At 45.4% G+C, this 144179-nt stretch overlaps 3 protein-coding genes and 3 pseudogenes across 4 annotated transcripts; 4 read left to right on the top strand and 2 right to left on the bottom strand.

Moving 5' to 3' along the window:
• Positions 1-5268: 5268 nt before the first annotated feature.
• LOC147981536 (chitinase CLP-like) lies at positions 5269-15377 on the bottom strand (annotated as a pseudogene).
• Positions 15378-69160: 53783 nt separating this feature from the next.
• On the top strand, positions 69161-71815 carry LOC125549212 (putative jasmonic acid carboxyl methyltransferase 2). 2 transcript variants are annotated; one of them, XM_048712677.2, is made up of 5 exons: positions 69161-69421; positions 70069-70321; positions 70522-70914; positions 70983-71249; positions 71344-71815. In XM_048712677.2, the coding sequence occupies exons 2-5, from the start codon at positions 70247-70249 to the stop codon at positions 71692-71694; spliced, it is 1086 nt and encodes a 361-aa protein (XP_048568634.1). In that variant the 5' UTR covers positions 69161-69421; positions 70069-70246; the 3' UTR covers positions 71695-71815. The 2 variants fall into 2 exon arrangements, with proteins under 2 accessions (XP_048568634.1, XP_048568635.1); XM_048712678.2 differs by having other exon boundaries at positions 69504-70321.
• A 7189-nt stretch (positions 71816-79004) lies between these two features.
• Positions 79005-84912, bottom strand: LOC125547194 (ent-copalyl diphosphate synthase 1, chloroplastic-like). Its single transcript, XM_048711175.2, has 11 exons — positions 84770-84912; positions 84448-84662; positions 84218-84338; positions 83987-84099; positions 83646-83872; positions 83137-83252; positions 82934-83032; positions 82591-82833; positions 81241-81367; positions 80845-81090; positions 79005-79232 (listed from the first exon to the last, which is right to left on the bottom strand). Exons 1-11 carry the CDS (start codon positions 84895-84897, stop codon positions 79005-79007), a joined length of 1863 nt encoding a protein of 620 aa, XP_048567132.2. The 5' UTR covers positions 84898-84912.
• Positions 84913-102797: 17885 nt separating this feature from the next.
• On the top strand, positions 102798-105404 carry LOC125549214 (S-adenosyl-methionine 4-1-methyl-2-pyrrolidinyl-3-oxobutanic acid methyltransferase-like; annotated as a pseudogene).
• Positions 105405-110840: 5436 nt separating this feature from the next.
• LOC125549211 (salicylate/benzoate carboxyl methyltransferase-like) lies at positions 110841-112107 on the top strand (annotated as a pseudogene).
• A 9259-nt stretch (positions 112108-121366) lies between these two features.
• On the top strand, positions 121367-123399 carry LOC125549210 (S-adenosyl-methionine 4-1-methyl-2-pyrrolidinyl-3-oxobutanic acid methyltransferase-like). Its single transcript, XM_048712675.2, has 4 exons — positions 121367-121526; positions 121680-122075; positions 122155-122421; positions 122510-123399. The coding sequence occupies exons 1-4, from the start codon at positions 121452-121454 to the stop codon at positions 122849-122851; spliced, it is 1080 nt and encodes a 359-aa protein (XP_048568632.1). The 5' UTR covers positions 121367-121451; the 3' UTR covers positions 122852-123399.
• Positions 123400-144179: the final 20780 nt, after the last annotated feature.

Raw genomic sequence — 144179 nt, 5'->3', positions numbered from 1 at the left:
CGACTGTCGGCTTCTCCCTCTTCGTTCAAGGACCGAAAAGTGTCATGTACTCCACCTGTCGAAAGCATCGACGGTGTTTTCGATAACCAGGCAATCAGGCCATAAGGCTGTAACAGACAAAGCGCGCTCAGGGAACTTATGCTATATTACTGACGAAGTGTAAGAAGCATCTTCAAAGAAAATAGTACCTCCACCGATACCTTTCTTCGGTTGCTCATTGTTACTATGAGACTTGTGCAATAGATTTTTTTTACTCATGAGTTCCATTGTGTGCCGACCATTATTGAAAATAATAAGAGCGCTAGCTTTCGGCTTCACCCAGTCTGAGGTACTAACTCAAATAACCCAGTAGTAACTATCGCAGAGGTGCTCCCTTTAACGCCTAGCCGAACAATCGGGAACGTAGGGGTAAGCACAGGAACCAGGCAACCCAGCTTGTGAAACACTTAAGTCAACATGGTGCATATTGTGGCGTAATACACGAACAAGGAACGAAGCCGTATAAGTATAATCATATGCAAGAGGAAAGGCTTCATAAAGGAAGCCCCCAAGTAAATGGGGTATTTGAATTTGCTTGCAACAAATAAGGTTTTGACAAAGAAAGTATTTCGCAAATGACTTTTTGTCAAAAAAAACATAATGCTTGGTCAAACCGAACAGAATTTAAAACTAAAGGTTTTTAAGCATGGAAGCGACTTAGCTGGTTAATGTGCTCGGTGTCGATGCACGGCCCGAGCTTACGGCGGGACAAGGTCCCAGCCCCCAAGCCGGTCCCGAGGTGGCGGAGCGAAGAGCTCGGCACTCCGAAGTGGCGACATAGCACGGCCAATGCAGGCCGACATTGTGAAGCCGAAGTCCCCGGCGTGGCTTAATGAAGTAATGACGAAGCCCTCGGTCCAGCCGAGGTGACGTGGTATGTCAGTACGCCGAGGTGACAGTGCTGCCCGACCTGGATGCTTTACATGTGCATAGAAAATAGTGCAAGCCGGAGATAATAATAAAAAAAATTGTTGCATAATTAATAATTTACGCAAAGTGAGTAAAAAATAAATTTAGCCTGTGTGCCGAACACTCGATGAGGTAGAGCTCTCTCAGCGATGCCGAAGTCCCCGAGGAAACCGAACATGTCGGTATGGAAATTCGACCAACAAGGTGATCATGCGAGCCGATTGGGACAACGACGTTGGCTTGCCAAAGTGACTGCGTGACGCAGTCGAAGTCGATCATCTACACACATAAAATAGCGCGGTCCAAAAAGGATAATTGCTTTTCGCAAAAATAATTTATTGAAGGAGATGTGGCCTGGCGCAGAAGTCATGTCGATGCAGGGCGTCGGCGTGACGCAGTGAAGGCGTGGCCGAACCTGAATTCGCAGGCCAGTCTGAGTTCCGGATGCGGCATTCGCCGGACTGTATATGGAAACTGACCGAACCACCACGCGATCGTTGTTAATGCGGCCACTATTTGATAGACCTGTGTACAGATGATGAAACAAACCAGAGTAATAATTCCTTGGGAAAAATAAACCCAAGCAAGAAAAAATACTAGGATTAATAGCACCTGGTTTATCTATTGTAGCAATCTGAAGAAAGGTTACTCCCAAAATTGCGACTCGATCCGCACACCCATTTTCTGATGGGCAATAAAGTGACGGCATGGCGATGCTGGCAAAGGTGGGCTCGCCAAGGCAAACCCCCGGTCCAGCTAACGTAACGAAGCTGGTTTGCTGGTGATGCCGAAGTCACAGGAGTATGTTGATGAAGAAATAGTAAAGTCCCCGGTCTAGCCGAGATGGCGGAGCGGGTCAGTAAGGAGACATTGCAGCTGCCATGTCAGCCGAGGTGTTGAAGCAGTTCGGCGTGATGGACATTTGCTTGAAAAAACAACAGTGCGGCCATGCCGGCGCTGGTCATAACTTGTGACGCGGTCAATGCCGGATTGATGAAGTGACCGAGCGGCGATGTCGGCGTGCCTGACCCGTGCAATCCATGGGGAGATGGTTTTGGTGATGATTTATCCTTCGTGATGCCGAACTCTTGTTCGGCTTGCCGAGCTGATGATCTGATAATGTTAGCCTCGGCTCGATGAAGCAACGATCTGTCTAGCACAGGTCGGCAGACGTGGAGCAATGTTACCGGACTGGTGTGACACCAGGGCGATGGTGAAGAGTGCCTAAAAAGGCTTAAAATTTGGACGCCGATAACTGCCACACGTGTGGCATATACGACATGCGCCCACACACCGTGTGTGGTGTGAGCAGGAGCAGCCCACACGGGCTGTGTGTGGGCGGACATTAGAATTGCCCACACGTGTGGGTACGGCTACTTCATGACACACGCCCAACAAGTACTACTCATCTCCATCCCGTGCGTGTGGCACGAAGCAAAAATGCCCACATGTCCTAATGCAGCTACGTTAGGTACCCCGCGGGATGACGACTTAGTTGCCAGCCTGGTTGGCAGATGTAGTTATCCAGGATGGCAAGTGTAGTTGTAAAAGCATGGCAACTCTATCTGTTTTGGTTAACTATATTTGCCATGTCTAATTTATGGTAGTTGCCGCATGTAATCAAACCGTAGTTGCCGTGTGTGATTAACTACTTGCCACATATGGTCAAAACAGTATTTGTCATGTGTGTTTACCTAGTTGCCACTTGTGGTCCAACCATAGTTTCCATGTGTTGTTAATCACAGTTGCCATGTGTGTTTATCTGGTTGCCACGTATGCGCAACTGCAGTTGCCGTGTAATAAGGAATCACAGTTGCCATGTGTGTGTACCGAGTTGCCATGTTCGCGTAACTGCAGTTGCCATGTAGCAAAGAATCACAGTTGCCATGTGTGTGTACCAAGTTGCCACGTTCGCGTAACTGCAGTTGCCATCCACAAGGTAGTAGTGTCGTGTGGGCGAAAAGCAGTTCACTCACATGCGCATGACCTAGTTGGTGACTGTGTGGGCGAAAAGCAGTTCGCCCACACAATGCAGCTGGCAAACAGCATGGTGCGGGCGTGTGGGCAAACTCTCCAACACCCACACACCAGCCCCGTCCTACGTGGCACACCAAATCCACCTTTTTCGTGTCAAGATTCATGCAAAAGACAGTGAACGATGATCCAGGCGTGTGGGCGAGTTGGGTAACGCCCACACGTGTGGGCATTAGTGTTTTCGTAAAATTTTATGGGCACGTGTTAAAAACAACGCACTACCATGGAAGAAAATTCCCTTAAAAAGGTTGTCCAATATCAAACATGAATTCTGGTCAGATCCGTATTCGCGCAGAAAACAGATCCGAAAAATGATGCACTAATTGGAAGGTTCCTGGAGTTTGTACGGTCAAATCGAGCTGAGATTTTGAGGGGTGGTAGATATAGGAATTCCGCAGCCGATCAACGGTTGGATCTTCCAAAGGACATCCGAGCTAGGTGCTGGAGACCACGCCCTAAACTCGTAAAGATTTGACACGGCTCCGGTATATCGTAAATTGCCCGAGATTCCTCCATCGGAACTCGACAAATTTTGCATAGTTGTTGTAGACTCAATTCCGCACAATTCCATCAAATAAATCGTCAAAGCGATTCTCGAGGAGGTGGTGGCAGCGGATACAAGTTTGCTGTTCGAAAAAACAGCACGGTCGCCCGAGGGCAATGTTGACGTTGAGCCTCCGAGCTCCATGGGTGATTCCTCCATGATCTTGATAGAGATCGGAGTTGATGTTGATGAAGGCCCCCGTCCGAACATGACGATCGAAGATCGAGCGCGGTCCTCGGTCTAGCCAAGGTGACTAGTCGAGCCGGCGACGAAGATGCCGGCATCACAGTTGATCTGCGGGCGAGCCATTGATCCTTTGCCGATCACACAGCGGAACTTTCAATGAAAGCACCATTGTTGGTGTCAAAGTCAGCAGATCTTGGGTAGGGGGTCCCGAACTGTGCATCTAAAGATCGATGGTAACAGGAGACAGGGGACACGATGTTTACCCATGTTCAGGCCCTCTTGATGGAGGTAATACCCTACTTCCTGCTTGATTGACTTTGATGAGTATAGGGGTTATAAGAGTTGATCTACCTTAAGATCATATGTTGTGGTCTAAACCCTAGAGGTATGATGAGTAATGTCATAATAATCTACCGACTAGCCTGGCCTCGGCATATATAATGTACCAGAGGCCTAGGATAACAAGAGTCCTAGTCGAATACGCCGGTGGACAGGGGTCCTTGTCTTAATCACCAAGTCTTGTCGAATCTTCCTCGGGTATACATCGGCTGTCCGAACTGGCCCATGAGCATACGGCCATGGGGGTCCTCGGCCCAATCCAACTGATTGGGAGACGACGTGGTGAGTACCCCATAGTCCAGGACACCGCCAGGGGGGTGGCGAGAGGGACGTGGGAGGATTTGCTGCAAATGGCGCCAAATGGTCGGGCGGGGGGTTTTGCTTTGTACCATCGACAGGCGGGCCAGGGGAGGACAAGCGCGCGTCCCGCCCGTCCACGCGCTGTCCGTTTTACCCCAAAATCGGTGCAAACTTGAGCCGGGGATGGGTCGAAAGCGGACACAAAACAGACAAAAGTTTGTTTGCTCCCACGCGCTGGGCCGTCTGGTTTGTCCCTTTTACTCCAAACAAACGGGGTCGGATAAGATGGGGTCGCACGGTGAAGTTGGCCTCATACTCTTAGGCCTCATTCGGTTTGGAGGATTTTTATAGGAAAAACATGGGAACAAGGATTCCAGAGGAAAATTTCCTATATATGCATTCGGTTTGTAGGAAATGCGTAAAGGAATTTCGTAGGAATACTATTCATTTCCTATGCTTTTGGAGGAAACTACACATCCACTCAAAGCTCATTTTGCGCGTAGGAACGAGGCAAGTCAATTTCTTAGGGTGGCAAGTGCCATCCTATCAAATTCCTATACTACTCTAAATTCCTACGGTTAGATTTCCTCCAAACCGAATGAGCCCTTAAATTTCAGGACATTTTTTGATCCGTACATTGACGTAAGAGTATCACCTCCCTTTCTTTTCTGTGGAAGATAGAGGAAAGAGAATGTCATAGTCATGCACACACCTTGCGTGCATTCTCTGACCATAGGTGATGGAATCTCTATGGTGGTTTGACAGTGTTATATACAGGATGAGAAATAGTCAAATAGCCAAGTACAACCGAATAATTTTGTGTAGGCTTCTGACTTCTCAAATCTCGACGTGCTTGGATGTGTGTAATTTATTTTGGCGCATAGGGTTGTCTGCGGAAAAAATGACGGGAAAAAACAGTCAAATTGAAGCACGGAAATTCGAAATCCAAGCAACATAATGACACCACACAACACTAGGCTAGGCTGGCATCGTAAAATTGAAGTGGCCGAACGAGAGCCCATTGATGAGGTGCTGCCCGGCGGTGAATCCGAGTGTCTGCTTCTCCTCGTCGATAACCAGCAGCATGTTCTTCATTTGAAAACTTCCGATCACCACCGCCGGCGCCGCACCATCGCCATACCCGGCCTTGTTCCCCGCCTTCATCTCGACGAAAGCCAAGCACGGCGTGCCGCGGTTCAACCGCACCACAGAGTTCATGCCGAACACCGGCCAGCTCGTGCCGCCGTCCAGCATCAGGCTGATCCTCGGCATGAAGAAGCCAAACCGCGTCTGCGGCAGCTTCGAATTGTTGTAGCACAGCTCGAACGGCGACGCGGCCGGGGAGGGGACCCTCAAAGCGGCAGCACCCCAGCGCTCCATAGCCTGGTCGAACGCGTTGATGAATGGGCGGTACACGTCACTGCGCAGCTCCGTGTAGGGGGTCGTCGTGGAGAGGCCGATGGTGAGCGGCGCGTGCTCGCCCGACAGGATCTGCACTCCGTCCACGGTGATGCCCTTGCTGGCCATGATGTAGTAGCCGGGGGAGTCCTTGTACTTGCGGAGGGGGGTGCTGCCGCCCAGCATCTCCGAGATGGGCTGCCCCAGGACGAAGAGCGGGCCGCCTCCGAAGATGGCGACGCCGTTGCCAGGGCCGCTCGAGAGGCAGAGCGCAAACGAGTTAGCGACGCCCTGAGTGCCCGCGACCTGTGCGGGGAACGCTGTAAAACATAATATGTTGGAAACTTGCTCGACACCCTAAACGGGGTGTGATTCTTTTATTATATAGAGGTACCAAGAGGTATAATATAATATTATAATATTAATACACAGACTACGTATATATACAGTCTAACATCCTCCCTCAATCTTAACTGTGGCCTGAAGTACAAAGCAAATTAAGATTGCGCCTACAGCCTACAAACTGTGGTTGTGGAAGAGGCTTCGTGAAGATGTCAGCAAGTTGATCCTTTGACGGGATGAACTTGATACAAAGTAGCTTCTGTGCAACACGTTCCCGAACAAAATGATAGTCAACCTCAATGTGCTTCGTCCTAGCGTGAAACACTGGATTAGATGAAAGATATGTAGCACCAATGTTATCACACCACAGAACCGGAGGATGAGCTGAAGCAACTCTCAACTCTCTCAACAGAGACTGTACCCATATGATCTCAGCAGTGGCATCAGCAACTGCTTTGTACTCAGCTTCAGTACTACTGCGAGACACCGTGGCCTGCTTTCGAGCATTCCAGACGATCAAGTTAGAACCCAGAAATACCGCATATCCCCCTGTGGATCGCCTGTCATCAGGACTGCCAGCCCAATCTGCATCTGAGAAAGCTGAGAGCTCACACGATGGCGCAGGCTGAAGAAGCAAACCATAGGAGACAGTAAGACATATGTAATGCAAAATACGTTTCATAGCTGACCAATGAGATGTCCTGAGTGCATGAAGAAACTGACAGACACGGTTGACTGCATAGGAGATCTCAGGCCTGGTAATAGTAAGGTATTGCAGACCACCAACGAGACTGCGATACTCATTAGCATCCTCAGGTGAAAGAGAATCTCCATCAAGGGCAGATAACCGATCAGTGACAGACATCGGAGTAATGGCATGTTTGCACTTCAGCATACCAGCACGACGCAGCAAGTCCAAGGAGTACTTCTTCTGTGTAAGAGTCAAACCAGCAGAAGAACGTGAAACCTCCAGTCCAAGGAAAAAAATGCAAGGCACCCAAATCCTTGACAGCAAAGTCACCACTGAGTGCAACCACAAGACGATCAGCAGCATGGGATGAACTGATGAGAATGATATCATCAACATAAACCAGAAGATACATCGTAACCTCAGGACGCTGAAGAAGGAACAACGATGTGTCTGCAGTGGAGGGAGTAAACCCAAGTGCTCGGAGAACGGAGCCAAGACGAGCATGCCATACACGAGGAGCCTGTTTCAGTCCATATAGCGCCTTAGTCAGACGACAGAGATGACGAGGGCGTGCAGGATCAACAAATCCAGGTGGCTGACGCATATAAACCTCCTCCTCCAGAATTCCATGGAGGAAAGCGTTCTGCACATCAAGCTGACGAAGAGACCATCCACGAGTGACAGCAAGAGACAACAGCAAGCGAATGGTAGTAGGCTTGATGACTGGACTGAACGTGTCTTCATAATCAAGACCATACCTCTGTTTGAAGCCCTTGGCAACAAGCCGTGCCTTGTAGCGTTCGATGGAACTATCAGCATGTCTCTTGACTTTGAAAACCCACTTGGAATCAATAATATTGACACCAGATACTGGAGGAACAAGCTGCCAAGTGTCATTTTTCTGGAGAGCCTGAAACTCCTGTTCCATAGCAGCGTGCCAGTGAGGAATACTCAGTGCAGCCTGGAAGTGTCGAGGCTCGGCAATGGGATCAGCAGCAGTGTGAGCCATGCACGCGGCTAGCCATGCCACAGTCCTGTCCTTGCGTTCCTTCGGACAGAAAATTCCCAACTGACTCCGTGTACGAGGACGAAGAGGGACCACACACCGTGCCGGCGATACCGACGCAACCGGTGATGGAGACGAAGCTGCAGCATCGGGAGAGCTCGCACTAGGGCTCCCTGACAACGACGAGCGAGGCGAGGCCAGCCCACTAGCAACCGAGGCGGGACTGACCGGGTCCAGCTCCAGGCCGGTCGAAGCAACCGCCGGCCGAGGCGAAGATGCCTCCAGGTCGGGCGTGACCCCTCCTGGGTCAGGCGGAGCGCCGGCTGATGGACCAGGCAAGGCCAGCGGCACGCCAGGCGAGGCCATCCGAGGGCCAGGCGGTGCGCCGGCCGAAGGACTGGGCAAGGCCAGTGGCGGGCCAGGCGAGACCGGCGCCCGCACGGCAGCCTCCAGTGGCGATGTAGGGGCGGGTACGCGGGTCGAACCTGATATGCATGGCACATGCACATCCCGAGCAGGAGCTGCCGCGTCGGTTTCCTGTTCATCAAGAAGCTAAAGACGAGTGCCATGTCCAATACCTGCAGCATGATTAGGCAACAACGCAGGGGCATATGCAACATCCACAAATTGATCAGGCAAAGGTATGGACATGTGCACCGGTTGTGAGGAAGTGGTAGAGTTTGTCGGAAGTGCGCGAAAAGGAAACACGTTTTCATCAAACACCACGTCACGAGAGATGTAAATGCGATTGGTAGGAACATGGAGGCATTTGTACCCTTTGTGAAGAGAACTGTACCCCAGGAAGACGCACTTCTTAGACGGAAACTCTAACATATGCTTGTTATATGGGCGAAGGTGAGGCCAACATGCACACCCGAACACCTTTAAAAAAGTGTAGTCTGGAGTCTCTTTGAGCAAGAGTTCAAGCGGAGTTTGCATTTTCAGGAGTCGTGAGGGAAGCCTATTTATGAGAAAACAAGCTATGGAGAAAGCATCACTCCAAAACCGAAACGGAACGGATGCATGAGCGAGCAAGGTTAGGCCAGTTTCAACAAGATGACGATACTTACGTTCGGCAGTTCCATTTTGCTGATGTGTATGAGGACAAGATACACGATGTGAAATCCCAAGTTTGTTAGAAAAAGAGTTGAGGTTGTGGTATTCACCCCCCCCCCCCCAGTCAGATTGAACATGGATGATTTTCTGCTTAAGGAGACGCTCAACATGTGCTTGAAACTGGATAAAAACATCGAACACATCAGACTTGCGCTTAATAAGATACAGCCAAGTAAACCGACTATAAGCATCAATAAAACTGACATAATAATTGTGGCCACGAACAGACGTCTGGGCATGACCCCATACATCAGAAAACACAAGCTTAAGAGGATGTTTTACAACACGACTAGACTCTGAAAATGGAAGTTGGTGACTCTTGCCCTGCTGACAGGCATCACAAACGGTTTCAGCAGATTTATTGGACACAACTGGTAGTTCATGACGATGCAACACATGACGAACTATAGGAGTCGCAGGATGACCAAGGCGCGCATGCCAGTGCGTAGGCGACACACGAACATCACTGAACGCCTGAGGAGAAGACTGCATTGATGGTGTGCTCGGTACATCAAGTGCGTACAAGCCATGGCGAAGACGACCGCTAAGCAGAACGACCCTCGTGTCCCGATCCTTGATAAAGAAACAAGAAGGGTGAAACTCAGCAAGGACATTATTATCACGTGTAAGTTGAGGAATAGACAACAAACTACGCGTAGCAAAGGGAACACGAAGGACATTGGAAAGATGTTGTTTGTGAAAATTGTGTGCAAGGAGAGAAGCCTGACCAACATGAGAGATGCGCATACCTGCTCCGCTGGCGGCGTGCACCTGATCATGACCACGATATGGCTCCTGAGTAGAGAGCTTGCCCATCTCGCCGGTGAGGTGGTTAGTAGCGCTGGTGTCCATATACCATGTTGGATCAATGGAGTAGGACGGAGTGCGACCATGATCATGATTAGTCACGGCGGCGGTAGCCTGCTTGTCGTTTCCTTTGCCATTGTTGCCAAGGCCCAGAAAATCTTGCTTGTAGCGACGATGACAGCGAGATGCAATGTGGCGCTCCAGGCCACACAGCTGGCAAGCCTGCGGGGCACCGCAAGAGGAGCAGCAAGCAACCGGCCGGTTTCCACCCGTGATGGATGGCGCATTGCCACGCGGAGCCGGCTGTGAAGATGGTGCCTGCTTGCCTCCTGAAGATGAAGGCCGCTGAGGTTTGCCGCGAGTCGCGGCATTGGCGGAGGCGAAGCTCGGTGAGACACGGCGGGCCTTGATGCGCTGTTCACGGCCAAGGAGTCGGGCATACAGCTCGCGAGGTGGAAGTGGATCGTCACGGCCATGAATGTTCTCAACGAGATTGTCATAATCATCGTCGAGCCCGTTAAGAACGAAAGTGGTGAACTCCTCATCCTGCAGAGACTGGCCAACCGAGGCCAATGTGTCGGCGAGACCCCGCATCTTGTTGAAGTAGTCCGTGATGCTGAGGTCACCAAGCTTAGTCTCACCAAGCTCGGTGCGTATAGAATGAGCACGCGCCTGAGACTGCGAGGCGAAGCTGGTGTGAAGCGCCGCCCATGCCTCCCGGGATGTAGCAGCGAAGATGACCAGCGACGAGACGCTCGGAGTGAGCGGGGACTGGATTGCAGAGAGAATGGCCTGACCCTGGGCCACCCATGTATGATACGCCGGGTGATGAGTGGGCGAACACGGGATGGATCCGTCAGCATAGCCCTCCAGATAGCGACTGCGCAGAAGAGGCAACACCTGGGCACGCCAGGACAGGTAGTTGTCCGGCGTGAGCTTCACCGGCAGTAGATGCGAGAAGTAAAACGGTGATGGTGCCGTGACCTGAGCGGCGTGAGCATGCATCGGTGGCACGTAGAGACCCATCAACGGGGCTGTCTCGAGATGAGGAGCACTCGCCGAGTAGACGCCAAGAGCACCGGGAACGAGGGCGTCGGCTCCGTAGTTCGCCGCGGCCCGTAGGATGGTTGTGGCGGTGCAGCCACGAACCCGGACGGCGCGGGTTAGGATTGGCGTGGCGACGGCGCGTAGGGGAGTTAATTGCACAGAAGTATCACAATTGGAGCATCACATGCAGATTGGTACCATGATTGCTAATTCTTACGTGTCATACCAACATTGGTCCAAATTTTTGTAAAAAAGGCTAAAAGGCTGATTTATACGTATTGACAGTGTATCTGACAGCTGGGGCCCGTCTGGCAGGTGCCGACGTGGCATATTTTTTGCAGAAAATCCCTTGGCTTTATCTGTAATCACATAGATGCCCAGTCGCAGAAAAACCGCCCGTCTGGCAGGTGCCGACGTGGCATATTTTTTGCAGAAAATCCCTTGGCTTTATTTGTAATCACATAAATGCTCAGTCGCAGAAAAACCGCCATTGAGAGGGAATTTTTTTTCGTTCGCAAGTTTTTCACGGACTTGTTCGAAAGTTTCCAGCGAATTGAACAAATAGAAAAACACGCGCGAGGGCTATTCGAACCAGCATCGAGAACGAGGGCGTCGGCTCCGTAGTTCGCCGCGGCCCCGTAGGATGGTTGCGGCGGTGCAGCCACGAACCCGGACGGCGCGGGGTAGGATTGGCGTGGCGACGGCGCGTAGGGGAGTTAATTGCACAGAAGTATCACAATTGGAGCATCACATGCAGATTGGTACCATGATTGTTAATTTTTACGTGTCAGTACCAACATTGGTTCAAATTTTTGTAAAAAAGGCTAAAAGGCTGATTTATACGTATTGACAGTGTATCTGACAGCTGGGGCCCGTCTGGCAGGTGCCGACATGGCATATTTTTTGCAGAAAATCCCTTGGCTTTATCTGTAATCACATAAATGCCCAGTCGCAGAAAAACCGCCCGTCTGGCAGGTGCCGACGTGGCATATTTGTTGCAGAAAATTCATTGGCTTTATTTGTAATCACATAAATGCAAAAACCGCCATTGAGAGGGATTTTTTTTCATTCGCAAGTTTTTCACGGACTTGTTCGAAAGTTTCCAGCGAATTGAACAAATAGAAAAACACGCGCGAGGGCTATTCGAACCAGCATCGGGAACGAGGGCGTCGGCTCCGTAGTTCGCCGTGGCCCCGTAGGATGGTTGCGGCGGTGCAGCCACGAACCCGGACGGCGCGGGGTAGGATTGGCGTGGCGACGGCGCGTAGGGGAGTTAATTGCACAGAAGTATCACAATTGGAGCATCACATGCAGATTGGTACCATGATTGCTAATTTTTACGTGTCAGTACCAACATTGGTCCAAATTTTTGTAAAAAGGGCTAAAAGGCTGATTTATACGTATTGACAGTGTATCTGACAGCTGGGGCCCGTTTGGCAGGTGCCGACGTGGCATATTTTTTGCAGAAAATCCCTTGGCTTTATCTGTAATCACATAAATGCCCAGTCGCAGAAAAACCGCCCGTCTGGCAGGTACCGACATGGCATATTTTTTGCAAAAAATCCCTTGACTTTATCTATAATCACATAAATGCCCAGTCGCAGAAAAACCGCCATTGAGAGGGATTTTTTTTTGTTTGCAAGTTTTTCATGGACTTGTTCGAAAGTTTCCAGCGAATTGAACAAACAAAAAAACACACGCGAGGGCTATTGGAACCAGCGACCCGCAAGTGTGCGGCTGCGCGCGGTAGCCACTACGCCACAGCATCGCTGTTGACGTGATCCAGGCGAAAGTTATATTATACTAGCAGGTACACGCTGGGCCGGCAGCTGGGCCAAGCAAAGCCTGCAATATTTTACGAAAATCCATCATGTCTAAGAAAATGTTCACCATAAATTACAATAAATTCGCCTTGCATTATGTCAAATATTCATCATATCTTTAAAAATTGTTCAACGTATTTAAACAATGTTCAGCATAAATAAATAAAATAAAGAAAAACAAAGCGTCAACAGGTTTCAAACCAGCCACCAGCAACACGCAAGCGGAGCGCGCTAGCCACCAGGCCACAGATATGCACGCGTTATAGTGCGGGCAGTACACTCTTTATACAAACAAGCAGACGCTGGACCGGTGGTTGGGCCAACCGAGGCCTGTAATAATTTTTTCGTTTTGCGTTTTGCTGGGGCTCGTTCGTTGCCCAGGTTTCTTTTCGTTTCTTCATCTTTTTTCATTCAATGAAATTGATCATTTTTGTAATATATGTTGAACAATTTTCTTAATATAGGTCACAAAAATTGTTCAACATATATTAAGATTTTTTTAACTTATATTTATCATTTTTGTAATAAATATTCACCGCGCATTATGTAAAAAAAATAATAGATGCAAAATGATCATAACATTTTTTAAGTTTATAGTGAACTTTTTATTCTGCGATATTTTTTGTAAATACACACTGAACATTGAACATTTTTTATATACAATGATTTTATATAAATATACGATAAACTTTTTTTATATTATAAAACCATTTGTCACCTATATATTGAACCTTTTTAAAACGATGAAAGTTTCATTCTGGGGTTCATATTTCTATTTGTCAAAAAATAACAAATGTAGTAATCTGCATGTTTGCCAAACTAATATTTTTCTCAAAGATAATTCTATTAATACAGCCTGTGTAAAAATTAAAAAAATGATCATTTTGCATCTACTAATTTTTTTGTAAAATATTGCAGGTTTTGCTTGGCCCAGCTGCCGGCCCAGCGTGTGCGTGCTAGTATAATATAACTTTCGCCTGGATCTCGTCAACGGCGTAGTGGCTAGCGCGCGCAGCCGCAGACCTGCGGGTCGCGGGTTCGAATCGCCCTCGCGCGCGTTTTTCCGTTTTGGTTATTTGTTTGTTCAATTCGCCGGAAATTTTTGAACAAGTCCGTCAAAAACTTGCGAACGAAAAAAAAATCCCTCTATGCCACGTCGGCACCTGACAGACGGGTCTCAACGGTCAGATACACTGTCAATATGTATAAATCAGTCTTTTAGCCTTTTTGCAAAAATTTGGACCAATGTTGATACTGACACGCAAAAATTAGCAATCGTGGTACCAATCTGCATGTGATGCTCCAATTGTGATACTTTTGTGCAATTAACTCCGCGTAGGGCTGCGGTGGCTGCGCCAGGAAGTGCTGCTGCGCTGGCAGCGCGGAGTAGATCGGCACTGACGGCGGCCCGTGGTGATGTGACGAGAGAGCCGCATAGGGTTGGTGATGATGCGGCGCCGCGTAGGACGCCACGGGCCAGGAGGACTGCGGCGGTTGAAGGGAGCCCTGGGCCGCCGGCGGCGCACCATACAAGGCAGGAGCGACGCCACCGGGCGTCTGCGCGACGACACCGTAGGGCGGCTGCACGGCAACGCCATGAGACGGCGGCGCAACGAACTCAGCAGAGGAGTCGGCCGACGGATTCGATCCGATCGGGGACTCGGTCGGCGGCAGGGCTCCGTAGGCCGACGCAAGGGGCCGAGAAGTGAGGAACGGTGACATAGGAGCGAGGGCCGGCGCGACGGCGGTGGCAACGACGGAATTCGGCGCACCGGCGGCGGCGGCGGCGGGAGTAGCGGAAGACATCAAAACCCTAGTTTGATACCATGTAAAACATAATATGTTGGAAACTTGCTCGACACCCTAGGCCTCCTTTGGTTTGGAGGAATTTTATAGGAATTCTAGAGGATAGGATTTTTATAGGATTTTTTCCTTTAGAGTCCTTTGGTTCATAGGAATGGATTCCTATTCCTACATAGGATTGGTTCCTATCCTTCACATTTCATAGGAAAATAAAAATGAGCCTAGACTCAATGAAAAAAAATTTTTGGTGTCAACCAAATGACATCTCGTTTTTTATTCCTACTCATAGGATTTGAGATACATGTCATCTCATTTCCTACAAAATTTCTATCCCTACAATAATCCTATCCTATGAACCAAAAAAGGCCAAACGGGGTGTGGTTCTTTCATTATATAGAGGTATAAGAAATACAATACAATGTTACAATATTAATACACAGACTACGTATATATACAGTCTAACAAACGCGAAGCTGGAGCGTCCGAGCCCCGCCACGCCTACGGCCCCCACCGGCAGACCCTGTAGCAGGGTGTCGGGCGCGCAGGACGTCACGGCGGTGAACGACACCGGGCCCAACGGGTTCATGCCGTCGGTGGCGTTGGCGGAGAGCGCCACGCGCGTCATGTCCCCCGAGGCGGTGTCGCCGGAGACGGAGTTGTGCGGGTGCGGGGTGCACTTGCAGCGGTAGGGGTTGTGGACGTCGGGCATGCCGTAGCCGGTGTGCGGGCAGCTGGGCGGGTGGAAGCGGTGCGCGCGCATGCAGTCGATGTTGTTGCACTCGAGCGTGTCGTGGGGGGCGCCATCGTCGCAGGTGGACCAGACGATGGGGCCGGAGAGGTCGAGGACCAGCGGGCGGCCAGACTTGACGGGGATGGTGTAGAGGGAGGTGGTCGCGTCCTTGGTGACGGCCGTCACCAGTGGCCTGCCGCCGCCGTGCATGCAAGCACAGAGAGCGAGACCGCGACGAGGATGAGGTATTTTGGTTGCCACATTTTGGACTGGCCAGGGCCGTGGACCTGTGGTGCATCGAGGTGCCATTGCTTGCTCGTTATATACGTCGAGCAGAGTAGACCCGAATCCGATGAGCGTGCCGGGATTCTCGTTGATGGCCGCTTCACGACGGAGCCAGCCATGAACGATGAGTCTGCGCTAGTTTACTGCTCCGTACATAGCGGATCTAGCTAGCTGATAATGTGGCGCGCGGCTATCGTTTGTCAAACGGTCGATCAATCTATAGAATAAAGAGTTAAATACACCTACAGTACACTAGCTTGCACTGCGGGAACAAATTCATACAATAACTTGAAAATTGAGACAAATGGGTCACTAAAGTTGTAATGCGGAATCAATTTCATACAAAATACTCCGAGGCAGCCACGTCGCACGCCACGTTGGCAGGGGAGCACGCCTCGGTGGGCTGGTTAGTTTGCACGAAACCCCCTGAGTAATGAAAACACTAAACCCGCAGTCCTGATTATTTGCACAAAAGTCTCCTGATATGTTAGAATAACTAAACGCATACAAATTTCTTAACTGAAACCGAAATTGAATCTAAGATTGCTTAACTGACAGCAAAAGGAGAAGATAATAACAAAGAGCATGGACGACCACAGCCACCTACTCGTTGACGACATCGGGTGCACCGCTTGCCTCAGTGTCATGCGCACTGGACGGGAACACGGTGGCGATCCAGCGTACGGACGGCGGCGTCGTGCTCTTCCGCACTTGGGCGAGAGAGAGAGAGGAGGCAGTCCTCCTAAGGATAATAAAGGATGAAGTATATATATGCATTCATAACATAGCAGGTTCAGAATATTCAGAACATTTGGAACTGGTTAAGAATAGCATGTATGCATTCATAACATAGCAGGTTCAGAACATAGTAGTACCAACTCAGCAACATTCAGGGTTTAGAAGATTACAAAATAAGTAGCCTTCAAAGTTCACACATGAACTACGACATGAGTAGCTTGTTCATCGACGAACTTTGCTAAGATAGCACTTAAAACATGCATGATTAACGAGTTGGCGCATGGTCACAATGATCTCTTCAGGATTTGCATTTAGGTCTGGAATAGATGCATCTCTCTTGTCAGTTGTCACCATCTGCTCCAAAGAAAAGAAAGTTCCAGCCATTTGCTCCCCCTCTTCCAGCATTTGCTCCCCATCTTCCAGCAACACTTGCTCCCCTTCTTCCAGCATTTCTACCACCTCTTGCAGCAGCACTTGCTCCCCCTCTAGCACCACCACTTCCTCCACCTCTTGCAACATTTCCTTCCCCTCTTGCACCACCACTTCCTCCACCTCTAGCAGCCTTTCCTCCCCCTCTTGCACTAGCATTTCCTCCACCTCTTTTATGTCTCTTGCTTGCAGCACCACTAGTTTCTCCACCATCTACTGCAGTTTCTTTGCCTTTTCCCCTGTTCCTTCCCCTGGCTGTAGCAGTAGTATTTGTTCTTCTCTCAGGAATGGAGTCCCTTGCATCGGCTACAAATCTAGATATATCTGGCAGAGGACCAGGTGTCCTAACATTTGAAACATGGACTCTCTCCTGATCAATATGTAGACAAAGCATTCATAAGTCACTAAAAGTAATTACATGGATATGAAATCATAGGAAACAGTATACAACTATTTGTCACCTCTTGCCTCATTCTATGTACCATGCTGAAAGGCACGTGCATAGGATCCAGCCTCATGTCCTCCATGTGTGTCCTGATGTCCTGCAATATAAGATGGTGTGAAAATGGACTAACGTGTATTGCAACTAGAAATTAAATGTCTTACATTTAAAATGGAAGGATCTTCTATTTCTTCTTCCAGCTCAGTTGCTTCCCTCTCCATCTCCCTCTCCATGAATTTCTGATGGCCTTTCTTGTTGTGATATGCTTTTCCACAAATTGAGCAGTGCATGCTCACACCTTTCTTGTTCAGTGCAATGTTGCCATCCTTCTGAAGCTTTTCTTCAGGTGTTTTCTTCCTATTCTTTGGTGGCCTTCGCATCTTTTTCTTGTAAACTGGTGGATGAATGACAGTTCCATTGACTTGTTCCCAGTGATCCTTGTCTCTCATAGGCATTGTATTGTGCCCCTATGATCGCAGGCATCCTCTTCCTGCTCTTCCTCTTCATGTTCTAGATGGACCATTACCCTTGGGAGCTCAGGGTAACCTCTGTATATGCATATTTTGCTGATTTCACATGATTTCTCTCATCTACTAAAACATGCAAGCTTCTGTTCTCTCTGCCTGCCATTGCCATTGAAGCTATTGCTTGTTCATTATCTAAACAGATCATGCCATCCAGGATGTCCTTCCCAGGCAAGCACCAATAAACTTGTAGCTCAGGACTAGTAATGTCATATCCCAAATGCTGCAATATGTAATTAATTACATCTCTTGACCATGTGTTGGCATCACAATAGTCATATTCTTCTTGAGTGCTTCCCCAAAATGTCCTTCTATCATCCAGCCCACAAAATATACCATTATGTTCAAACACTGATGTAAAGAAATTGGAATTTTCCCCTGCAAGTAGAAGTACACAAATATATCAAGCATATATCAGTAATACAGCACTTCCAAATCTGCACCCAAGCATATATCAAGCATTGTTCCTAACAAACTACATCAAAGGTAATTTAAATCGTTCTAAAAAAAGGTAATTTAAACCACTCAATTCTGAACATATATCAGTAAGTACGCTACAGTATGTTCTGTCACTCAATTCTGAACATATATCAGTAGTACACTATAGTATGCTCTGTAACTCAACTCTGAACATATATCAAACTACAGTACAATAATTCACATTCTGAAACTGATTTGAACAGATTAAACTGCATCAATTCGACTTACCTACAGCCTATTTAACTGCATCAATCTGAATCCCATGCTTAATATTGCAGGAAACAAATTTTTTGAACAAAGCAAGCGACACCACAATGCATGACAACACAGTACATCTATGTCTAATCTAATCAAAAGTCGAATCTGAAGCATACGCCCCCCAAATGCCCACTCTTTCATCTATCCAGCAGGCGCAAATAACACCGATCACAGCCCATGAAAACCCTAGCAGAAAACGACCAGACAAGGGAACAGAGAGGGCGAAATTCGTACCGTAATCCGGAGGAAATTCGCCGATGCCGCGAGGACGTGGATCCATCCAGTGTAGATCACCACGACGAGGGCGATGCAATCCCTCTGTCTGTTCTGTGTCCAACAGAGAAAACGAACATGCGACGGCAAAGATGAAGAGACGAACGGGTTTGGGGAGGGTTACCGGTGTCAATGTGACTGTTCGCATAACTATATTGTTCGCCACAAACTTTTTTCCCTCCCCATTCGCAACCAGGACTGCGGGTTTAGTGTTTTCATTACTCAGGGGGTTTCGTGCAAACTAACCAGCCCACCGGGGCGTGCTCCCCTGCCAACGTGGCGTGCGACGTGGCTCTCTCTAGTATTTTGTATGAAATTGATTCGGCAGTGCAAGTTTAGTGACCCATTTGTCTCAATTCAAGTTGTTGTATGAAATTGTTCCCGCATTGCAAGTTGGTGTACCGTAGATGTATTTAACTCCTTTTGGATCCAGATCTCTCCGCGCATATAATTGCCCGACTTTAGAGCATCTACAACCTGACCTTACTTTTGCCTGAACGTCCGAGCGAAAAGCCCAGGCAACGCCTGCATAAAAAACGTCACGAATCCGACCAAGCATCTAGGTTGTCCCGCACATCTCATATTTCGCTCAATCATGGGGTAGATATAGGATTGTCCGGACATGTTCGCCACATCGGACTGAAGAATAGGCTCATGCGAAAACTCAACGGTTTGTGGGAGAGTTCAACGGTTTAGTGAGGACGCATTCATGTCGCCTCTTCGGCATGCCTTCGGGGGGGGGGGGGGGGGCAAATCCGGCTATTTAAGATGGACGACAAGGGCATACCCTAGCCGCCCCCATTTCCTTCTCGTCCAAGCCGCCACCACTTCCGTTGTCTGCTTCCCGTTCCCAGTCCTCACTATCTGTTATGGTCCTGCGGAAGATCACCTACTACAAAATGTTCATGCCCAGGTGTTGGGCGGAGATCGCATGGAAGATGTGCACCACTGAGGAACGTCGCTCGTCGGCGCACTTCAAACCGCACGAATTGTGGAGGAGGAGGCTGACATGGAGGAGCAGGTGAAGAAGGTCGACTTGGAGGATGAGGCAGCGACGAAGGAGGAGGAGATGGGCATGGAGGAGCGGGTGAAGGATGCCAACATGGAGGATGAGGCATCGAGCATGGAAGTTGAGCCCGGTGAGTTTTACATGGAGGAGGTGGAGTTCCATCTCGCACAAGATGTAGAGTTGGAGGCGGAGTACCTCACAGAAAAGGCGCAGTTGGAGGCGGAGAAAGTGGGTGTTGTCGCGTTCACGATGCTCATCGCCGATCCCGGCCTCGTGGCCCTCTAGTCCGAGCAGGAGGTACTGACAAAACCACAGCCGTGACGTGAGGCAGAAGCGTCTCTTTGCGGACAATGACAAAGAGGAGGAAACACCAGAAATTCACTCCACCGTCAATGACCACAAGGCCGACAACTCTGGCAAGGGGTCATGAACATCTCCTCAAACGTGTAGGATTAGTGTAGTCATGTAATCCTTTATAGTCTTTTGTATGAGCTACCTATGATTAGATCTACGTTGCATGTAGTTACATGGAGGATGGGGTTATCGGGCAAACGAAATGAGGGGTGAGCGGACCCTGTCTGCCGATATATCCGGACGCGTCCGTTGACATATAAGGAAGCTCTCATAATGTCAAAATAATAATAATGAAGAAGCCCTCGCACGTGTCTTCACAAAATTCACATTCATGTTCATGATCTCCAAGAGGACAGTGAAAACCCCACGAACCCTATATATCACTTATAGCAATTGTGAAGCATAGAAATCGCTCATGGTAGGCCGGCTTGGTTTGGGGTATCTGGTGTTGGGAACTTCTTGTGGTTTAAAGAACGTTCCTATTGTTTTTCCCTTCGTCTTTTTTATCTTTCTTCTATGCCGATTTTCCTATTTTATTTCCTATTTTTTATCATTTTCTTTTTCATGTTTTCAATTTTCTTCATTTAAAAAATTACCGAAAAAATAAAATTTGTGAACAATTTTATATTCATGATTTTTTTCTAAAATTCTTGAATATTTTTAATTTTTGCAAAGATTTTTTTGATCTCATGAATTTTTGTGTAATTCATGCATAATTTTCAAATTCATTAACATTTTTAAATTTGTCAGCTTTTTCAATTCTCAAATATTTTTTGAATTCACAAATATTTTTTTCCCCAATTTTCATGAACATTTTTTGAATTCCCAAGTTGAAGGGATGATGTAGTCCAGCAAGCACGTATTTTTCGTAGTTGCGAACCCACATTTACCGACCTTGTAGAAACAATGAGTATTTGGTCAATGATCAGTATCTGCACACAGTTAACAAACTTCTACTTGTCCCTAGCTTTTGGCCAGGAAGGTTGTAATATTCTGGTCTTTGCTTGGAATTGATGATTTCAAGTAATAAATGAAACAGATCAGATTTTACGGAATATAGATACTAAGTGATCAATGTGTAAAGCAATTGGAATAAATGAATTAGAACCCATAGTTTCACTAAAGGCATATCTTCACACTAGTAGAAAAAGAGCCTGTTGTCCCGGTTCGTAAGGGCCTTTTGTCCCGGTTCCTGAACCAGAACTAAAGGGTCGGTACTAATGCCCTGTCCCTTTAGTCCCGGTTCAATCCAGAACCGGGACAGATGGGCCTCCACGTGGCCTGTGCGCGGAGCCCAGGCAGGAGGGCCTTTGATCCCGGTTGGTACCAATAGGCATCCACGCGTCAGCATTGCTGTGGCTGGGGTTTTTGTTTTTTTTGGAAGGGGGGGGAGGGTTTGGGGGTTTTGGGGGGTTAATTTAGGTGTTTCATATATTGTGTTACCAAGCTATAATTAATAGAGAGAAGTGTCCTCTCTTATGTCCGTGTTTGGTCGACGCTACGTACTATACATACGTATAGAGAGGACTAGACACGCTAGCTAGCTAGTAAGCAAACGAAGGAAACAGAAGATCGTCATGAACATATATGCATACAGAGAGAAGTGATATCGACCACCTCTCCTTCTCCGAGAGATTGGTCGAACAACAAGTTCTCGTATATCTATCCGACACTACCGGCTACATATATACAATAATTATCTCTTACAAATATAATCTCCTAACATACGGACTCATGGTCCACATAGTATTCTCCGTCTTCAGCGATCACGTGGTCAAGAAAGAATGCCGCCAATTCCTCTTGAATTGCTCGCATGCGAGCTGGTGCTAGGAGTTCATCCCGTTTCCGAAACATCTAATTTGAAGAAGGGGGTCAATATATATATATATATATATATATATATATATATATATATATATATATGAATGAATGAAACTCAACACAAATGATGGTAATAAAATAAAATTATGAATGTTGTTATTTACGCACTTCATATTGTTCGTCAGAGTAGCCCCGCTCACAGGTCGTGTGGCGGATGGACTCGTAAACGTAGTATCCACAGAAATCATTCCCTTGTTCCTGCCACAACCACTTTACAAGAAATAGAGTTCAATCAAACTGGTAAGCAAGAATGCCAAATGGTATTGATGCACGGAACATGCTACTATAGTACTTACTTTCGGGTGTCTAAATTGCAGCTTCTTCGGGAGTCCTGTAGCTTTTTTGGTGAATTTTTTCCAAACCCTGCCAGCCAAAGAAAACAATTACTTGATATATCAGGAAATGAACAAGGTTGCTGATATTGTGGATAATGATCGATTTAACTTACTTCTCGAGCATTTGAGTCATGTCCGCATAGTCCTGGTGATCTTTTCGTCTTGAGTCTAAGACGGTTACTAGTCCCTACTCAAGCTTAATCTCTAGGAGAATATAGTGGAAACTGCACACGCATGCATAACTCATCAATTACATTACTATAACCTTGACTAATATAAAAAGGAAACCGAATACGCACAAGACAGTAACACTCATTTGAAGTTGTAAGGAAAGAGTATTATATCTTTGTTTTCATTTATTACCAACGATCGTAGCAAGTTGGCCTCGGTATCTGCGGCATGAAATTTAACCTGAGTTGCATCTATGATATTTGTGTTAATGAACCCAATATCACCGATTTGTTGTTTCTTCAATTTGACGATCTTCAATCTGCATAATATAGTGAGGATAATTATAAATACATGCAATGAAAGAGCTGAGCTATATAGAGAGACTTAATGACAGAAGTAGTACTACTTACAGACAGTAGCAGGTGACCATTGCTTTATCGAGGGCCAATTGATTGAAAAACTGAAATAACTCCTCAAATGGAATAGGCAACAGATCAATTCCAATGAGGTCATGCTTCTTTTTAACTCTCACATACAAAGTACTCCTCCCCCCAGACTCTCTGCAGATTTTCAAGTACCAATCATGCAATCTTCGCATCATCGTTGATAGAGATCTTTCATCTTTGATGAGAGGCTTCCCGTACTCGTATCTTTGTATCTGCACCTCCATGAAATCATAATGTACATCGTCGGGCAGGTATCTCCAAGATTGCTATAACCGGGCACCATCCTCGGATCATTAGCGACGATGTCGCTAGGCACCTTGAGCGGGGGGCACGATTGCTTCGCTTGTTCACCGAGCTGTGCAATTTGTTTCCCAGCTCGTCGTTCTTTCATCCTTTGATCACTGACAGTACTTCCCGACCGCTCCGCTTCGGCAAATTCCTTTCCAATAATGCGCTAATAGTTTCCTTTCGGCGGAGACTTGGGTGGTTTTGTCAGGGCAGCCAGAGTGCGCTTCGCTTTCACCGGATCTACCTTCTCCTCCGGAGGTGGATGTTTCTTTGCTTTCACCCCTTCAAAAAAGTTCCTCACTTCTTCTCGCGCGATCTCGGTGTTCTCCTCCGGGGTCCTCTCGTATGGTAACTTCTCTGGAGTCTTCAAAGAAGGACCGAATCTGTATGTCCTCCCGCCTCTGGCTGTACTGCTAGACGCCGGCAGAACAGACGGAGCGGTTGTCTTCTTTACTTGCTTACGAGGTGGAGGAGAAGGACTACGACGCGCCGGAGCAGCCGGAGCGGCGGCAGGTCTCTTCCGCCCTTGCTGACGAGGCAGAGAAGGAGGAGGCTGGCTGCTTGGGCGTGCCGGCGCATGCGGAGAAGGAGGCGGAGTGCCGCCACGCGCCGGAGAAGGAGCCAGCCGAGTGCCCTGATTGTCACTCGCCGGAGGAGGAGGCGGTGGAGGAGGCGGAGTGCCCTGACTCGCCGGAGGAGGAGGAGGCAGAGGCGTCCTGTTCGGAAGGTTGATGAGCTCCTTCCGCCATAGGCATGGAGTCTTCAGAGCAGAACCCAGCCGAGTCTCCCCTTCACCGGTAGGGTGGTCAAGCTGGAGGTCCTCAAATCCTTCCGTTATTTCATCCACCATCACCCTAGCATATCCTTCTGGAATCGGCCGGCAGTGAAAAGTTGCATCGGGTTTAGTAGGAAAAACAGAGCCAACAGCCGTCTTGACCTTCATATTAATCCATTGCATCATAAGGTGGCAATTTTGAGATTCCGTGATAGCATCCACGGGATAGCTGGCAGGAGCCGTCAAGACATGCTCCGGCTGAAGCAGCTCGGTGGAAGCCACACTGCTTCTCCGCTGAGATGGCGGGGTAGCTTCGGGGGAAGCTTCGGCAGTTCGTTTGCTGCGATTTGCTTCTCGTTCCTCTATCGCTTGTACCCTTGCTTGCAGCGCCTACATTTGGGTCTGCTACACTTTTTTCCTCCTCTCCTGGCATTTGTAACCGCCTGGGTCCGGAAACCCAACCTTCCACAGAATGGAGCCTGGCGTGCCTCGTGTCCGTCCAGGGTGCTCAGGATTCCCGAGGGCCATTGTGAGCTCGTCATTCTCTCTGTCTGGAACGAACGTCCCTTGCTGCGCTGCTTCGATATACTGCTGAAGCTTCTTGACTGGTATGTCCATTTGATCGTTCGTCCAAATGCACTTCCCTGATACAGGGTCCAAGGTTCCGCCAGCCCCAAAGAACCAAGTCCGGCAACGGTCTGGCCAGTTAATTGTCTCTGGTTCGATCCCTTTATCAGCCAGATCATTCTCAGTCTTGGCCCACTTAGGCCGGGCTACGAGGTAGCCACCTGACCCCGTGCGATGGTGATGCTTCTTCTTCGCAGCATTTTGCTTGTTTGTCGCCGACATCTTCTTACTCTTTTCCGATGTCTTGTGGGCCACAAATGTGGGCCAGTGATCTCTGATCTTCTCATATCTGCCCTTGAATTCTGGTGTCTCTTTATTTTCGACAAACTTATTCAGCTCTTTCTTCCACCTCCTAAATAGTTCTGCCATCCTCTTAAGAGCAAAAGACTTGATTAATTGCTCTTTAACTGGCTTCTCCGGATCATCCTCTTGCGATAGGGTGAAATTTGACTTCAGCTCAGTCCAAAAATCATTTTTCTGCATATCATTGACATAAGACACCTCAGGGTCTTCTGTAGCTGGCTTTAACCATTGCTGGATGCTGATCGGGATCTTGTCCCTAACCAAAACCCCGCACTGAGCAACAAATGCGCTCTTTGTCCGGAGGGGTTCAATCGGTTGGCCGTCGGGCGCGATTGCTATGATCTCAAACTTTTCATCCGAGCTCAACTTTTTCTTCGGGCCTCGTCTCTTTACCGAAGTTGTGCTCGATCCGGAGGGCTAGAAAAAAGAACAAAGACTTAATTAATATGTGTACATACCAAAACAATGAATGCATCAATTAGCTAGTCAGCAGAAGCTTAACTAATATATATACCTGGCCGGACTCGGTTCGGTCACCGGAGACGTCATCACGGTCTCCTTCTTGCACTGGCATTGGGTCACCGGAGCCGTCCTCACGGTCTCCTTGCACCGGCATTATATCACCGGAGCCATCATAATCATAGTCAGCTGCTTCCAGACCATCGGTGTCGTTGAGAAACAACGAGCAGATGCCATCACTTCCTCGTGCGATTATGTCCCCCAACAACTCTTCTTGTACTTCGTCTCGGGCGGTGTCCATAGTTTCTACAAATATTTACAACATGACAATTATTATTCAAACATGACAGATGGATATATTAGTGGCAAACGTAGAACTAATATTAATTAGTGGCCTCGACGCTGCTTCTCTAGGGTTTGGGGTGGCCTCGATGCTTCTTCTCTAGGGTTTGGGGTGGCCTCGACAACGCTTCAAGGATAAAAAAAGAAGAGGAAGAAGAAAAAAAAGAGGAGAAGAAACCGAGCGGTCGTTGAGGGTCACCGAGCGGTAGAGGAAACCCCAAATAGCAAGTATCGTGGGTGTGAGATACATGTGGCCGTCGGTGTCGGACACTACATCCACGTCCCACAAGTGACGTGGGACGCCCGCGTCACTTGTGGGACGTGGATGTAGTGTCCGACACCGACGGCCACATGTATCTCACATCGACGATACTTGCTATTTAATGTTTCCTCTACCGCTCGGCGACCCTGACCCTCGACGACCCTCGTTCCCGATAAAATAAAGAGGAAGAAGAAGAAAAAAAGAGAAGAAGAAATCTTTCTTCTCCTCTTTTTTCTTCTTCTTCCTCTTTTTTTATCGGAAACGAGGGTCGTCGAGGGTCGCCGAACGGTAGAGGAAACCCTAAATAGCAAGTATCGTGGGTGTGAGATACATGTGGCCGTCGGTGTCGGACACTATATCTACGTCCCACAAGTGACGTGGGCGTTGAAGCCCGCATCACTTGTGGGACGTGGATGTACTGTCCGACACCGATGGCCACATGTATCTCACACCGATGATACTTGCTATTTAGGGTTTCCTCTACCACTCGGCGACCCTCGACGACCCTCGTTCCCGATAAAAAAAGAGGAAGAAGAAGAAAAAAAGAGAGGAGAAGAACTCCTCTGTTGTTTCTTCTCCTCTTTTTTTTCTTCTTTCTCTTCTTTTTTTATCCTCTTCTTCCTCTCATGTTCGACGACCCTCGACCCCTCGGCGACCCTAGACCCCCTCTCGACCCTCGACCCCTCGGCGACCGTCGACCCCCTCGGCGACCCTCGACCCCTCGGCGACCCTCGACGACCCTCGTTCCCGATAAGAAAAAGAGGAAGAAGAAGAAAAAAAAGAGGAGAAGAAAGAATAGAGGAGAAGATCTCCTCTATTCTTTCTTCTCCTCTTTTTTTTCTTTTTCCTCTTTTTTTATCCTCTTCTTCCTCTCATGTTCGGTGACCCTCGACGACCCTCTTTCCTAATAAAAAAAAGAGGAAGAAGAAGATAAAAAAAGAGGATAAGAAAGAATAGAGGAGAAGATCTCCTCTATTGTTTCTTCTCCTCTTTTTTTTTCTTCTTCCTCTTCTTTTTTTATCCTTTTCTTCCTCTCATGTTCGACGACCCCCTCTCGACCCCCTCTCGACCCTCATATATAAAACATTTTCTTCCTTCTTCTTCCTTCTATTCCTTCTTCCTAAATATATAAAACTTTTTTTTAAAATGAAACTAACCTAAAATGTACTAAATCAGAGAACATATATAGATAAAACTTTTCTAATAAAAAATCTAACTTTTGCATATATGTATTTTTAAAACATCATTACAATTGAAAAAATACATACATATATACCTATATGAACATACATAAAAAACATATATGAACATACATACAAAAACATATATCTAAAAGATACATACATACATACATATATATGAAAATCTAAAAACATGTAAAAAAACATGTATAATTAAAAAAATGCACGGCGGCGGGGGGGGGGGGGGGGCGGCAGACGCACGGTGCTCACAGAGGTGGCGACGCGTCGGGGCAGGGGACGGCCGGCGAGGGCGCGGGCGACGGCGACGACGGGCGCGGGCGAGGGTGACGGCGGCGACGGGCGCGAGCGACGACCGACGAGGGTGCGGGCGACGGCGACGGCGGGGGCGGCGTGCGGCGTCGGGGCAGCCTAGCGGCGTCGAGGAGGTCGGCGTCGTCGGGGGCAACTGGCGAGGGAAATCTGAAAATTTCACAAGTCCTGTTATATACCAAAGACATTGGTCACGGTTCGTGGCACAAACCGTGACCAATGCCCCCCTTTAGTCCCGGTTGGTGCCACCAACCGGGACCAAAGGCCTCTTTTCAGCAGCCCAAAGGGCGGGAAGCGGCGGCCTTTGGTCCCAGTTGGTGGCACCAACCGGGACTAAAGGGGGGCATTGGTCACGGTTTGTGCCACGAACCGTGACCAATGCCCCCTTTAGTCCCGGTTGCTGGCACCAACCGGGACCAAAGGCCTTGTGCTGCCCCGCGCCAAAACTTTAGTCCCACCTCGCTAGTTGCGAGAGCTCGAGAGTGGTTTATAAGCGCTACTGCGCCTTCCCTCTCGAGCTCCTCTCAAATGCAGGCTTTCGGGCCTAACCCTGCGCTGTGTGCCTGTGGGCCTACTGGGCCTCCTGCGGGCCTGAATCCTAGCCCATGGTAGGGTTTCTAGTCGTATTCAGGCCGTGGGGGCCCAGTAGGTGGCACTTTTTTCTTTGTTGCTTTATTTATTTTATTTTGTTTCTACTTACAACAAAATACTTATTGTTGCTATTTTTTTTCTAGTTTTTTTGTTTTGTTTTCTGCATTAATTATTTTCTTTTGTTTTTTGCTTTATATTTTAATTCTTTTTTGCTTTTAGTTTTAGAAAAATTATGAACTTTCTGTTAGTGCCATTAGTTTTCAAATTTGAAAACACTTTTATAGTTTTTTTGTTTTCTTTGTTGCTTTATTTATTTTATTTTGTTTCTACATACAACAAAATACTTATTGTTGCTATTTTTTTCCAGTTTTTTTGTTTTGTTTTCTGCATTATTTATTTTCTTTTGTTTTTTGCTTTATTTTTTTATTCTTTTTGATTTTAGTTTTAGAAAAATTATAAACTTTCTGTTAGTGCCATTAGTTTTCAAATTTGAAAACACTTTTTTATTTTTTTGTTTTCTTTGTTGCTTTATTTATTTTATTTTGTTTCTATTTACAAAAAAAAACTTATTGTTGCTATTTTTTTTGTTTTCCAGATTTTTTGTTTTGTTTTCTACATTATTTATTTTCTTTTGCTTTTTGCTTTATTTTTTATTTCTTTTTGCTTTTAGGTCAGTAAAATTATAAACTTTCTGTTAGTGCCATTAGTTTTAGAAAAATTATAAACTTTCTGTTAGTGCCATTAGTTTTAAAATTTGAATAGTTATAATTTGAATTCTTTAAAATTTGTGTGAATCACAAGTTTGTGATTAACTTTACTAAAAAAATGAACACAGATGCACCTATAGAGAAAATTCGACCTAAATTCATAGTTTTCAAATGAACTCTAAAAAAGTTGGCATAGCATACTCGTGTGTTACAAAGTTGGCATGGTATCATCATAATAGTTGTGGGAGAAAGTCTTCACTTTTTCTTCGCTTGTGTCATTTGCTTATTGCGCCGTAACCATGGATAATCTTTATCGTTTATCGGGATGCTTGGGTCAGCCTTGACATTGAAGGGAAGAATTTCATGAAACTTTTCATAATCTTCAGACATGTCTGTCTTGCCGTCCACTCCCAGGATGTCCCTTTTTCCTGAAAGAACTATGTGGCGCTTTGGCTCATCGTATGATGTATTTGCTTTCTTATCTTTTCTTTTTCTCGGTTTGGTAGACATGTCCTTCACATAGATAACCTGTGCCACATCATTGGCTAGGACGAACGGTTCGTCAGTGTACCCAAGATTTTTCAGATCCACTGTTGTCATTCCGTACTGTGGGTCTACCTGTACCCCGCCGCCTGACAGATTGACCCATTTGCACTTAAACAAAGGGACCTTGAAATCATGTCCGTAGTCAAGTTCCCATATGTCCACTATGTAACCATAATATGTGTCCTTTCCGCTCTCGGTTGCTGCATCAAAGCGGACACCGCTGTTTTGGTTGGTGCTCTTTTGATCTTGGGCAATCGTGTAAAATGTATTCCCATTTATCTCGTATCCTTTGTAAGTCAATACAGTCAAAGATGGTCCCTTGGACAACAAGTACAACTCATCACAAACAGTGTTGTCACCTCTGAGACGTGTTTCCAACCAACTGCTGAAAGTCCTGATGTGTTCACATGTAATCCAGTCGTCGCACTGCTCCGGGTGTTTGGAGCGCAGACTGTTCTTGTGTTCATCGACATACGGGATCACCAAGGTAGAGTTCTGTAGAACTGTGTAGTGTGCTTGAGACCAAGAATATCCGTCCTTGCATATTATTGAGTCACTTCCAAGAATGCCTTTTCCAGTCAGTCTCCCCTCATACCGCGATTTAGGGAGACCTATCTTCTTAAGGCCAGGAATGAAGTCAACACAAAACCCGATAACATCCTCTGTTTGATGGCCCATGGAGATGCTTCCTTCTGGCCTAGCGCGGTTACAGACATATTTCTTTAGGACTCCCATGAACCTCTCAAAGGGGAACATATTGTGTAGAAATACGGGCCCCAGGATGACAATCTCGTCGACTAGATGAACTAGGACGTGCGTCATGATATTGAAGAAGGATGGTGGGAACACCAGCTCGAAACTGACAAGACATTACGCCACATCACTCCTTAGCCTTGGTACGATTTCTGGATCGATCACCTCCTGAGAGATTGCATTGAGGAATGCACATAGCTTCACAATGGCTAATCGGACGTTTTTCGATAGAAGCCCCCTCAATGCAACCGGAAGCAGTTGCATCATAATCACGTGGCAGTCATGAGACTTTAGGTTCTAAAACTTTTTCTTTGGCATATTTATTATTCCCTTTATATTCGACGAGAAGCCAGTCGTGACCTTCATACTGAGCAGGCATTCAAAGAAGATTTCTTTCTCTTCTTTCGTAAGAGCGTAGTTGGCAGGACCTTTATACTACTTCGGAGGCATGCCGTCTTTTTTGTGCAAACGTTGCAGGTCCTCCCGTGCCTCAGGTGTATCTTTTGTCTTCCCATACACGCCCAAGAATCCTACCAGGTTCACGCAAAGGTTCTTCGTCACGTGCATCACGTCGATTGAAGAGCAGACCTCTAGGTCTTTCCAGTAGGGTAGGTCCCAAAATATAGATTTCTTCTTCCACATGGGTGCGTGTCCCTCAGTGTCATTCGGAACAGCTAGTCCGCCGGGACCCTTTCCAAAGATTACGTGTAAATCATTGACCATAGCAAGTACATGATCACCGGTACGCATGGCGGGCTTCTTCTGGTGATCTGCCCCGCCTTTGAAATGCTTGCCTTTCTTTCGACATTGATGGTTGGTCGGAAGAAATCGACGATGGCCCAGGTACACATTCTTCCTGCATTTGTCCAGGTATATACTTTCAGTGTCATCTAAACAGTGCGTGCATGCGTGGTATCCTTTGTTTGTCTGTCCTGAAAGGTTACTGAGAGTGGGCCAATCATTGATGGTCACGAACAACAACGCCTTTAGGTTAAATTCCTCCTGTCTGTGCTCATCCCACGTACGTACACCGTTTCCATTCCACAGCTATAAAAGTTCTTCAACTAATGGCCTTAGGTACACAGCAATGTCGTTGCCGGGTTGCTTAGGGCCTTGGATGAGAACTGACGTCATAATAAACTTCCGCTTCATGCACATCCAAGGAGGAAGGTTATACATACATAGAGTCACGGGCCAGGTGCTGTGATTGCTGCTCTGCTCCCCGAAAGGATTAATGCCATCCGCGCTTAAAGCAAACCATACATTCCTTGGGTCCTTTGCAAACTCATCCCAGTACTTTCTCTCGATTTTTCTCCACTGCGACCCATCAGCGGGTGCTCTCAACTTCCCATCTTTCTTCCGGTTCTCACTGTGCCATCGCATCAACTTGGCATGCTCTTCGTTTCTGAACAGATGTTTCAACCATGGTATTATAGGAGCATACCACATCACCTTCGCAAGAACCCTCTTCCTGGGGGGCTCGCCGTCAACATCACCAGGGTCATCTTGTCTGATCTTATACCGCAATGCGCCTCATACCGGGCATGCGTTCAGATCCTTGTATGCACCGCGGTAGAGGATGCAGTCATTAGGGCATGCATGTATCTTCTCCACCTCCAATCCTAGAGGGCATACGACCTTCTTTGCTGCGTATGTACTGTCGGGCAATTCGTTATCCTTTGGAAGCTTCGTCTTCAATATTTTCAGTAGCTTCTCAAATCCTTTGCCAGCCACAGCATTCTCTGCCTTCCACTGCAGCAATTCCAGTACGGTACCGAGCTTTGTGTTGCCATCTTCGCAATTGGGGTACAACCCTTTTTTGTGATCCTCTAACATGCGATCGAACTTCAGCTTCTCCTTTTGACTTTCGCATTGCGTCCTTGCATCGACAATGACCCGGAGGAGATCATCATCATCGGGCACATCGTCTGGTTCCTCTTGATCTTCAGCAGCTTCACCTGTTGCAGCATCATTGGGCACATCGTCTGGTTCCTCTTGATCTTCACCAGCTCCCCCCGTTGCAGCATCACCGTATTCAGGGGGCACATAGTTGTCATCGTACTCTTCTTCTTCGCCGTCTTCCATCATAACCCCTATTTCTCCGTGCCTCGTCCAAACATTATAGTGTGGCATGAAACCCTTGTAAAGCAGGTGGGGGTGAAGGATTTTCCGATTAGAGTAAGACCTCGTATTCCCACATTCAGTGCATGGACAACACATAAAACCATTCTGCTTGTTTGCCTCAGCCGCATCGAGAAACTCATGCACGCCCTTAATGTACTCGGAGGTGTGTCTGTCACCGTACATCCATTGCTGGTTCATCTGCGTGCATTATATATAATTAAGTGTCCAAATTAATAGAAGTTCATCATCACATTAAAACCAAAGTGCATACATAGTTCTCATCTAACAACATATAACTCTCTAGAGCATCTAATTAATTAAACCATACATTGAAACTATGTAAAACATTTCAATGCGAAAACAAATGCGATCATAATCGCAACCAAGTAACAATTGATCCAACGGCATAATGATACCAAGCCTCGGTATGAATGGCATATTTTCTAACCTTTCTAATCTTCAAGCGCATTGCATCCATCTTGATCTTGTGATCAGCGACGACATCCGCAACATGCAACTCCAATATCATCTTCTCCTCCTCAATTTTTTTTATTTTTTCCTTCAACAAATTGTTTTCTTCTTCAACTAAATTTAACCTCTCGACAATAGGGTCGGTTGGCATTTCCGATTCACATACATCCTACATAAATAAAATCTATGTCACGTTGGTCGGCATAATTTTCATAAACAATAAATGAACCAATAGTTATAAAGATAATATATATGCCACATCCGAATCATAGATAGGACGAGGGCCGATACCAAAACCATCGCACTATATAAGATGCAATAATAAAAGTAAGAAAATAATACAAGTATCTATGTAAACATACAAGTAAGACTATTTTTCCTTTCAGAAAGAAGATAAGAACAAGAGGCTCACCACGGTGGTGCCGGCGATGAGCTCGGCGCGGGTGATCGACGACGGTGAAGACGGGGACGAGGCGTGACGGACCGCTAAATCTAGACAAATATTGAGGAAAATGGAGCTTGGAGGTCGAGCTTGGAGAGGAGAAAGCTTAAGTAGTGTGGCTCGGGTATTCCATCGAACACCTTGTGTGCATAGGAGGTGAGCTAGAGCACCACCAAGCCCTCTCCCCCTCGGCCAGAAAAAAACAGAGCAGTGTGCTCTGCTCTTACGCGAGGGGGTATATATAGGCACCTCATTGGTCCCGGTTGGTGGCATGAACCGGTACTAAAGGGGAGCCTCTGGTCCCGGTTCAAGCCACCAACCGGGACCAATGGTGGTGGGCCAGGAGCGAGGCCCATTGGTCCCAGTTCGTCCCACCAATCGGGACCAAAAGGTCCAGATGAACCGGGACCAATGGCCCACGTGGCCCGGCCGGCCCCCTGGGCTCACGAACCGGGTCCAATGCCCCCATTGGTCTTGGTTCTGGACTGAACCGGGACTAATGGGCTGACTCGGCCTGGACCAAAGCCCTATTTTCTACTAGTGTCAAAAAGCATATCATTGGTGTCTAGAATTGCGTATTAATTAAAATACAGCTTTTATGACTGATTATTCATGGCATGATTGCATATAGGCATTACATCCTTATATCTACAAATTTTTATCCAATTGCATCTATAGCTAATGCTCCACCCCAAGAATGCTATCCAGCATTCATCTCAAAGTATTAAGTAAAATAGGATGATGCATTAAGAAAGATGACATAATGTTGATACTATATTGTCTTTACCTCCAGTTATTGTACCGAGACAAGTACACAACTATGTATTTATCCTTAGTGGCAACAACACAAGACAAACCATTTCCACTATCTGTCACCGTGGTAGTTTACTTGCATGATTGAACCAAACCAATAATGTACAACACCGTCTTGAAGATCATGCATCTAAACATGGCTAGTGGAAGACAAATAGATTGAAGAACATATACGTATATAGAGCACACAACAAAAAATCAAAGTAATTCATAATGAATCATGAATAGATTTTTCATAAAGCGACAATTCATCACACTACAACAAGTTCATCAGGAATTACATCATATTGATCTCAATCATCTAGGGTAGCTCATGAGATCTTTGTATTGAAGAACAAGGAGAAGATGCCATCGAGATACTACTATGAACCCATAGTCCAAGGAGGGCTACTCACACATAGGCATGATGGCAACAAGGTTGCTGGAGATAGATCCATCGATGGGTTCCCCCTTGGCAGAGTACCAGTACTTGTCTCCAAATTATATCTTCATGGAACTGAGGCGTGGCGGCAGTGAAAAATTCCTTGGTAATTATGACGGAGAATTTTAGGAATATATAATGGCCGTGGTGAAAAGGTACGCTAGAGATGACCTCCATGGGACCCGTACGACCCTCCACATGGAACCCTTCCTAGGCGCGAGCTAGGGTTGTGTGGAGCCCACGAGGCGCCCTCGGTGGCCTCCGATGCTGGCTGGGTCCGCCCCTTCCTGAAACTTTTGAGTGGTATTATTTCTTTATTTTTTTGGTCATGTAGAATGTTTTTTTCTAAAAAATTATCAAAACAACAGAAAATGACAATTCTCTAGCCACTGATTTAATAGGTTACTTCCGAAAAATGATATAAATTGGTGCCAAAGGTATGCAATTATGATATAAAAGTAAGACGAAAGAACCAAAATTTTTATATATGTTTGAGAGAGGCATGAGCATCCCCAAACTTAGTCCCTACTCGTCCTCAAGTAGGTAGATAATAAAACAAAATAAATTTTGATTGTGAAAGCTACCTTAACATGAACTTGATCATCTGATGTATCTTGAAAAAGTTTAACTCAAAAGATAAAGCGCTGCAATGCAATTGTCTACAGTTGATAATAAGCAAGTAACATTAAAACACAACAATAATCAAGTTCTTGCTTTTCATGAATGAGTGCTTTCAAGTATGTGTTCCTGTTGGAAAAGGTCAAGAAAGAATGCCAATATTATGTTGGGAATTCAACATTATTTTGGTCTTTCATATGTGTACTAGGGGCAATTATAACATAAATTAACCGAAGGCCAACCAAGTGACAGTAACTAGTTGATCTTTCTACATTATCCACTCAATACCCATGCTTGAGCGTGAGTATAGGCCTAATCGCTTATGAGATAAAGAGAATAATGATGGGGTCTATGAGAAGTAAAAAAGAAAGATAGTTTTGCATCAACGTGACCGATCATTAGGCAATCTAGAAGCCTTAGAATCAATTTTAATGCAAATACTAGGGATTGTGATGCAATGAATGCACTAGACCTATGAATATATGAAAGCTCTCCTACGGGCTAGTGGGATGTGCATCCAACTTGGTTGCTCATGAAGACCTACATCATTTGAGGAAAATTATCATTGGGATATACAAGCCACGGTCTATAATGTAAAGATCACCACTAGTGTAAACAACAAGGACCCCAGGGAGGGGGAGGGGGGGGGGGGGGCTGTGGACAGATCTAAAGACCAGCCAAGCTGTAAAACCAACATCGCCGATTTATTTACGATGTACCCTTCAATGCACTTGTTACTCAAGCAGTGCTTAAAGTTCTCAACTTAGGTTTATTAATGAAGAAACCAATGGTGCCACTAACGCTATTAATATATTTTCACTAATGGATTGTAACCCATTTATCACCATGCTCATCAATTACTCCAAACTATCTCAAAACAACTGCAAAGAATCCAATTCAGAAGTTTATAACTTCCACAGATTTTTATTTATATGACCAATGCATGCACATCAATTTTAGTACCAATATAATAATCCATGCCAACAACCAATTACTATATATAACTCTCGAAAAAAATATAAGTGAAGCAAGGACTAGTATAGGAAAGTCTACTAGCAATACTCGAGTGTGTGTGTGTGGACGACAGTAATGATCAAACCAGTAAGCGACACAACTCGGTCAGATTGCCCTATAGACAGTCATATAGCAGGACTCCGAGTGTGTGTGTGTGTGGGGGGGGGGGGGGGGGGGGGATATAGACCGCTCACGTCTGCCTCCTGTCCCCCAAAAAGGCGGTTCTTGTTCTCAGTGAAAACCACGTGTATTGGATGAGACTAATGAAATTCCTTTTGGACCAACTGGTGTGGTCTTTCGTTCACATGAGTACTTCTGTTGCTTTCTTATCTTGTATTTGGCGGTGTGTGTTTGTTTGGGCTGTCTGTTAGCGCAGCTGATCAGAGCATATGTAGATACTAGCTTGAGTCCAGCAAAAAGATTTCATTTGTTCCATCCGTGAAAAATGAATAGAGCAGTACGTTCAAGTTTGTAAAATGTTGACACCCATGCGGTGAGCGAGGCGATGTTAGCGGCAGGTTCTTGGGCAATGCAGCCGCATTAGTCCAGACCATTCACCTGCTAATCAAAACTTCAATGAGGTGTATCATTTCATACTTCTACCTTTTATGTCTTCAGCAGAGGCTTCACCTGCCCGGCGAGCTTCGCCACCTCAGAACGAACTGTCTCCTCATCCTCATTAAGTAAATACACCTTCAGGCGAGAGACCATTTGCTTGTGGACGATTTTCTTAAGAAGTTAAGCATGCTCATAGTGTAACATGTGGAACATAAGTATTAGAAACAATGCGTACATCAAACTGTACGTAACCTATGAATAAAAATTGAAGTTCATCGGAAATTCGGAAATTGGCTTAGTAAACATGAAATTTTTTGGGACACGGATTTTCCTCTAATAATAGTGCACGACTAATAAACACTCTCATTACATTACGTATTCTTCGAAGATAACTCAGACTTAGTAAATATTGACTTCCACTCCAGGACCACACATGATCTGGATCATCTCACATACCTCCTCACTTAGTTGGGTAACATCGTCTGTTAATGTAATTTCCAAACGTTGAAGTTTCTCTATGCTGCATCTGGATGTCAGCACATCTATCAATTTCATCTGCTCATCTGCTCCAGTGAATCTATTGATTTCTATCTCTTCAACTGAACAAAGGTTTATTTCCCCTGGCATATCTCCCTCTGGTAAGCGACAAGGGCAAGCCGACAAGCTTGGGTAAAACTGGAAATAAAATAATGTATTATCAGATAAGACTATATATCTGGGAAAAATAAATAATTTTTTGAGAGATGGTTGGTATGTTGTGGACCCAAATAATAGATGGATGCTAATGGTTTTCACCGAAACGAGTAAACATGCATATTTCTCACACAACAACTCCCCATGCATGTAAGCACATAATAGGGAAAAGGTGGTTTAAATCTGAGCTGTTGGCTGTTTTTTAATTTTAGCTTAATTTTATTTGAAGAGCACCTAGGATAATCAATCTTATCCTTATGTAGTGACGCCCGGCATTTTCTGAACTTCGCACTTGCATCATCATCTTTCCCACCAAACATACTCCTACATGTACACCACTCAACACGCTAACCATCATCATATTTCCTTAAGAAAACTAAGACAAATGGTGAACACTAAGCTAGGGAATCCGACTATGCTGTGGGAGCCTCCTGCCCAGAAACTTAGGTTAAGGAAAATAATACAGATATTGATTTGCACAAATCATGATGCTATCTCAGTTTTGATTAGGAACTCATAGATTCGGATTCATTGAAGAGTGGGGTTACCTTCACAGGGTCGTTGTCAAACACTAGCTTCCTTACACCATGGACTCTCTTGAATAGATGTAGTATGCCCGGCACGAAGCAGCGGTGACCCATAAATGAAGATACATGCAATACCTCACACCTGGGAAGATGCTCTATGTCATCTAAGAAGCTTTGGAATCCTTCCTCCGTTCCCTAACAAATTCAAAGCACAAACAAAGTGGTCAATTAATTAAAAGATCAGCCAACATCGGGACATTGGGACATTTGTGCGTAGTTTCAGAAAACAATAACATGGATTCAGTGGTACTTTATGAGAAGAAGAGACCAACCAAAGAGAGACCATGCAGTTTCAGCTCGTCAACCGTATCAAAACAACGCATCAATGGCGCCATTGCGGAGCAATCTCTGACATCTAGCAATCGGAAACGACGCCCAGAATCAGCAAAGATAAACTTCAGTTCATCCTCTTGGGCGAAGTCATCCCAAGCGACCTCGGCCAGGTTTGGGGCTGCGACGTAGGTCTATATCAAGATGGTAATGGGGCCCCGAAATCCGCGTCCCCGTGGGTTTTTACCCTATTAGGGGACGGGGATGGGCATCTTTTCATCCCCGCGGGGTTGTTGTTGGGCACATTATACAACCCGACACGTTTCGTGGGTTTACACCCGTTTCGGTAGTCCCCGAACCCGAAACCCGGAAATACCCATGAAATTACATTATCTTTTTACCACCGTAGTCATCTTACACCCGAAATCTTAGAGGCCTTGATGTGTTCACAAGATTGGATAAGAAACAAATATAAAGGTGTGTCTTTCTTTACATATCATCATAAAGTTTATCATTATCTTGCTGCAATGTTTCATAAGATGTTCATTACTACTTATTTGGTTCTCATAGATGCTGACAATGATTAAGGACAAAGCTTTTGGAGTTGTCTTCAAGACATTCAAGAGGAAATGCAGGTGAAGTACAGGTACTTGCAAATTTCATATACTAATCTGCATATTTTTCTCATGTTTAACTTTAGCTTGAGCGAATTTTGATCTTCCCTAGGACTTGGCATTTTGATTTGGCGTTGGAAGATTTGAAGATGGTCGTTTGGAGGCTTGGAGATGTGAAAGATTCCATGGTGATTCCAACTTTAAGGTGATTTGTGAACTATAAGTTCTATTTCAAAACTTATATAGCTGTTGAACCATCTACTATTGTTTTTTGTTGAAATTTACTCAAGTTATGCTGCTGAAATGTGCTTGTTTTGCTGTTGAAATGTTATTCTTTGTCGCCAATATGTTTGTTTAAATATTTTGATTTGATCGTGGGTTCCCCGAAACCCGATGAGTTTAGGGGACGGGCAGAAAACTAGCCCCGCACACGGTGATGGGGACGAGGATGGGTTTATGATTTTCTCGTGAGGATGGGTTTAGGAAGGCAAAACCCGATGGGTTTGGTCTCCGTTGCCATCTTGAGGTCTGTACTGGGTACCCTGCCACTAGACGTCGAAGAATAGGGGCTTTGACCTCGAGCTGGCGGGCCTTTTCAACAATTAAGCTCAATTGCTCGAGTGTGGCAGAGTGTATGGAGATGTTGGATTCAGCGGAAAGTTTGACGAACAGGTCCAGGTTCTTTAGGCGTGGGCACAGCAAGGAGACAAGCCCTTCTAGCTGCCGTCCGTCTATGGTAGCACCACGGATGTTCAGGTCAGTTAGTGCGGTAAAGACAGCAATGTCATTGCGGCGGTGCCGGAGGATGAATGGGAGTCTCAGAACAATTTCCATCGTTGTTTTACACGTGGGCAGCTCGAGCTTGTCTTCTTCTTCTTCTGCATAGGAAGAAGTATCATCTATGTTGAGATAGAGCGAGTCAACGAGGTGCTGCGATGCGAAGGCTAGCCACGAAGCGACACGGCAAGCGGGGACACGAAGCTCATTGTCCACCGGGGTGGTGATATACAGGGTCGAGAGTTTTGGTGCAAAGTAAGCAGCGAGGGCACCATCAATGGCGTCCAAGGAGTAGTTGGGCTGCGGGTCCTCAGCAGATTCGTCGAAGAACAGGTCGGGAAGGCTAGCCCAGACGTGGCGCTAGCGGTGGGAGAGGACGCTGGTGCGAGCCGCCGCTGCGGGAGTCGTCAGGTCCAGCCGGCGGAGGATGTTGTGGAGGAGCTCGTCGGGGAGGCCGCTGATGTGGTCGATCCCTGTCGGTGTCAAAACCGGCGGATCTCGGGTAGGGGGTCCCGAACTGTGCGTCTAGGCCGGATGGTAACAGGAGGCAGGGGACACGATGTTTTACCCAGGTTCAGGCCCTCTTGATGGAGGTAAAACCCTACATCCTGCTTGATTGATATTGATGATATGGGTAGTACAAGAGTAGATCTACCACGAGATCAGAGAGGCTAAACCCTAGAAGCTAGCCTATGGTATGATTGTATGTTGTCCTACGGACTAAAACCCTTCGGTTTATATAGACACCGGAGAGGGCTAGGGTTACACAAGGTCGGTTACAAAGGAGGAGATATCCATATCCGTATTGTCTAGCTTGCCTTCCACGCCAAGTAGAGTCTCATCCGGACATGAGACGAAGTCTTTAATTTGTATCTTCATAGTCTAACAGTCCGGCCAATGGAGATAGTCCGGCTGTCCAGAGACCCCCTAATCCAGGACTCCCTCAGTAGCCCCTGAACCAGACTTCAATGACGATGAGTCCGGCGTGCAGTATTGTCTTCGGCATTGCAAGGCGGGTTCCTTCTTCGAATACATCACAGAAGAATTTGAATACGAGGATAGTGTCCGACCCTGCAAAATAAGTTCCACATTCCACCGTAGAGAGAATAATATTTTCACAGATCTAATTTGCTGGCTTGTTTTGGCAGCACGACGTTATGTCATGGCCCGGTGATTATTCGAACCGTTTCTTTTAACCAGCTCCACACATAACGCGAGGCGGTTTCTTGACACGTCTTGTCGAAGCGGAGATTGTGTTCCCCCAATTACGGGATTCTCATTAATGCGGTCGTGGGTAACCCAATCGTGTCTAGGACTCCTAGATTATAGGCAAGTCCTAAACGGCTACGGAGAGGACGCTTGATATTCACCCTCTTTATAAAGGGACAAGGTTTTCGCTCTTTCCCTCTCGTGCTCAATCGAACCCTTCCCCCGCCTCGAGTTCTAACACCCAAAGCCCAGGTTAGGTGATCCGGATCTTCAATCATGTCCGGATCCAGCCTTCAAGGCCGATGGATGCCCTCCTCCGTTACGGAAGAGGGCATTAAGAAGTTGAGGGACGCCAGATACCTGACCGCCGAGGTTTCGCATCGGCTGCCTGCTCGAGGATAGATCATCCCTACTCCCGAACCCAACAAGAATGTCGTGTTCGTCTCCCACTTCCTCCGAGGTCTAGGCCTCACTCTGGATCCCTTCATCAGGGGTTTGATATTCTATTACGGGCTAGATTTCCACGATCTAGCTCCGGACTCTTTTCTTCACATCTCGACATTTATTGTCGTGTGTGAGGCCTTCCTCCGCGTTACCCCTCACTTCGGCCTGTGGCTCAGGACCTTTGAAGTAAAGCCGAAGATGGTCGAGGGGCAACATGCAGCGTGCGGAGGTGCATCAATAGGCAAGATGGCAGGAGCTCCATGGCCGAAAGGTTCCTTTCCAGAGGTGTCCGAATTATGGCAACGGGAGTGGTTTTACGTCACGTCTCCCAGAAGTGCCAAGTGGGCGGCTACCCCCGCTTTTCGCTCGGGCCCCCCACCACAACTGATTAGCAGAGGTCTGAGCTGGGGTCCAGCCAAGGACATGCCTATACTGCAACGCCGTATCCGAGATCTCTTCGAGGGAGATTTTAATTTGGTTGTGGTAATACAAGTTATGCTGGTTCGTCAAGTCCAGCCTTGCAAACGCCGGCCCCTTCGCTTGTGGGAGTTCAACCCAGAGGGACCGCGTGCCATTTAAAGTTTCCTCGGCCTGACGCACAAGGAGATGTACAAGTCATTCTTCGGACCTCAAGTAGAGTGTCCGGATATTACCAAGGATGTGGGCCTGAGCAGTAACCGCGCCGCCGAACAAGTAAGAAATCCTCTGGCCGAACACACTGTCTTTTATTCGTCACGAAGTTATTTCTGAGAGTTTGCTTTTTGACCAGGACTGTGCGAAGATGATTCGGTGTTTAGCCCCCCTCCCTGAGGGTTTGGAAAATCCGGTATTGGAAAAGATGCTCGAGGTCGCACCTTGCCCGGGGCCCTCGAAGGAAGATACGGGGGGGGGGGGAGGGGGATAATACGGGCGGACGCGGGCCCCCATCGCTGCCCATTCCAACCGAGGAAATGAGCGTCTCCATGAAGGAGGATAACCGGGGGAGGAAAAGGACTGCTCCCAAGGATCCGGAAGCCGAAGCCTCCAAACGGGAGAAGAAGTCTCCCACAGAGGGTCCTGCCTTGGGGGGTGCTTTTGCCGCACAAAGTCCGCGGGGGGATCAGCCCTCCAACAAGTCGTAAGTGATCCAAAATACTTTAATAGTAAAGGTATGCTATCTTTTTTCTGAGAAAATAACCACCGCATATATCTTGCAGTTCGGGCCTTAGCCCCTCTCAGCTGAGCTCGTCTTCGGGGGATCTTCTTCCAGAGATGATGGAGAGCGAAACGCCTCCCCCGGACTCCTCCGCTCAAGAAGCGGGCGACCCCGAAGTGTCGTCACGAAGGGCCTCTCCGGATCCAGTGAGGCCAGAAGATAATCCCATAGACCCCCAAAGTCCCCAGCGTCCGGCTCCCGAAGAGAGCAGACAAAAGAGTCCGGCACCGTCTGGTGTGCGGTCGGACGTTCTGAGGGAGTTGGTGGGGCGAGCGGCCATCTCAGAAGAACACCGTACGCTGATGGGTACGGTGATGGAGAGAATTTCGTCCACCGAAAGCGGATTACATGAAGCTTTTATGAGTCTACTGACAGACTTTGAGGTAAGTGAGATAATATGTGATAGTACTGCACATGTTAGGTGTGCCCTGTGTAGATAGTAGCCCCTGAGACTCTAGTTGTCGTCGAGAACGGCGACGAACAGAGGATCATATTCCCAGGCAATAACCAGACTGCCTCTATGTGCAGGTGGTGGAAGCTTCGGTGGCTAGCCGGACTAGTGAGTTTGCCAAATTAAAACGGCAACTGGATGCGGCAGACGTCGGCATCGAGCTTGTTAACAAGAGGCTTGACGAGGCACAGGGTAAGTGTTATTATCTGGTGAACGCCACATAGTAAGAGTAGCATGATGTCAGTATCTTTAATATGTTGTGACTGTAGATGGAGCTGCCACCGTGGAAATCTTGCGGGTAGAACTTGCCCGAGCCAAGGAACAAGCGAGGATTAGTAATGTGGCTGCTTTGAAGGCGGCCGAAGAGTTGAAAGCCGAGAAGGCCGCACATTGCGAGAGCCAAGAGAAGATGACCAAGATGGCCGTAGAATTAAAAGACACTGCCGACCGTTGATGGGTCCTTGAAAAAGAAAACCGAGCGAAGGCAACGGACCTTGAGAAGGCCACAACGGCAGACAAAGACACCCGTTCTGCTATGAGAGCGAAGAAGGAGGAGCTGCGGGAAGCCGGAGATATTGCGGCTGGGAAACCCTTCATGTTACGGAGGAAGTTCCGAGATCCACGGTATGCCCCTCTGAATCGGCTGTGGAGTTTGGCAGATGCGTATATGGATTTGGCGGCGAGCGCTGCCGATGTGGCCAAGTACTTCCAAGGTCAGACAGATCGTGAAGTGGACAAGCTGTTCTGGTCACAATTCAACGTTCCAGAGCGTCCGCTTTCATTGACTGACTAGCTAGCCGAATGGGCCGAAGTGAATAGGTTGTCTGGACTCGCCATGAGGTCTGTTGTGGATCAGCTATGGCCGGAAAAGCCAAAGCCGAACAGCTATTTCAGCTTAGTGCAGCAGTTCCTTGGTGCGATGCCGCGCATTAATGCGATGAAGAGGTCGGCGTGCATAGAAGGCTCGCGGATGGCCCTTGCCTGTGTTAAAGCATACTGGGTGGAGATGGACGCTACCACTGTTGCGGCGCAGGGTTCGGCCATAGGCCGAGTGGCTGCCGAGCATTATTTCGAGGAGGTTCTCGAGGGTGCTCGTTTGATAGAGGCTCAGTGCTCGAAGAATATTATGTTTGAGTGATATGTATTCTCATGGTAAACACAATGCTTTTATGAAGTTTTATAAGGCCATGTTTATACTTTTTCCTGAAAGTAGTATGATGCCTCCTGTGCGGCCGTTTATGTATACATGTGTATAACCTGAAAGATTGCAGCTGTCGGCTTCAACCCCCACGCATATAATGCGGAGGTGCTCGTGAAAAACGCGTGTTCACACTTAACCCAACGTCTTGGTCCTGTTAAGGAGGTGATAGCGTAGCGAACGAGGCAACCGGACTATAATGCTTTAACACTTTCACTTAGCCATAGGAGTTTGACAGTGGGGCTACTAGCTAGCCCCTGGTGGCTCCGCACTCTCCCGATCGCGGGGTGCATACATGCCTGGCCAGAAAACGGCCCTTCGTTACATTCCGATAGGTCATCGAGTGGTTGATCAGTCTCACGCTATATCATGACAGTCAGTTTTCGGCTTTCTCTACTGAGGTGCTCGTCCGGATGAATGAGGGCACAATCGCAGTAGTTCTCCTGGTGCTACCTTAGCCGATAAAGCGGAACGTAAGGCACCAAAACACAGGAGCCGGGCAAACCCAACATTTGACCAAAGACAATGATTCGGAGCTGATGCATATAAGGCCAAACTAGCGACGCCGAACACTCCCTAAGGTATTCGGTCTTTATGGTATAAACCGAGCCTAAATAGAGCCCTTTGTAAGAAGCCCCTTGTGTCCAGGTACGTGCATTATTCTGACGTGGCCACATGCCAAGACGTCAGCATCCTTCTCAACTATGCTGAGAATTCGGTGGATGTGTATCAACAAGAGACAGTAAAAAAGGTTTACGCAGGGTCTTAATCTAAAAAGAATCCTTGGAGCGGGTCCCTGCTGCACGTCTGCGCCTGTATCTCCGTTGTGCCGTATCCTGGACGGGTGTAGCATGATGATCATCTGTAAAAGAGAGGAACTTAGGTGAAAAAGTTGTCGTGCAGAAAGATAGTTTTTAAAGAAACCATGTATAATTCAAGATGAGTAAAAATTGCCACTTGTCTACGCACGCTGAGCCCCTTGTATTTGTAATAGGGGTGTGACCATTGATCCGGTATGGATTACATATAGCTGCGCCGGACTCGTCTAACCGTGTCCGAGGTCTTGACGACCTGTTAAATGCTTTAGTTGGTGAGGCCATTTTTAGTGTGCGGCTGCCAAGGCAGCCGCACTCTCTTCGGCGCGCAAAGATCGCTTAATACTTCCGTTCACTGTACTGATGCCACGTGGGCCGGGCATCTTGAGTGTGAGGGAAGCGTAGTGCGGTATTGCATTAAAGCGAGCGAAAGCTTCGCGTCCGAGTAGTGCTTGATAGCCACTTTGGAATGGAGCGATGTGGAAGGTTAAATGTTCGCTACAGAAGTTATCGGGGAAGCCGAATATAACCTTTAGTAGCAGGGAGCCCGTGCAATGAGCCCCTGGGCCCGGCGTTACTCCTTTAAAGGTAGTATTGCTATGGCAAATTTTTGTTGGGTCTATCCCCATTTCGCGGATTTTATCCTGGTATATCAGGTTTAGACTGCTGCCACCGTCCATCAGGACTCGTGTGAAGTGGTATCCGTCAATTATTGGGTCTAATACCAGGGCAGCCCATCCTGCATGCCAGATACTTGCTGAGTAATCACGATGGTCGAAAGTGATCGGTTGAGACGACCAGTGGCAGGACTCCGCGGTGATAGGCCCTTGGGCATATTTTTCTGGGAGTGCCGTTTTGTTTCTTCCCTTGATCACGTGTAACATGTTTACTGTTTTGACTTCTGATGGAAATTTCTTTTGTTCCCCAGTGTCTTGCTTGAGAGGCTCATCCTCGTCTTCGCTTGATGTATCCTCCCCCTTGTGTACGGCGTTGAGCTTGTCGGACTGCTTGAAGACCCAACATTCTCTGTGGGTATGATTAGCGGGTTTACCAGGGGTGCTATGGATCTGACATATTTGGTCCAGAATTTTGTTTAGGCTGGACAGTACATCTCTGGCGCCTTTAGAGGGCGGCTTTTGCTGACCTGGTCGAGAGCTTTTGAATCCGGCGTTTACTGCCATGCTCTTCGTGCTGTCTTCTTTATTCCGGCGTTTGTTATTGCTGTCGCGCCGTGATTTCCTATTTCCATCTCTAACTTCGGATGTACTGGGGGCGCTGGTGCTGCATCTGGCTAGCCAGCTATCCTCGCCCGCGCAAAAGCGGGTCATGAGGCTTGTTAATGTTGCCATTGTTCTCGGCTTTTCTTGGCCGAGGTGTCTGGCAAGCCATTCGTCACGGACGCTATGCTTAAACGCTGCCAAGGCTTCGGCGTCCGGACAGTCGACAATTTGGTTCTTTTTAGTAAGAAACCTGTTCCAAAGCATTCGGTCTGACTCTCTGGGCTATTGAGTTATATGACTCAAATCATCCGCGTCCGGAGGTCGGACATAAGTCCCTTGAAAATTTTCCCGAAAGGCGTCTTCGAGCTCTTCCCAACTTCCAATGGAGCTTTCGGGGAGGCTCTTAAGCCAGTGCCGAGCTGGCCCTTTGAGTTTGAGGGGTAAATACTTAATGGCGTGGAGATCATCTCCCCGAGCCATGTGGATATGGAGGATATAGTCCTCAATCCAGACCCCAGGGTCCGTTGTTCCATCGTATGCCTCTATGTTTACGGGTTTGAATCCCTCTGGAAATTCATGGTCCAGCACCTCATTGATGAAACATAGGGGGTGTGCGGCACCCCGATATCTGGGTGTACCGCGTTGTTCGGATGTGTGTTGTGTTGCATCGTATGCTGGAGCACGCTTGCATGGTCCATAGATGGATCTGGTTTCGCCCTCCTTTTGATGCGAGCCCTCGCGTAGACCGCGTATTGGCTTATGTGCGGCGTTGCTTGCCGCTTTATGTTGGCCGTGAGGTCGTCTATCCGGCCAGATGGCTGTTTTAATTTTTGGTTGTGGGGGATCTAAGGCCTCCTCATCGAATTCAGGTAGCAACTTCCGCTTTGGGTAGCTCTTGGTGGGGCGATTGGCGCCGTACTTCGCTGTTGTGTTGAGTACTTTACTCCATCTGATTTGGAGTGTGTCCTGTGCAGCCTTGAGCCTTTGCTTCTGCTTTTTCAGACTCCTCGCGGTGGCAACAAGCCTTTGGCGGGCATTCTGCTGCTCCGGGTGCTTGTCCGGTGTTATGTCGTCCAGACTATCATCTTTGACAGAATTGGTTTGTCCGGTTTGATTCTCCGTATTGCCGTGTTCCGGTGGTGGTTCGCCCTGATCCAACGCTGGGTCTGTATGATCATTATTTCTGCCGAGGCGGGATTTGGGGCGGCGCTTGTGCCGCCGCTTTGACTGCTTCTCGAGGAAAGAAGCGTCCTTCTGTTCCTCGCCGTCGTCTTCTTTTGGTGTGTCCACCACGTATACGTCATATGATGAGGTGGACGTCCAGTGCCCTGTGGGCGGTGGTTCCTCTTCGCCTCCCGCATCGTTGTCCGTACCGTTGATGTATTTGGAGTCGAAGTCGAGCATGTTGGTTGAGTCATCGACAGTGGCTATTAAGTGGGTGGTGGGTGGGCGTCGAATTTCTTCGTCGTCCGCATCCCAATCCTGTTGGCCATAATCCGGCCAGGGCTCTCCTGACAAAGAAAGAGACCTTAGTGAATTTAGAATGTCGCGAAGGGCGAGTGCTGAAAGATATCCGCGGTGGTGAATTCCATGATCGGCGCCCAATTGGATTCGATTGGCCGGGGCGCGGGCGGTTCGGAGTCACAAAAAGCGTCCAACACCTTGGGGTCATGGGCTGCGCAGAGGATTAGGCTGGTGTTCGGCTCGATCGTCGTTGAGACTGCAGCCCCTGAGGCGGTGTCTAACCACCCATCCTCGATTGGCGCAGTTGGCTCCGAGCTAAGGGCCGAAGCTGATGCGGGTGCGACCTCTGGGGTACTATTCGACGGCAGAGCTAGGTCATACCCATCGTGACAGTGCGGCGCGCCCGGCTTTGGCTCGAATCCTTCGAAGATCAAGTCTTCGCAGATGTCGGCCATGTAGTTCAAACTTCCAAATCTGACCTGATGGCCAGGGGCGTAGCTTTCAATCTGCTCCAGATGGCCAAGCGAAATAGCCCGCAGTGCAAAGCCACCGAATACGAAGATCTGTCCGGGGAGAAGAGTCTCACCCTAGACCGCATCGCTATCGATGATAGTAGGAGCCATCAAGCCTAACAGCGACGACACAGAGGAACTCTCAATGAAAGCACCAATGTCGGTGTCAATACCGGCGGATCTCGGATAGGGGGTCCCAAACTGTGCGTCTAGGCCGGATGGTAACAGGAGGCAGGGGACACGATGTTTTACCCAGGTTCGGGCCCTCTTGATGGAGGTAAAACACTATGTCCTGCTTGATTGATATTGATGATATGGGTAGTACAAGAGTAGATCTACCACGAGATCAGAGAGGCTAAACCCTAGAAGCTAGCCTATGGTATGATTGTATGTTGTCCTACGGACTAAAACCCTTCGGTTTATATAGACACCGGAGAGGGTTAGGGTTACACAAGGTCGGTTACAAAGGAGGAGATATCCATATCCGTATTGCCTAGCTTGCCTTCCATGCCAAGTAGAGTCCCATCCGGACACGAGACGAAGTCTTCAATCTTGTATCTTCATAGTCTAACAGTCTGGTCAATGGAGATAGTCCGGCTGTCCGGAGACCCCCTAATCCAGGACTCCCTCAATCCCACTGCCGTGATCTGAATCTATCTATAGATCACGACTTTGTTAGGATCTCTCGAGAAAGAGACGGTGGTTGATGACTCTGCCGGACAACTGAATCGACCTCGCGTTTTAGTTGTTGAGCGATGGTGGGCGAGTTAGGGTTCGGGGTTTTTTTTGGCGGGGGAGTTTTTTTTGAAAGATCCAGCATCGCTGGCTTCATTGATTTAGCAGGAAGGAGAGTACAAAGGTTGATCGGAACGACCAGGAAGAGAAAATAAGGAAGAGATGGTCAAGCGACCATCATCTTGTGCAGGAAACATCGAAATTAATCTTCTCCCAACATTTCCCCGAACGGGGTCTCTAGTTTCTGTGCTCCTGCCAATCTCCATTGTTCTAAGTTACTACTGATCTTTGCACATATCCGTTGATGACTTGGAGTCGCCCCCCTGAAGGTGCAGTCATTCCTCTCATTCCAGATCTCCCACAAGATCATAATGATCATTGATCTGATTGCTCTTCTGTTTTGTGGTAAAGTCCGGTTGATGGTCTGCTGGCATACCTGAGCAGATGAGGCGGGGTCCCTGGTCGAGGGTGACAGGGAGGAGCATCCAGATCGCCTTGCCGTGTGCAGCCAAATTTCCCGCGCAAAACTGCAATCCCAAAACAAATGTGTGGACGTTTCAAGATTGCGGAGGCACAGTTGACAGAAGTAACTGTTCGGCCAACCCCTCCTTTGAAGTCGATCGTTGCACCAAAGCCTGTCCTGAAGGAGCAGCCACATGAACATCTTGTGTTTGTTTGGAGCCCACACCTTCCATATTAGATAGTTGAACCTGGGCTGACCCGAGTGATGAAACTGTGTATTGTATGTTGAATTTGCAGAGTAGTAACCATTGTTGGTGTGCCACCATCGAATGCGGTCGTCTTCTTGTGGGCGCAACACTGTGTTTTCGGCCTGTATCATGCGCCACATGGATAGAAAGTCTGGTGCAATGGCCATGGTGTCACCATGCTGCAGATCTTTGATCCACCGATCATTCCGGAGGGATGCTTCAACACTTCTACTTATTCTGCGTGCGTGATTGTAGACTATTGGGTATGAGATTGCCAGCGGGGAATCGCCTAACCAATTGTCTTTCCAGAAGTTTGCTTTGCGGCCGTTCCTAATCTGAACTTTTGTTGCCAAACTGAAGATCTGCCGGTCCTTCTCCGACACCGGGGGTTGTAGCTGCACCCACGGCCTTGCTGGTTGATCCCATGCTATCCACTGCCATCTAAGGCGAAGGGCAGTGCTGAACTTGTTTAGATCTAAGATGCCCAACCCTCCTTGACGCACCAGGGAGCAAACCTCCGACCAGGCCACCTTGCACTTACCCCCCGCGAGCTCGTCATCCTGGCTCCATAGGAATCGCCTCCGGGCCTTGTCTATCTCTTGTATGATCTTCTTTGGCACTTTTAGCACAGTCATGGCGAAAGTTGGCAGGGCGGAGAGGATGCTGCGTACCAGAACCCTCCTACCTGCCAAGCTGAGCAGTTTTCCTTTCCAACCCGCCAGACGCGCTTTAATCCTGTCTATCAAGAACTGGAAGTGGCTCAGCCTCATCCTGGCCGTCGAGATCGGCAAGCAACCGTAGGTCAGTGGGAACCCAGTCAGAGAGCCGTCGAAGCCCTGTAGCACTTCCGACAAATTGATGTCGTCGCACCGAATGGCTGGTACTGAAGATTTGGTTTGGTTAAGATGCAGCCCCGTTGCTTCCCCAAATTTTGTTAGCAGATCGAGCAGCGTATCTACCTCGGCCTTGGATGGATTGGCGAATATGACCACGTCTGCGTACAGGCAGACCCTCATACTCGTACCCCGGCCCGGCAACCGGGCCAGCGTCCCCCTCTCCGCCCTGCCAACTTTGGCGGGGGAGTTAGGGTTCAGGGTTTTTGACGTCAAAACATATGAGCTGGGCCAGGGCATGCATAGACAATATTAGACTCAAACCCTGAGATTTTCTTGTCCGCCAATCAATTTGACAGCCGTACGGTTTTTTATTGAAAAACTGTGGAGCCGTCCGTTAATTACTAGCTATTATTACGTTTCCTATTTTCAGTCGATTTCTTCTATCGTCGAAGTCCCTTTTCATTGTGAGGGGCTTAGTGGATGATGTAACTCTGTTTTGATTCAATAAAAGATTTCCTAAGTTTCAAAAAAAAAGTCCTTTTCAGTGTGTGTGCCCGGTGTTGTGCCGGTGTACCTCGAAGATTGAAGCTAGAGTCCGGTGTACCTCGGAGATTGAAGCTAGAGTCCGGTGTACCTCGGAGATTCTTTGCCGTTAGTGGTGTGAGTGCAATGTGATTATTTTTATTTCTGTTTTTTCGGTTATTTCCCTTTTCATTTCCTTATATGTGCTTTTTTGCGAAGTTTCCATAGATGGTTGTTCTTTCCTCTCTGTGTATACTTGCAACGTCTGTGCTCCTCGGTGCCTTTTGTGTACAGTCGTGTATCGGTGTGTCCATGAGAGAGATGGGGGGGGGGAGCAACAACGACTCTACTACTGCTAGAATGTCCTTATACATCGGGTGCCCTGCTCTTCGCCGAGAGCCAAAGCACTGGCACTCGGCAAAACCACAGACGCAGAGAGTACCTATCGGCAAAAGACATAGCTCAGCAAACACAGAATATTGCCTTGAGTTGCACTTGGGAACATGGTGACACTCGGCAATGGCACTATTTGCCGAGAGCCAAACTGTCGCCGCACGGCAAATTGTTGCCACGTGGCTCATCCGGCCGCGAATAACGAAACGGTCACGGAGGAAGTGCTTTTCCGAGCTCTCGGCAAAGATCCGGCTCTCAGCAAAACTTGATCGATACACAACAAAGAATTGATGTGCCCTTGGAGGAAACACCCAGAAGCTTTTGTGCGCAGAGGGACCTTGTTGTGTGTGATTTCGTTGCGGATGTACCATGCCGGCCACATGATCCTGATGACAACCATGCGCGCCTTATCCGACAGATGGTCTAGTAGCGTGAATAGCCACTCTGCGCCGTCGTTCTTGATAGTCTCCACCTTGGGAATAGACCAGTCCTTCTTCATGGCTCGCCAAAGGTGCATGGCAAGTCGGCACCTGCACATCCCGTGAAAGTCGTCCCCTCGTTTCACGCCACATACGGGACATACGTCAGTAAGCTCGAGGAGGTGAGAAAACTTATTAGCCCAGGTGGCCAAAGAGTTGGTGACTATTCTTCATGCGAACATGCGTACCTTCGGGGGAGTAGGGCACCCCCGTATGATCTTTGAGATGGCACGACGGCAATGGTGCCTTGACCGTGGCGGTTGCCAATGGTCGCTCGCACTCGTCCATGGCAAGGTGGTAGGCCGAATGAACGGCTTGACACCTTGATCTCCATCGTTGTGTCATGGTCATCTCGCCAACTATTGCTTCTACAACTATCGCTAACGCATACTGATAAAGTAAAGCAATTACATGGCGTTTGCATTTCATACAATAAAGAGACAACTATAAGGCTCCTGCCGGTTGCCGATAATTTATACAAAATATGGTCATCTCATACAATAACGTATATCACATCATGTCTTGACCATATCACATCACAACATGTCTTGCAAAAACAAGTTAGACGTCCTCTACTTTGTTGTTGCAAGTTTTGCGTGGCTGCTACGGGCTTCTAGCAAGAACCGTTCTTACTACGCATCAAACCACAACGGTGTTTCGTCATGTTTGCTGTTTTAACCTTCTTCAAGGACCGGCCGCAGTCAAATTCGATTCAACAAAAGTAGGAGAAACAGACACCCGCCAGCCACCTTTATGCAAAAACTAGTTGCATGTCTGTCGTTGGAACCGGTCTGATGTGCGTGGACATGTAAGGTTGGTCCGGGCCGCTTCATCCCACAATACCATCAAATCAAAATAAGACGTTGGTGGTAAGCAATATGACTATCACTGCCCACAACTCAATGTGTTCTATTCGTGCATATCATCTACGCATAGACCTGGTTTTGATACCATTGTTGAAAAACGTTGCATGGAAAATAAATATTTTTTACGCACACGCAATAATCTATCCATGGAGATGCATAGCAACGAGGGGGAGAGTGTGTCTATGTACCCTCGTAGACTGTAAGCGGAAGCGTTTGTCAACATGTTTGATGTAGTCGAACTTGTTCGCGCTTCAGCCGATCAAGTACCGAATACACGACACCTCCGCGTTCTGCACACGTTCAACTCGGTGACGTCCCTCGCCTTCTTGATCCAGCAAGACGTTGAGGTAGTAGATGAGTTTCGTCAGCACGACGGTGTGCTGGCGGTGATGGTGAAGTGATCCTCGCAGGGCATCGCCTAAGCATTACGAAAAAAATGACCGGGGTGTAAACGGTGGAGGGGGGCGCCGCACATGGCTAAACAATTGTCTCGTATGTGCTAGGTGCCTCCCCTCCTCATATATATCGGTGGGAGGGAGAGGGGAGAGGCCAAGGGGCGCCCCAAGTAGGTCTGAATCCTACTTGGGCTCCTGCCCTTGGCCGCGCCCCCTGCCATGTTTGTCTGAGGGGGAAGGAAAGAGGGGGGGGGGGGTGGGGGAGTGGGAAGGAAGTGGGAATATGAATCCACAATTTCCTTTCCCTTCTCCCCTTTGCTTCTCCTCCTTAGGCCCACCCATATGGGGGCGTGCCATCCCCTTGTGGCTGGTGTGTTTCCCTTCTTGGCCCATAAGGCCCATATCTTTTGCCGGGGGTGCCCGGAACCCCTTCCGGTGACCCGATAAGTACCTGGTACCCCCAAAACACTCCCAGTGTCCGAATACTATCGTCCTATATATCAATCTTTACCTCTTGACCATTTTGAGACTCCTCGTCATGTCCTTGATCTCATCCAAGACTCCGAGCAACATTCGGTCACCAAATCACATAACTCATATAATACTATATCGTCATCGAACGTTAAGCGTGTGGACCCTACGGGTTCGAGAACTATGTAGACATGACTAAGACACCTCTCTGGTCAATAACCAATAGCGAAGCCTGGATGCCCATATTGGCTCCTACATATTCTACAAAGATCTTTATCGGTCGAACCTTTTGTCCATCGGTATGTTACCTGCCCGAGATTCGATCGTCGGTATCTTCGTACCTAGTTCAATCTCATTACACGCAAGTCTCTTTACTCCTTCCGTAATACATCACCTCGTGACTAACTCCTTAGTCATTTGCTTGCAAGATTATGATGTGTATTACCGAGAGGGCCTAGAGATACCTCTCCAATACTCAGAGTGACAAATCCTAATATCGATCTATGCCAAATCAACAAACACCTTCGGAGATACCTGTAGAGCATCTTTATAATCAGCCAGTTATGTTGTGACGTTTGATAGCACACAAGGCATTCCTCCGGTATCCGAGAGTTGCATAATCTCATAGTCGAAGGAATACGTATTTGCCATTAAGAAAGCAATAGCAACAAAACTTACCGATCATAATGCTAAGCTAACGGATGGGTCTTGTCCATCACATCATTCTCCTAATGATGTGATCTCATTATCAAATGACAACTCATGTCCATGGTCAGGAAACCTTAACCATCTTTGATCAACGAGCTAGTCAAGTATAGGCCCACTAGGGACACGGTGTTTGTTTATATGTTCACAGATGTATTTAGGTTTCCGATCAATACAATTCTAGCATGAATAATAAACCTTTATCGTGAATAAGGAAATATAAAATAATAACTTTATTATTGCCTCTAGGTCATATTTCCTTCAAGACTAAGAGATCATTCATCGTACCTCATTTTTTGTTGCTATGTCTAGATAATCTGAATGTTTAAGATAAGACTACCTTGTCAACCAATGACCTTAATCATGGAAATGAGTTCAACCTTTTCCCCTTGTTGAAATCCTCAAATAATATAGTTACTTTTGTAAAACTCCACACCTCTCTTGTCGGATATATGAACAAAAGAATCTTATAGTACCCTTGTTTTTATTCTTACTCAGGATCAAATGAGATCTTCGTTAGGGTTATAAGTTATAGCTGCAAATGATCGATTTATGCATAAAGACGGCACACCAAGTATCGTTTGGACGGTGGTATCCCCGGCCCACCAGGGTTGAAATCCTGGTGCTCGCATTTATTCTGAATTTATTTCAGGATTTCCGGTGTTGCATGTTCAGCGGGAGGAGACGTTCCCGTCGACTATGAGGCGCCTATGGTGACTTCGTGAAATCTGAAGATGATATACCGGCTTAGTTTCTCGGAGGTGTTCATAGGGGTAGGATGTGTGTGTGCACGTTCATAGGGATGAGTGTATGCGTATGTATATGAACGCTTGTGTGTGTACCGTGTTAAAAAAGTATCGTTTAATATATCTTTTTTATTAGAAGTGGGGATGAAGGGAAATAGGGCTATATTTCATTGGCCATAACAAATGAATATTTTTTTATGAAAATAAATAACAAAGGAACATAGATTGCAGAGCCAAACAGAGAATGTTCAATTAACTTTTTTTTTGAAAAGGAGGGTCAGCCCTAGCCAAATGTTCGATTAGCTATAAGAGGCATTTGACACATGTTGCTGCTTACATCAAAATAACAAGTTATACAACAGATGCATATGGGATAAATCACGGTAGTGGACAAAAGACTTGGACTCGCTTGTAGCTAGATGAGGACATCTTTGCGCCCATATCGTCATGCATGGTAGAGACAAGATACAATATCAATTTAGCTACTTTTCAGTCAGCTGAATTTTTCAGTTTGAGTTAGTCGATTTCCTGTCCGTCGGATGGTGCTCTGAGATGCGTGTTTTTTTTCTTCTAGTTTTGCATCTGCCGTCGAGTTGGGCCAAGTCACATTGACTGGCCCATTGTTTGGGTCAATCGGATCGGCTTTCTGGGCTTCCTCTCCTCGCGGGCGCCCGTTCTCTTATGCGAGCCCGTTAAGGGCCCCGGCCCGTGCGGTGGGATGCCGACCGTCTGCGCTCTTCTCGTATTATTATCGTCCCGCTGCTCGTTATCTGTCAGTCACTTGCCCCGTGGTTGGCTCAGTCGCTCTTCCTCTCTGTCTTCTCCTCTCCCTTGCCTCCTCTAGGGTTCGTGAAGCTTCTCCTCTTCCTCTCCCCCGTGGTCTGCTTGTTTTGAGTTTAATTCTCCCTTTGACTTTGTTGGATCTGCTTGATGTGCTGATGTTTCTTAATCTGATTTTATACCTAGGTGCTTTACTCATGCTCTTTTTGTTTGCAGGTTATGCAAATCCGGGCTCTCTTGGCAGAGGGATTAGCTTTGCTGGATCTCATCAGTTGTTTCAGGTAATTGTCTTTTGTTTGACTCTTGTTATTGTACTTCTTTCGTTGGTAGATAGATTTGTCCTCTAGGGTTCGTGAAGTTTGTTGTCAGATCTGCTTGCTGTTCTTTTACACTTCTTCTGCTTTTGTTTCTTGCTAGTTAGAGTAGTCTTTTAGGGTTTTTTTATCATGGTTTACCTAGTGTTCTTGATTTTTTTCAGATCTGATTTCTTGAAATCGTGCTTGTGTTATTTGGGATTAGTTTATGATGCTTCTGGTATGTCTTTTTTTTGTAGTTTTCAGATTTGTTCCAATATTTTGTTCTGATTAGGGTTATCATGATAATTCATTTGGTTGTAGTGCAAGTAGAATGGGAAGGATTGTTAGATGTGTAGTGTTTTGGTTTTAGGGTTTGAAGAGATTATGTTAACTAAGTCTTGTATGTACTTAAAGATCCAATCTTTTTTTATATTGTCATTCTCAATAGATTTTAGGTAGTGTGCTTCTAGCTTATTCTTGATTTTCTTCAGATTCTTATGTGTTTAGGTTTGGTAGTTACTTTGTAGGTTTTAGGTTTTGGTAGTCTGTTTCTAGGTTCGAGCAAATGTTATTTTTTTCAGTGTGTGTATGGTTAGTATCTAGTCAAATTTGATGTTTTTTTATGTAGGAATGGTTTGCCCTGTTTGCCGTTGTCCGGGCGATCCGTGCTTACCAGTTGTGGAAGCTCATGAAGTCCCAGAGGTTTCCGATGTTGTAGTTGATGATGCTTGCTTCAGGAGGATGGTGAGTTTGTATTAATGTTCTTCAAATATATGACATTTCTATGGGGTGAAATGTTTTGTGCATGCTATTCAAGGATTTCTTGTATGAAACTTATTTTCTGTTGTAGACTGTATGCAAGATTCAGTATGATTCACCTTTGAGTTTAATTATAGGTATTGTGTATCCCATGTAGTTTAAATCTTTTTTAACCCAGGCTTTTTTGTATGAATCTTTCCTGTTTGTTAAGTGTTTGCAAGTTTAGTATCACGAATCAATGTGGGTTCAATTAACCAATATATGTAGTTCTATTTGCTGTAGTTATAATTTCTTGATTGAGTTATCCATCAAGTAATCCTTGTTTGTTAATCAATATATCTACCCTTTTTTACATGGTTAATATTAGTCTTTGCTGTTGAAAAATGTGTGCAAGTTTACCATGATGAATGTGCAATTTTAGTATTTTAGCATACAAGTTTATACCGGGTATCACTAAGGGTTTTATGAAAATTGCAGTTAACCTCAAACTAGGTTATCATTTTGTAGACATTTAACTTTACATGTTTCCATTTTTCATATTATCATTTTTTCAAGGGTTTTATGATTTTTTTGCTCTGATAAACTGTGTGCAAGTCTAGTATGATGAAGATGCAAGTTCGTTTTTTTTTAATTTTTGGGTTTTCTGGATTAGTTTTGTAGTTGTAGTTATATTTTTTGTGAATTGAGTTTTGCTACCTCCATGTATCTACCTCCATTAATCTACCTCCAGTAATCCATGTAGGTTAAATCCAGCAACCCCTAAATTATGATATCAACAAGGTTAATATCAGTCTTGCTGTTGTAAAAGGTGTGCAAGTTTACTGTGATGAGCATGCAAGTTTAGTATTGGATTCTATATGAATTTTTGCTCTTATAAAGTATGTGCAAGTCTATTATTTTGAGGGTGCAAGTTTACTTGTAAATTCTGAATTTTATGGATTAGTTTTTCTTGCAGTAGTTATAATCGTGAATTCACTTAGCTCCCCTATAATTCATGTAGGTTAAAATCCATTTGTAGAACTTAATGTATCTACCTCCAGTAAACACTATATTACGTTATTGAAAAGGTTAATATCAGTCTTTTGCAGTTGGAAAACGTGTGCAATATTAGTACTTTGATCATGCAAGTTTAGTTTTGGATTTGATAAAATTGCGTTGATACAAGTTTTATTTTTGTAAATGTTGAATTTTATGGATTAGTTTCGTTGCTATAGTTATTTTTGTGAATTCACGTAGGTGCCCTATAATCCATGTAGGTTAAATGCCTTTTTTGTACAAATCAATGTGTCTACTTGCCGTAAAACTTTTTTTCACACAGTTCATGATTTGCGTGCTGTTGTTAATAGTGTGCAAGATTTAGTTCCATGATCATGCAATTTTTATTTTTTATTTTTTATAGTTTAGGTTTTTGATTTAGTTATAATTCTTAGTTTGATTGAGTTACTCTGTACGTTTAGTATATATCATTTTTTGTATCCATTTTTATGATATGTTTCTAGTGAGACAGGGTATAATTAAGGGGTTTATGAAATTTGCTGTTCACCTCAAACTAGGATATCAATGTTTTATACATGCAGTTAATCTCGAAACTAGGGTACCAATGTTGCTACGTCCATGTATCTACGTCCTGTAATATCAGTCTTGCTGTTGTAAAATGTGCGCAAATTTAGTTCTCTGAATATGCAAATTTAGTTCTCTAAATATTGCAATTTTTTTTGGTGTTGCTATTCGATATGAAGCTTCATCCATTGTGTTGGTGTTGTAGAACTTTGGGCGATCGGAGGAAGGAGGTTGGAAGGAAGAAATGGGAGGAACAAGATCTATGGAGACATTACAAGACAGCAACGCATCTGAGCTTTTTTTGTGCATCCATGGCAGTGGCTGTGTTGGTGATCGGGGAAGGAGGGAGGAAGAAGACCTTCCGTGCATGAGCTTTTTTGAGTTGATTTTCTGCGTTAGCTGGATCCACTTGTTTTGAGTGGAGTGGCTTTGGTTCCTTAGCGGTTCAGGCCCGTTTCACTTTTGGGCTGGATAGAAGGCAGAACACGGCAACAGAAGCTTTTCAGCGACGGATTAGTTAGCTTTCTTGTTGGGCTGATCGACTGACCCTAATTTTGGGTCAGTCAATTTTCTTGTGTCTTCTTATCTTTTCTTTTGTTTAACTAATCGACTGACCACATTGTACAATCAATCGATTGATCTATAGCTGCTCCCCAGTCCCGCGTTGTTAGATGCACTCTCCGTCCCCGTCACCGTTTTCATTCTTACTCCAGATCAATTGAAATCTTCTTTAGGGTTATAAGTTATAGAAGCAAATGATCGACTTACGCATAAAGATGGCACGCCAAGTATCATTATATATATATTAGAAGTGGCGATGAAGGAAACTAGAGCTATATTTCATTGGTCATGACAAAAAGGAGGATCGCCCCGGGCCTAATGTTCGATTAGCTAGAAGAGGCATTGGACACATGTTGCTGCTTACATCAAAATAACAAGTTATACAACAAATGCATATGGGATAAATCTCTAGAAGACTTGGTGCTGATTGAAGCTATTCTTGGGCAAAACATGGTGATTAAGATCATAGTCTTGACCCGCACTCGCAAAGTAATCTCCAAAGCCAGGATCATTTTGCCCTGCAGTAGCGAAGTCGCTGAACGATTCGAGGAGCACTTGAAGTTCCGGATCCTCGACGTCGAAGAACTGCTCCTGGGGCAGGCCGGCTTCATGGTCAATCACCGGCTGTATGGGGACGTACTTCTCCGGCATGCAGAATTCTTGGTTCGTCAGCGGCGGAACCGTGCCATACTCCACAAACTTCTCCGGGAAGTGGGTTTCTTGGTCGATCTGCAGTGGCATGATAATGCCATCATCCATGCCTGACGCTGTAGAAGTCGAAGGGAAGCCGCCAACATCAGCAGGTGGTTGCATAGTTTGATCATCAAACTGCTGCGTCGTCGTCTCAGTGTAGGGTTCTTCATAGTTCCTAGTTGGCTCTGCTTCTCCTTCCACCACGACATAGCTAAACACCTGGGTTTGCATCATACCGTCATCCACGGCCGACGCAGGGAAAGTTGACGAGAATCCCGGCAAGAAGCCAACATCAACCAATGGTCGCGTATCTTGATCATCAAACTGCTGCGCCGCCGTCGTCGTCGCCGCCGTGAAGGGTTCTTGATAGGTCCAAGTTGAATCTGCTTCTCCTTCCCCTCCGGCATCTTCGTCTCGGGGTTCAGAATAACACGTAGTCGTGGAAGATGGCAGCGCGGCCGCAAGTCGACGAGTAGCGGCGCGGGCGCTATCACAGTCGTTGACATAGCCGTCGGGCACCCGTTTCCGCTTCTGGCCGTAGCCGCTAAAGGAGATCTTGCACACCTTGATGGAAGCGCAGTCGGCTGGTGCTTTGATGGAGTACTCGAGCATGACCCACCCCGTGCTGCCGGTCCTCCTGCCGACGCCCAACTGATAGTTCATCCTGTACACCTGCCATGCAAAGGTCTCCCCGCCGAGGCGCAGCTTCCCCTTGTTGCCAACCTTCATCCCGACCCACGTCCCGCCAGCGCAGGCGCGGACCTTGCGCTTGGCGCTCTTGGCATACTCGCCGGACGCGGAGAAGAACGCATGTTCCACGTCCACCTCGTCCAGCCCGTTGCGCTCGAAGAGCTTCCACGGTGGCGCGCTCCGTGGGTCCTCGTCGATGATAACGCCGTCCAGCGGCAGGGGCTGCCCGCGCAGGCGTGGGATGAGGTAGAACGCGATCACCTCCTCGTCGGTCGGCATGAACTTGTAGCCCGGCGTGAGGCCCCGGATCTCAGCCGCCGGGGCCATACTTTTCTTGGATATGATGGACCTAGCTAGGGTGTTCGCTCGACGAGATTGAGAGCAACGAAACGCCGGTATTGCTCAAGGAGGAGGCGTACCTACGTACTGGTGCTTGTTGTGTAGTGCTAGCTTTATATATGGACTGAGAGGGTCTGTCTAGAACACATCTAGATGTGACATAGTTATGTCACATCTAAGCTGATTTTCACTCTGTTTGTGGTTTATTTTTTTTGTCCTAGTTTTTTTTTCTTGTTGATGCATTATATACTTATGGGAGGTTAGATGTGACATCCTTAAAAAACATCTAGATGTGAATTAGACAAACTGGGACAGAAAACCCTAGCTAGCTAGCCGCCTAGCCCCCACGTGCATACGCACTAATAGTATGTAGCTTGCCATCGAAGCACGTGTACGTAGTTTGTCCGAATTCAGGTGGAAATTACGTACGCACTCCGAATTGATTCGGACTCCGAATCAGCACAGGTTAGCTCGTTTACCAACCCATCGGTTGGTCTTAGGGTAGCGAACACGTAATACGTAGGGCCTCTTGTGTTCCAAACAAAAACGTAGGGCCTCTTTTATGAAACTAGCATGGATATCTAATAAATGTTATCCTAAATGCTATAATTCTGATGTCAGCTTTATAGAAATTTCGGGTGAACACGTCGACGACTGTTAGATCTTCTGCACGGATCTCAGCGCAAGTGATATGAACACATCTTCAGAAAGACGTTCGCTCTCCGGCCGAAACTGAGGAAATGTGTTGACAATCCACTCACCCTCTCTCACGAGCCCCGTCATCAATCATTTCCCCCTCCCCATCTCTCTCTCTCTCTCTCTCTCTCTCTCTCTTCCATTCTCGCCGAGTCGCCGAACCCTATCTTTTCCTGGCATTCCTCTCATGATGGCGCTGGCATATGGATTTCCAATGATTGCCAGTGGTGGCAAAGTGTCGCACTGCAGAGGCGGTGGCTCGCATACACTTAGTGGCAGGCAAATCTCAGTGCCGCGACCGATCAACGACGTCCGCGGTGGTGCCACGATTCTGACAGGGAAGAGTTGTTGGAGGTGAGGCATGGGGAGTGCATGTGCGTGTGTAAAGCCGTGGAGGTGCTCGTGTGTGCGCGCTATCTCCATCAATCTCCTCTCCACGTGGTTGATGGCGGTGGCTAGGTGCCCCGGCCCTCAAATTTAGCTCCTCAAACTCCTCTTTAAACCTTAACTCCTCAACTTTGAGGAGTAAAAGAACGGTTCCTAGCTGAGCCTCTAACCTTGACTTCTTTTTATTAACCCAGTCAAGCAAGCACACTGACAAAGGATTTTGTATGAATACCCTCAAATCATGCTGCGTAAGCGGGTTCATATGTCAAACATGCTTTCTTGGTCTCGCAAGCAACTACCTAGAAAGTTTGACAGCTCAAAAAGGGTTCCTACAAACTTTAAAAATCCCAAGCCTTTTACAAAGCAAGTTGATAACTTCCGGCTAACCTTCATAGGTGGATGCATCTTGTTATGTGTACGCAGACCCAGGTGAACCTTGGTCGAGAATCTCATCGGTGTCCATGCCGGCCACGGCTTTTGCTTGTCCAGAGTAGGGGCTGACTTTAAACAGAGGGATCAAACTCGGTGGCAAGAGAAAAGAAAGACTCACAAGGGATAACTGTGGCTTCAGGTACCAACCTTGGTTAGAAGGGGATGGTAGCTATTAGGTCAGACTGGGCTTGGACATATCCTGTCAAAAAAAAACACGATGCAGCTTTACATCACTGAATACATGAAAAGTTCACATGGTGCAGCTTTACATCACTGATTCAACAGCTGACACATTCAAACACATACTACTGAGGATCATCCTTGCATACCATATTGGGCGAAAGAGAATATTAAGTATGATGGCAACTTTTTCGATTTTTTTTGTGTTCATTCATATAGCATCAAGGGCAATGATTTTTTTGGATCAATCATCTGAAAACAGTTTCAATCTGTAATTTAGCTTTGGTTTAGAATTGGTAGGCATAATCTGTAGTTGCCATGGGAATTTCAAATACGCAGTGATGAGTTTTTATATACACCCGCACTGCATTTTTGCCCCTTTTTTTTGCATAGGAACAACAAATATTGCCATGAAAATTCATACAGTTTTCTATCTCTGCAAATAAACTATTTTCTGGTTCAATCATATTACATTCGTCAGAGGTGTCATGGAAATTTAATCCCACAGTTAACATGGTAACTTTCAATCTATATGTTTGGTTTAGCATTATAGGTACAATCTTTTTTTTGAAGGGAAAACCTGCTCGGCACTTTATTATGAGTTAATGAGAATTACATCCTTCAAAACATGCGGTAAAAGGAAACTAGGGGGATCATCGTCCCAAGTAAACATCAGGTTTGAATCAAAAGCATGTCTTGCTAAGAAATGTGCAAAGCCATTTGCCTCCCTCGGACAATGCTGAAACTGAATTGAAGCAATATCATGGGCATACCGGAAGCAATCTGCTAAGATCGCAGAATATGGTGCCAAAATGTCAGCCTCGCCTCTACATGCCGAAATAATCTCCAAACAATCTGACTCAACCGTCACCCTGGAGCAACCCATTTGATTGACAAGTTGTAGACCTCGGCGAAGAGCCAACGCTGCTGTAGTCGCGCTATCAGCATATGTGAATGGTTCTGCCACTCCCGCCACTGCTTCTCCTCGACAGTTCCTGATGATCGCAGCAATTGCTCCGACGCCGTTTTCAAAGAACGAGGCGTCAGTGTTCAGTTTGTATGAACCTTGGCCTGGTTTTTCCCACGTAAACTTCACAGCAATGTTGTCCCTTGGCTTAGCTGTCGAATTGCCTGTTATTGCATGAACGGCAAAAGCTGTGCTCCTTGGAGTTTTGACCATTTGCCCCTTGCATGATTCTCTCGTTTCCCACCAGATATACCACGCTGCCACAGCCAATGTTTCATGTAGTCCCAATTGGCCAAGCACTGGCGAAGAACCACGTGGTCTTCGCAGTAGTTCTTCTAGAATGACAGAACCGGAGCGATCCACCGTAAGGGCATGTTTAACAACATCATCCAAGCCAAGTGCACGCCAATACTGACATCGCTCTAGGGCAGCTGAAAATCAAGTGTTTAATGTCTTCCAGACCAGACTTGCACACGGGACAAAGGGGTGAAACCTTAATATGTTTGCGAGCTAAGACTGCCATACCAGGGATTAAACCATGAAGCGCCCGCCAAATAAATATCTTCACTTTACTCGGTATCTCCAGTTTCCAAACCGTTTCCCAAACCGGATTAATATTTGATGTGCCCTGGATGCTTGAACATCTTGATCCAAACTGGTGTTCCCATTCAACATAATACGCCGATCGGACAGTGAAAGAGAAAGATTTGGTGTTATTCCATGCGACGAAGTCCTCCACAATATTTTCTGACAGTGGGATTCTTAAGATTCTCTTGGCATCCAGAGGTAGGAAGATGCTTCTTATAAGTGCCTCATCCCAACTAGCAGTTCCTGGAACCATTAGTTCGTCGACTGTCCGGAGCAAGGAATTACCCCTCCTTGTTATGACCATCCTAGTGTGGCTAGAAGGGATCCAATGATCATCCCATATATTAATTCTCTCACCGGAACCAATTCGCCAAATGTGACCTCTTCGGAAAGTCTGTAGCCCCGCCAAGATGCTTTTCCATGTATAAGATGACCCCTTTTTGGGTCCTGCTTTAAGAAGATTCCCATCAGGAAAATATTTAGACCGCAGAACTTTGGCACATAATGTTTCAGGATGTGTTAACAGCCTCCAGCTTTGTTTTGCCAACATCGCCAAGTTAAACGCATGGAGATCCCTAAATCCCATACCTCCCCTGACTTTTGGTATGCACATTTTCCACCATGCTAGCCAGTGCATTTTCTTCTCCTCCTCTGTATCTCCCCACCAGAAAGCTGACATGGCATCTGTGATTTCCTTACAAACCTTCTTTGGGATCTTAAACACACCCATAGCAAAAACTGGAATTGATTGAATGATTGATTTTGGTAAAAGTTCCTTACCCCCCAGGGACAACAATTTCTCTTTCCAACCTTTCAGTCGATTAACCACCCTTTCCAACAGGTGGGTAAAACTATCACTTCTATCCAACCCAATCATGGAGGGGAGTCCAAGATATGTATCTGAAAGGGCTTCCGTCATAATGTTAAGCTCTGTGCAAATTTCAGCTTTGACATCTACATTCACGTTAGGACTGAAAAATATGCTACTCTTTCCTTCACTCACCATCTGACCAGAACTTGCACAGTAGTCATACAATACTTGTCTCAATGAGGTTGCATTATTCATATCCGCCTTCATAAGGATTAGGGAATCATCAGCAAATAGTAAATGAGAGACTGATGGTGCATTCCTGCACACCCTTACCCCTTCAATGCCACGAACCTCCTCTGCTTGAGATAGAGCACTAGATAAACCCTCTGCACACAGAAGAAACAAATATGGTGATAGGGGGTCCCCTTGTCGGAGCCCCCTAGAAGGGATGAAACCTTCTGTTTCTTGATCATTGTACCGCACCTTATATTTCACTGAGGTAACACATGCCATCAAAAGATCAACAATCTCTTTGTGGAACCCCAATCTCACCATCATTTTCTCCAAGAATTTCCATTCTACTCGATCATAGGCCTTATGCATATCAAGTTTTACAGCACAGTACCCTGTATTGCCCTTCTTCTTATTTTTTATTGTGTGAAGACATTCATAGGACAGGAGAATATTATCTGTAATGAGTCGGCCGGGCACAAAAGCACTTTGTACTGGAGAGATAATATCATCAAGACATGCTTTTAATCTGAAAGCTATCATTTTGGAGATCACTTTACAAAGAACATTACACAAACTTATAGGTCTGTATTGTGAAATTCTCTCCGGGGTATCTACCTTGGGAATGAGTACGATGACAGTGTCGTTCCAACCATCCGGGATTACCTTATTATTGACTGCATTCAGAACCTCACTGGTAAGAGCACCCCCTAGGATATTCCAGCATTTCTTGAAAAATATAGCATGCAATCCATCAGTCCCAGGCGCCTTCATGTCTCTAATAGAAAAAAGAGCTTTCTTAACCTCCTCTGCAGTATAAGGTTTCAGCAAGGCTTCGTTCATCTCACTGGTAACTCTTGGATTTACCTTCTCAAGGAACACCGGGTCAGGCTCATCAATCTCTGTGGAGAAGAGTCCCACAAAATAATCTGAAATAAATGGATTCAGATAGTCAGTTCCCTCCAGCCATGCGCCTTGATCATCTCGTAGTTTGGTGATCCTATTCCGTAGCCTTCTAGCAGAGGCAAAATTGTGGAAATACGAAGTATTTTTGTCACCAAACATGAGCCAGTTGATCCGGCTCCTTTGGGCCCAGTGAATCTCTTCAATCTGAAGTAGTTTCTCAAGTTCTTCGGCTAAATCTTTCTGCCTTTGAGCATTCTGGTGTGTCAAAGTATCCCTTGCAACTTGCTCCAACTCTCTCTGTACATTCTTTATTTTCCTTGATGACTTTTTCAATACTGTTTTATCCCATACGTGCAACTGTTTATGTACCAAAGCAAGCTTTTCCGCAAGTCCCATATTCCCTTCTGTAGACTGCCAGGCTTGTTCGACCATTCTATAGGTACAATCTTTAGTTCCTATGGGCAAATCCCATTATGCACTGATGGCAAGTCGATATGTATCCCCAGCGCAATTTTCCAGGTTCTTTGTTGCTTAAGGAGTCCACCATTTTTTGCCATGGCAAATTTTAGCGTGCATGGCCTCCATCCAACAATTCATGCTTTTTTGCTCACATGTCAGCTTTAACTTTTTTTGCACGATGGCAAATATGCTTCATGCACCATGCGAATTTCTTATTTTCAATCATGGAAAATCTAATTCTTGGACCGTGGCAAAATATTTTCTCATATTATGGTGTCTTTTTGCTTCATGTGACCGTGGTATTTTCTAATACGTTGCTACAAATTATAGTTTACTTAGCAGTTTTGTGACAAATAACTTGCGTGGATTAGTCATATGGCAATTATTTCAAAAAAGTGCGTGTCATTCATCATAGCAAAATTTTCTAAACATTTTTGGGGTTATTTTCACACAAAAAAATGTATGAAAATGTTATCTTCATAACATTTTTACCCTTTGAAGAACATGGCAATTTAACTTTATAGCATGCTAAATTACATTTATTGCCATTGAAATTTTACTTTTTATTTGGCATCGAAATGTCTTACTTTTATTACCATGGCAAAATTAACTTTTTTATTTGCCATGGCTATTCAACTTTTATCAGCATGACAATTTTACCTTTTATCTTCCATGGAAAAACTAATTTAACACTACTAGGAAATACCTTATAGATAGATGCTTAGCAGTAACGTGCAGTATAAACCCTGCGCTACTACTAAGTGGTCTCCATCGTGCCCCCCCTGGACAAGCCGTAGTAGTATCATGGGCTATAAACACACGTTACTACTATGTTGATAGTAGTAGCGCGGGGTATAAATCCGACGCTACTACTAAGTGGTCTCCACCATACCCCCCAAGATAGGCCATAGTAGTATTGTGGGGTATAAACCCAACGCTACTACTATCGACCGACCAACATATGTATACACATAGCGCACAGAGGCCCAAACCCAGACCCACACTCTCTTGATTCCCTTTCCCTCCCACCAGCGATGCCCTTCCTCACCCACCGCCACTGTCGGGCTCGCACCTCGACATGTCCCCCAAATCCGGCGACCACCTCTCCCGCCGCAGCCCCCTCCCCTACCCCTCCTTCCTCCTCCTTCCCCGCTGCTGGAAGGATAGGGAGATCCAGCAGAGCTTCGTCCATGGCGATGGCCAGATCTGTCATGGACCCAATCACTTGCACTTCCTCGTCGGGACAGGGCCTCGTGAGGACATGAGGTCCTAGCAAAAGCAGTAGCAGGTCACCGGGCGTCGTCTATGGTCCGTCAGCTCCAACTCTCTATCTATCTCTCTTCCTCTTCTAATCCTTTTCTCTTTTTTTGTAGAAGCAGCAAAGGAGAGGTGTGGGGAAGAGTTGGATTGGAAAGCACAATAACCATGAACGACTTCATCCCCTCCAGGATCAGCATCAGCCATCGATGGAGAGGATGATGACGCCCAACCGCAGCAACCATGGCTGGGATTTATTTTTTTAATTCCTGCAGCAAACAGCGATCGGAGCCTATGGAGGGAACTCGTGGGTGACAGTCTTGGGGACTCCCGGGCTGATTCGCATGAGCTGGGGGTACAGGGGAACGAGGCGGGGCTTTGCGACAAGCTAGCAGACCTTGGGGTGTTTTCCGGCCATGAGGACTCGAGAAGACGAGGGGCGGCCATGGCAGAAGCAACAGTTGGTCAAATACTGCTTTGACCATGGCCAGGTCAGCAAACTACGTGAGCAAACCATCCAAGACGATTTTTGAACGGTATTGGAAAGTTTAGGCGGTTAAGAGAGCAGAAAAAATGATCAGGGGGTCACGTGAACCACCCATTTTCTTGAAGGTAGTAAAATGGACTTTTTTCTTAAAAGAAAAAGAGATGACATAACTGAAGTAGAGGAAGAGTGGAAGACCATGTATTGCCCTTGCTTGAATTGGAACAACAACAGCCTGAACATATCTTCTAGCTCAATCTTGTGAAATATCCTTATGAATCATAATTTGGAAAAAAAAATATTGTGCTCTCCTTTAGTCCGGCCTGCCCAACTTTTTATTTCAAGCTCCGCTGGTGGCTGGATGTGAAGCAAAGCAAAAGGGGAACTGGAAGTTGGACTCGGCTCGCCATCCCCTCCATCGCCCGCCATCCGTTCGACGAAATGCCGCCTACCCTCCTTAGCATTAGGTGGCTCTGTACACATAGGAGACGGTTGTGCAAGCAGGAGGAGGGTGGGCGTCCTGCACAAGTTCTAATGCACACCAACATGCTATAATGGTTGGCTATTAGTGCCTCTTATGAGGTTGTGCAGGTCTGTTCATGGGAGGGATCCAGGAGTATATATGTTCAAGCAGGTGTGGTCCGAATGCAACCGGTAGTTTGCAAGCTGGAAAAATCCTTGAGGCAACGATGGTTAAAAAAGAAAAATAAATAGGAAACAAACAGATGATACTGAAGCATTGCTTTCTTTTAGGGAAACAGTATATGGATAATGATGTCCACAGTTTCTTTCAATTTGTTATTCAGGATGGTGAGTTGGTGGCGGATGGTGGCTGGTTATCCTTGACCTTTTGGAAGGCAGCAGCACCATATTCGCTCATTAGTCAAACTACAAGACATGGGTGGGTTTTCTTGTGTGGGGTATGTGATGGCGTCGCTTCTATCTCTATGAATTTTATATATCGTGTTTTTTTTGTTTGAACAGACTGCTGTTTATAATGTAAATGCGTGCCTATTTCTCGAAGTACATGTTCCTGCCACAACTTTATTCTAAATGATCATGCATCTCGTACTATAAGTTCATTATTATTCAGTCAAAGTCTGCTTCCAATTATTGCTCAAGTTCGTTTTTCATGGTCTCGGATTATGCATCTGACTTTAATTAAGGCCCACTCTGTCCTTTTATTCTTGATTATTCTTGTGAACCTGTTCCTCCAGCCTCGCAGCCTTTCCTTCTGGCACACGGTATAGTTGGGACGATGTTGTAACTCCTGTCAGAATAGTCATCACAATTTGAGCATAGAAAATGGCAAATCTGCTGGTACAAAACAAGCTCTAGTAGTGACAGGTTATTAATGTATAATATCCTGATTTGAGTTTGACCTAATCTTTCATTCAAGCTGCAGAGGCCTTGGGGTAACGCACAGGGACCTTTTAACCTGTGATGTGCCAGCGCCTCCCTCCCTGGGTTCTTCAAGTCTGGGCGCATCAATGGGCATTTCGGAGAAGTCATGGCCTCATGGGTAATTTTGTGAGGACTGTGGTGTGGCGCTGGAGTCTGGAGGGAAGTTTGCAGGAAGCGCATGGCGGATTAGCTATGCTGACTGTTTCGGTCACTAAGGCATGATGAGCTGATGATCACCCGACTGGCCGGTCTGTGACTGATTTCCTGAAGGTACACCACATTTGATGAGATTGAAGCATTGCTTTCTTTAGGGAAACAATATGTAGATAATAATGTCTACAGTATCCTTCAGTTTGTTGTTATTCAGGATGATGAATCGGTGGCTGATGGTTATAGGCTATCCTTGGCATTTTGGAAGGCAGCATCGTATTCAGACTGCATTACGCAAACTATCTCTATGAATTTATATATTGTGTTTTTTTGCTGTTTGAACAGACTGCTGTTTATATTGTAAAGGTGTGACCTATTGGTCGAAGTACATGTTCACACCACAACTTCATTCTAAGTGATCATGGATCTCGTATGTTAGTTCATTATTCAGTGAAAAGTTAGGTTTCAGTTATTGTTAGAGTTCGTGTTTCGTGGTCTCAATGGATTTCTATGCATCTGATCTCAATTAAGGCCCACCCTGTTCTTAGTTTTTGTTCATGATTATGTTTTAGCTTCAGAGCGTTTCTCTCTTGCACGCGATATAGTAGGGAGCTAGGGATGATGTTGTAACTTGCCAGAACAGTCATTCTCAGTTGAGCATAGAAAATGACAAGTCTGCTTATCTAAAATAAAGTCTAGTAGTGACAGGTTGTTAATGTATTATATCCTTGACTTGAATTTAACCGTTCATTCAACATTTCTGTTAGCTGGCCCTAGGATTGATAAGCACGTTGACCATATTGTTCCACCCAATAAGCACCCTGAACAGCCATTCAAGTTAGCATAAGAAGAGCTGAACTTCCAGTACATCTTCACCATCTCCTTCCCAATCTTGCTCTCTGAGGTTCAAGGTCTCTGGAGGTTATCCCTGCTGCAACTAGTGCCATGGATCCCAAACAGATGGTGCATATGAATCAAGGACAAGAGGAAACTAGCTATGCTCGCAACTCCAGTATTCAGGTATACCTTCTCTCTTGATCGATTCAGTACTGTTATTTCTATGGTCCCTTCTGAAACTTGGCTTCTGAAGACTGTCTCGTCAAGAATTTGCTCATATTATATCTTATACTATTACTGACAACTAAACTAAACACCATAAATAAAGAATAATATTGGGAAAGACTTAACTGGATTTCTGAAGAAGTACAAGTCGAGTGCAGAATGCTGCGCAGAACAGGATGAAGCCCCTGATAGAAGCGGCAATCGTTGATGCATGCAGCAACACCAGCACCTTGTCTTGCGGAAAGGTGGTGATCATGGACTTGGGCTGCTCCTCTGGTCCAAATGCGGTGGCATTGGTGTCAATCACCCTTGAGGCCACCCACAGCCACTTTCTTCAGTTGCAGCAGCCACCTCCGGAAGTCTGTGTACTCCTGAATGATCTCCCATACAATGACTTCAACGTGGTGGTGAAGAGCCTGGTTCCGCTCCGTAAAATGAACGAGCCTGTTGTTGTAACTGGTGTTGTACCAGGGTCATTCTACGAGAGGCTCTTCCCTGGTGGATCCTTGCATCTTATCTGCTCATCCAACATCCTTAATTGGCTCTCAAAGGTGTGTAAATTCGGCACTCCACTCCAACAGCCTTCATTCCTTCATTATCTGATTCTTTAGAGGTACAGGCTCCTCGAGATTTAATGATGAACCAAATCCCGGCGTACGACATCGATGAACATGTCAGGCGTGAAAGACTCACGGTGGTTGCTGGAGCTTATGCAAGACAGTTCAGGAAAGATTTCACACTTTTCTTGGAGCTGAGAGCCAAAGAATTGGTCCCTAAAGGCAGGATGGTTGTTTCCCTTGCTGGGAGGCGTTCTGATGAACTCATAAACGAAAGCTCTCACGTCTGGGGAACTGTAGCTCAGATTTTAGCCATCATGGCCTCAGAGGTACATACACGTCCTTACGTTTCAAACGTTTTATCATTTGTAGCAATCGTGTAATTGTTTGACATCTCGAGTTTCTCTTTTGGATCACTAACAGGGTGCGATTGACAAAGCAAAGTTTGATTCTTTCTACATACCAGTATATGGGCCTTCCCTTGAAGAGCTGAGGGAAATCATCCAGGAAGATGGTTCCTTCTCAGTCACCGAGATGCAGGCGCACGAGCCTACAAGCGGCATGGACTATGCATGCCTCACCCCAAACATGATTGCGAATAGTTTCAGAGCTATATATGAGCCGATAATAGACCAACATTTTGGATCCTCTGGAGAGGTCATGGATGAGTTTGTGAGGACCGCGGAGAAGTATTTGAACCTGCAAGGTGGCTCTCAAGTCAAGCAGACCAAAAACCCGATAGTTATGCTGGTTGTATCGCTCACCAAGGCATGACATGGCAACTGGCGTGTTATTGCTTAGCTTGTATCACTCATCAATTCATAAACTCGATTGGATTTTCGAGAGACGAAAAGAAAGATATCTTCTGTAATAATATTTTCATTGTTTGAGCCAAGTATCTGTCTTTTTTTTCTTATCTCACAATGCATTTGAGTATATTATTGAAGTTATTCAGAGGTATAGGATATTCTCTCATATTTTTTTCGAAAAGGGGATACCCCGGCCTCTGCATCAGATCGATGCATACGGCCATCTTATTAAACCAAATAAGTTCCAACAAGGTCTCAAAGTCTCCTACTGAAAAGTGAACAAAGCTCACACAGAGCCAACATGGGCTAGAAACACAGACTAGCCATATAAAAGACGCCACAGCCGGCTGGCTGAAAAAGAGATAGGTAAACTAATTGCCTATCCTATTACATGATCGCCATCCAAACCGGTTGAAGATATCCCGAGCTACCATCTCCCAGCGGATAGATCCAGTAACCAAACGCTCCCTGGCCTCCGTCGGAGTGAGTAGCGACCACGAACGGATCAACGCCGTGGCTCTGAAAATAACCTGCAAAAAATAAATATGTGTTGTCCTGTTAAAAACCAAATCATTTATGCAATTCCAGAGCGCCCACACCAAGGCACAGACTCCTGCACGAATATGTCTCGCTAACTCGGACTCTACTCCGTTAAGCCACGTTCCAAATAACGTGTTGACTGAATTCGGTGGAGTAATATTAAAAACAATATGGATCGTCCTCCATAAAACTTTAGCTAGCGGGCAATTAAGAAAAAGGTGTTTGATCGTCTCATCCCGATCACAGAAACTACACCTAGTAGATCCTGTCCAATTACGCTTTGTCAAGTTGTCCTTGGTTAAAATAACTTGTTTATGCAGAAACCACATAAACACTTTGATTTTTAAAGGGACTTTGACAGCCCAAACATGTTTGGAACTAGGAATCGAGCTTGAATTGATAACATCAACATACATTGATTTAACAGTAAAAACTCCAGACCTAGTAAGCTTCCAGCATAATTCATCTGGTTGTTGGGAAAGCTGAATGTCCATCAGTCTCCTTACTAGATGCAGCCATTCTTCCCAACGATTACCCACTAATGCCCTTCTGAACTGAATATTAAGGGGGATCGATTGTAATACCGTGGCAACAAAAGTCTCACGTCTTTGAACTATACAATACAAAGACAGGTATTGGATTGCTAAGGGTGTCTCTCCGAGCCAAGTATCCTCCCAGAATCGCGTACTGGCACCGTCACCAACAATAAACTTTATCCTATTAAATAAGGACAACTTTACTTTCATAAGCCCTTTCCAAAAGGGTGAATCAGTCGGTCTTACTGTCACCTGAGACAGAGTTTTGGTTTGAAGATACTTGCTACGGAGGATTTGCGCCCAAGTGGCGTCAGTTCCACTTGATAACTTCCACAATCACTTGCTGAGAAGACATTTGTTCTTAACTTCAAGATTCTCAATACCAAGACCCCCTTGGTCTTTCGGTCTACAGATGATATCCCATTTGGCTAATCGGTATTTTCTTTTAATCTCATCACCTTGCCAGAAGAAACGTGATCGATAGAAGTCCAGTCTTTTCCTAACTCCAACTGGGACTTCGAAGAACGACAAAAGAAACATAGGCATACTCGTGAGAACCCAATTTATCAGAATTAAACGGCCTCCGTACGACATGAGCTTGCCCTTCCAGCAACTCAGTTTCTTTTCAAATCGATCCTCAATGCACTTCCACTCTGTGTTTGTCAGCTTACGATGGTGGATTGGTATTCCTAAGTAGGTGAAAGGCAAAGCCCCCAAATCACACCCGAACAATTGCCTATAAGCCTCTTGTTCATCGTTGGCTCTACCAAAGCAGAACAACTCGCTTTTGTGAAAGTTAATTTTTAACCCGGTTAATTGTTCAAATAAGCATAACACCAGCTTCATATTTCTCGCCTTTTCCAAGTCATGCTCCATAAAGATGATTGTATCATCAGCATATTGGAGGATGGACACACCTCCATCAACTAGATGAGGTACCAGGCCACCCACTTGACCAGCCTCCTTGGCCCTTCCTATTAGAATTGCCAACATATCCACTACAATGTTAAACAAGATAGGGGACATCGGATCCCCTTGTCGCAGGCCCTTTTGTGTCTGGAAATAATGACCGATCTCATCATTCACTTTGATTCCAACACTCCCTTTTTGCGTATATGACTCAACCTGGCGTCGCCAGATTTCATCAAAGCCTTTCATACACAACGCCTGTTGTAGGAATGGCCATTTAACTTTATCATACGCTTTCTCGAAATCCACCTTAAAGATGACTCCATCCAACTTTTTCGAGTGAATTTCATGGAGCGTTTCATGCAGGACCACCACCCCTTCTAGAATGTTCCTGTCCAGCATGAAAGCAGTTTGGGAATGCTGCACCACAGAATGCGCAATCTGTATGAGCCGATTAGTCCCAACCTTGGTGAAAATTTTGAAACTAACATTGAGAAGGTAGATCGGCCTAAACTGCTCGATTCTCACAGCATCCGTTTTCTTAGGAAGCAGTGTTATTGTTCCAAAATTTAAGTGAAATAACTGAAGCTGTCCAGAGAAAAGATCGTGAAACATTGGAAGTAAATCCCCCTTAATAATGTGCCAACATCTCTTGTAAAACTCCGCCGGGAATCCATCAGGCCCGGGAGCCTTATTGTTTTTCATCTGCGATATAGCATCAAACACCTCCTTCTCCGAGAATGGGGCAACCAGAATATCATTATCACGAGCAGTTAGTTGAGGCACATCCTCAATCCTGGACTCATCGAGGGATACAAAACTGTCCTCCGGAGGTCCAAATAGCTGCTTATAATATTCAGTGATATAAAATTTCAAGTTGTCCTGCCGTACAATCGTTCCTTCCTCTTGCTCAAGCTGAAAGATTCTCTTCTTTCTGTGTTTGCCATTAGCAATCAAGTGAAAGAATTGAGTGTTTGCGTCCCCATGGACCACTCTGCGAACCTTAGCCCGCAACGCCCACTTCAATTCTTCCTCACGGAGAATTTCTTTCAACCTCATCTCCGCCTCGAGCTTAATCTGGAGCTCCGCAGATTGCAAAATCATGGACTCGGCTTTTATATCTAGGGCCTGAATCAGAGAAATGAGCCTTTCCTTTTCAACTTTATAAACCCCACTAAGGTGCTTAGCCCATCCCCGTAGGAAACTTCTCAAATGCCTAATCTTGTTCTGCCAACGCTGGCAAGAGGTCGTGCCTCCTGCATCTTTAGCCCATTCCCTGGCTACCAGATCCAGGAAGCCTTCTCGTTCAAACCATGCAAGTTCGAAAGAAAAGGTGTTTTTGTTTCCCACGTGGTTTGGCTCACCTGAGTCCACGAATAAAGGTGTGTGATCCGAGATTCCGCGAGAGAGAGCCTGGACCGTTACGAGAGGGAACTTTTGTTCCCACTCGACACTCGCGAGAACTCGATCCAGCTTCTCATACGTCGGGTTTGGCAACGCGTTAGCCCAGGTAAACTTTCTACCGGAAAGCTCTATCTCTCTCAGATCCAAGCTTTCAATAATGGTATTGAACATAAATGACCATCTTCCATCAAAATTATCATTATTCTTTTCATCTCTCCTCCTAATGATATTGAAGTCACCCTCAACCAAAATTGGGAGCTGCTCGGATCCGCAAATTCGAACAAGGTCCGCCAAAAACTATGCCCACAACTCTGGTTTTGAGGTACCCTCTGTTCTTTTGACTTACGCATTAACTGTTTCTTTGGCCTCTTCTTTGTCACTTGACTCCTCTCATATGTTCATTTGTCGCAATATGACAGGGCGGAACAAGCTATGCCCACAACTCTGGTTTTGAGGTACCCTCTGTTCTTTTGACTTACGCATTAACTGTTTCTTTGGCCTCTTCTTTGTCACTTGACTCCTCAAAACTGTATGAGTGCTCAGAAGAACAGCATGAAGCCCCTCATGGAAGAGGCAATTGTTCATGTATGCAGCAGCACAAGCACCTTTTCATGCGGAAAGATGGTGATCGTGGACTTGGGCACTGGTGTCGATCGCCCTCAAGGCCAGCTGCTGCCACTTTCTTCAGTTCCAACAGCCACCTGTGGTGAAGTCAGTCTACTCCTCAATGATCTCCCATACAATGACTTCAGTTGCAACACCCACCTCTGGAGAGTCTGCTGGTTGCGCACATGCAAATCACAAGCCTGTTGTTGTACTAGCTGGTGTTTTACAAGGTCATTCCATGAGCGGCTTTTCCCTAGTGGCTTCGCGCATCTTTTCCAGACAATAGGAACAAAAACTTCCAGTCAAATATCTTCTAGCCGATGAAATCTTAGTTACTTAGTTAAGATGCATGTCATATTTTGATGTTGGTTTGTTAACTCGAACAAGCTTGAAGTGTTACTAGTTGTTTTGAAGAGTATTAATTACCCAGTGAACTTGCATGCCTAAGGGTACAATGCACGCTTTATTTGCTTTTTATATTGGATTTATGCAAAACGCATCCATGGCAGCACAATTGGTGCCGTGGCTGCAAAATTGTAATTATCATGAATAAGCACCGCGGGCGAGCCACACCGCCCGCCATTGTAACATGTATAAGTAGTGGCAGGCAGGAAAGCACCGCCCTCCGCTAAAGAAAGATAATCAGTGGCGTGCAAGTTCGTGCGCCCGCCACTGCAGTGATCGACCAGTGGCAGACCGCCCGCCCAACACTGATGACATAATAGCAGTGGTGGGAGGTCGATGGCGGGTGCCCCTGGGAGCCTTGCCCGCCATTGCTGGCCTCTTCCCACCCGCCACTGCTAGGCATTCCTGCAGTAGTTTTGTCAGATCCATGGAGGTATTGATGATAATTTGTGGATGTGAGTTAGCGGCCACGACATCACTTCACGGTGGAGGCAGCCCTGTGAAGGAGGAGGAGAGGCAGATGCGGCACGCATAGTGCGAGTACACGATGGAGGTGGTTTTCTTGGTTGCAGCTTGGGACGGGGCCTGGCAAAGAGACCGCGCGCTAGCTGGAGCGCGGAGTAGGCATCCATCGCAGGCCTCCATCCACTGGTAGAAAAAGGGCTTTTAGTCCCGGTTCGTAAGGGCCTTTAGTCCCGGTTCTGGAACCGGGACTAAAGTGTCGGTACTAATACCTCCCCCCTTTAGTCCCGGTTCACCTTTAGTCCCGGTTGGTGAAATTTCCTGATTTTTTTTGAAATTTTTTTTTGAATTTTTTTTTTCAAATTTTTGAATTTTTTTAACCTCTAATCTCTAATCACCCCTCATCACTGCTCAATTTAATCTCTAATCACCCCTCATCATTCCAAATCATCTCACTTCCCGAACGGTCACCCATCCTCTCACTACTCCAGCCTGAGCACGCTTAACTTCCAGGTTCTATTCTCCCTCGTTTCCAAGTCTGCACTTGTTGTTTTCCTGACAATAGTAAGATGTCAATCCTATTAACCCTCAGGAATTTAGCTTGAGCATGAAGTCACATATTTCACTGTTTGAGTTTAAAACTATTGTTCTAAAAAACAATAATTTTTTAGTAACACTAATATTTTTGAATAAGTAGTTTGACCATTGTTTGACCACAGTTTGACCATAGTTTGACCAGATTTGACCAAAATTCAAAAAAGGTGAAATAATTATTTAATAACACTAATATTCTTGAATAATTATTTAGTAACACTAATACTTCTTGAATAAGTATTTAAAAAAACTGAAATTTGAGCATAACTTTTTTTCCTTTTGGAATTTGAGGATTCTAGAAATTTGCAAACAAGCCGTAGGCGGTCTCCATCGGATGTAACTTTTCGAGTAGATGATTTTTCATATAAAAAACTTTTTCATCCGAGTTCGTATGCAAAAGTTGTGCCCATTTTACAAATTCGAGAGAGATTTTGTAAATAAAGTCGAAATTCATATTTGTAAATTTTCCCAACAACTAGACCACATATCACATGTGAAACTTATTTTCTTTTTTTTTTTGACATTTCCATCATTTTCTTTTTTTTTTAAACTGAAAAGGCGGTCCACGGGGGGGGGGGGGGGGGGGGTAGAGTTTGAAAATGGGACCTTGAGTCCCGGTTCGTGGCACGAACCGGGACTAAAGGTCTCATCCCCATTAGTCCCGGTTCGTGCCTCAAACCGGGACTAAAGGTCTAATCTTTAGTCCCGGTTTGTGGCACGAACCGGGACCAATGGTTGTGGGCCAGGAGCGAGGCCCATTGGTCCCGGTTCATCCCACCAACCGGGACCAAAAGGTCCAGATGAACCGGGACTAATGCCTTAGCCGCACGAACCGGGACCAATGCTCACATTAGTCCCGGTTCTAGACTGAACCGGGACTAATGGGCTAAGCCGGCCTGGACCATAGCCCTGTTTTCTACTAGTGATCGCCATGTTTCCTTCACCCGGGCTCGTCTTGGGTGTGAGCCAGGCGAAGGAGGTCACGAGCTGGAATGCTTGGGTGAGCTATGTCATATGTGAGTAGTGGCGTATGGGAAGTTGGGAACCCTAGCTAGCTCGTTCGGGGAGAGAGGAGCAGACGGAGGCATGAGCAGTCGAGGTGAGAGAAGAAGACTGGGAACGTAGTTGGACAAAAAAATGTGGTGGACCAAATAAACCGAGAGACGAAGGAGGTGCAGACAAAGGTTGGACGAAGATTGGGCTGGACGTGGCATCCTGGCAAGAAAGGGAACCTTAGGCTCTTTTTAGATAGTAGAGATTAAACCCAAATTGGAGGACACACATCTAACATCTTCAGACTTAAGACTGCATTTGGTACCGTGCCGTGGATTATGACAATCCTTTCCCTTTCTAATTCATCATTTGGTCGTAGGACTTAAGGTTGCTTTTGGCACCATGCTGTGGATTATGATAATCATTTCCCTTTCTAATTCATTATTTGACCTCAGGACTTAAGACTGGTTTTGGCACCATGTTGTGGATTATGATATTCCTCTTATTATTTCTATTCTATCATTTGGCCAAACCATTTTTTTCTAGTTCCTTACCTATTTGTTTATAATATCGTAGGTATAAAAGAGATTTAACAGGACATTTCTCAGCAACCACATGATGAATCTAGGAATGGTTCGCCAGGAGCTCCTCCTTCCCGTCAAAAGAAAATGAGTGCTTGCACTCTTGCAACCATGGCCGACAAGTCTGGTCTAAAAGGTGCAAGGGTGTGGCCTTGTAAAGACTAATGAACACGAAAAATACTGGAGGACACAACTATTTATGCACTCATGTACCACTACTTACATTATTTATGTTCAATTATGTTTCAAATAACAGGCTCGAAAATAACTCTTGAGACATGCTTATCAACCATATGTTGCGGGCAATTAGCAGCGTAGTAGCAAGTTTTCACAACATCCATGAATGTTTGCTTTGTCTTCCTATTACTGGTTGTATCATCGCACCTCTGGAGATGATATCGGGCAAGTTCTTGCATATCAAACTCAACTTCCTCATCAATGCGGTATATTATTTCCTGTTTTTTATCAGTGTCCTACAAATCACATCATTAGTCAAACGACTATAACATTTAAGCATCATAATAAAAAATATAATTTATCATCAAAGTTTCTCTGTCAAGTTGGGTGACCCATAGGCCTTAGGATGAAAAAATTCTATGTTGCCGCCAATGCAGATAGTTAGCCGACGACACATATATCACGCAAATTAGGGCTTAAAATACACGAATCTAGAGAAATACATAGGATATGACCCTACCTACTCAGCATACTACATCGACAAAGAACAAAAGTCTAGCTAAACCAGTTAAAACTACCTTGCTCCCTCTTCCCATGCCCTAATCTGAAATTCCAACAAAGAAGGTGGATCATATCTGCATGACTTAATATGAAATTACTTTCCATTAGAGGAGGATGGGAGATATTAAGTTGTTAGTTGCTTTCTCTATTCTTGTGGAAATTCTCAATTTCTTGCATTTCCATAAATACATAAGTTTTATGTGATCAAGGCAATAAAGTAAAAAATGTAAAGATAAAAGTTACCAGGCGTAACAAACTAAACTGGTTAGTTTTTATGCACATTAGAAGTATATGTTGTGCTTTATCATAACTCAATTTAATGTTGACTTCTTCTACTATCTGCATGTAAGTATGTAGATATTCTCAAGTTATATATAATTATTAAAAACGTTCCATATGCACAGGGGCCATTTCATAGAAATAGTGGGTGGAGTTTAACAAATTTCCTCTCTTCCATATAAGGCATCCATCCTTATAACCACCTTATAGTCATTTATTATCGAAGGGTTCATGTTTATACTTCTGTTACTAACAGAAAACTTCATCTCTATTTAGTAGCTTCTCAGTCTGTCGGGTCAATATAAGATAGGACATCGAAATTCTTAATTAAATAATTTGTATGACAATATGAAGGGCGTGTTTAATGTGGCATTTGCGATCACATTGTTGAAATTAGCAGAAGACATAAATAAGTTATAAGCCAAAACCAGCACAGAAACCAAGCATTATTGTATACTTATAGACCAACATAGCAAGTGTAAAATAAAACAAAATATCATATGTTAGGCAGATCAAATTAAAAAATAGATATATTGTTGATTTTTTTAAGTTCCACATCATAAACAAAAAATCGTATAATTGACTTAGTCTATAATCAAGTCTACACTATATTAACACCACATATTTCACATTACGTGAATACTCAAAAACCTTTTGAACACAAATGATGTCTTTTGACTCAACAATGTAATAGGACCAACTAATTCCTATCTAACAACACAAAAATAAAATTAAGAACACTTGCTTGTAGTTTTCAGTTTTTCTCAAAATATATCTTGAAAGTTCGATGGTTAAAAAAAGCATATCCCTTAAGTTTAAGAGTAGCTCACAAGGCCAGACATGGAAGACGCATCTATTGCAGGTATCCCAAACAGGTAAAGGTAACTGGTACAACTTTTACATTGTTTTCTTTAAATAATGGAGCCTTTTATTACCAGTATCTACTGCGTCCTAAGATGCATATACCCAACCATATTACATTTTTGATCCATTTTAGAGGGAAATAATGTAATCATTCTGGCATCACACACGATGTGGCATGAAAGTTATTAAGTAGTAGGGGTTTACCTGAGAAAGTAACTGCTTCTGGTGAAGATTGTCATAAATATATGCATGTTGAATGAACCGAGCACCATGCACATTGTTTATCATGGATTGTACTTCACCAGTTCGTCCAGCACAAATCTCAATAACTTTAACAAGAAGCAAACATGTTTGTTTTCCGTTAACCACGCACGACCCTTGTTGCATAACACTAGATTTTGTATATTTGTCATCATCAGTGTATATCTGTTCGATCATCCATTCATTCCACTAAAATTTCAAAGAATGGTATTATAATATATATCTGATATAACATTGTAAAAAACTAGTTCTACTAGAAGTTCAAAGAATAATATTAAAATATATGTTTGATAAGATGTTGTAATAACTTGCAAATTGAGCAGCGCTTTTTTAACTTACAGCACATCGTAAGAGATTGTGGATGTAGTTTGGTCCTTCGCGCGAAGGTAGTGCCTCTTGTGCTAAAGTATCAATAAGTTGTTGAAGTGCACTTGCAAGAATATCGTCTTTTGTATTTCCTTTAAGCCTAAATGCATGGTTTTCGTTAGATCACTACATTGGATTTGCTATTACATAATAGGTTGTATAACAAGCATAGGTTTAGCTGCCGTGAAACTTAATGCTTCTATCATGGAACGGAGTACCATCTGAAATGAATTTCCTTAATGCAATAATGAAAGAACTAGTGAGTAATTGTGTTGATTTACACAATAGCAACAATAACATGAGAATGTCAAGATTAAGGTGCTTAGATTTTGCAGAGTTTAAGGTACCATGCATGCATGCCATATTGCTCAAATATCAATTTCCAATACAAATATAAAATATCTAAATTAAAATAATATTAGTCTCACAAAACATTAGGAATGATAAGTGAATGCACGTAAGGCATTAGTAAATTGATTATCTTTGGACCATTCTAACAAAAATGATTAATAAGCTTTTGTGTGAGTCTAATGCACTAGCTAACAAGGACTGGGAGGAATAACTTAAAATTTTGCTCGAGAATAGCAATTACTTCCAAAGATGGTGAATATTAGGAGACATTTTTTACACCATAATGTGGCAGTATGGAATAAATTTACCATAATAGAGCGAGCTTTTAGTGTGTGGTCAAAATGATAGATGGCATATTATACACCAAAAATGGATTAATTCGTTTTGATATTTTCATGGTATTCTGCTAGAGGGAATGAATGTGAAGCCGCAAAACACAAATGATACATGGTTTCTACTATTCTATTGATAGGAAAGAGCGGATGGATCAAATTCAAAGTTGATCCTTCCTTTCATTTCTTGTGCTATATATAGTGAGTTGTATAAATTGATCTAAACCAGTTTAACAAACACATACGGATTAGTTAGATATTGAATCCAATGAGTAAATAAGTGATGGCATATGCACCAACTTGTCTTGTATAGTATGAAACATGTTTGATATGAAAAATGTTATAATTAATCATGTTTACTCTAGGTTTACAAATGAAAAGTTGTATGCTTCCATAATCTATGAAATATAGCGGTGGTGCCGATTTAATCACAACACACATTTTTAATTTAATTTGACAACATTATGATATCATCCATAGTACAACTAAGCCAATGCAAGTATCACATTATCATATGTGTTTCCATATTTGTTAGTGAGAGGGAAAGAAACCAAAGCGACCCATGCCAAAACATTATCATCTGGCACGTTGATTCAACATTGGACCGGAATGCTTAGTCATGCTTGGTTGATATACTCACCATGATGGGTCATCATTTTGTTCATGGGGGCCATGCTGTAAAAATTGTACCATCCTTTCCTTTCTCGTAAAGTTGCTACGAATGTGTGTTGAAATAGTGTTGGCAAGCACTGACACTGTGGTCCATGCAAATCGCTCATTGGCACGGCTTGGTTCAAAAATGCTAGCAGCGGCTAAAAAATACGTTCTTAAAACATCTTCGGGCGCCACCTGAAAAACCTTGAGCCCGCTCCTAGTAAACCATCTACAAAATATAATGCCAACGAATTTTAGAATTTTTAAGCTAAATTCATGTAGGAAAATAAGATAAGAGAAAATAAAATGTATGTGGGACTACTACATACTTTTGCAAACCATGCCACTCAAGCTGATGTAGAACTTGGCAACTATTGAAATCAAGTCTTGCCAACTCAAGATAGGTATTATTATTCACAAGTGGCATCCTGCCAAAAGTGATTCATAATTTATGGGTAAATTTACGTTATCCTTGCTAAAGAAATATGCCACACAAAAAAGTATAATTTTTTAATATAGTAATAAATTTCACCTATATAATGTCTTTCCGATCCATACGTCATCACTACCACCATATTGATCCAGATAGGTTCTTGCTTCTAAACGTGGCAAGTTTGCATACCAAGGAAAGTCCAGCGTGTATTGTACCTATCAATCAACCAACAACATTATTTTTATCATGTCTACAGAAGGTCATTTTTATGTAAACAAGATAATATATGTGCTTGAGACTTCCTAAAAATAGAAATGGCAAAAGAATACCAAATATTATTGAGAAACTGACATGAATCTTAGATTATACTCACATTTGGTAAGACTATACTAACTAGCAATTGTATTCTCTGTTAGAACTATATATATTGTATCTCGTCTACGTGCAATATTATGAACAATCTCACTTAATGTTTCTTGTGTAAATCCACCCAATGATGCATGGATTCTCTCTAAATTCTTAACACTTTTATATTGTTCAAACAATATGAATTATACAAGTGTTATGAAGCATATATAAACCTCAATTTCTAGTAGTAGACTTATTACCTCACCAGGTAGATCCTTAGAAATGATCCATTTATCACAAACTGTGCCTTGGGCTTCTCTTTCTCTAAGATATTTATATGAGAAAGCCCTAGCATGCTGCAAGATATCCTCTCCAGGAAAACTTATTTGAGCAGCCCTATTCATGTTATACATCCCAGTGATTGCCTGAGTTGATTGTCCCACTAAACAAAAAAACTCCCCATCCTTCTCAAAATGCTTAAACACACCTGCATAACAAAATATTTTATGCACAAAATTAGAGAAATCTATAGAGTAAGTACAACATTGTTATCAAGAAACACAACTTCATTGTTAATGTAAGAGGGAAAATTGTGTTCTACTTGGGGAGACATCATATCCATGTAGTCGTAGTAGTCGGAAAGCCATAGATGTGTCATCCAAATCTGCTACATTTGAATTTCTAGCCCAGCATATCCCTTCTTCTGTCCAATACCTACATAGTGAAAAGGGAGCTAAATAACTCTTTCCTCACAAAGTACCTCAAGTCTAGCATTACTATACTGCGGTCCTGAAATAAAAAATATGCTAACAAAATATATATAAAGAAAAACCTTTTGACATAATCCATGCAATATTCAATCTCTCGTTCAAAGTATCGTGAGATCCCAAGACGCTCCAATCGATCAACGGCCCAGAGGTGCTCAAAAAGATCAACTGGGTAAACATTGGGAACTGGAGATGGTCAAGAGGAACAATGTGAGATCACATATTACAAAATGGCAATTTAATAGAGTGTGCTACATCATAAAATTTAATAAATCTGATGCTATGGACGTCTTACCGCCTCCATTAAATTTCTTGACTATCATGCTGATATACTCGAAGCATTTGTTGTCACCAGTTTGCATAAGAGCATAAGCAGTGGCTGAAGGAGAACACAAGAAGGAACCGTCAGAGGATTTTAGCTTCAAGAGCTTTTGCCAATCCAATCCAAGCATCCCTTCAAGACTATATAGAATTGATGTCGGAATGTTGTGCATCAGATCCTTTGGAATCCTACATTGTAGCACCATAAGAAATTAATGAGGAAAATTTCCTGATGGAAACAAAGGAAAAAGTGATGCATCGTATTCTACACCTGATTAGTTCAACATGATGCGTACAAATTAAGCTTCACTTCTCGGTTATAATATATGCTTTGCAAAGCATTGTGTTCATATGGAAATTCAATCCCCAGGCTCCTAGCAGCTTCTATGAGAGAAGGGAATGCAATCTCAAAACCAACGGGCATTGGCTCTAGATCTTCTTTCGTTAACCTCCACACATTTTCCTCAAGAAATGAGAGTCCTAAACACCAAATGGTCAATAGCAAAGCATAGGAGTCCATCAATGATCAGTTGTCTATTTGAAAATATATGTGACTTCACACTACCTTTCTTGCATTTGCTAGGTTCAAGAGACCACTTTGTTAGTGCTACAACACAAGCAAGAGTGTTCATCATTCGGTCGTAGGCAGAGAACAAGGCCGCGTCGCCCCACGAGTTGTCAGGTAGCTGGTTGTTGATGATCCAATTAACAGACGTCATGAATTGGGGTCCATCGCCACCATCTAGCCTTGGCACTAGGGCAACCCAAGCAGTGTCGTATGCTGAGATGCTGATCTCCCCATCATTCATTGATCTTAGCATTGCCCTTACTTGATAAATTAGAGGCAGAAAATCTACTTCTGGAACCTGTTGGAAATATAGATTGGCATGGTAAGTAACAAATTGATAGTCGGTCAGTTATTCATTATAACTATAGAAAGCTTTTTATCCAGAAGTAAATGAAATCACTATAGAATTAGAAGTTTGCCTTGGGAATTACTTCATGGTCATCAAAGTAAAGTGGTTTCTCTGGTTGTTTGGTGATCCGAGTCTCCTCTTTCATTGGATTGGTTTGTAACCCTGCAACTATAGTGAAATATACTCACTTTCAAGTTCAATAGTAGAAAACATCACAAGTTAACATGACATATCCACCATAAGGCATCAAGTAAACATAAATTTTGCTTACATAGAGTAACAGTGCATGAATCCACACTAACCACCATCAAACCCAACCTAAGCTAGAACATCATTTACCCTTATTTTCCAATTATTATGTTAGAATCCGTGCAATATCCTATGGAACTCTAGTGCTGGGGGGAATACGTTGACCGATACCGATGAGAACTTTTTTGTTCCATGCAATATTGAAAAAACTTGTGCCACTAGCAACCAAATTAGTTTCAATGTTAAATACAATTTTTTGAAATTAGTTGAATGGAGAAAATCCTCTAAGCATTGTATTAGGTACTTTAACAGTATCTACACGATGGAGCCGAGAAGTTAAATGAAAAAAAGACAGTACCATAGACATCCAAAAAATAAACTACTAGTAACTGTGTACATGCAATGTGCATGGATGTTAGATGGGTATTAATTGCATGTCTCTATTAGGTATGATATTAATTATGTGCTTAGCATTAATGTTGATATTAGGAATATCATTAACTACATGCTAAATGTGGAGGTACTCAACATTGAGGCGATTTGGACCCTTAGATTATGTGGTTTGATGGCTGAGATAGTGTGAATCTACTACACTCGTGCTTTTATAGGAGTAGTAGATAGATAGTAAGTTTTGTTAGTTGCATGTTTTGTAGGTGGGTATGTGATCATCGCATAAAGGAGCCTACTGTCAATTCAAATCTTGACTTAACATGCTAATGAAAGTGAGACCATTGATTATTTATCATGGTAACAAGATGATCGATCAACATTTGGCTAACATGTCACACATACAACTTCCCAACATAAATAGCTTGAGATTGGGGAAAGTTGACCAAGGAATTTAGCCGATAAACTTATGGTGACTTCCACCGATAATCATATCACTAAGAATCATTGTGTCATCGTATTGGAAAACAACATGGATTGTAAATGCATGTGGTTTCAATTCATAAAAAGCATATTTTACAAGTTTTAGGTCTCAGGATATTGTAGCGGCATGGAACCCATGGAGTGATTATTAAGTTCTAGTCGTAGACTGAATGTTAACCCAAGTTACTCAGACCCCTCCCAATGCACGAGTGGTTAGAGCATGTGCTTAGTACTTTTATAAGCTTAACTGAACTTCCCAATACAGAGGGCTTAGTTTAATTTGTTATAACTAAGCTTTGTTAATTTTATATATTACTTGTAGGCTCTCCTGCTTAATTACACCACCAAATTAGTTTTTTTTGTATATAGCATAACTTAGCACTGGCGCAAGGTGGAGCCTTAGAGGAAAATTTTGCCCTCCACTACAAGTATGTTAGCTCCTCGAAAGAAATGCACGTTGGCTGCTAGCGCCACTATCCCAAGGGCATCATGTGCTCATGGGCAAAGTGAATATAAAGAAAGGCGAGGGTTGGCCGGAGGAGAAATTACTGGACACGTTTCGGAAGACTAAAGCACACGAGACATGTGCTACGATATGAGGGGAAAATACAGTACACATGCTCACTAAATAATCCTAGACAAATATATTAAAATAGGGTGTATAATATGACGATTGACCCTGCAACCACGAGAACTAAGATAGTATCTGTCGATAGGAAGAAAAAAGACATTCGCAAAACAAAGGAAGAAAAAAAGACAGCTTGATATGAATAAAGACTTCCCTTTTTCGTTTGTTACTCGAAGTACATATTAAACTTTGAATTGAAATTAAAGATATGATCGGTTATTTTTGCGTCAATGATATTGAGATTTTTTTCAAGACTAGTTTATAACTATTTAAATAATATAATTTAAATACCAGCATCATCAAATTCAAATATGTTGCCTAACATACACAGGCTTACATCTTTTTTTTTTTACATTCTTAGTCCAAATCAAGTAATACCTTTAGTGCCTTCAGCATGGGAAACATAAGTGGCATGAACCATCCACCTCGCCGAGCGCGTGCTAGCGGGCTCCATCAAAACAGTGGTAGCATATTTGCTGCGGACTAGGCATGAATCTGATTGTTTAACTGCAAAAGAGAAAGGGGTAAGGGGCAACTTGATAGAAATTGCAAAAAATGAACCCGGGTGCCTTGGATCTCATTTTTAAAATGAAAAACTACACTTCAAAGGTTCAAACAACTTTAAATTTTGTTTCACAAGTACATATGCACCATGAAATACATAACTGTAAATTTCATCAAAAAATGATTACTTCAGAACTAAAGAAAATAAAAAATATGGGTCCATAGAAGATGTATTGTTATAAACCCACATTTGTTTAATTGCACAAGTCACATATAAAAACATATGTTAATACAAAATTAGAAGTACGTAGGTCACACCTATGTCAGAATTTTCTAAATTTTCAAAATATGATTATTATTATTATTATTATTATTATTATTATTATTTTGGAAAGATTGAAAATAGCAGGACCAGCAGAGCTCGGCATCAAAACGACTGCTCTGGCAACTTGACATCAATGAATATCTGGGCCTGTCTGGTTTGTTGTGATAGATTTGACATTTAACGAGATGATTTTTCTTTTGACTCCATCTCAAACAAGTAACTTGAATTCACATTCGGATTTATTTTTCTTATTTTTTGGAGGAGGCCGTCGCATGCATGCACAAAACCATCCTCGTCACCGCATATATGATACAAGAGGATAACATAAATATAACGAAATATGTATATGGCAACCGTGTGCCAGATTGCGAAACTGCCACATGCCTCCCAATCTCCTTCCTTTCCCGCACGTCCTCCCCGACCCCCCTCCCGATTTCTTTCCTTTCCTGCACGCCTTCGGATCTCCCGCTCGTGACTCCCTAATTTTCGTAATCGTCAATTATGGCCCCACGCGACTTCCCAATGTTCGGGCAAAAATAATGCTTGGACTAGGATTTGATCTCTGATTTGCAGGTAATCAACAAAGGGAACTAACCACCTCACCTATGACACTGATTGTTGAACAAGCTAAGGGAAATACTGTTTTTGACATGTTTTCGCCTTTAATATGTTAGCACTGATTTTTTTTGTTTCAAGCATCATGGTAACTTTGATCATTGGGAATAAATTTGTTGAACCCGCCCCCGGTAATTTCTGTAAATAGCACGATAACATTCACGCTATAGACCTGATAATTTAGATACAAACATCGTGGTAACTTTAACCATTGGGGAAGATAAATGTGAAAAAATACCCGATAATTTATGTGTAAATAGATGGTAATATACGCAGGGCACATCTGATAACTGAGGTAGAAACACCATGATAACTTTGACCGTAGGGATTTTTTTTTGAAAGGTACTCCGATATCTTCTGTGTAAATAGCACGGTAGTATACCTCCCTCCTCTGACATTTTTATGTGTAAATAGTATGAAAATATATGCAATGCGATAACTAAACACCATGATAAGTTTCTGACCCATGGGGAGAATTTGCTGAAACATACCCCTGATAAATTTAGTGTAAATAACATGATATTTTAAGCACTACAGGCTTGATAAGTTACCTAGAATCACCATGATAACTTTTTCTCCCAGGAAAAAGTTGTTCAAAACATCCCAATAATTTTCGTGTAAATAACATGATAATATAAGCACCGCATAACCGATAACTTGCAATATAAACATGATGGTAACTTTTTTTATCAAAGGAAAATAAGTTGTTAAAGACATACACTCGCCTCGCGCGTGGGCCTCTTGGATGAACACAACACATGGCGTGCCACGAGAAAGTGACATAATGTTTAGTGTCATGAGGGGCACACGTGCTATAAGCGTGATAAGTTACGCAAAAACATCGTGGTAATTTTTGACCTATGGAAAATGCTACCGAAACACACTCAGGTTTTTAGGTGCAAGTAACATGATAATATACGAACTGTAGACCCGGTAACTCATGTACAATCCCTCATGGTAACTTTGACCAGGGGGAGGTTGATGTACATATACCCTGATAACTTATGTGTAAGTACCACGGTATTTTACACATCGAAAACCTTCTAACTTGTGTATAAAATACAGTGGTGACTTTGAAGGGGTGTAGTTGTTGAAGCATAGTATCTGGTATGTTCTATGTAAATAGTATGGTAAGTTACACAACACAGGCCTGATAACTTGCATACGGATATCATGGTAACTTTGTCCTGAGGAGAAATCATGTGGTAGACGTGAAGAAGTGACAGTTTTCTCGGGGGTGGGCGCGCGACATGTGCGGGAGAAACAGGTTTCTCGGGCGAGACTCCGGGATCATTTGGGAGGAGGCGGGGTTACAGGACGGGAGATCGTGTGGTATTTTAAAATGAAAAAAGTAGAGGTGTGACAGTTTTGCTTATATGGCACACGTGTGCCAAATATCACATTCCTAAATATAAACTAGAGCATGCGGAAACATGGTAGAATGGAGGTGACCTTGCAGAAGAGCGCACCGCCGTGAACCGAAGATGCCGGATGCCCTCGCCGGCGGTGGATGGAGTTGCATGGTGTGGCCCTCGCAATGCACGTATCGTACTTGAAATCGCTGGGATGCTGGTCTATTAATACCCTTCCGAAGAGGCAAAGGGAAAGATGCTGCTTAATCAGTGAAGAGATTATTGACTAAAAAAAGAGGGCAGCTACCGCGTGGCAAGAGCCGTTAGCTATCTCCAAACCAATCAGAAGGAGGGAAGGGGATGATTCCTCTTGGGGGATGCTCGCGGTAGTGGACAAAAGCCTTGGTCGCTTGCAGCGAGAGAGATCGGGACATCTCTGACTCTGCGGCCGCGTCGTCGCCATACAATATATTGCATCAAATAGGAACGAATCCTTAAGACAGGCCAACCGGATCTGAATTTAGTTAATGACGCCAAGACTGGACCGCGCGGCTCTACAGACCTCGCCTCTTTCAGACATAAGTAAGATTCTTCTTGTGCTTCTGTTTCTCACAAACAATTGTGGTATATATGTACCTTCTCTTTTCTTGAAAACAAAAAGATCCCGCGTTTACACGTGGTACCACCGAACAACTATTAATCGAGTTGCTATTCTGCACATAAACTAACTTGGCCCGCATGTGCATTTCAGCATACGGACTCGCGAAAATAAAGAAAGGTTGATCCATGGACTTGGGCCGGCCGGTGGGAGCAACTTGATCAAAACGTGCGTCGGGCAGAAAATGCATCCGACGTCCTCCACCCAAATTCCCCAATTCTATATCTCAAATCCCTAGATTGGCACTGCTCTACCAAAGCTCTTCTACCCTACACCGGTGATGGTCATTCCATTCTCCCTAGCTCCACACTACCACACCATCAAAGCCCACAACATGTCCATCTCAACCAAATTGATGATCCTCGGCCTCTAGTTTGCCTATTCTATCGTCTAGCTTCACAGTCACCACATTGTCATTGACCCAACCCTTGAGCACGAACAAGTCAAAAGGGTGGGGACAACTATGTGCCGCGAGGAAATTCAGGATTTTTGCAACCTAAGCAGCTTTTTGACATGAACACCACCACCTCTTCCCCTAACCCTATCCCTCTTTGTACAAGGTAGCTCTGAAGGATCCACACTAGTACCATGCTATGCTTGAGGACTATAATCCATTATTGCAGAATGATACTCATGGTTTTATATAGCACGCTAGTTTAGAAGAGGTCATGTGTTAAGAGCATGGTTAATAGTACAGCCAGCTTTAGTCTGCGCATAACTTTTTATGATTTTTTTTCTATAATAGTCTGCGTGCCTTGACAAGTTTCCCAGCATACCCTGCTTTGACCGCAGTAATTAGCATTGCTTTGGCAGCTGCAACGAAACATCAGCCAATGAATCAGGGCATGCAGCGGGCCCGTACTGCCCACCTGGGAGAGATAAGATGAGCCGTAAGGACCAGCCAATCCACTGCATGCAGTAATTGAAATTGTCCAGCGCTTTCCATGCATGCGCAAGGGTATAACAGTCCAAGAAACAACCAATAGGGCTCTCCTTGGTATCCGGAATGCTATTTATGCGCAGAGAAAAAAGAATCGAAGGAGGTACTTTATTAATACATGGCCCACCTCCCACTCTCACATAGTGCCTAGGAGCACGTGCTGCAACTGATTCTTATTCTGTAGCCGGCACCTCTTCTCTCCCCTCCATGTAAGCAGAAAAATAATATTCTAACTCTTATAACCTTCTTACATAATAAGCTTATTTATTACTTGCTCTAAGGGACTTCGGTCCAAGCACATAAGCAAATACTTTAAATAGCACGCTATAACATCTTTGTCTATGTGGAGAAGAGAGATATGAAAAAGTAAGGGGAGTGGGCTCTCATACAAGAGCCTAGTATTATAATGATGTAAGCTATAAGGTAGCTTCATAATTACACATTGATATTAGACAGGATATTAGTTACATGGTGTGGCGCTTACAATGCACATATCGTATTTGAAATTGCTGGAATGCTGGCCTATCAATACCCTTCTGAAGAAGCAAAGGATCAACAGATTTTAACTAAAAAGAGAGAGCAGTCACCGCATGCCAAGAACCGTTAGCTATCTCCAAACTAATCAAAAAGAGAGAAAGGAATGATTCCTCTTGTGGGAAGCTCTCGGTAGTGGACAAAAGACATGGACGCTTCTAGTGTGATAAGGACATCTCTGCGCCCATATCGTCATGCATGCTAAAGACAATATATAATATTACATGGCCACTGCTAGGCCCCGGCGCGCTAGGCCAACAGTTCAGTCTGTCGCGCCCTAGTCCATCCGATACAGCAAGCCCCAGTCGTCTGATCTGCCCCCCCCCCCCCCCCCCCCCCCGTTGACTTTTTCATCTCCTTCTGGCGCTGGTACTGTCCCTCTCCCCCCTCCCCCCCCTACCCCCAATCACCTGGACGTTGGCCCTGGTGGCCGGCCACCACCCCCCTCACCTGGACCTGCTCCCCCCTCTCGCAGTCCAGCGATGTTGGACGTGCTCTCCATCCCCGTCCCCATCCTCGTTGCCACCGGTCGCGGTCGCGGTCGCAGCATCCGTCCTCGCCCAGTCCAGTAGGAAGCCGTCGCCCCCTCATAGCAAACAAAACGACGTCGTCTTGAAGCACGCCGACACCCTTCGTCGTTGCAGCACCTAGTAGCCGCCGTCGTCGCTCCACTATCGTGCTGCCGGTGCAGCTCTCAACGTCGCTGCTCGCCACCATTTGGGCGTTAGGTTGAAGCTTTTCCCATGCCGGTTGAAACTTTCATCGCAGATTGAAGCTTTCCACCATGCCGATTGAAGCTTTTTTCATCTACGATCAAACCTTGTTTTGTAACGGTTGCAACTTCTTTCATCTTCCAGTTCCCGGTTGAAACTTTGCATATCTTTCGGTTGAAACTTTTTCCACCTAAGGTTGAAGCTTTTCTCGTAAGGGTTGCAACTTTTTCAGTTTGATAGTGGCTGGTTGAAGCTTCCTCTGTTCATGGTTGAAGCCTTTTCTATATATGCTTGAAGCTCTTTTGTCAATGGTTGCAACACTCGTATCGGTGGTTGAAGCTTTTCGGTCAATTGTTGCAATTTTTTTCCGCTTGCACGGTGCCGTGGTTGAAGCTTTCTCTATATATGATTGAAGCTTTTCGGTCAACTGGTTGCAGATTTTTCTTGTTGGGTAGTGCCAATTGAAGCTTTTCCTACCTGTGGTTGAAGCTTCTTTCAACAGCTGTTGAAGTTGTTTTAGGTGATGGTTGCAACACTTGCGTACGCACCGGTCCGTCCATGGCAGCAGGCAGCCATGACATCTTCCCTGTCTCAGGTCTAGTGTCTGCGGTGGCCGAATCCAGTAATGGTGGTTGCAACAGCATAGTGTCCCCCCTTGTACGTCCTCACTGGTCGCACCGCTGCTAGTCGGAGGCATCTCGTGCTTGGCCTCGTCGCGTGCGGCCATGGCGAAGGGCGCGGTCATGGCAATGGGCGCATCCATGGCGACAAGGGGCCCGGACGGCGGTGTGCAATCTCGCTAGGCGGTGGCTGGTGGGGCGCAAAGGGCGCGAGGGGCGCGCGACAGTGCCCGTGGGGGGAGGGGGGCTGGAAGTACCTGCCTGAGGGGTACACACAGTCTACAGGGATTGGACACGCGTGACGCGATTGGCCAAAGCTTCAACCGGCACGCCGACTACAACTTTTTTCCATATTGCATCCTATAATAACCAATCCTTCAAGACAACACTATCGGATCTGAATTATACTCCTGCCGTTTCTCTCTCTCTCTCTCTCTCTCTCTCTATATATATATATATATGTATATATTACTCATTTTGCTTCACATGTAGTTCATATTAAATTTCTAAAACGGCTTATATTTAGGAACGGAGGGAGTATTAGTTAAGGCATCTCAACCAAACACCGGATCCGTCTGCGGACTGAGGGACCAGCCCATGAACATAGATGCGGGAGCCGACCATCAAAAGCTATCACTTAAGTGTCCACTAGTATGGGCAATTTCAAATTCAAATCTGTCTGATCATAACACGAGCGTAGGATCACATCAGCCCCCGATCACAACCAAAAAGGGGCAAATATGCACAGTTTTTATATGTCCGATCATAAAAGAATATTAGTCCAGCAGTTTCAGAAAAAAAAGGATTTTCTGCCCTTCAGACAGGCAATCCGAGCCTCCACGCTTAACCTATCGTCGTCACCTATTCCTCCTTCTCCGTCGCTGCCTCTGCCTCGAGCTCTTCCTTCTATCGCTTCAACATCTTGAAACGAACGGCTTGCACGATCATCCTTGCGTCATCATCTAAATCCTCCATCTTCAAGCTAGGTCAATATCTTCGCGTCCTTCGAAGTGGCTGTGATCTCAACCTTCTTCTCTTCGAGCATGGTCTTCATCTCTTTGAGCTTGAACTTCTTCTCGATCGGCGCCATCAACATGTTTAACCTCTCTGCTTTTTTTCCTCCTTGACATTGGAACGCTTGACATATGCCTCCTACATCTTCAATAAGATGTCCTTGAATCTCTCCGTCTTCCATGCCGCCGCTCCTTCTCGCTTCACCCTCTCCTCATTCCACTTCTTTCCTCCGAACCCTCTTCTAACCTTTTTGGGTGGTTCTTTTGTTGGATCGGTTGGATCACGGATTTCTTCCTTCGTTCCATGGGCAACGGTCTTGGCAATGTATTGATGTCACTTGCGTTGTCCATTTAATTTCAACCAACAATGCATGACAGTGAAATTCTTCTTCTCCAACTTCAAGAACACACTACACGCACGGAAAGGCTACAAAATGAAACATTGTCAACAATCAATATCCGACCAAATGATCTTCACAAGAATGCATATCCGGACAATTGATCTACACAACAATGCATATTATATCCTGGTCTTAATTTGATCGAATCTTATATTCAACTTTTCTATTAGCTGGCCCTTGGATGGAAAAGCACGTTGACCCTATTATTCGACCCAATAAGGGGCCAGAAGAGCCATCTGCAGTTAGCATAAGACGAGCAGCCAGAAGATCGCTCTCTCTTGTTCAAGGTCTCTGGAGGTTCACCCTGCTGCAATCAGAGCCATGAATTCCAAACAGATGGCGCATATGAATCAAGGAGAAATGGAAACTAGCTATGCTCAAAACTCCAGTATTCAGGTAATTTTTGCTCTCTTAATTAGTTCAGGAGTGTTGTTTCTACGGTCCCTAATCCTGAAACTTGGCTTTTGAAGACTGACTGGTCAAGAATTTGTTCATACTATATCTTGTGTTACTGACGACTAAATTAACGACCCAAAGGAAAATAAGAACAATTTTTGGATTGGTTAAACTAGATTTCTGAAAAAATATGAGTCCACTGCGATTGTTGATGTATGTGTAAACTAATGTCGAAGCGTCTCAACTCCCTCGATGGGAGCCTGCGTGCTTATATATTGATAGTGAGAGAAAACCTCTCGAGAAGATTACACAAGTGTACAGTTAGAGGACTAACGGAAAGAGCTTACAGAAGGTTGGGAATAGAGATAGGGCAGTGATGTGCGCCGGCGCGCCGGCACAATGTTTCGGCCGGTTGCGCGCGGGCCGTCAGATCAAAATCGCGGAGACCGTCAGATCTAGGTAAAAAACGATTCGCCCAGCCCCCTTCTTCCTCTTGCTGGAACGCTTTTCTTCTCCCCCGCATCTCGCGCACGCAACCCCCTGCATCTCGCACAGCTCGCCGGGGCGGGGGCGCGTGCTCTCCTACTACCCGCCTCCCTCCAGGTCGCAGCACCGCCCCTCCCCTCCCCGCTCTTTGCTAGTTCTCGTCGCCGGGATTCACGGCAACCCCACACCAGCATCTTGTTTTCGTGCTCTCCGTCGCGCCTGAAAATGGATGTAGCAAAAAACTTCGCCGGTAGTAGCAAAAAAACGATTATGGTTGCAGCAAAAATCATCATCCCCGTTGTCGCGAGGTCGTAGCTCTGCCTTGATGGAGGTAGCAAAAAAATTCGCCGGTAGTACCAAAAAACGACTATGGTTGCAGCGAAACTCGTCATTGCCGGTGCCCCACAACCATCCTCTGTTTGTATAAAAAAAAGCCCGTTGTAGCAAACAACAGAGCTGGTTGCAGCTTTTCGTCCTTGTCCATGGCTTCCGTCATCTGTGGTTGCAACTTTTTTTGCTGCCGGTTGAAACTTTTTTTGTTTATGATTTTTCATGGTTGAAGCTTTTTTATGTCGGTTGAAGCATTTTTCCTTGCCGGTTGAAGCTTTCAGCATTATGCCTATTGCCGGTCGGAACACGCCTTGTTTCTGGTAGCAGAAATCCACGCTGGATGCAGCTATTTTATCGGCCGGTTCAAGCTCAAATCCGCGCTGGTTGCAGCACCGGTCGCCTCCATTTGAAGCTCGTCGCTGAGCTCCACCTCGCCGCTCGTAGCATCTAGTCTCGCCGGTTCCAGCGTTTTGGCCGGCAGGTTGCAGCAAAAATAGATGCTGGTTCCGGCATCGCAGCCGCGCAGGGCTCCCCCTTGTCGTCGTGTCCATCTCCATTGAGAGATGGTCGTCGGGGATCACGGGATTCAGGGCAAGCGTTGGCCATCATAGAGAAAAGGAAAAAAGGAGGAGGGAGATTGAGGGCGGAGGGGGGGGGAGGTGGAGGAGGGTCGCAACAGCGAAGGCAGTGGTGTGGGACGGGGGACTGGAGTTGCGGCGACGCCGGTGGTGCAGGACAGGGAACAGAGTTGTGGGGATGGGGCGGGGGAGCTGAGCGATGGAGAAGGAAGAAGGAGATGTGTTGCAGATAAGGAAAGGGGTGAGCTGTTTCTGGCCGCATAATTATGATCCATCTCGCGGCTTGCGTGAAACCGGCGTAACAGTTCGGCCGGTGCCCCGGCTGGAAACGTTTCCCATAGAGATAGATGTAACTTAAACAAGAAAGAAAACTATCTCTATCTCCTAGAAGTGGTGCCCAAGATAACTCTTGGCGGCCCATAATATTGGATGTTTAACGCCTTCCCTTAATCTAAACTCCTCAAGTTGAGATTACGTTTAAACTCTTCAAACGGTCTTGTGGCAAAGGCTTTTGTGAAACCATCCGCAACTTGATCTCTTGAGGGTACAAAACGAATGTCCAGTTCCTTGTTGGCAACTCGTTCTCTGACAAAATGATAATCTATCTCAATATGCTTAGTTCTTGCACGAAACACAGGGTTAGCAGCTAAGTATGTGGCACCAAGGTTGTCACACCAAAGACAAGGAGTTTGTGTGTGATGAAGACCAAGTTCCTTAAGAACAGCTTTCCCCCAGATAACTTCTGATGTTGCATTTGCCAATGCCTTATACTCCTCTTCAGTACTTGACTTTGAAACTGTAGCCTGTTTCTTTGCATACCATGAGATCAAATTAGGACCAAGGAAAACTACAAAACCTCCAGTTGACCTTCTGTCATCCAAACAGCCTGCCCAGTCAGAGTCCGAAAAAGCATTCACAAGCGTGGATGAGGACTTGCTGAAGGTCAATCCAACACTCAAAGTGTTTTTCACATATCTCAATATACGTTTTGCTGCAGTCCAATGGGCAGTAGTGGGTGCATGCAGAAACTGACAAACTTTATTGACTGAAAAAGCAATATCAGGTCTAGTAAGGGTCAAATACTGTAGTGCACCTGCCAAGCTTTGATAGTTGGTGCCATCCTCCTGACTCAAAGGTTCACCTTCAGTGAGAGAGAGTTTTTCTGAACTGGACAATGGTGTTCGTGAAGGTTTACAATTCTGCAACCTAACTATCTTCAAAAGATCAGTTGCATATTTTTCCTGAGAAAGATGAAGACCACCTTCCTTGTTTTCATTGACCTCAATACCAAGGAAGAAGTGCAAATCTCCTAGATAATTGAGAGAAAATTCTGAATTCAAATCTGACAAAAGGGTTGTCACCGCTTCATTTGAAGAACTTGTAACAATGATATCATCAACATAAATAAGCACAAAGATTGATGTATGAGACTTGTTGTAGATGAACAGTGAAGTATCAGACATTGAAGGAACAAAACCGAGTTGCTGCAAATTTGTACTTAAATGAGAGTACCATGCTCTGGGAGCTTGCTTCAGTCCATAGAAAGATTTGTCAAGCCTGCACACATGACACGGTTTGTTCTTGTCTTCAAACCCTGGAGGTTGTTTCATATATACTTCCTCTTTCAGAACACCATGAAGAAACACATTCTGCACATCTAGCTGCCTGAGACTCCATCCTCTAGATACAGTAATAGACAATACAAGACGAATAGTAGCAGCTTTAACAACTGGACTGAAAGTATCCTCGTAGTCTATGCTGTTAGAATAAATCCGAGGCATACCGTCGATCATCTGAGGATCAAGCAACCACACGAGCACGACATTGAGATTTGTTAACGAGGTTCATCGATATGGCTACATCCTCGGGGCCTGACTATGGGCGCTCCTCCCCATGACACCGCTACAATACCGCACCCGGTCGCACTGGACACCGGCACATGCCGCCGGCTTCCCCCTGCGTTCCGATGCTATTATGTTGGCATAGGTTACATCGTCTGTCTACCCCCGTTATATATGAAAGGCCTAGGATACAAGTGTCCTACTTGGACACAACTCCACATCCTATGTAAACACAGTACAACTACAAGTCCAACTGTAACCTACCATGTACACAATATTTGACACAACTCTAACAAACTCCACCTTGGCGAATATTCTCCACCACCTTGGATTCGTCCATGCGTCAAACTTCCATGTACATTGAACTTGAGTTTATCCCATGAGCACTGCAGCTACTCCAAAGACTCCATATGACTCCACGTGCAACTTGTAGTCCCTCCTTTTCTTGACCACAGTCAACACTCGAGCAAAATTAAGTTTCACATTACTCTAGTTTGCGCTCTCAACTTCCAGAGCATCAGTTCAACGCCATCACACACTGATCATTGACCTGCGTGAAAGTGAACAACTCACATATGGGGTGCCACACATAAGAGTTAGTTGAACTCAACATCATCGCTCCTTTCTTGACCGCTTGTCTGAAACTTGAAGGAATTTCACCGTTGTTTGTAGTCATCCCGAGTCAAATTCGCAGTTGTCTCACCACATGTATGACCACCAGAGCCCTGGCCCGTCTCCATGCCTCGTGCATACCGCACTCCTCGCCGCTATTACCGCGTCGAGCCTCCGCTGTCCCGGTCGAGTCTCAAGGGTCATGAAACCACACCACTCAACCCTCACTGCAGAGTACCATCGATCATCACCGACCGATGACGAGTTTTACGCTTCCATCAGACCACTGGGCTCCAGTCCGAACTGCATGTCGCTCGCTTTTCCCACTGAATAGGCTTCGACTCTCTGAGCTCTTACGCCGTAGCCCCTCAATCAGCACCGAGTGAAGTCTTCCAGACTCCAGCTCCACCTTCAACATGACTCCATGGTAGATGATCAGTCCACCCACGCGCCCCGTCAACTTCAAGCTCCTTGTATACACCACCTTGAATCAACCCCGCGCCATAGTCTTGTCGAAGCCGCACAAGCCCTCGGGCCTGTGCCACGTGTTTCCACGCCCCAGAAGTCGGTCACTATCAGCATCATGCACCTATGTCGTCATCACCGATTCCACCATCCTCTTCTGTACCAATCGACTCGCATCGATCCGTCAGACCATCTAGTCCAACCCAGCCGAACTTGTCCGACTGCAGACACATTCCAGACTCCTCAAGCCATCATCGTGACCATCGCCATCCAAACACAAATGTGTACCAACAAAGAAAACCAAAGCAAATTCCACATAACCTTCCCGTGTGAACATACCAAATCAGATCAACAAAGCTAACTAGCTCAAACACCTGATTCAGCACACGTATGTAGCTGGCCTCTCCCTTTCTTTTCTTTTTCCATGACAGCATCACGATCTGACTAGCCCTTGTGCCGTATTTTTTCTTCCAAACAAACCTCACGTGCCTTGGCATCTGGCTTCCCGAGTCCTGCCTCACGTACGGCCGCGCACACATGTAGTCGCTTGTTCGACCTGCTACCAAGCCTGGTGTTCGCCTCTGGCCTGCCGCCCCTTAGTTCGCTTGGGCCATACCGCTCTTTAGCTTACTTGGGCTGCCTGCTCCTATCTGTGCTTCCAACTTCCAAGCCTCCAGCACACAAACTTTGTGACCACACACCTTGCATGCCCTCCGTCCGGATCGAATCGATATGACGAATTCGCCAGATCCTTGTACTCGCCAGCCAACCGCCGCCTCGTACGCTCGCCCGATAGATCCACGATCGCTGCACGTCTCGCCTACTGCTGACGTATAAGCACACGTGCCTCCCGCTGATCTGCGTTCCGGTGATATTATGTTGGCATAGGTTACATCGTGTGTCTACCCCCGTTATATATGAGAGGCCTAGGATACAAGTGTCCTACTTGGACACGACTCCACATTCTATGTAAACACAGTACAACTACAAGTCCAACTGTAACCTATCTTGTACACAATATTCAACACAACTCTAACGTATGCCATACCTTTGCTTGAAGCCCTTAGCAACAAGCCTAGCTTTCTAACGATCTATTGTACCATCAGACCTTCATTTTATTCGGAATACCTACTTGCAATCAATCAAATTTCTACCTTGTCGTTAAGGAACCAAATGACAAGTACGATTTTTCCGAAGAGCCTGAAATTCATCATCCATGGCAGCCTTCCACTTCAGGTCAGCAAGTGCCTCAAGATGTGTGCGTGGTTTTCCTGTGGATGCAGCCAAACCTTATTTTGTTTTGTAATTTACGAGCTGAATAACACCTGCTTGGAGACGTGTGCGTGGCAATGTAGCAGTTTGCAGCACAGAAGATCCAGTGGCCGCAGGTGAAGAAGAATCAGCTGCAGGGCTCGGAACCAATCCCGAGAAGGCTGTTGTGTCGTCTGCTATGGATCCGCTACCGCCGGATCTTCTGTGGCCAAACGAACCACCAGAGATGAGGAAGGAAGCCACAGAAGATGCCGGGGAAGCAGCAGGATCGGGCTCGAATCCCACACGGACGCACACGTCGGGCGCAGTCGACAAGGGTGGACCCCGCTTGATGTAGACGCCGGGGCTCAAGGGCAAACCGAGTTGGCCCAGCGCCGGGAGTGGCTGACGTGGCAGCAGACGAGTGGGTCAGGCCGGGTGGAAGCGAGCGCCCAGCCGCAGGTGGATGCAGGCCAGGCGCAGGGCGCGGGGCCGCCTGGCAGATCGGCAATCCCGAGACCGATGTTGTCGGCCCTAGCGCGATCAGAGGCGCACATCCCGAGGGAGATCGCGTCGGATCGCCCGTGGCAGCTGCAGAACGTGTAGAAGCACCGTTTTCTGCCGTTCTTGCACCATTCTGTGCACCGTTTTCGCCACTGTTGGCACCTGTAGCAGCACACTCAGATGAACGATTAGAAGAATTAGTCGTAATTGGATCAATGCAGTCATCATTGCCCACACAATCAACTCCGGATAGATTAGAAAGAAGGAGAAGAATCTCCTTTCATAGAAGAGCACCGGCATTTGGATGTAGTTTTTCAAAGGGAAACTGGGTTTCATCAAAAACAACATCACGAGAAATATACACACGACTAGTTGGAATATCTAGACACTTGACACCCTTGTGTTGAGCACTATAGCCAAGAAAAACGCATTGTTGTGAGGGGAACATGAGTTTGCGAACATTGTAGAGGACTAACCGAAAGAGTTTACAGAAGGTTAGGAATAGAGATACATGTAACTTAAACAGGAAAGAAAACTATCTCTATCTCCTAGAAGTGGCGCTCAAGATAACTCCTAGAGTCTGATTTCGCACGACACGATAACTCTTGGCAAATGAAGAAATTGTATGAGGGGTGCATTCGAGCCAATAGTTGTCCAGCATTTTGGGTCGTCCGGAGAGGTCATGGATGAATTTGTGAGGACAGCGGAGAAGCACTTGAGCCTGCAAGGCAGCTCCCAAGTAAATCAGACTGAAAAACTGATAGTTATGCTGGTTGTATCACTTACCAAGGCTTGAGATTTCAACTGTGGAGCCTTCTCGGCCTCCTTAGGGTCTCAGGCTTTAGCTTATGGCGACTAGCAATGTAATCGAAAAATATATTATATTGTTGCCTTACAGCATTGGTGAGTGTAATTTTATTTTCATTTTCTGCGGGACTGATTTTGAATTTGTTTGGCAGATCGAACCAGCTCCGCTCCACATGCTCTGAAGATATCGATGTGATATTCATGTAGATTCGCCTAGTGAACATATAAAAATAGCAATTACGTGGATCGAAAACAACCTCTAGCAGTGAATGGTTTTCAATGTAGTGTGACCTGATCTGCATCTACATAACATGTCATCTAGCACATTGATATTACCATTTGTTGGGCCCAAGTAGTTTAGAAAATCAGTGATCCCCAGTTATAATAAGTACTCCCTCCGTCCCAAAAAGTTTGTCTTACATTTGTCTAATAAATCTAAGACAAGCTTTTTTGGATGGAGGTAATACTACAGTTCATCCCTAGCATCTTTTGGCAAGCATCCAAATGCTGATTGTAATAAGGTTTAAAATAAGGAAGCATCCTGACCCACCCTACTATAGCTGCCCATAAGCAGCCACAAGCCCACGAAAGACTTCTCCATTGATCAGAGAGAAAAAAGAGTATATTGTACCTCCAGTGCATTGTCAGCATTGCCATCCTGATCTGGTTCCTGCATATTCAAAATCTGGAGTTTTGCTCTGCTCCAAGCAAAGCCATGACCTCCAAACAGGTGGTGTATATGAATCAAGGTCAAGGGGAAACAAGCTATGCTCGCAACTCCGGTATTCAGGTACGTTTTTCCCACTCTTTATAATTCGCGTTTGCACATAATGTTCTTTGATTCCTTTGCTTCGGACGAAAAAGGGGTTTCCCCCCGCTTTAGATTATAAATTAACATCCAACCGATACAATCAGCTTGATGGAGCCGCAGCACAAACAAGACCAAAAGGAAAAAAGGAGAGAAAGAAAAAAGAAATAAATGCCGACGCCGGCAACTCAACTAAGCAAAGATGGCTGACACCCACTGCACCCTTCGGAGAAGTACCAACGCCCGCCAAGCACTCCGAAGTCTTGCGTATCAAGCAACATCTTCATGAATAAATGCGACGACGACGACGCTGCTGCCTGGACAAGTCCTAGGGTTTCCCCCGGTACATGCATGTCAGTGGGGAAGGGCTATCACTGACCACTGGTAGAAAAAGGGCCTTTAGTCCCGGTTCGTAAGGGCCTTTAGTCCCGGTTCTGGAACCGGGACTAAAGTGTCGGTACTAATGCCCTGACCCTTTAGTCCAGGTTCAATCCAGAACCGGGACTAAAGGCCCTCCACGTGGCCGGTCCACCTTTAGTCCTGGTTGGTAACACCAACCGGTACTAAAGGAAATTTCCTGATTTTTTTTGAAATTTTTTTTGAATTTTTTTTGAGGGCACAGATCTGGGCCGAGCGGGCGCTGCCGGCCAGCCGCCCACTGCGCCGCCCCGCAGCCAACAGCCACGCTGCCACGTCGAGACCACCCGAGGCCCGCAGAACTCCGTCGCCGGGCCCCAGCGCCACGAGCCGAGCAGCACAGCCGCCGGGCAGGAGGGAGCCCCGACTCCCCCTCCAGGCGCACAGGGAATGGACGTCCGCCGGTGCCGGCGCCATCGGGGCACGCCGAAGGCCACTGCCGGCGACGGCGAAGGGAGATGGAGGAGGAGGGGGTCGAGACGGGGAGGCGGGCAGGGGGGGCGCTCCGCCGCCTAGGGGGGGGGGGGGGCGACGGGAGCGCCGGGGGAGGGGGAGGAGGAGGGGGAGAGGGAGGTAGGCCGGGGGGCGCGCGCGCCGGCGACCGGCGCCGGCTGGAGGTGGTGAGGGGTGGCCAGCGGCGGCGGGGGAGCAGGGGAGGAACCCTAGCTTGGACCTTTTGATTCCTTTGCTTCTCAAGACAGTTCTGTCAAGAATACGTTCACACAGCTTATATTACTTAGTAAACTATATAATCTGAAAACATTTTAAAGAATATAAAGAGAACATTAGAGACTGGATTTTCCGAAGAACTACTGCTCAATCGATTGCAGAATGCTGAGCAAAAGAGGTTGAAGTCGATGATAGAAGCAGCCATTGCTGAGTTATGCAGCAGCACAAGCACCGGCGCCTTATTGCCAACGAAGATTGTGGTTGCCTACCTGGGGTGCTCCTCCGGTCCAAATGTGCTAGCACTGGTGTCGACCGCCATCGACGCCATCCACAGTCACTGCTTCCAGTTCTTACAGCGACCACCAAAAGCTCAACGACCTGCCTGATAACGACTTCAACACAGTGGTGAAGAGCCTTGTCACACTCCGTCAAAGCAACAACAATCCTATCGTTGTCACTGGTATCATACCGGGGTCTTTTTATGAGAGGCTCTTCACTAGTGGTTCCTTGCATCTTGTCTGCTCGTCCAACAGCCTGCATTGGCTATCAAAGGTGCGAGTTTAAAACTGCTCGTTGGATTGATCCAGTGCTTCTCTTGGTTGGTTCTGTAACCAAAACCTTGTCTCTACAGGCTCCTAAGGATCTAACAAGGAACCAGATCCCGGTGTATGACATTGATAAGCACACTAGGCTGGAAAGGCACCCTATGGTCATTGAGGCTTATGCACAACAATTGAAGAAGGACTTCACAAGTTTCCTGGAGCTCAGAGCCAAAGAATTGATCCCAGGAGGCCGGATGGTCATTTCCCTTGTATGAAGGGACTCGGGTCAGGTGTAATTGCCCCCAAATTCTCTCACATGTGGGAATTCATAGCTCAGATTCTAAGGGTAATGGTCTCAGATGTACGTTTTCATTGTTTTTTTTTTCTAGTATAGTACTCTCTCCATCCCAAAATATAAGACGTTTTTTGACACTAGTATCGAAAATGGTCTTTCATTTTGGCACGGAGGGATTACTATTTATAATTTGTTAACACGCGTGGGTATTTGACCTCCAAATCTTTTGGTATGCTTTTGACAGGGTGTGATCGACAAAGCGAAGTTTGATTCTTTCTACATGCCGTTCTATGAACCTTCCGTCAAAGAGCTGAGAGAGATCATTCAAGATGAGGGCTCCTTCTCAGTCAGTGAGATGCGGGTGCACGGCCCTCAAAGCGGGCTCGACAGCGCACTCATGGTACCAAGCAGGTTTGTGAATATGACGAGAGCCGTATTTGAGCTAGTAATAGTCCAGCATTTTGGACAAGTCATGGATGAATTCGTGAGAACCTTGGAGCGGCGCTGGAGTGTGGAGGGCATGATGCAATGCAAGACGACTTTGCCAGAAGCCCACGACCAAGGGTGGCCGTATCCCTCAAGAGGGCATGACCAGGTAACCGGTGTGAATCACTGCTAGCTTGATTCCTCCAGAATACACAGAATTTGATGAGAACCGCTTGTTGTGGCGTTGTAATGGTTGGTATGGTGACCTTTACCCCTTGATAGGTTGGGCAGGTCTGTTCACTTCACGCGAGGTTTCCTGATTAGGATGTTCAAGCAGGTGCTGGCATAAGTGCGACAAGTGGTACGCAAGCTGAAAGAGATGTCTCCCTATGTTCTTCCGGGCTCATTAGTTGGCGTTCTGTTTTCTTTACCTTTTGTCTCTGTGGTGTGATCTGTTATAAGCTTGTTTTATAATTTAAAGGTATGGATGATTTTCTACTAATCCTTTTTCTGCCTGCCAGACAGTAAGGCTCAACTATATACTTTGTGTCTCTGTCTAAAGATGAAGCACCGTGGTCCCCTTGCTCTAGTTTTTCTGTTCCCTTTTTCGTTACTGTCGACGGCATGCAGAAGATGAAGAAAACTATTATGTTTGTTACTGTCGTCTGCATAGGGCGGATTGGCAGGCTGCATGGTTTGAAACCCAACTGGCTCCCCAAATGTTGGTACCTAAATTACATAACTGGTTGGGTTGTTTTGATATGACCGGATATTGGCTTGCAAAAGCATTAGTACTTTCCTTTTTTTTTTGCTGCACACCAAATATTGCCCTAAATTTCTTGGGCGACAAATTCAGCCTGAGGTTTATGTTATGTCTGTTTGGGTAAGATATTTTTTTAAAGGAGGAATACCTCCAGCCTCTGTATCAGACGATGCATGCAGCCATATTATTAGAAATCGTAACAGAGTCTTAACATTCAAGGAAGCTCAAAATCCGAGCAAAAAAGGAGAAAATAAATATGTAAAGCGCCACATCCGGCAATAAAGCGCCACATCCGTCATGTGTGATGAGACTGAAGCAGTTATAAAATCTGTTTGGGTAAGATGTGGGATGAGACTGAAGCAGTTATAAAATCAATAATACCAGTTGGCACTAATGCGTTTTCGTTAATTCTGCATCGCTGGTCTTCGTGTGGCTGATGCAGGAAAGAAACTCCTTGCCGACATTGAGTGTCAACTATAGTAAATGTTTCGTATCGTATCCATGTGATGAATAAACAAACTACTAGCAACCAACTAATGCACATGTAAGCACTAGCTCTATATGACCCTTCCAACTAATGCACATGTAAGCACTAGCTCTATATGACCCTTCCAACTAATGCACATGTAAGCACTAGCTCTATATGACCCTTGCTTCAGCGATGGGAGCACCATGAGCACTGTAGCACACTCAGGAGCACCACACCATGAACAATAATTAACTGGAATAGAACATTTCACTTGAAAGTTGACTATCATGCAATCATTCTATTTAACTTTGTTTTAGCACCAAGAAGACCAGGCCCAAGACAGATGCAGCCCGACGCACAAGCCAGTGTACGAGCAAACCAAGCCAGCTAGTGACACAGAAGGATATGGAACCTCGCCAGGGTTTTGGTTACCGCTCGAAATTTCGAGATTTACCATGGTTACCGCGTATTTCCATGCCCCTCAGTAAATGGGCATTTTAAGCAAAAAAAATCGAATTTTTTGAGTATTTTTAATTTAAACGCCCAGTGTACAGTACAGTACGGCAGCACCTCAATTAGTTCAACACTAGTCATCAACCCGTGCACCCTCATGGGCTAGCTATTTGAACAAATATTAGTAAACTTTATTTTGAAAGAATATTTCTATATGAAAAATGTATGATTGACTGATACTAAGATTCAGAAATAAGCTCTCAAAGTTTACTATCTAAAACACTTAAACACATAGCTTGTTTTATTGCAAATGAATCTCAAAACAGTTGTTTCCTCATTTCACAAACACTTGGAGAAAACCGATCGATAAAAAAAGAACACGTGGAGAATCAAAATCTTAACTTACTTATGACTCTTAACTGATAGCCATAATCTTGTGATGTCAATATAATTTTGAAATGTAAACATTAAAATATGTTTCATTTACCATTCCTTTTATAGCGTTTAAGCATATCCCACGTTGCTGCCATGCTTGAACTTATTGTTTGAAATTAGCATATAAAACAATGTTAGCTTGTTTGAAAGCCCACGGTAAAAAAGAATAAGAGGTTAAAGTTGGTAGCAAAAACAAAAAAAGTACAGGTTTATGTCTGGAATATCTGATACAAAACTTCAATGGATTTACATGAATGTAATTATAGGATGTTGAGATCTTATCATTTCAGGTATCTAGCTATCTCAAGATTTTTCCTCCACTCCACGCATCCGAGCGGCATTACTTTCCTCCTTGTATAATATACATATAGATTAAACATGTTTGCAGTTGAATTGGGGATATTGGGGGTGTCAAATTTGATAGATTGAGATAGCAATTCACAACAAATATTGTTCGCGGGAGTCATGGGATGAATGCTTCACAGAATCCGATACAAAACTGATATTAGGTAAGACAGTGTGATCAGTTAAGAAACAAAATTCTCAACGACATCTACATACGAACTACAATTTAGCAGTACTTTGAGTAATAATAAAGTTCGAACGTATGAAAAGTAGCTGTGTAAAGCTAACTGTTACGACCTGGCTTGTGATTTTAACACCAAGCTATAACATTTAGAAGCAGACGTGATTACAGAGTATCAACATGCACCTCCTTCCTGAAATAAAACTTACTGCCGAAATAAGTTGTATCAAACTGGCTGCTATTCTATTTTTTTTCACACAATCAATAATCATGATTCTTTGCAAAAAATGATGGGCATTTCCCAACCAATTAATTCAACAATAGTTACATTATATGGAGAAAAGAAAAGGCTAGTTAGTACACCATGGCTAAGAATAACATATTTGGACTGACATTTTGTTCGGTTGTAGCCACAAAACATGCAGGATAGGATATTTAAGAACTAAAGCTGAGATTGAAGCCTTGAACAGGTAAAGATTGGAATGTTTAGAAAAAATAATTCTTACAAACAATACAGATTAGTGATGCACTAAGCAAGCTCTCTCCCAATGAACAACAATATACCTCATTAGAAAACTGGCGAATTTTAATGTCAACAGTACGTGGACAGTTGATAGATGCAGAACACTGTGAGCTCAGCTGGTCAGATACTATTCTAAATCATGACACCCTACTCAACAAAATGGCAAATGAGAGGTGTAAAAAATAATGGCAAATGAGGAACCTCCAAGCTTGGTCCATGGTTGTTCTCGTGTGATTTCATCAGACATATGCCATTGTCACATGCTACTGATGGGATAATTGGAGGAAGAGACGTGGTGCTTGTCTTGCACTGGCATGATGCCGATAGCCTTAAAAGTATCAACAGGTTTGAATATATCAGCTTACTGCAGATAAATTCTTGCATATATACATAAGAAACTGGAACAAAGAGCGTCACCTCCAGTCCTGGACTTCAAATGGTTTTCATATAGATTTTGCACCAACTCCCCAAGAGAAGAACAATGTAGCATCTCAAATTCGAAGTTATGTATACAGATCAGAATCACTCCCAAATGTGCTTCTTATTTGTTAACATAAATCTTGAATTAACTAAAGCTTTAGGAAATAAGGAACTATTTCAGTACAATTTTAGGAAATACATGCAGAGTAGTAGATTACGACATACACTTGCCATGAATCTCTCTTACTTGATGATATTCTTCACAGAGATTGCATTATTATAGTACTATGTGCTCCAAGTACAGAAACTTCATGGACACTGTGCATTGATTTTCAATCCACAAAATCTCTTTCACTTCCATGTAGTCTCCATCGGATGTAACTTTTCGAGTAGATGATTTTTCATATAAAAAACTTTTTAATCCGAGTTCGTATGCAAAAGTTATGCCCATTTTACAAATTCCAGAGAGATTTTGTAAATAAAGTCGAAATTCATATTTGTAAATTTTACCAACAACTAGACCACATATCACATGTGAAACTTATTTTATTTTATTTTTATTGACATTTCCATCATTTTCTTTTGTTTTTTCTAAAACTGAAAAGGCGGTCCACGGGGGGGGGGGGGGGGAGTTTGTAAATGGGACCTTTAGTACCGGTTCATGCCATGAACCGGTACTAATGCCTCAAAGCCCATTACTAAAGGTTAGACCTTTAGTCCCGGTTGGTGCCACCAACCGGGACTAATGGGCATCGCACCCTTTAGTCCCGGTTCGTGGCACGAACCGGGACTAAAGGGCCCAGGTGAACCGGGACTAATGCCTTAGCCGCACGAACCGGGATAAATGCACCCAGGACTAATGGGCTTACCCGGCCTGGACCAAAGCCCCCTTTTCTACTAGTGGACACACCTCAGGAGGGTCCGGCAACACCCACGGGCGCAGCCGCTAGAGATTTCTCCCGCCCCGAAACCACCACCGGCACCCCAAACAAACGGAAGCGCACCGCCCAACATGCCGCCCACCAGCCTGTGTCACCACGGATACCGCACCATCATCACCATCTCACTAAGGCCACCAACACGAGACGTGGAGGTAGGACAAGAAGACACCGGGCTCGGTGGCAACCGCAACGCAGCCGCAGGAGGGAACAACCTCCACCATTGCGCTGAGCCGACCGGACATAGCGACAGGGACTTGCCAGGCCACACCGGCCCGGCCGAATCCCAACGGGTTCGGACAGTCCCTGCAGCAATGCTGCAGCACGCTGGCCGCCGAAGCCATTACCACCGCATCAATGGCCGCCTCGCCGCACCACCAGGGAGGTACGCCGTCGTGCCCCGGACGGAAGGCCCGGCCCATACCAGATGGGACCCGAAAGGGCACAGGTCTGGGCCGAGCGGGCGCTGCCGGCCAGCCGCCCCCTGCGCCGCCCCGCAGCCAACAGCCACGCCGCCACGTCGAGACCACCCGAGGCCCGCAGAACTCCGTCGCCGGGCCCCAGCGCCGCGAGCCGAGGAGCACAGCCGCCGGGCAGGAGGGAGCCCCGACTCCCCCTCCAGGCGCACAGGGAATGGACGTCCGCCGGTGCCGGCGCCATCGGGGCACGCCGAAGGCCACTGCCGGCGACGGCGAAGGGAGATGGAGGAGGAGGGGGTCGAGACGGGGAGGCGGGCAGGGGGGGCGCTCCGCCGCCTAGGGGGGGGGGGGGGGCGACGGGAGCGCCGGGGGAGGGGGAGGAGGAGGGGGAGAGGGAGGTAGGCCGGGGGGCGCGCGCGCCGGCGACCGGCGCCGGCTGGAGGTGGTGAGGGGTGGCCAGCGGTGGCGGGGGAGCAGGGGAGGAACCCTAGCTTGGACCTTTTGATTCCTTTGCTTCTCAAGACAGTTCTGTCAAGAATACGTTCACACAGCTTATATTACTTAGTAAACTATATAATCTGAAAACATTTTAAAGAATATAAAGAGAACATTAGAGACTGGATTTTCCGAAGAACTACTACTCAATCGATTGCAGAATGCTGAGCAAAAGAGGTTGAAGTCGATGATAGAAGCAGCCATTGCTGAGTTATGCAGCAGCACAAGCACCAGCGCCTTATTGCCAACGAAGATTGTGGTTGCCTACCTGGGGTGCTCCTCCGGTCCAAATGTGCTAGCACTGGTGTCGACCGCCATCGACGCCATCCACAGTCACTGCTTCCAGTTCTTACAGCGACCACCAGAAGCTCAACGACCTGCCTGATAACGACTTCAACACAGTGGTGAAGAGCCTGGTCACACTCCGTCAAAGCAACAACAATCCTATCGTTGTCACTGGTATCATACCGGGGTCTTTTTATGAGAGGCTCTTCACTAGTGGTTCCTTGCATCTTGTATGCTCGTCCAACAGCCTGCATTGGCTATCAAAGGTGCGAGTTTAAAACTGCTCGTTGGATTGATCCAGTGCTTCTCTTGGTTGGTTCTGTAACCAAAACCTTGTCTCTACAGGCTCCTAAGGATCTAACAAGGAACCAGATCCCGGCGTATGACATTGATAAGCACACTAGGCTGGAAAGGCACCCTATGGTCATTGAGGCTTATGCACAACAATTGAAGAAGGACTTCACAAGTTTCCTGGAGCTCAGAGCCAAAGAATTGATCCCAGGAGGCCGGATGGTCATTTCCCTTGTATGAAGGGACTCGGGTCAGGTGTAATTGCCCCCAAATTCTCTCACATGTGGGAATTCATAGCTCAGATTCTAAGGGTAATGGTCTCAGATGTACGTTTTCATTGTTTTTTTTTTCTAGTATAGTACTCTCTCCGTCCCAAAATATAAGACGTTTTTTGACACTAGTGTCGAAAATGGTCTTTCATTTTGGCACCGAGGGATTACTATTTATAATTTGTTAACACGCGTGGGTATTTGACCTCCAAATCTTTTGGTATGCTTTTGACAGGGTGTGATCGACAAAGCGAAGTTTGATTCTTTCTACATGCCGTTCTATGAACCTTCCGTCAAAGAGCTGAGAGAGATCATTCAAGATGAGGGCTCCTTCTCAGTCAGTGAGATGCAGGTGCACGGCCCTCAAAGCGGGCTCGACAGCGCACTCATGGTACCAAGCAGGTTTGTGAATATGACGAGAGCCGTATTTGAGCCAGTAATAGTCCAGCATTTTGGACAAGTCATGGATGAATTCGTGAGGACCTTGGAGCGGCGCTGGAGTGTGGAGGGCATGATGCAAAGCAAGACGACTTTGCCAGAAGCCCATGACCGAGGGTGGCCGTATCCCTCAAGAGGGCATGACCAGGTAACCGGTGTGAGTCACTGCTAGCTTGATTCCTCCAGAATACACAGAATTTGATGAGAACCGCTTGTTGTGGCGTTGTAATGGTTGGTATGGTGACCTTTACCCCTTGATAGGTTGGGCAGGTCTGTTCACTTCACGCGAGGTTTCCTGATTAGGATGTTCAAGCAGGTGCTGGCATAAGTGCGACAAGTGGTACGCAAGCTGAAAGAGATGTCTCCCTATGTTCTTCCGGGCTCATTAATTGGCGTTCTGTTTTCTTTACCTTTTGTCTCTGTGGTGTGATCTGTTATAAGCTTGTTATATAATTTAAAGGTATGGATGATTTTCTACTAATCCTTTTTCTGCTTGCCAGACAGTAAGGCTCAACTACATACTTTGTGTCTCTGTCTAAAGATGAAGCACCGTGGTCCCCTTGCTCTAGTTTTTCTGTTCCCTTTTTCGTTACTGTCGACGGCATGCAGAAGATGAAGAAAACTATTATGTTTGTTACTGTCGTCTGCATAGGGCGGATTGGCAGGCTGCATGGTTTGAAACCCAACTGGCTCCCCAAATGTTGGTACCTAAATTACATAACTGGTTGGGTTGTTTTGATATGACCGGATATTGGCTTGCAAAAGCATTAGTATTTTCCTTTTTTTGCTGCACACCAAATATTGCCCTAAATTTCTTGGGCAACAAATTCAGCCTGAGGTTTATGTTATGTCTGTTTGGGTAAGATATTTTTTTAAAGGAGGAATACCTCCGGCCTCTGCATCAGTCGATGCATGCAGCCATATTATTAGAAATCGTAAAAGAGTCTTAACATTCAAGGAAGCTCAAAATCCGAGCAAAAAAGGAGAAAATAAATATGTAAAGCGCCACATCCGGCAATAAAGCGCCACATCCGTCATGTGTGATGAGACTGAAGCAGTTATAAAATCTGTTTGGGTAAGATGTGGGATGAGACTGAAGCAGTTATAAAATCAATAATACCAGTTGGCACTAATGCGTTTTAGTTAATTCTGCATCGCTGGTCTTCGTGTGGCTGATGCAGGAAAGAAACTCCTTGCCGACATTGAGTGTCAACTATAGTAAATGTTTCATATCGTATCCATGTGATGAATAAACAAACTACTAGCAACCAACTAATGCACATGTAAGCACTAGCTCTATATGACCCTTCCAACTAATGCACATGTAAGCACTAGCTCTATATGACCCTTGCTTCAGCGATGGGAGCACCATGAGCACTGTAGCACACTCAGGAGCACCACACCATGAACAATAATTAACTGGAATAGAACATTTCACTTGAAAGTTGACTATCATGCAATCATTCTATTTAACTTTGTTTTAGCACCAAGAAGACCAGGCCCAAGACAGATGCAGCCCGACGCACAAGCCAGTGTACGAGCAAACCAAGCCAGCTAGTGACACAGAAGGATATGGAACCTCGCCAGGGTTTTGGTTACCGCTCGAAATTTCGAGATTTACCATGGTTACCGCGTATTTCCATGCCCCCCAGTAAATGGGCATTTTAAGCAAAAAAAATCGAATTTTTTGAGTATTTTTAATTTAAACGCCCAGTGTACAGTACAGTACGGCAGCACCTCAATTAGTTCAACACTAGTCATCAACCCGTGCACCCTCATGGGCTAGCTATTTGAACAAATATTAGTAAACTTTATTTTGAAAGAATATTTCTATATAAAAAATGTATGATTGACTGATACTAAGATTCAGAAATAAGCTCTCAAAGTTTACTATCTAAAACACTTAAACACATAGCTTGTTTTATTGCAAATGAATCTCAAAACAGTTGTTTCCTCATTTCACAAACACTTGGAGAAAACCGATCGATAAAAAAAGAACACGTGGAGAATCAAAATCTTAACTTACTTATGACTCTTAACTGATAGCCATAATCTTGTGATGCCAATATAATTTTGAAATGTAAACATTAAAATATGTTTCATTTACCATTCCTATTATAGCGTTTAAGCATATCCCACGTTGCTGCCATGCTTGAACTTATTGTTTGAAATTAGCATATAAAACAATGTTAGCTTGTTTGAAAGCCCACGGTAAAAAAGAATAAGAGGTTAAAGTTGGTAGCAAAAACAAAAAAAGTACAGGTTTATGTCTGGAATATCTGATCCAAAACTTCAATGGATTTACATGAATGTAATTATAGGATGTTGACATCTTATCATTTCAGGTATCTAGCTATCTCAAGATTTTTCCTCCACTCCACGCATCCGAGCGGCATTACTTTCATCCTTGTATAATATACATATAGATTAAACATGTTTGCAGTTGAATTGGGGATATTGGGGGTGTCAAATTTGATAGATTGAGATAGCAATTCAGAACAAATATTGTTCGCGGGAGTCATGGGATGCATGCTTCACAGAATCCGATACAAAACTGATATTAGGTAAGACAGTGTGATCAGTTAAGAAAAAAAATTCTCAACGACATCTACATACGAACTACAATTTAGCAGTACTTTGAGTAATAATAAAGTTCGAACGTATGAAAAGTAGCTGTGTAAAGCTAACTGTTACGACCTGGCTTGTGATTTTAACACCAAGCTATAACATTTAGAAGCAGACATGGTTACAGAGTATCAACATGCACCTCCTTTCTGAAATAAAACTTACTGCCGAAATAAGTTGTATCAAACTGGCTGCTATTCTATTTTTTTTCACACAATCAATAATCATGATTCTTTGCAAGAAATGATGGGCATTTCCCAACCAATTAATTCAACAATAGTTACATTATATGGAGAAAAGAAAAGGCTAGTTAGTACACCATGGCTAAGAATAACATATTTGGACTGACATTTTGTTCGGTTGTAGCCACAAAACATGCAGGATAGGATATTTAAGAACTAAAGCTGAGATTGAAGCCTTGAACAGGTAAAGATTGGAATGTTCAGAAAAAATAATTCTTACAAACAATACAGATTAATGATGCACTAAGCAAGCTCTCTCCCAATGAACAACAATATACCTCATTAGAAAACTGGCAAATTTTAATGTCAACAGTACGTGGACAATTGAATAGATGCAGAACACTGTGAGCTCAGCTGGTCAGATACTATTCTAAATCATGACACCCTACTCAACAAAATGGCAAATGAGAGGTGTAAAAAATAATGGCAAATGAGGCACCTCCAAGCTTGGTCCATGGTTGTTCTCGTGTGATTTCATCAGACATATGCCATTGTCACATGCTACTGATGGGATAATTGGAGGAAGAGACGTGGTGCTTGTCTTGCACTGGCATGATGCCGATAGCCTTAAAAGTATCAACAGGTTTGAATATATCAGCTTACTACAGATAAATTCTTGCATATATACATAAGAACTGGAACAAAGAGCGTCACCTCCGGTCCTGGACTTCAAATGGTTTTCATATAGATTTTGCACCAACTCCCCAAGAGAAGAACAATGTAGCATCTCAAATTCGAAGTTATGTATACAGATCAGAATCATTCCCAAATGTGCTTCTTATTTGTTAACATAAATCTTGAATTAACTAAAGCTTTAGGAAATAAGGAACTATTTCAGTACAATTTTAGGAAATACATGCAGAGTAGTAGATTACGACATACACTTGCCATGAATCTCTCTTACTTGATGATATTCTTCACAGAGATTGCATTATTATAGTACTATGTGCTCCAAGTACAGAAACTTCATGGACACTGTGCATTGATTTTCAATCCACAAAATCTCTTTCACTTCCATGTAGTTTCCTGGTCCAAAATGGCTTTGATCACCGATGAGGATAATATTTGATGAACTAAGTAGAGAACTATTAGACAACTCTTGTGTGGTATTGAGGATACCGAGACAAAACAATAAGAACTTAGGAGAGAACTCTGAGTCAACCCTTGTGTTGTAGAGAGGATACCTAGACAAAATAAAAAAGTGTAAGAAGAAATCTTTGGATCAGCTAATACAATATTAAGAACAGAACTAAAAGTGACACAACCACTTAAGACTGGTTGCTATGAAAACAATGAAAAACAATGCAGCTATACGGCGGGTGAGCTTGGATCATAAACAAACATGGAGTAGAAGATCTTCTCTTTTTTTTAGAAAAGGAAGAATCACCCCCGGCCTCTGCATCTGGGAGATGCATGCGGCCATATTATTTATTATTCACAAAGATCTTACAAAGAAATACAACAGTAAGCCCGAGGCCACCATCTAGACAACACTTGTCGCTACTCCTATCCTTTTGATGAAGGTGTGCCGAATGTCCGGGCCAAATACCAAACAGACATCGCACAAAATCCTAACAACTAACGCCGGATGCCCTATCCAAAGCCACATAGGCGGGACTGGGTAACACTCCGGTCCGGTGCATTCTCAGTGAGTACCACACGCACACGCTGCAAAGGGCCGTCACCTTCGTCTTCCCTCGATCCATCCTCAAAGCATGTACTGACGTATCGACCTTGTCAGGCCTCTCTGCCATCGACGCCACCATGACGCCAGACAACGTCGACCTCCTGCGCGTGTCCATCGCCACACATCTGACGCCATACCTCCATTGCTCCATGCCACCAAGAACCGCCGCTATAAGTAGAAGATCTATCGAAAAGACAATCTATTCATCTCTGTAGAGGCTGATGGCATAGTTTAAAAAGCCATCCAACAAAAGCTATATATATTATGCTGAGATTATAAAAATAGAGGTGTCGGTGTGTTAGTATCCTATAATGATTACACACATTGGCATGCCTTCATTAAGGGGATAGGAGTAGCAACGGTGTTGCGAAGATGGTGGCTTCAGGCTCATTGATGTATCACCTTGTATGGTCTTTGTGAATAATTAATAATATGGTTGCCTGCATCGTCCAGATGCAGAGGCCGGGGGTATATCCTTCTTTTCTAAAAAAAATAAAAAAAATGATTACACATAGAAGGTTGCGAGTTGCACATATATTGCCTACTGAGTGAATCCGAGAAATCAGTGTTTAGCCCAAGAGCATACCCGGGGTTGTCTAAGACGGCTGTGTCCACTGTATTACCTGGACCGCTGATGACCATCGCGCTGCTGCAATAACCAAAATTGCAGCCTCTCAAACCTGAGCCGGAGGTGACGCTCCTGGTGGAGCAGCGCCATGGAAAGCATACTACGGTGCTGGTGGGATGACCAAAATTGTATCTTCTTGATTTTGAGGTTGGATGTGACACTCCCGGTAGAGTAGGACTTGGAAGGTCGGTGGACGGGATGATTTGAGGGAATGAGAATTCTGTACGTGGTTTCTAGGAGGGATGATTTTTTTTCTTCTGCTAGTCATTACCTACGTGTAGGTTGGGTCAGATTGTGTATTTTTTCCAGCAAGATTAATGCAACACAAATCGTAAGGTCAAGATAAATCAATTATATAGAATCGATGGTTGAAATATTCTTAATGATGTGGATTAATATGGGAGTTTGTATGGTGCCTCCAATTAGTAAATAGAAGATAGAAGATAGATGATAGAAGATAGTTAGTTGGTTCAAGTTCTCCTTCTTGCAGTTTTGAAAGTTAGTTGGTTCAAGTTCTCCTTCTTTCACTCTTTTTTGAACTAATATAAGTTCAAGTGCTATCTATATCAACTTGAAAAAAATTGAATTCAAATTCAAATTATAAATTTCGTTCAAAATTTCATGGTAACCATGTTTACCAGTCCCCCTCGGTAAAAGTGGCCTATTCGGTAACCAAAACAGTGAACCTTGCCACCAATTCCGTTATTTGTGCATTGCAAACAAATGAGTTGTCGTCGCTGGATAAGAACCGATAAGGTCCTAGTATTATGTTCTTTCGAAGAAGAATCGTCGGCTATTGGCAAGAAGTAACAGCTTGTCAAAAGTTGATCTATAATTGCTCATATTGTTTAAGAAAACTTTGGCACTAGCTAGACTATAAAATACTATTGTTTAAAATTATTTTGTCGCTGGACCCGTCGTTGTCCATGGCTCCATCCACCATGAAGGCGGAGCCAATCGCGTCGGACGACGAGGACCAGAAGGCGCCACAGTTCACTGCTCGGTCTGACAACGAGTTCACGCAACAGAGGGAGGTGCTGCGTTCCGCGTGCCCAATATGACACCCAGTGAAGCCCGGTCCTCGATGCGGAGGCCAACTCTCTCGCCTCCGCTACGGACTATGCTTTGGTGCCTTAAGGCATTTGTCTTTATGTCTATGATATATAGACCCAATATATAACTAGCTCATATGTCAATGACTCAAAGACAGGTGCTGGCCTATATGTTAGTGACCTAAAGACAGGTGCCTTTAAGGCACCAAAGCTGTGTCCCTCCATTACTATATACCTTAAAAGGTGTCGGTGCTGACATTGTGTTTTCGTCCAAATGCAAAGCTGGGAGCAGCATGGGGCTGTTAAATTCACTGTTCTGACCCTTCAGTCAAACTTTAGCACGATTTGACCCGTCCTAAAATCTTTCTCGGATTTGTTCCTTTTTTCTATTGCCGTCGTCCATACTGATAGGTTTTTGCTACCTACCGCCAAGGTCAATGTCCAAACGGCGCTGGTTGAGTGTGTGAAGCCTACCGCAGCATTCACCAAGACCCAGGTGGCACTTGCTTGGGTACTCAGAGCATCTCCAACAGTCGTGTCAAAAGACGCGCGCGGGACGTTATCGTGCACTTCACCGGAGGCGGGAAACTAGCATGCGGGAAAAGGCAGCAGCTCGCACGCTAGATTTCGCGGACCACGTCTGGCGCACCTATAAAATTGCAGCGTCCTCTGCCACTCTATCGTCGCTCCCTCTACCGCTTTCTCTCCTCGCCGCTGACATGCCACCATGCCACCTCGGCGTCGGGGAGCTTTGGGCTACCACGGCATCCGCATGCGTCCGTCCGGCACCTACTCCATCGAGATTCGGCCGGGCGACGTGCACCTCAGCCTCGGAACCTTCGACACCGCCTAGGAGGGCGCCCGTGCGTACGATTCTGCGGCGTGGCGCCTCCGGCGGTCCCATTGGGAAAGGAACTTCACGGACGTGGCGACGCGGGAGTGGGCACAGGAGTTGGCGCCTCCCCCGCGGCTTCTCACCGACGAGGATCGTCGCGAGAACCGGAGGCGGGAGCGCCGTCTCAGCCTGGCCGAGATGGATGAGGAAGCCATGGCACTGTGGCGCTAACGCTTCCCGCAAGACATCATCAATGAGGAACAGTGCTTCGCCGAGAGGAGGACGGAGAGGGACGAGAGGAGGGAGGAGCGAGCCTCCTATCGCGAGGACAAGTGAACGCGGAAGGCGGTCGCTAAATTCAACATCGCGCTAGGAGATGCGTCGTCCTGGGACTCCAGCGACGAGCGGTTCCTTGACGCCTACCATCAGACGTCGGAGGAGGACATCACCGAGGCAGAGTTCGAGTTGGAGAATGACGTGTAGTAGTAGTTTTTCGTTTTATCTATATATTGTAGGAGAAGATTATAAACTATCTATGCACTATTTTGTATCGTAGAAGTAGGCTATGTGACGAACTATCTCACATTTATACTACCGGAACCAAATGTGTATCGAATCGTAGTTCACATAATAGGCGTCAAGAAAAAAAAAGATGAAATATAGGGCGCCTGCTGGAACCAGCGCACCGCCGCGCGCAAAAACTGACTCATATGATGATGTATTCTGATATTTAGCGCGTCGCGCATTGGACGGCTATTGGAGATGCTATCATGGAGGTCTATGTGCTTGATTTGTCCAAAACCACCGTCAAGTCGGACGCCCGCCGCTAGCATCAACTCAACTTGCTTATTTTGTTCGAATCTCGCGCGGACATCGGATGGCCCCTCTCTGTCCGGCCGGCTGTCCGTGGATATTCGTGGGCGAAAATTTGGTGATCCGGTTTGGAGACGCCCTAGCCCACGTATTGAAACACTACTATGTTGCACCCGGACTGGAACACGTGCGTATACGTACGTATGTGACCTCGATCTGTCTTGGTATTAGATCTGAAGCGGGGAGTGACCGTTCGAAGCAGCCGGACTGGAACATTGTCAGCTACTCCCTCGATTCCATATTACTTGTCGCTAATTTAGTATAAAATTATACTAAATCAGCGACAAGTAATATGAAACGAAGGGAATACCATGCAGTCAATAGTACCACACCCTACAACTCACGTGTTCTTTGGTCGTAGCAGCGTGCGGCATAAAATTCCGGTTGCTTATATCCAGAGAGACTTTGGAGCACAGCAGTACACGCACGCACGTGTTCATATAACAGTCTTACTGAGCAAAAGTCGTATGCCTGCATTGACCGAAAACAGTGGAAGACACGAGATTGCAGAACCACAATAATTAACGAGAGTCAAAATGCGTGAAAAAACAAGGGTGAAACGTACACTGGAAGTTCAGATTCAGGTTCAGCTGCAAAATTTATAATAAAAAACTGAACGATAAATCAAAATATTTGACAACACAAATAAATGGCCAAGACCTGGAAATTTGAATTTTTTTTACTGTTTATTTAGTTTCGTAGTTTTTTCTCACTGTTTATTTACTGCTGTGTATAAAAAAAATATAGACCGAGGAAAATGATTCCATTGATTCATACGCGCATTCTTGCATGAATGTCACTTAATCCCTCTGTTCGCAAATATACGCGTATAAAATAAGTCAAAAGGTCAACAAAATACATGTTTGACCAAATATATAGTACTCCCTTCATTTTAAAATATAGTGCGTCCGCGCTTCCCGAGGTCCAACTTTGACCATAAATTTAACCAACGAGACCAACTGCGGTAGGAGAAAAAACTATATAATTGAAAACTTTTTTCGAATACGAATTCACTGATATAATTTTTTCTCCCGCCGCAATCGGTCTTGGTAGTTAAATTTACGGTCAAAGTTGAAGCACGTGAATAGAGGAAGCATTACATTGTGGAATTGAGAGAGTAGGAAATATCAATAATTATAATATATAAAAAATAAGTTTTGAAAATATAACTAATGATGGATATATTGATATTGTGTATATTTATATTTTTGTATCTATGTTCGGCCAAACTAGAAAGGTATTGACTTTTTGACACAATTTATATGTCATCTATTTCGGGATGCAGTACCGAGATGCAACGCGAGCCAACGCTGCAGCAGACTTTTCAAAAAAAAAAAAAAACTGAAGCAGCTTTCAACGTAGGAAAAGTAGCCAGCGTGGGCTAAACGTTGCTAGAAATCATGGAATCCTGATCATAGACATAGATATATATATATATATATGTATATGCGAGCCAGGCCTCTCCGGCTAGCTACTATAATCTGGTTCCTTCACATAGCTTTAATCTGGAGGTGACTGACGTTAGTCCTGCTCCAAGAAGCTGGCGATGGCGTCCATGTTGACGGTGCATATGAATCAAGGACAAGGGGAAACAAGCTATGCTCGCAACTCCTTTGTTCAGGTATGTATATTTTTCCCTCCAGATTAACTCACTATGCTGTTGACACCTGGCTTCCATCGACAATTCCATCAGGAATTTCTTCACACATGCTTGGGAGCCACACTACTCATTATAATGTGCACATTTTCTGAAGAACTGCACCTTGATTTACAGAATGGTGAGCAGAAGAGGATGAAACCACTGATAGAAGCGGCCATCGTTGATTTATGCCCCGGCACTAGCACCTTGTTGCCCACAAAGATGGTGATTGTCGACCTGGGCTGCTCCTCTGGTCCAAACGCGATAGCGCTAGTGTCGATTGCCATTGAGGCCATCCACAATCACTGCCACCAGTTCCTACAGCCACCTCCTGAAGTGTCTGTGCTTCTCAACGACCTGCCTGACAACGACTTCAACATGGTGGTGAAGAACCTGGTCATGCTACGTCAAAGCAGCAACGACACCATTGTCATGGCCGGTGTTTTACCGGGGTCGTTTTACGAGAGGCTCTTCACTAGTGGTTCCTTGCATCTTGTCTTCTCGTCCAACAGCCTGCATTGGCTCTCAAAGGTGTGCGTTTAAAACTGCTCGTTGGATTGATCCATTGCTTTTCTGTTGATTTTGTACAAGCAAAACCTTATCTCCGCAGGCTCCTGAAGATCTAACAAAGAACCAGATCCCGGCGTATGACATTGATGAGCATACCAGACTTGAAAGGCGCCCTATGGTCCTGCAGGCTTATGCACAGCAGTTCAGAAAAGATTTTACACGTTTCCTCGAGCTGAGGGCCAAAGAAATGATTCCAGGAGGCCGGATGGTTGTTTCCCTTGTAGGGAGGGATTCTGATGTAATCACCCCCGAATTCTCTCACCTCTGCGAATTCGTAGCTCAGATTCTAAGCGTCATGGTCTCAGAGGTACAATATTTTCTAGCATCGCATTTTCATAATTTAGTAACAAACGCTGAGTATTTGACCTCCAGATCTTTTGGTATGCTTTTGACAGGGTGTAATCGACAAAGCAAAGTTTGACTCTTTCTATTTGCCTGTGTATGAACCTTCCAACAAAGAGCTGAGGGAGATCATCCAAGATGAAGGCTCGTTTTCAATCACTGAGATGCAGGCGAACAATCCTTTTGTCGGTCTGGACAGCGCACTTATGGTCCCAAGCAGGTTTGCTAGTGTGACCAGAGCCATATTTGAGCCCATAATAGTCCTTCATTTTGGAGAAGTCATGGATGAATTCATGAGGACCTTGGAGCGACGTTGGAGCTTGGAAGGCAGCTTGCAACTCGAACATGCCAAAAGCCCACGACCGATGCTGGCGGTATCCCTCAAGAAGGCATGACCAGGCACACCGGCGGTTACTCTAGTTTGTGGCGGTGCCGTGAAGATAGAGAGTTCGGTGTCCTCACAGATTTGATATTTCGGATCTGATGAGTTTATGTTATTGTGTCACATGTTGCTTTTGTTGGTTTGATCTGTGTGTAGTTGGAATCTTTCCACGACATTTTTGTTATGTTTTTGTGATTCAACGACCCGCACTTCTAGGGAATCATCCCCGGCCCAAGCACACTCATCGCTCGCGACTTCCCATCTTTTTGGATGGCTGGCTCAAGGGCCTTTCAGACACCCTTATTGGTATTTGAGTCTGTGCATGTGAACGAGTAGCAGTAGCGTTGCTCCAATCTAATTGCAGTCTCTTTACTGAAGTCAAGGCGGCATTTCATCTTGCAAAGATTGATACCACGGAGAAAATGTCTTCAAAATATTTTATTGTAATTCTTAGTCGTGAGAGCTACTTTGTAATTCTTGAATCTCAGATCCAAAGCAATGTAACACCTGTAATGGTTTTGAGAATGAATAAAGTTACATGTGTTTTTATCAAAAAAAGAAGTTAACCGATGTGTCTCCCTGCTTGCTTGATTTCTTCAAGATACACTGCATCTGATGAGAACCTCCAGTTGCCTTGTCTGTGGCATCCTAATGGTTGGTATGTTAATCTTATTACGCCTTAACAGGTTTCAAAGTAGGTGTGACGCATGCACAAATGCAACAAGTGGCGTGCAATTAAGTTGGAAGAGGCCTCGAGGTAACTTTCAGGCCAGTCTTTGATGTGGCAGCGTCTCCATGGGTCCTTCAGGCCAAGCGCATCAACGGGGATTCTGCTTCTAGCTTTGTTTCATATCTGTTGTCTGTAGCTTGGCGACTGGAGGCATGAACGGTTTTCTACTGCTATTGCCACTATTTTTGTTCTGCATGCCTGATAACGCGCCTCAACTATGTGCTTCATTTTTTTCTATTTAAAGATGAAGTATGTGGGGTGTTCCCTTGTTCTAGCTTTTTCGGCCCTTTTAATCACTGTTGAGTGTTGATGGTGTGTGACACGTGGCAGCATACCACGGATTAACAGGCAACCAGCTGGTTTGATATTGTAATGCCAAATGTTTGGGCAAACCTACTGGTTGGCTGCTAATTATGGCAACCTTAAAAAAGTTCTCCATTCTTTTTGGTAAGTTTCAGTATTGCCGAATATTGGCTTGTGTAAAAACATTAGCTAACAATTTTTTGGCTGCAAGTCCAGCACTGCCCTAGATCTGCCGGGGATGTCTCGTGGCAGCCTTTTTATTGCCATTAAAGTCAAGGTGGAGGACATGCTACGTCTAACATCTTCAGACTTAAGACTGCATTTGGTATCGTGCCATGGGTTATGATAATCTTTCTCCTTTGTAATTCGTCATTTGGACTTAAGACTTCTTTCGGCACCGTGTTGTGGATTATGATAATCCTATTATTATTTTCGAATTTGTCTTTCCACCAACCAATATTTTCTAGTTCCTTAGCAGAACATTTCTCAGCAACCACAATACAAATCTTAGGTCTGGTTCGCAAGGAGTTCCTCCTTCCCGTCAAAAGAAAAGGAGTGCTTGCTCTCTTGCAACCATGGTCAATAAATCGGGTCTAAAAGGCGCAAGGGTGTGGCCTTGTGAAAACAAATGAACACAAAAATTATGCGAGCACACAGCTGCTTATACACTCATCTACCACTACTTACATTACTTCTGTTTGTACAAATTATCACTGCAAATGATACACGGAGGTCAATTCTGTTTACCGAAAAAGGGTCCCCCCCCCCCCCCCCCCCCCCCCCGCTTTGTATTACAAAGCCACAACATCGATACAACCAACGATAGGTGCTGGGGCAGAAGCAGCACACGCACGCCCAAAAGAAAAGAAAGAGAAAACACAAAAGGAAAAAAATGCCAACAACGGCGGATCAACGAAAACGAAGCTGACTCGCAACCGCTGTGCCCGCCGGAGAATTCCACCACACTCCTAGTACCACGAAACGCCGCATATCAAGTAACACCTTCAAGAAGGAACGCGACGACAACGACGCTGCTACCGGACATGGCCTAGGGTTTCCCCTGGTACGCGAAGGGCCGTGGGAGGGATGGGGGATATCCGAAGGCACGGCGGCGCCCATGGGCGTCACTGCGTCGGTGCCGAACAAGCCGACAAGGATTTCTCCCAACCTCCAATCAACCACGACCCCAGATGATCCATCGCGCTCCACCATACATGCCGTCCACCAATATGCGCCACCACAGACACGCAGTCACCATTGCCGTCTCACCGTGAGAAGCGAAGCGAGACCGGCGGGATCGAGAGGAGCCAGCCGGAAACGAGGAGCAGCAGGGTCAGCGGCCACGTGGGAGGGAACAACCTCCACCACCCTCGGCGGTGACCGACCGGACGTATTTCAGGAGAAAACCAGACACCCCTGCCCGGCCGAGCCCGAAGCGGGCTCGTGAAGCTCCCGTCGCTGCGCTGCAGTACACGCGCCACCGTCTCCGCCATACCCAGCCCAAGCCACACCTCCGTTCGCCGGAGATGACGCCGGAAAGCACATGCCAGGCCCACCCAGACCCAGATGGGGCCCAAAAGGGCCCAGATCTGGGCCGGAAGGGCGCCGCCGCCAGCCATCGCGCCGCCCCGCAGCCAAGCAGCCACGCCACCGCCACCTTGCCACTCGGAGCTGCGCCGCCTGCGAAGACAAGCCGCCACCAGATCCGACGCCGGCCTGGGTGCACCGCCGCCAGCGCCATCGCCCGAGCTACAACGCCGCGCGGGGAGGAAAAGAACGGGGCCGCCGCCGCCGGCATCACGCGAGCCAGGCCTGGTGGCCTACGCCGGCGGCGGCGGGAGGGGAAAGGAGGAGGGGGGCCGCTGGGAGGGGCAGGGAAGGGGAGCCCCCGGTCGCCTCGCTCGGGGAGGCGACGCGGGGGGTACGGGGGTAGTGTTCTGGTTATGAGGATTCACTCAGGGGGTGGTCGGGTCAATTCTGTTTCAAATAACACGCTCGAAAATAACTCTTGAGACATGCTTATCAACCATATGTTGCGGGCAATTAGCAGCGTAGTAGCAAGTTTTAACAACATCCATGAAGGTTTGCTTTGTCTTGCTGTTATTAGTTGTATCATCACACCTCTGGAGATGATATTGGGCAAGTTCTTGCATGTCAGACTCAACTTTTTCATCAATGCGGTATATTATTGCCTGGTTTTTATCAGTGTCCTGTAAATCACATCATTAGTCGAATGGTTATAAACATTTAAGCATGATAATAAAAATATAATTTGTCATCAACATTTCTCTGGCAAGTTGGGTGACCCATAGGCATTAGGATGAAAAGTATCTGTGGCGCCGCCAATGCTGATAGCTAGCCGGTGACACATGTCACCCAAACTAGGGCTTAAAATACTTGAATCTAGAGAAATACACAAGATATGACCCTAAATAGTCATCATACTAGATCGACAAAGAACAAAAGTCTAGTTAGACCAATTAAAACTATCTTGCTCCCTCCTCCCATGCCCTAATCTGAACTTCCAACAAAGAAGGTGGATCACGTCCATATGGCTTAATATGAAATTACTTTCAGTTTAGAGGAGGATGGGAGATGTTAAGTTGTTAAACTTCTTTATCTATTTCCTACAGAAATTCTTGAATGCTTTCATTTGTATAAATACATAATTTTTATATGGTGGACGCAATAAAATAAAATTGGAAAGATAAAACTTACCAGACGTAACAAACCACACGGATACGCATTAGAAGTACAAGTTGTGCTTTGTTGTGACTTACTTTGATGTTGACTTATTCTACTATTTGCATGTATGTATGTAATGATTCTCAACTTATATAATTACTAAAAGTGTTCCATATGCACAGGGGGCGTTTCATGGAAATAATATGTGCAGTTTAATAAATTTCCTCTCTTCCTTAAAAGGCATCCATCCTTATAACCACCTTATAGTCATTTATAATCTACGGGTTCATGTTTATAATTCTGTAGCTTCTCAATCTGCCAGGTCAATGTAAGCTAGGGCATCGAAATTATTAATTAAATGATTTGTATGGCAATATGAAGGGCTTGTTTATTACTGAAATTAGCAGAATACATAGATAAGTTATAAGCCAAAACCAGTATTAAACCATGCGTTACTGTATAGTTGTAGACCAACATAGGAAGTGTAAAAGAAAGCAAACATGTTATATGTTTGGCATATCAAATGAAAAATTAGATCTATTGTTGATTTTCTTAAGCTTGACGTCATAAACAAACAAAATCATATAATTGATTTAGCATGTAGTCAACCAAAATCAAATCTAAAATATATTAACGCTGCATATTTCACATTACGTGAATACTCAAAAAAATTGAACACAAATGATGTCTGTTGATTCAACAAAGTACTAGGAGCAATACTTCATGTCTAACAACACAGAAAAATAAGTTAAGAACAATTGATTGTAATTTTCTATTTTTCTCAAAATCTATCTTGAAAGTTCGATGGTTAAAAAAGCATATCCCTTAAGTTTAAGAGTAGCTTGCAAGGCTTGACATGGAAGGTACATCCATTGCAGGTAACCCAAAAAGTAAAATTTACATCATTTTCTTTAGATAATGGAACCTTTTATAGCCCCCAGCTGCTATGTCCTAAGATGCAAGTACCCAATCATATTACATTTCGGATTCATTTTAGAGGGAAATAATGTAACCATTCTGCTATCACACATGATGTGGCATGAATGTTATTAAATAGTAGGGGTTTACCTGAGAAAGTATCTGCTTATGGTGAAGATTGTGGCACCCTGGCTCAGAGAAACCGGAACGCCTCGTATTCCAGCCCAGAGATCGAGGAGAAGTCTTCTGGAATACAGCACTGCTTAGCATAGAACAAATCAACTTTTTATTGCAATCTATAAGGGTACAAAGGGATTACATCGGCACGGCGACACTACGCCTGCCATGGTTGCTCCATGCAAGCAGCAGAACAACACATCGCAGCGGAATAACTCTAGCAGCAGAACAACGACGACGGTGATGAACTCCACTCCGCAGGGACTCTGGCTGGAACGCTTATCCTAGCTCGCAAATAAGGGATCCACGACAAACAAGCAATCAAATCCGGCATGACCTGCAAACTGGCATGACATGCCAGGTTAGTACATTGAATGTACTTGCAAGCTCACAACAACCAAAGCAAGACATACAACAAATGGCAATTATAGGTTAACAAGGACTATCATGATACTATCAGAATAACATGGCATGAACAACATGATACATGTAGAACAATACGAGCATGGCATGAACATATCAACATGATGACACTATCATGCAACATGATGACGTTATCATGCACCAAGTTAGTCTGTTCGGGTTACCTCGTAACCATCACGGACATCACACGATCATATCAGGATCCAATCAAGCTTGGCTTTGACAATACCGTCGTGATCATTAAATGATCACAAGGAGCTTGATCTTTACCCTTGACCCTCGCATAATACCACAAATATCGATCAACTCGGTATCCTTGATACCACGGTGGTCATCTCACGATCACAACCACAAATCTCCATCAACTCGGTATCCTCGATACCACGGTGATCATCTCTCACGATCACAACCAATCGCTTTCTCATCATCGAACCAGGGTTGTTATTAAGCAAGTTATTATTATTACTGTTGACCCACAGTGTGACCAACTACGAACTGGGCCCTTATCTGCGGGCACAACTATCGATAGATTTAATATACACTCTGCAGAGGTAGCGCACTTTACCCACACCACAGAACCCATGGCCTTGCACTCCCATTCGGGTGGACCAACGACGTTCTGACAAAACCGTCCTACTGCCATGGCACTCTCCCGACCACTCCGACTAACTTCCCCCTGGGCTAAGTCATGGGTGGCCCCGTGCCTACCAAAGACACCAACGGCCAACGTCATGGCAAAAACAATAAATGGTCCCAAACGGGCACATGTGCACATGACCAAACTCGGGCTCACAAGGCTTAGGCCGTCCTACCTGGCCAAGGTAGCGCCCGCGCAAAACCTTCCCTAGTTGGAGGCACCAACGAGAGGCACAACAATAGACCCAATTAGGACCCTCCCATAAGGCAAGTGTGGTTGCACTGGTCAGCTCGATATGGTGGCACCATGACTCAGCCAACAGTTGTTCAAGTTCAATTTAATCAGGTTAAACTTGAATGCAATATGCTGAGCCATGATAAAATAACATGATGCAAGTACAATGCATGAGCATGATATCAACATGAGCAAGAGGGTACACTCATAACTATCCACCATATCAACAATGAATCATATCCAACTGAGCATGGCATAATGACGAGCATGAGTATCACCAGTACAACACTACTCATAGTATAACATGACCACTAACATCAACAATAAATATCATGCAATAATACATCAATAACATAACCGAGTAAACACTTAACAAATTAACAACAAAGGAACAATGCATATTAACGGTACTTGGTAACCGACGTTAGTCATGCACCGAAGAACATGACCAACCCAACATGTACTACTATCAAGCATGGCAATATGAAAGTAATACTAACAAGTAGAACATGATAACAGAGTGCAAGAAAACATAGCATGGCGGTAATCACCGATCCATAAGCATAACTGAAATAACGACATCAGTAGCCAACAAAACATACAGTTATTAAAGATTCAATTTGAAAACCAAAGCTACTGCATGGCTATCATGCAAATGGTGGTTGTGGCTTGCCCGGGGATGAAGAAGGCTCCGGGATGATGTGCGGAAACATCGCAGAAAGATTCGCCGGAAACACTTCCATTTCGAAAGGGCCTGGTTAACAACAAGGGCAATAAGGTCATTTCTAGTATGTTAAAACATAGTGAAAATGATCTGAACAGAACATGCTCGACGAGATGAAGAAATGGGCTTTGGATTCACCTCAAACGGAGTTGTGGTTGAAAAGTTATAGCCCGACGAAGTCCAGGGACCATTCTATAAAAATAACTCTACAAACAGGCCCCTGGCAGCTGAAAACAGAAAGCACCTTCCTAGGTAATACGCCTTCTGCACAAGAAAACATACTCTAAGCCAAAGTATAACAGAAGTACGCCTTCCAGTGGGGAATACGTATTCCGAGGAATACCCCTTGTCGGTGTCAAAACTGGCGAATCTCGGGTAGGGGGGTCCTGAACTGTGCGTCTAGGCCGGATGGTATCAGGAGGCAGGGGACACGATGTTTACCCAGGTTCGGGCCCTCTTGATGGAGGTAAAACCCTACGTCTTGCTTGATTAATATTGATGATATGGGTAGTACAAGAGTAGATCTACCACAAGATCAGAGAGGCTAAACCCTAGAAGCTAGCCTATGGTATGATAGTATGTTGTAGTTGTTGTGTCCTACGGACTAAAACCCTCCGGTTTATATAGACACCGGAGAGGGCTAGGGTTACACAAGGTTGGTTACAAAGGAGGAGATATCCATATCCGTATCGCCTAGCTTGCCTTCCACGCCAAGTAGAGTCCCATCCGGACACGAGACGAAGTCTTCAATCTTGTATCTTCATAGTCTAACAGTCCGGCCAATGGTTATAGTCCGATTGTCCGGAGACCCCCTAATCCAGGACTCCCTCAGTATCCCGTGAACCAGGCTTTCAATGACGATGAGTCCGGCGCGCAGTGTTGTCTTCGGCATTGCAAGGCGGGTTCCTCCTCCGAATACACCACGAAAGAATTTGAATATAAGGACAGTGTCCGACCCTGCAAAATAAGCTCCACATACCACCGTAGAGAGAATAATACTTCACAAATCCAATTTACTGACTTATTTTGGCTACATGACATTACGTCACGGCTCGTTTATTATTCGAACCGTTTCCTTTAACTAGCCCCGCACATGACGTGAGGCAGTTTTTCGACACGTCTTGTCAAAGCAGAGATCGTGTCCCCTTATTATGGGATTCTCATCAATACGGGTGTGGGTAACCCAACTGTGTCTAGGACTCCTAGATTATAGGCAAGTCCAAACGGCTACGGAGAGGACGCTTGATATTCACCCTCTTTATAAAGGGACAAAGCTTTTACTTTTTCCCTCCCGTGCTCAATCGAATCCTTCCCCCGCCTCGAGTTCTAACACCCAAAGCCTAGGTCGGGTGCTCCGAACCTTCAATCATGTCCGGATCTAGCCTTCAAGGCCGATGGATGCCCTCCTCCGTTACGAAAGAAGACATCAAGAAGTTGAGGGAGGCCAGATACCTGACCACCGAGGTTTTGCTTCGGCTGCCTGCCCGAGGGCACGTTGTCCCTACTCCTGAACCCAACGAAGACGTTGTGTTCATCTCCCACTTCCTCCGAGGCCTAGGCCTTACTATGGATCCATTCGTCAGAGGCTTGATGTTCTATTACTTGCTAGATTTCCACGATCTAGCCCCGGACTCCTTTCTCCACATCTCGACATTTATTGTCGTGTGTGAGGCCTTCCTCCGCGTTACCCCTCACTTCGGCCTATGGCTCAAGACCTTTGAAGTGGAGCCGAAGATGATCGAGGGGCAACATGCGGCGTGCGGAGGTGCATCAATAAGCAAGATGGCCGGAGCTCCGTGGCCGAAAGGTTCCTTTCCAGAGGTGTCCGGATTATGGCAACAGGAGTGGTTTTACATCACGGCTCCCAGAAGTGCCAAGTGGGCGGCCGCCCCCGCTTTTCGCTCGGGTCCCCCACCACAACTGATGTCATGGATTAGCAGAGGTCTGAGCTGGGGTCCAGCCATGGATGTGCCTATACTGCAAAGCCGCATTCGAGATCTCTTCGAGGGAGATTTTAATTTGGTTGTTGTAATACAAGTTATGCTAGTTCGTCGAGTCCACCCTTGCAAACGCCGGCCCCTTCACTTGTGGGAGTTTAACCCAGAAGGACCACGGGCTATTCAGAATTTCCTCGGCCTGACATGCCAAGAAATGTACAAGTCATTCTTCGGACCTCAAATAGAGTGTCCGGATACTACCGAGGACGTAGGCCTGAGTAGCAACTGCGCCGCCGAACAAGTAAGTAATCCTCTAGCCGAACACACCGTCTTTTATTCATGACGTCATTTCTGAGGGATTGCTCTTTGACCAGGATTGGCTAACAAAGGAGAAGATAATCCGGTGTTCGGCCCCCCTCCCTGAGGGCTTGGAAAATCCGGTGCTGGAAAAGATGCTCGGGTTCACACCTTGCCTGGAGCCCTCGAAGGAGGATATAGGGGGGAATAATATGGGCGGAAGCGGGCCCCCATCGCTGCCAGTTCCAACCGAGGGAATGAGCGCCTCCGTGAAGGAGGACAACCAAGGAGAAGAATCCGACCTTCTCTCGCTTCGGGGAAGGAAGAGACGGCCTCTGAAGATCCGGAAACCGAGGCTTCCAAACAGGAGAAGAAATCCCCACTAGAGGGTCCTGCCATGGGGGGTGCTTTTGCCGCACAAAGTCCGCGCGAGGATCAGCCCTCCAACGAGCTGTAAGTAATTTAGAAAGTATTTCAATAGTGAAGATATATTACCTTTACCCTGAGGAAAATAACCAAAGTGTTTATCTTACAGTTCGGATCTTAGCCCTTCTCAGCAGAGCTCCTCTTCGGGGGATCTTCTTCCAGAGATGATGGAGAGCGAAACGCCTCCCCCGGACTCCTCCACTCAAGAAGTGGGCGACCTTGAAGTGTCGTCACGGAGGGCCTCTCCGGATTTGGTGAGGCCAGAAGATAATCCTATAGCCACCCAAAGTCCTCAGCGTCCGGCTCTTGAAAAGAGCAAACAAAAGAGTCCGGCACCGTCTGGTATGCGGTCGGACATTCTGAGGGAGCTGTTGGGGCGGGTAGCCATCTTAGAGGAACACCGTACGTTAATGGGTACGGTGATGGAAAGAATTTCGTCCGCCGAAAGCAGATTGCATGAAGCTTTTATGAGTCTACCGACGGGCTTTGAGGTACGTGAAATGATATACTTTTTGATAGTACCATACATGTTAAGTGTGCCCTGTGTAGATAGTAGCCCCTGAGACTCTGGTTGTCGTCGAGAACGGCGGCGAATAGAGGATCGTAGTCCCAGGCAATAATCATACCGCTTTAATGTGCAGGTAATGGGAGCTTCGGTGGCTAGCCGGACTCATGAGTTTGCCGAACTAAAGCGGCAACTAGATGCGGCAGACGCCGACGTCGAGCTTGTTAACAGGCGTCTTGATGAGTTACAGGGTAAGTAATGTTTTCCTGGTGAATGTCACATAATAAGAGCAGCATGATGCCAGTATCTTTAATATGTTGTGACTGCAGACGGAGCTGCCACCGTGGAAACCCTTCGGGCGGAACTTGCCCGAGCCAAGGAACAAGCGAGGGTTAATAATGCGGCTGCTTTGAAGGCAGCCGAAGAGTTAAGAGCTGAGAAGGCCGCCCATTGCGAAAGTAAAGAAAAAATGGCCAAGATGGTTGTGGAATTAAAAGGCACTGCCGACCGTTGCTAGTTCCATGAAGAAGAGAACCGAGTGAAGGCAGCAGACCTTGAGAAGGCCACGATGGCGACCAAAGACACTCGCTCCGCTATGAGGGCGAAGAAGGAGGAGCTATGCGAAGCCGGGGATATTGCGGCTGGGAAGCCCTTTCTGCTGCAGAGGAAGTTCGGAGATCCGCGTTATGCCCCTCTGGATCGGCTGTGGAGTTCGGCAGACGCATACATGGACTTGGCGGCGAGCGCTGCCGATGTGGTCGAATACTTCCGAGATCAGCCAGATCGTGAAGTGGACAAGCTATTCTGGTCGCAGTTTAACGTTCCAGAGTGTCCGCTTCCCCTGACGGATCAGCTAGCCGAATGGGCCAAACTTAATAGGTTGTCCGGACTCGCCATGAGGTCCGTTGTGGATCAGCTGTGGCCGGAAAAGCCGAAGCCGAACAGCTATTTCAGCTTAGTGCAGCAGTTCCTTGGTGCAGTGCCGCGCATCAATGCTTTGAAGAGGTCGGCGTGCATAGAAGGCTCGCGGATGGCCCTTGCCCGTGTTAAAGCATACTGGGCGGAGATGGATGCTACCACTGTTGCGGCGCACGGTTCGGCCATAGGCCGAGTGGCTGCCGAGCACTATTTCGAACAGGTTCTTGAGGGTGCTCGTTTGATAGAGTCCCAGTGCTAGAAGAATATTATGTTTGAGTGACATGTATTCCCATTGTAAACACAATGTTTTTATGAAATTTATTAAGGCTGTGTTTATACTTTTGCCTGAAAGTAATATGGTGCCTCCCGTGCGGCCGTTTATGTATACATGCGTATAACCTGAAAGATTGCAGTTGTCGGCCTCAGCCCCCACTTATATAATGCGGAGGTGTTCGCAGAAGACGCGTGTTCACACTTAACCCAACGTCTTGGTCCTATTAAGGAGGTGATAGCGCAGCGAATGAGGCAACCAGACTATAATGCTTTAACACTTTCACTTAGCCATAGGAGTTTGACGGTGGGGCTACTATATAGCCCCTGTCGGCTCCGCACTCTCCCGAATTCGGGGTGCGTACATGCCTGGCTGGGAAATGGCCCGTCATTAAGGCGGAGGAATTCTATCATTCCGATAGGTCATCAAGTGGTTGACCAGTCTCACGCTATATCATGACAGTCAGTTTTCGGCTTTCTCTACTAAGGTGCTCGCCCGGATGACCCGGGGCACAATTGCAGTAGTTCTCCTAGTGCTACCTTACACTAGTAGAAAACAGGGCTTTGGTCCAGGCCGGGTCAGCCCATTAGACCCGGTTCAGTCCAGAACCGGGACCAATGTGGGCATTGGTCCCGGTTCGTGAGCCCAGGGGGCCGGCCGGGCCACGTGGGCCATTGGTCCCTGTTCATCTGGACCTTTTGGTCCCGGTTGGTGGGATGAACCGGGACCAATGGGCCTCACTCCTGGCCCACCACCATTGGTCCCAGTTGGTGGCTTGAACCGGGACCAAAGGCTCCCCTTTAGTCCCGGCTCATGTCACCAACCGGGACCAATGAGGTGCCTATATATACCCCTCGCTCGCGAGCAGAGCACCCCAGTGCTCTTTTTTCTCTGGCCGAGGGGGAGAGGGCTTGGTAGTGCTCTAGCTCACCTCCTATGCACACAAGGTGTTCGATGGAATGCCCGAGCCACACTACTTAAGCTTTCTCCTCTCCAAGCTCGACCTCCAAGCTCCATTTTCCATAATATTTGTCTAGGTTTAGCGGTCCGTCACGCCCCGTCCCCGTCTTCACTGCCGTCGATCACCCGCGCCGAGCTCATCGCCGGCACCACCGTGGTGAGCCTCTTGTTCTTATCTTCTTTCTGAAAGGAAAAATTCTTACTTGTATGTTTACATAGATACTTGTATTATTTTCTTACTTTTATTATTGCATCTTATATAGTGCGATGGTTTTGGTATCCGCCCCCGTCGGCCCTCGTCCTGTCTATGATTCGGATGTGGTATATATAGTATCTTTATAACTATTGGTTCATTTATTGTTTATGAAAATTATACCGACCAACGTGACATAGATTTTATTTATGTAGGATGTATGTGAATCGGAAATGCCAACCGACCCTATTGTCGAGAGGTTAAATTTAGTTGAAGAAGAAAACAATTTGTTGAAGGAAAAAATAAAAAAAATTGAGGAGGAGAAGATGATATTGGAATTGCATGTTGCGGATGTCTTCGATGATCACAAGATCAAGATGGATGCAATGCGCTTGAAGATTAGAAAGATTAGAAAATATGCCATTCATACCGAGGCTTGGTATCATTATGCCATTGGATCAATTGTTACCTTGGTTGCGATTATGATCGCATTTGTTTTCGCATTGAAATGTTTACATAGTTTCAATGTATGGTTTAATTAATTAGATGCTCTAGAGAGCTATATGTTGTTAGATGAGAACTATGTATGCACTTTGGTTTTAATGTGATGATGAACTTCTATTAATTTGGACACTTAATTATATATAACGCACGCAGATGAACCTGCAATGGATGTACGGTGACAGACGCACCCGCGAGTACATTAAGGGCGTGCATGAGTTTCTCGATGCGGCTGAGGCAAACAAGCAGAATGGTTTTATGTGTTGTCCATGCACTCAATGTGGGAATACGAGGTCTTACTCTAACCGGAAAATCCTTCACTCCCACCTGCTTTACAAGGGTTTCATGCCACACTGTAATGTTTGGACGAGGCACGAAGAAATAGGGGTTATGATGGAAGACGGCGAAGAAGAAGAGTATGATGACAACTATGTGCCCCCTGAATACGGTGATGCTGCAACGGGGGGAGCTGGTGAAGATCAAGAGGAACCAGACGATGTGCCCAATGATGCTGCAACGGGTGAAGCTGCTGAAGATCAAGAGGAACCAGATGATGTGCCCGATGATGATGATCTCCGCCGAGTCATTGTCGATGCAAGGACGCAATGTGAAAGTCAAAAGGAGAAGCTAAAGTTCGATCGCATGTTAGAGGATCACAAAAAAGGGTTATACCCCAATTGCGAAGATGGCAACACAAAGCTCGGTACCGTACTGGAATTGCTGCAGTGGAAGGCAGAGAATGCTGTGGCTGACAAAGGATTTGAGAAGCTACTGAAAATATTGAAGAAGAAGCTTCCAAAGGATAACGAATTGCCCGACAGTACATATGCAGCAAAGAAGGTCGTATGCCCTATCGGATTGGAGGTGGAGAAGATACATGCATGCCCTAATGACTGCATCCTCTACCATGGTGCATACAAGGATCTGAACGCATGCCCGGTATGCGGTGCATTGCGGTATAAGATCAGACGAGATGACCCTGGTGATGTTGACGGCGAGCCCCTCAGGAAGAGGGTTCCTGCGAAGGTGATGTGGTATGCTCCTATAATACCACGGTTGAAACGTCTGTTCAGAAACGAAGAGCATGCCAAGTTGATGCGATGGCACAGTGAGAACCGAAAGAAAGATGGGAAGTTGAGAGCACCCGCTGACGGGTCGCAGTGGAGGAAAATCGAGAGAAAGTACTAGGATGAGTTTGCAAAGGACCCAAGGAATGTATGATTTCTTTAAGCGCGGATGGCATTAATCCTTTCGGGGAGCAGAGCAGCAATCACAGCACCTGGCCCGTGACTCTATGTATGTATAACCTTCCTCCTTGGATGTGCATGAAGCGGAAGTTCATTATGATGCCAGTTCTCATCCAAGGCCCTAAGCAACCCGGCGACGAAATTGATGTGTACCTAAGGCCATTAGTTGAAGAACTTTTACAGCTGTGGAATGGAAACAGTGTACGTACGTGGGATGAGCACAGATAGGAGGAATTTAACCTTAAGGCGTTGCTGTTCATGACCATCAACGATTGGCCCGCTCTCAGTAACCTTTCAGGACAGACAAACAAAGGATACCACGCATGCACGCACTGTTTAGATGACACTGAAAGTATATACCTGGAAAAATGCAGGAAGAATGTGTACCTGGGCCATCGTCGATTTCTTCCAACCAACCATCAATGTTGAAAGAAAGGCAAGCATTTCAAAGGCGAGGCAGATCACCGGAAGAAGCCCGCCATGCACACCGGTGATCACGTGCTTGCTATGGTCAATTATTTACACTACGTAATCTTTGGAAAGGGTCCCGGTGGACTAGCTGTTCCGAATGACGCCGAGGGACACGCACCCATGTGGAATAAGAAATCTATATTTTGGGACCTACCCTACTGGAACGACCTAGAGGCCCGCTCCTCAATCGACGTGATGCACGTGACGAAGAACCTTTGCGTGAACCTGCTAGGCTTCTTGGGCGTGTATGGGAAGACAAAAGATACACCTGAGGCACTGGAGGACCTGCAACGTTTGCACGAAAAAGACGGTATGCCTCCGAAGCAGTATAAAGGTCCTGCCAGCTACGCTCTCACGAAAGAAGAGAAAGAAATCTTCTTTGAATGCCTGCTCAGTATGAAGGTCACGGCTGGCTTCTCGTCGAATATAAAGGGAATAATAAATATGCCAGAGAAAAAGTTTTAGAACCTAAAGTCTCATGACTGCCACGTGATTATGACGCAACTGCTTCCGGTTGCATTGAGGGGGCTTCTACCGGAAAACGTCTGATTAGCCATTGTGAAGCTATGTGCATTCCTCAAAGGAATCTCTCAGAAGGTGATCGATCCAGAAATCGTACCAAGGCTAAGGAGTGATGTGGCGCAATGTCTTGTCAGTTTCAAGCTGGTGTTCCCACCATCCTTCTTCAATATCATGATGCACGTCCTAGTTCATCTAGTCGACGAGATTGTCATCCTGGGGCCCGTATTTCTACACAATATGTTCCCCTTTGAGAGGTTCATGGGAGTCCTAAAGAAATATGTCTGTAACCGCGCTAGGCCAGAAGGAAGCATCTCCATGGGCCATCAAACAGAGGATGTTATCGGGTTTTGTGTTGACTTCATTCCTGGCCTTAAGAAGATAGGTCTCCCTAAATCGCGGTATGAGGGGAGACTGACTGGAAAAGGCACTCTTGGAAGAGACTCAATAATATGCAGGGACGGATATTCTTGGTCTCAAGCAAACTACACAGTTCTACAGAACTCTACCTTGGTGACCCCATATGTCGATGAACACAAGAACAGTCTGCGCTCCAAACAGCCGAAGCAATGCGACGACTGGATTACATGTGAACACATCAGGACTTTCAGCAGTTGGTTGGAAACACGTCTCAGAGGGGACAACACTGTTTGTGATGCGATGTACTTGTTGTCCAGGGGACCATCTTTGACTGTATTGACTTACAAAGGATACGAGATAAATGGGAATACAATTTACACGATCGCCCAAGATCAAAAGAGCACCAACCAAAACAGCGGTGTCCGCTTTGATGCAGCAACCGAGAGCGGAAAGGACACATATTATGGTTACATAGTGGACATATGGGAACTTGACTACGGACCTGATTTTAAGGTCCCTTTGTTTAAGTGCAAATGGGTCAATCTGTTAGGCGGCGGGGTACAGGTAGACCCACAATACGGAATGACAACAGTGGATCTGAAAAATCTTGCGTACACTGACGAACCGTTCGTCCTAGCCAATGATGTGGCACAGGTTATCTATGTGAAGGACATGTCTACCAAACCGAGAAAAAGAAAAGATAAGGAAGGGAATACATCATACGATGAGCCAAAGCGCCACATAGTTCTTTCAGGAAAAAGGGACATCCTGGGAGTGGACAGCAAGACAGACATGTCTGAAGATTATGAAAAGTTTCATGAAATTCCTCCCTTCAATGTCAAGGCTGACCCAAGCATCCTGATAAACAATGAAGATTATCCATGGTTACGGCGCAATAAGCAAATGACACAAGTGAAGAAAAAGTGAAGACTTTCTCCCGCAACTATTATGATGATACCATGCCAACTTTGTAACACACGAACATGCTACCATTGTCCGTTTTGTACATGCACATGCTATGTGGGTGAAATTATATATGATACCATCCCAACTTTCAACTTTTTCAGAGTTCATTTGAAATGCTTTCATGTCTTATGGTTCGGCCCTCGTAATACCATCACCATTAGTCCCTGGCCCATGCCAACTTTCAACTTTCAACTTTCTAAAACTAATGGCACTAACAAAAAGTTTCTAATTTTGCTCCTCGCCCCTGGCCCATGACCATTAGTCCCGGTTTGTGCCACAAACCGGGAATAAAGGGTTGGTCCTCGTTGCGGGCAGAGTTTAGTCCCACCTCGCCAACCGAAGGGGAGCTCACACTGGTTTATAAGCCCTTCCCTCTCTGCCTTGTTGAGCTCCTCTCGAAGTGAAAATAGATGCCCTAATAGAGAAGAGTTTAACCTAAATTCATAGTGAATTTCTCTGAAATTCATAGAAATTTACTAGGAATTTAGGTTGAATTTTCTCTATAAGCGCATCTATTCTCATTTTTTTAGTAAGTTAATCACAAACTTGTGATTCAATTTTTTTTTCAAAGAATTCAAATTTTAACTATTCAAATTTGAAAACTAATGGCACTAACAGAAAGTTTATAATTTTTCTAAAACAAATGGCGCTAACAGAAAGTTTATAATTTTGCTAACCTAAAAGCAAACAGAATTAAAAATTAAAGCAAAAAACAAAAGAAAATAAATAATGCAAAAACAAATCAAAAAAATAGGAAAAAACTATTTTTATAGTAAAGTTAATCAGAAAATAAAATAAATAAAGCAACAAAGAAAACAAAAAAACCAAAAAAGTGTTTTCAAATTTGAAAACTAATGGCACTAACAGAAAGTTTATAATTTTTCTAATACTAATGGCACTAACAGAAAGTTTATAATTTTGCTAACCTAAAAGTAAACAGAATTAAAAATTAAAGCAAAAAACAAAAGAAAATAAATAATGCAAAAAACAAATCAAAAAAACAGGAAAAAACTATTTTTATAGTAAAGTTAATCACAAAATAAAATAAATAAAGCAACAAAGAAAACAAAAAAACTAAAAAAGTGTTTTCAAATTTGAGAACTAATGGCATTAACAAAAAGTTTATAATTTTTCTAGAACTAAAAGCATAAAGAATTAAAAAATAAAGCAAAAAACAAAAGAAAATAAATAAAGCAACAAAAAAAATGCCACCTACTTGGCCACCACGGCCTGAATACGACTAGAAACCCAATCATGGGCTAGGATTCAGGCCCGCAGCAGGCCCAGTAGGCCCACAGGCATTGCAGTGATAGATTAGGCCCGAAAGCCTGTAGTTGAGAGGAGCTCGAGAGGGTGGGCACAGCAGCGCTTATAAACCACTCCCGAGCCCTCTCAACTAGCAAGGTGGGACTAAACTTTTGGACGCGGGGCAGCACAAGGCCATTGGTCCCGGTTGGTGGCACCAACCAGGACTAAAGGGGGCATTGGTCACGGCACCGTGACCAATGCCCCCTTTAGTCCTGGTTGGTGCCACCAACCGGGACCAATGGCCGCCACTTCCCGCCCTTTGGGCTGCTGAAAAGAGGCCTTTGGTCTCGGTTGGTGGCATCAACCGGGACTAAAGGGGGGCATTGGTCACGGTTTGTGCCACGAACCGTGACCAATGCCTTTGCTATATAAGCAAACACTTAGGAAAATTTCACATTTCCCTCGCAGTTGTCCCCGACGACGCCGAGCACATCGACGCCGCCAGGCTGCCCCAACGCCGCCCGCCGCCCCGGCCGTCGCCGTCGCCCGCGCCCCGAGTCGCCGTCGCTCGCGCCCTCGCTGGCCGTCGCCCGCGCCCTCGCCCGATGCCGTCGCCCGCGCCCTCGGCCGACACCGTCGCCGCGCGCCGCCGTCCCCTGCCCCGACGCGCGCCGCCCCTGCCCCGTCACCGTCGCCGTGCCGCCGTCCCCTGCCCCGACGCGTCGCCGCCTCTGTGAGCATGCACCGCACGTCTGCCGCCCCCGCCACCACCGTGCATTTTTTTATTATATATGCTATTTTTTGATGTATGTTCATATATGTATGTATGTATTTTTTACATGTTTTTTGTATGTATGTATGTATTTTTTCAATTGTAATGATGTTTTAAAAAAAGTTTAGGTTAGTTTCATTTTATCTATATATGCTCTCTGATTTAGTACATTTTAGGTTAGTTTCATTTTAAAAAAGTTTTATATATTTAGGAAGAAGGAATAGAAGGAAGAAAATGTTTTATATATGAGGGTCGAGAGGGGGTCGACGGTCGAGAGGGGGTCGAGAGGGTGTCGTCGAACATGAGAGGAAGAAAAATAAAGAGAGGGGTCGACGGTCGCCTAGGGGTTGAGGGTCGAGAGGGGGTCTAGGGTCGCCGAGAGGGGAGAGGAAGATGAGGAGAAATAAATAAGAAGAAGAAAAAAGAAGAAAAAGAAGAGGAGAAGAAGAAAGGAATAGAGGAGAAGAAGAGAAAAATAGAATATATATTCTATTTTCTCTTTTCTCCTCTATTCCTTTCTTCTTCTCCTATTATTTTCTTCTTTTTTTTCTTCGACACGTGGGGGGGGGGGTCGAGAACGTCGGACAGTCATGAGAGAGGCGAGGAAGAAGGGGAAGAAGAGGGAGAAGAAGAGGAGAGGAAGAAGAGGAAGTCTTCTCCTCTATTCTTTCTTCTCTTCTTTTTTCTTCTTCTTCCTATATGTATTTTTTTTATTTAGGTTGTTAATTAGTAGATATTAATTTTGTTCATATATGTATGGATGCATGTGATATGTATGTATGTATGCATGTATTGGGTATGTCATTGTCGATATACCCCCTACCCGATAACTTCGACATGAGGGGGTCGAGAGGGGGTCTAGGGTCGTCGAGGGTTCGAGGGGTCGAGGGGTCCAGGGTCGTCGAGGGTTCGAGGGGTCGAGGATCGCCGAGGGGTCGAGAGAGGTTTCCTAGTGTCAAAATTATTGAAGAAATCCATGGCTTCATCATTAGCCGGAAGTAACCAGGGCATGACGAAGTCCTCCAAGGTTATTTTGGAATGGTGTCCTGGATAGGATAATTTGCCTTTTTGTATGAATTTCAGCAAAGGCCTTCCAAATAACGATATTGGGAAGGTTCTTGCTGAACTTTGTACCAAAAAGCGAATTATCTTATCTGGGACTCCGTTCCAAAATAACTTTGGAGAGCTTCGTACCATCATGCACCTGTTACTTTCGCCTAATGATGAAGACATGGTTTTGTTGAATCCTTTGACACTAGGCAACCTCCCGACCCCTCGGCGATCCTCTCGAACATGAGAGGAAGAAGAGGATAAAAAAGAAGAGGAAGAAGAAAAAAAGAGGAGAAGAAAGAATAGAGGAGTTCTTCTCCTCTATTCTTCCTTCTCCTCTTTTTCTTCTTCTTCTTCCTCTTTTTTTTATCGGGAACGAGGGTCGTCGAGGGACATAGATGTAGTGTCGTCGTTGTCGATATATACCCCCTCCCGATAGCTTCAACACGTGGGGGGGTCGATATTACCCCCTCCTTGAAGCGTTCTCGAGGCGACCCCAAACCCTTGAAGCATTGTCGAGGCCACCCCAAACCCTAGAGAAGCAGCGTCGAGGCCACTAATTAATATATATGATTCCTTACTATGATTAGGTAGCTAGTTCTACGTTTGCCACTAATATATCCATCTGTCATGTTTGAATAATAATTGCCATGTTGTAAATATTTGTAGAAACTATGGACACCGCCCGAGACGAAGCAAAAGAAGCGTTGTTGAGGGACATAATCGCAGAAGGAAGTGATGCCGTCTCGTTGTTTCTCAACGACACCGATGGTCTGGAAGGAGAGGGTGAAGAAGCTGGCTACGGTGACCTAATGCCGGTGCAAGAAGAAGAACATGAGGACGGCTCCGGTGACCCAATGCCGGTGCAAGAAGGAGACCGTGATGACGGCTCCGGTGACCGAACCAAGTCCGGCCAGGTATATATATTAGTTAAGCCTGTGCTGACTAGCTAATTGATGCATTCATTGTTTTGGTATGTACACATATTAATTAAGTCTTTGTTCTTTTTTCTAGCCCTCCGGATCGAGCACAACTTCGGTAAAGAGACGAGGCCCGAAGAAAAAGTTGAGCTCGGATGAAAGGTTTGAGATCACAGCAATCGGGCCTGACGGCCAACCGATTGAACCCATCCGAACAAAGAATGCATTTGTTGCTCAGTGCGGGGTTCTGGTTAGGGACAAGATCCTGATCAGCATCCAGCAATGGTTTAAGCCGGCTACAGAAGATCCTGAGGTGTCTTATGTCAATGATATGTAGAAAAATGATCTTTGGACTGAGCTGAAGTCAAATTTCACCCTACCGCCAGAGGATAATCCAGAGAACCCAGTTAAAGAGCAATTAATCAAGTCTTTTGCTCTTAAGAGGATGGCAGAACTATTCAGGAGGTGGAAGAAAGAGCGGAATAAGTTTGTCGAAAATGATGAGACACCAGAATTCAAGGGCGGATATGAGAAGATCAGAGATCACTGGCCCGCATTTGTGGCCCACAAGACATCGGAAAAGAGTAAGAAGATGTCAGCGACAAACAAGCAAAATGCCGCGAAGAAGAAGCATCACCATCGCACGGGGTCAGGTGGCTACCTCGTAGCCCAGCCTAAGTGGGCCAAGACTGAGAATGATCTGGTTGATAAAGGGATCAAACCAGAGACAATTAACTGGCCAGACCGTTGCCGGACTTGGTTCTTTGGGGCTGGCGGAACCTTGGACCCTGTAACAGGGAAGTGCATTTGGACGAACGATCAAATGGACATACCAGTCAGGAAGCTTAAGCAGTATATCAAAGCAGCTCACAATGGCCCTCGGGAATCTTGAGCACCCTGGATGGACACGAGGCATGCCAGGCTCCATTCCATGGAAGGTTGGGTTTAC

Source organism: Triticum urartu, chromosome 3A (assembly GCF_056163025.1).
Source record: "Triticum urartu cultivar PI428250 chromosome 3A, HENAU_Tu73, whole genome shotgun sequence".
In the NCBI taxonomy this organism is placed as follows: domain Eukaryota; kingdom Viridiplantae; phylum Streptophyta; class Magnoliopsida; order Poales; family Poaceae; genus Triticum; species Triticum urartu.
Note: the sequence above shows the minus strand (reverse complement) of the source record. Positions and strands in the feature narration are given on the sequence as shown.

Bases quoted from the DNA above. Each gene is read 5' to 3' on its own strand.
- LOC125549212 (XM_048712677.2), top strand. From the start codon at position 70,247: ATGGATCCCAAACAGATGGTGCATATGAATCAAGGACAAGAGGAAACT. The intron at 70,322-70,521 runs GTATACCTTCTC...AGTCGAGTGCAG, and splicing joins CTCGCAACTCCAGTATTCAG to AATGCTGCGCAGAACAGGAT. The intron at 70,915-70,982 runs GTGTGTAAATTC...TTAGAGGTACAG, and splicing joins TCCTTAATTGGCTCTCAAAG to GCTCCTCGAGATTTAATGAT.
- LOC125547194 (XM_048711175.2), bottom strand. From the start codon at position 84,897: ATGCCCGTTGGTTTTGAGATTGCATTCCCTTCTCTCATAGAAGCTGCT. The intron at 83,033-83,136 runs GTGAAATTTATT...CACTTTTGGCAG, and splicing joins ATCGGAAAGACATTATATAG to GATGCCACTTGTGAATAATA. The intron at 79,233-80,844 runs GTAAACCCCTAC...TGTGATTTGTAG, and splicing joins AGAAGCAGTTACTTTCTCAG to GACACTGATAAAAAACAGGA.
- LOC125549210 (XM_048712675.2), top strand. From the start codon at position 121,452: ATGGCGTCCATGTTGACGGTGCATATGAATCAAGGACAAGGGGAAACA. The intron at 122,076-122,154 runs GTGTGCGTTTAA...TTATCTCCGCAG, and splicing joins GCCTGCATTGGCTCTCAAAG to GCTCCTGAAGATCTAACAAA. The intron at 122,422-122,509 runs GTACAATATTTT...TGCTTTTGACAG, and splicing joins TAAGCGTCATGGTCTCAGAG to GGTGTAATCGACAAAGCAAA.